We start from the raw sequence: 140,994 nt of genomic DNA on the forward strand, positions 1-140,994 counted from the left end.
GAACTGCGGTCCCCGATCCGACACGATGTTCGTCGGAATCCCGTGGAGACGGACGACATGGTTAACCAGGAGTTGAGCCGTCTCGGTGGCGGACGGCAACCTGGTTAACGGAACGAAGTGGGCCGACTTGGAGAATCGGTCCACTACGGTGAGGACGACCGTCTTGCCACGGGAGGGGGGAAGGCCTGTCACGAAGTCGACGGAGATGTGGGACCAGGGTCTGGACGGAACCGGTAGGGGCTGGAGGAGTCCGGCCGGGGGCTGGTGGGAGGCCTTTCCACGGGCGCAGGTCGGGCAGGCCTTCACGAAGAGGGTGATGTCCCTCCTAAACCCCGGCCACCAGAACCGTTGGGCGATGAGTTGGATCGTCCTGTTGACCCCCGGGTGGCAAGCTATCTTAGATGTGTGCCCCCAGATGAGCACCTCGGTGCGTAGAGGGGGGGGGACGAACAGGCGATCCCTGGGACAGCCCCTGGGGATGGTGGTGGTTCCCTGGACTTGTTGGACTTTTCTCTCAACCTCCCACCTCAGGGCGCCCAGGATGCGCTGGGCCGGCAGGATGTTGGCGGTGGTCTCCTCCCTTTCTGCCGGCTCATGGATACGGGATAGGGCGTCGGGCTTGGTGTTCTGTGACCCTGGGCAGTAGGTGAGAGAAAAGTCAAAACGGGTGAGGAAGAGTGACCATCGGGCCTGCCGTGAGTTAAGTCTCTTGGCCGACCGGATGGCCGCCAGGTTCTTGTGATCCGTGTAGACGGTGAAGGGGTGTTTAGCTCCCTCAAGCCAGTGTCTCCATTCCTGCAGGGCCAGGACGACCGCCAGCAGTTCCCGATTGCCGACGTCGTAATTGGCTTCGGCGGGGCTGAGCCGGCGGGAGAAGAAGGCGCATGGGCGTAGCTTCTGGTCGGTGGGAGAGCGCTGGGAAAGGACGGCCCCTACTCCGGACTCGGATGCGTCAACCTCGACCGTGAACGGAAGATCCGGGTCGGGATGACGCAGAACGGGGGGGTTGGTGAAGGCACGACGGAGGCGGTTGAAAGCCCCCTCAGCATCGGGAGTCCACCTGAACGGGAGCTTGGTGGACGTGAGGTTAGTGAGGGGGAGTGCCTTCTGACTATACCCGCGAATGAAGCGGCGGTAGAAGTTGGCAAACCCCAAAAACCGCTGAAGCTGCTTGCGCGTCTTTGGGATCGGCCATTCCACCACCGCCTTGGTTTTGGCGGGGTCGGCCCTGAGCTGCCCCTGCTCCACCACAAACCCCAGGAACGACAGAGAGCGGACATGGAAGTCACACTTCTCTGCCTTCACATAGAGCCGGTTTTGCAGGAGCCGCGCCAGGACCCGTCGGACGTGTTGCCGGTGTTCTTCTGCAGAGCGAGAAAAAATAAGAATGTCATCGAGGTAAACAAAAACAAAAACATTGAGGAAGTCCCTGAGCACATCATTAATTAAATTCTGGAATACGGCAGGCGCGTTCGTGAGCCCGAACGGCATCACCAGGTATTCAAAGTGCCCTAAAGGCGTCTTGAAGGCTGTTTTCCATTCATCCCCCTCACGGATTCGGACCAAATGGTAGGCGCTGCGAAGATCTAATTTAGAAAAAATGGTGGCGGACTGAAGGGGCGCAAAGGCCGAATCCATGAGGGGGAGAGGGTATTTGTTGCGGATGGTGATGTCGTTCAGGCCCCGGTAGTCAACGCATGGGCGCAGGGATCCGTCCTTCTTGTCGATAAAGAAAAACCCTGCGCCCAGCGGGGAACGCGACGGCCGAATGAGTCCTGCCGCTAGAGAGGAGTCTATGTAAGTGCTCAGGGCTTCCCGTTCCGGTTGAGAAATATGGTAAAGTCTGGAGTCCGGTAATGGAGCCCCTGGCTGCAAGTCTATAGCACAGTCATACGGTCGGTGGGGCGGCAGGGATTGGGCGTTGTCTTTGCTGAACACCTCCCGCAGGTCGTGGTAGCAATGTGGCACGCCTTTGAGGCAGATGGCCTCGGGCGGGCCACCGCGGGAGGGGTTACGCCCTGCCGTAGCCGACCGCAGGCAGTTAGCGTAGCAGTAGGGGCTCCAGCCCTGAATGGTGGGGCCCTCCCAAGAAATGGATGGGTCATGGGCCTTGAGCCAGGGGAGACCCAAGACCAATGGCGCGTTCCGGGAGGGCATAACAAGAAATTGGCGGTGCTCCACATGGTTGCCTGCCACTCGGAGCTTAAGTGGGGCCGTGAGGTGGGTGACCCGGGCTAATAATCGGCCATCCAGGTCGACGATCTCCTTCGGGGGAAGGAGATCTAAAAGTCGGCAGCCCAGCAGGTCGGCCAGGTGGGGGTCGATAATGCACCCGTCGGCCCCCGAGTCCACTAGTGCCCGCACTCTTTGGGAGCTGGAGGGGCCAAATAGTTCACTCTCCAGCTCCAACCGTGTGACTCGTGTAGTGGACTTAGCCCCCAACGGATTCCGTTTCGGCGGGGACTTACATTGGCCGTGGGTCCTAGGCTGGGGGCCTCGGGTGCGACGAGCCCTCGGGTTGGCGCGGTCGTCTCCCCCCCCTATCACCATCGGTTCACAGAGTCCCTCCTGGGGCTGCGCGCGGTCGCTGCCGGGTGTGGTCGACCGGGGTCGGCTTCGGGGTACCTCGGGCCGTCGGTCGCTCAGCTCCTTTCGCCGCTCTCGAAGACGCTGATCCAAGCCGATGACAATCCCGACGAGGTCGTCGAAGGTGGTGCCGGCGTCGCGGGTAGCCAACTCATCCTTTAGGTCGGAATTCAAGCCGCGACGAAACACCCCCCTCAACGCTCGGTCGCCGTAGCCGCTGCCAGCGGCCTGGATCCGGAAAGCGACGGAGTATTCTGCGGCCGAACGGGCCCCTTGGACGCAGTCGAGGATTCTCCCTTCCGCCTCGACCTCCGTCACTGGATGGTGAAACACCCGGCGAATCTCGGCTACGAAGTCCGGATACGAGGCGCACAGCTCCGGTCGGGACTCTCGTACCGCCAGCACCCATGATTCGGCTTCACCCGCGAGCAGGCTGGTGATGAAGGCTACCTTAGCCTCATCGCTAACGTAGGCGTCAGGATGTTGTTCAAACACGAGCGCACACTGCATTAGGAATTGAGCGCAGCGCTCGGTTTCGCCTGCGTAGCGTGAGGGTTGGGGTAGCGGGGGCGTGCGCCTGCCCACGGGCGGGGGGGGAGGAACAGAGAGGGTGGCGATGCACTTTTCCATCTCCTTGAGGCGTTGAGCCAGCGAGGTAGTGGCGTGGCGCATTTCCTCAATCGCCTGGGCCAGCTGGCTCGAACGCTCCGCCTCTTGTACAAGGGCGGTAAAATACCTGTCAACGCCGGCGGGGTCCATGGGTGGTCGGAGTATTGTGTGACGATCGCTCGAGTGCTAGGAGGCAGACCTCGAGCGACGGACTCTTGGTGTTAGGGAAGGACCCGAAATACACGGCGTGACAGGCTTGGATGGATAAAGAGTCTTTACTGGACAAAGCATCAAATAATAACAAACAGGGATGAGTGAAGGAAGATAACTGAATGATAGCAGACCTGGCAACACGGAAGTGGAAACGGCAATGACCAAAAATACTCCGACGGAGACGGTAGTGAGCGCGAGACAGATATAGTCAGAAGGCACCATCAGTGAAATGACAATCAGCTGTGGGAACCCAGGTGTACGATGATTGGAGGGGCCGTCTCCCAGGATTGGCGGAGGAGGTGACAGGAGGGGCGGGGCCGCCCCGGATGGCAACGAGATGTGACATATACAAGCATTAAACATACATTTCATACAAAATATAGCACTGAACAACTTCAAATTCAATTTAATAACAACCGTTTACCAACAAATCTCGTTCATAAATTGAGGAGCGTTTGTATTTAGGAATCTACGTGTGGGCCTGTGCCATGATACCAACCAAAAGTTATCCTTGTAATTTTTCACTGTTAATATTAGCTATGTGTATATATTATGGTGAGGTCTAGTATAAAGTTGATTCATATGTTGCGACGTGCTTAACATGATGGCCATATACAGTATATTGGTTATATAATCACATGAAAAGTTGTTCATTGTACTGTACGTGAAAACTTAAATTGTCAAATCAAAATACACATAAAAGAGGCAACCATCTTTACTGCAACAAAAGGTGCGCATTTGTGAAATGTCACATAATAAAGTTGCTGATGGCTGAAAATAGTGGTCAATCTCGCTATTCCGTTCGCGGCTAGTTCTAAAATATTCATACCAGTGGGACAAAGGGACTGGAACAAGGGCAGCGGCGCAAAGTGAAAGAAACTTCACCTTCATCGCCAAAATATGACATGCGATACTGAGTGAGTGAAATCTGCGACATCATGATCAAAACAAGATTTTGTTTCGATTGGATTAGAGTAGTTTAGTTTAGGCTTTATTAGTCTCGCAGTGAGGACGTTTACTTTTCACAGCAGAAAAGTTATGAAAGGAAGAGGAAAGTAAAGGAAGAAGTAGAAAAACAAATAGAGGAGCTGCACTCTCACGGTGCCATCTTGAAGTCAAAACAACAAAAACCTAGATAAGAAATAATGCGACACAACACAAAAGACACAGCCAGTCATTCAATCTCGAGCACTTTCTGCACCCTCTTTGTTGCATGAAGCATTTCTAGATGAAAGAGAAGAGGATCAAAGCGTCCTTTTCACCAGTGGATCAGAGATGTCATGGTGGAATGTGCGTGTCTGCTCCAAGCTAAATCCTCAAAGCAAACACGAAACTGTAGCATCCATTGACAAAAAAGTCATTGACAAAAAAAAAAATGTCTCAAATATCCTGTCCCACGTAAATCCGCTTCAATTCCAAGACGCGACAGTTCCACATCTGCATCGGCGCTCTGCGCTGCTGCTCCTTTCTTCTCATCACGGGCTCTTCAAGCCATGCATCCATCCAGCCTGAACAACAGGATTGGGAAGCATTTCTGACCTTTCTCAATGATGTCCATTTTGTTTTTCTACTTTCATTCCTTTCATCACTTTGCTGCTGTGAAATGTAAATTTCTCCACTGTGAGACTAATAAAGGCAAATCCAATCCAAATCCAAATCCAATCCATTTTTTCTTGATAGGTTCATCTTGAAAGTGACTTTAACAGTAAATATTCAAACAAATCAATTTCTTCTCCTTCAGCTATCGTTGGTTGACAATACCGCAGTTAAATCAACACAACAATGTATTTGCTTATACAGCTCGCTGCAGATACAGTGAGCTAGCTGTGGCCAGTATGCTCTTGTCACTTAGTGGCTGGTGATATGATTGACTTGTGACGAGCCAATCATAGTTTGCGAAAACTCTGACGTTACCCAGGCCTGCGAGGAGGCCCTGAGCATCACCGACTTGCAATCTGATTGGTTAAAGCAACAAATATTAGTTAAAGAAACTGTCATTGACACTGCATTTAATTGCAAATTTCCCCATTGTGGGACTATTAAAGGCTTTCTGATTCTGATTTAATGCGACAGGGCCTGCAGAACTCATTGTGATGGTGTTCAGGTAGATTTCTGTCCCTCGTCACTAATGATGGTTTGAATGTGATTGGTTAAATGCTTAAATATAAAAACACAAATCTGGAAGCAGCACAACCGGGGAAAACAAATGAAAGGAAGCTGAAAGACAATTTGGAATTATTTTATAAGAATTTATGATAAAGTATAATTCACATTAGTCTGTGATTCAGATATTTTTAGGCCAGCAGAGAAAGCCTTACAGGCCCTGACGGCCCGCCACTGAGTTATATACACACCAACACGAGGTGTATCCTTGTTTACCCGACAGCGCCGATTTGACAGTGTTGTCAGACCATTAAATAGCAAAATCCTGTGTTGTGTTAATTGTCCACAGCGTCCCTTCTGCAATCCAATGAAATGGAGCCACATTTCTTATCAATCCACGCTTTAGAAGCAATGCCTTTCTGCTGAAACGCAATCCAACCTGTCTTTTGTACGGGACGGTGAAGCGCACCCCCATCAAAAGGCAAATTCCCGCCTTTCCATCACCCTTGCGGCGCAGCAAACCAATCAAAAAGATTTTTCTGACCTGCACACTACCGATTTCTGTCTGAAAGAGGTTCATGCACTGCTGATTCAATGGATCTCTGCCTGAATGCTTTTGACGGTGGCTCTCTGAAAAGCAAGCCTGAGAAAAGGAAAAAAAAATTGTTTCTAACCTATCATGTTGACAGATGTGTCCCAATTGGTAAATGATCACGCCAGATGTGTGCAAGCAGAGCCCAGTGTTACATACAGTAATTACGATGACTCCTTCGACATCAAATCATGTTTTCAAGAATAAATGGCAGCACACTGGCTGGTCTTTAACGCCTGTCTGAGCCTGCACTTGGAAATGGCATGCCTACAAAATAAGGCGTTATTTGCTTCTTCCAGAAGGCGGCGAAGAACAGTGAAAATGTCAATAAATCGTTGCGTTTTGCTCAGGGTGGTGTGAAAATGTCTCAGCTAAAACTATGCTACGATGGTTCTAGTCTATTTAGCTTCAGCAGTGCCATAGTCGCATCATTATGAAAAACGCCAAAGGTCTTTTTTTGTTGTTGTAGCCCCCTGAAAAAAAAGACATGACATTTGAAGATGATATTCAGATTATAAGGACGGCGATAACAACAACACACCTGAGGCTGGATTTCGGTTGGACAAGATCATGTGGTGCAGAACGGCTTTTCTAGCAATGACAAAGTGTGAGCATACACTTTTGTGTGTGTGTGTGTGTGTGTGTGTGTGTGTGTGTGTGTGTGTGTGTGTGTGTGTGTGTGTGTGTGTGTGTGTGTGTGTGTGTGTGTGTGTGTGTGTGTGTGTGTGTGTGTGTGTGTTTGTATGACTGGTCTTGTGAGGACCACTAAAATTCCATACCATCCGTAGTGGGGACATTTTTGACAAGTGAAGACCTTTTTGCCGGTCCTCACAAGTTTTTCATTCTAAAGGCTTCTGGAGGGTCTATATATGCATCGTTTAAAATTTCAGAAAGGCCCTCAAAAATTCACCCAAAATGACTTGGATACACACACGTTTTACTCATTGTGTGTGTTTATCTGTGTGTGCGTGGTTAATGAGAGGAAAAAGTTCATACCACAAAAACTAAAACAATATTTTAAACCAAATTCACTACAGGGGTGGGGACTTTGATTGTACCAATTCAGAAACCTCACTCCTGCTGTTATTTCAGTTTCAAATCCACTTTTTACTTGTTTTTAAAGAAGTTGAATTGGGAAATGGGGTGACATTTAGTGTTCAAATGTAACACTAGTTCTTCTCTAAGCTTATTAGCAACGGTGGTCCTCAATCTTTAGTTGGAGTTATCCGGACCTCACAAAAACGTTGATACAGGAATGTGTGTGGTGTGTGGTGTGTGTGTGTGTGTGTGTGTGTGTGTGTGTGTGTGTGTGTGTGTGTGTGTGTGTGTGTGTGTGTGTGTGTGTGTGTGTGTGTGTGTGTGTGTGTGTGTGTGTGTGTGTGTGTGTGTGTGTGTGTGTGTGTGTGTGTGTTTGTACAGCTATTTTTGTGAGGTCCACCATGATTTTAGCCCATACGTAGTGAGGACATTGCCACAAAGACAGGAAGCAGAGCTGGAGGTAGCAAAGATGAAGATGTTGAGGTTTTCTTTAGGAGTGACCAGGTAGGATAGGATCAGGAATGAGTATATTAGAGGGACAACGCACATTAGAGGCTTTGGAGAGAAAGTCAGAGTCCAGACTGAGATGGTTTGGGCATGTCCAGAGGAAAGCCTTGTACTGCCAGGTAGGAAACCGAAAGGAAGACCGAAGAGCTTTATGGATGTTGTCAAAGAGGACATGAACGTAGCCGGTGTGAGAGATGAGGATGCACAAAACCGGGTTAGATGGAGGACACTGATTCGCTGCGGCAACCCCTGAAGGCAAAAGCCCAAAGGAAAAGAAGAAGAAGTGATGACTTTTGGGTGGCTGAAGGGACCAAACTCAAATGTCCTAACCGTGAGACCGATGCCTCAAGTTTGTCACAGACAAGTTACATCGCTACCATTCTCGGGACTCATTTCCATTTTCATTGGCCCTTTTTTTGTTTTGCCAAAGCCTTCCCCAAAGGTCAATAGAAACCGGTCGCTTTCTCCTTTATCGGCATGAGGCGACTCTCGAGTTCAGCCAAGTAAGAAATAAGATTATCTTGATTGAAGCCGGTGTGCAAATCTGCCCTTTGGATCTCTTTTAGTGGCATATTAACATCTAAGTGGGCAAAATCAATGCAAATAAGTCTTGAGTGGAATATTTTTCAATTTGCGGGGACCCCTCCCCTAACATGGAATTGAAATGGAGCTTTAACACTTTTCACGTCACTTGATCTTAACATTTAATAGCCTCTCTTCAGGATATTAATCTGTTCCGTTGGAGCCTTGTTGTGGATAAGCGGCAAGGCGGAGGAAACACCTCGTTAAGTTGCTGGGCACAAACCTTTGCACACGTCAGGAGGAATGTCAAGAAACGCGGCCAAAAAGCAGAGCTAATCTTATGTGTGGCCTAATTCCTCAGACTGTAATAATAACCAAATGCAAATATTTTCCATTGGATCCCTTGCCCCACTTTGACATTTACCCAAAGCGACTGCGTTTGATCCTGAGACAAATATCATCGCATGCACAATATGCAATATTGAAACGAATAAAGAACCGGGAGGTTTCCAACTTCAGACGTCAGATAGTTTTACCTCCTGGCTCGGGTCTTGGCTGACGTCATAGGTAGATCCTGAGATCTGCCGTCGTTCAACACCATTGGCAAGACATGAATGCAGTCAGAGGCCTTTAGCTGTGGCCTTTAAGAATGTCATCTGCACTTATCTGTGCAAAGATTTGCAATTGAACATCCCAAGCTTGATGTGCATTTCTTGCATCCCTGAAAAGGAGTCGTCGCACTGGGAGATAACTTTACCTTTGAAGATATTTGAAAATCTGTCCAGATGTCACACCTTCAATCATTTCACTTAGCTTCATCGTGTCATCGTGCCACCAAAGATCATCGGCTCCCTTCCATATATGCATCCCGTGAGCGCTCGTTTTGTTCACTGACGGCTGCATTTTTCTCCCCAGAAGAAACTCAATTTGCCCTTTAAATGCGGCTAAATAACATCACCGCTGTCACACCTATGTCAGCACAATATCTGTGTTGAATCAGGTGTAATGACATCCTCTACTAAATCCTGAGCAGAGGAAGGCCAAAAAACAGCTGCAATTCAGAGCACATTTATCCCTCTCACAATGAACAAAGGCAGAAGACTGTATGGAAAGAAGCAGAGTATGCACAGGTGGGCGGCTGTGTGAGAATAGCTGTAATTCCGAAAGATATGAATTCCGTTCTATGACATATGTCCCATCTTTTCCCATCTCCTGTGCAGTGAAAGAAGAACTTGCTCTCCCGACAAGGTCAGGACGGTGTCATGTGAGCTTTTTTGTTGAAAGAACTCAGCACAACAAACCGCTCGATGCCTGTATGTTCCTTGCAGTCTGAAAAACAGCTCGCAAGACTTGATTATGGCCACCAAAGATGGCACGCGGCCCCACCATCCAGTGTTTCTTTGAGGCCACCAGTGACTTTTGATCGGCTGTGGGGAAAACCAGTAGGGGTCAGCTGCCGCAGCTAATGGTGCCAAGAGTGAAAAATCAGATGTTTGAGAGGGAGAACAAACAAACAAAAACATAATGCAAACTGCAAAATTATAAAGGGAGCTTTTGCTTGCAATGTAAAAATGTACATGTCCAATATGGGATATATGAAGGTGTGAGTTTGCCCTCAATGTGGTCTTCAGACCAAACGAAGAGCATTTTACAAATGCATTCAAATGCTCTCAGTTGGTCTGTCCTTGCTCTGGTTTGACGGGAACAACATGGAAGGGATTAGACGTCTTCGGAAACAGAGGAAACTGAGAAGCTGAAAGTAGAGACCCAACTGAAAGCTTAGATAAGAAAACAAAGCCACGAGGAGAGGAGATTAAAGAAAAAAAACAGGGAACAAAGCTTGAAAAGAAAAACAGCAGATGACCCCAGTTGGGCAAAAGGGAAGAAACAGATATGAATGAAAAGAAAGCAACGCAACAGGCTGATCTTCAACTGCAGCTGGCTACATGACTGAACAACCTTGAACGTTGCAGAATAACTGCAAAATTCTTTCTCAGGGGGTGACTGCCTTGTCTGACACAGAATGAAAAGATGACTTCAAAATGAATACAAAAGTCAAATTTGCTAATGTGAGATGATTTTGATGGGCAACGGATATAAGACTTAGACATATATAAAACTTAGCGGAGACTGCTTTTTTCCCAATTTGTCAGAAGAGTCGAAACGTCCACAGAGGCCCAACATGGTTCCAAACAAGCTCGACTATACTTCTGCTGCCATGAAATTGAAGTGATGCCCGTTTTGACAGCGAGCGCACAGGCACCAATCTGCCAAAACAATTACCTATTTCCCTTCACCTGGGTGCAACTATACATACGTAGGTTCAGGATTCTCTTTGATCATTTACTGTGAAACAAATCTCTGATTTCAATTTACAATCTTTAAAGGAGAAAGAAAAGCTTTATAAATTGGGCCTCATCTGTATAACATCACACAAAATTTTGATGAGAAGAGATGGATTGGATTGGATTGGATTGGATTGGATTTGCCTTTATTAGTCTTGCAGTGGAGAAATTTACCTTTCACAGTAGCAAAGTTATGAAAGGACTCAAAGTAGTAATCAATGTCCTCCATCTATCCCAGTTTTGTGCATCCTCTTCTCTCACACCAGCTACCTTCATGTCCTCTTTGACCACATCCATAAACCTCTTCTTCAGTCTTCCTCTCGGTCTCCTGGCTGGCAGTTCAAGACTCAGCATCCTTCTCCCGATATAGTCCCTCTCTCTCCTCTGGACATGTCCAAACCATCTCAGTCTGGCCTCTCTGACTTTCTCTCCAAAGCCTCTAATATGAGTTGTCCCTCTAATGTACTCATTCCTGATCCTATCCAACCTGGTCACTCCCAAAGAAAACCTCAACATCTTCAGCTCTGCTACCTCCAGCTCTGCTTCCTGTCTTTTCTTCAGTGGCACTGTCTCCAGTCCAAACATCATGGCTGGTCTCACCACTGTTTTATACACTTTTCCTTTCATCCTAGCTGAAACCCTTCTATCACACATCACACCTGACATTTTTCTCCAGCCGCTCCAGCCTGCCTGGACACGCTTCTTCACCTCTTTTCCACACTTTAACCACGGTGCATGAAAGCATTATATACATACATACATACATACATACATACATACATACATACATACATACATACATACATACATACATACATACATACATACATACGTACGTACATACGTAAGTACGTACGGACGGACGGACGGACGGACATACACACACACACACACACACACACACACACACACTCACACACACACAAAAAGGTGAAAAAAGACTCGTTAAAAGAAGAGGTCCTGTAATTGATGATGAACCATATTTAGATTGGAAACAATGGCTATTCAACGAGAGAAAAGAGAATCCCATGGCGACAGTGGCCACAGGAGCAAAATGTGCCGAATGATGAATGCTAGGCTTCAGTGAGTTTTCCCATGGAAGATGGTTTCTATTAGCCGTTTCACAGGGGAGATAATGACATGATTACGATGTGAAAGCATAATAAGGATCAGCAGGCAGCAGAGGCTGCCTGCCCTCTTTGACGCTGCCCCCTCCAACAGATTGAAAGGCTTCTGTCACAATCGAAGGTGCAAGGAAGATGGCCAATGTATTTTCCCATGAGGGCAACCAGGTCTCTGCAAAAAGTTCATCAGCTCCGAGGTTTTCTACAATGCCTCCCACAGGTTTGCCCCACCGGTACTTCAGCCAGGCAGTAATCATCCTATTTCGAGGGCCCACCTTATTTAAACATGCTTTTGTAACCTTCACTTGCAATTGCGCTGCCTTGATGACGCTTCATTTGGGACTTTTGTTTATGATTTGCATGGCCAATGATTGATGTAAGTGGTTGCATTAATCAAGAGGACAACTAGAGCCCTGCAAAGCATCCCTAATGAACGTTTGCACATTTTGGAATATAAGGAACAAATTACACTGCTCTCTATTTGATGACCCTTAGCACAACCTTAACAGTGTCTTTCTGGCCTTTTGTAAGTTATGCACGTTCCATTTTGTTGTTGTTTGTTATAAAACCAAAAATTACATTTAAAAAACAGATTTATTTATTGTATTTTTATACAGTGATACCTCAGTTTACAAATTTAATTGGTTCCCAGAAAGTGTGTGTAAGGCGAAAAGTTCATCTGCCAAACATTTATTTCCCATAAGAAACCATTAAAAATGTACATTAAAAACATAATTTTCTACTAAATACGCCTTAAAACTACACAAAACGCTCAACGACCTTTGGAATCCATCAATCCATTCATCCATTTTTCGATCTGCTTATCCTTATGGGGGTCACGACGCGTGCTGGAGCATATCCCAGGGGACACCCTGAACCGGTTGCTAGCCAAATGCAGAGCAAACAGAGATAAACAGCTATTTGCACTCACTCTCATACTTAGGGACAATTTAAATTATTCAATCAGCCGGCGATGCATGTTTTTTGGAATGTGGAAGGAAACCGAAGGACCTGGAGAAAACCCACGCAGCCCCAGGGAAAACATGCAAACTCCACACAGGGAGGCCGGAGCTGGAAATTAACCCAGTACCTCTGCACTGAGGTCAACGAGCTAACCCTTCAGAATACATTAGAATAAATTACAGCTGATTGGCTGTGCAGGAGTCACTTGGTGACATATGTTGTTTGTCATTCTCAGTTTGACGACCTGCCGCAGCCCGAAGGTGATGATGCACAGCAGAATTAGAAGCAAGCACGGCAGGATGGTGCGGCTCTTGCCAACGGAACCCTCGCAGAGTTACTTTACTCTCGTGGCTTTTTTTCTTCACATCATGGCAAACATTAAGAGGTTTCAAATTTCAGACTTCTGATTTCTGCCAATGCAGCCAAAGGACAATGTGCAATTAAACAGTGGCGGAACATCAAGGCCTGCAAAGCCTTCTCTGCTGGCCTAAAAATATCTGAATCACAGACTGAGGTTATTTATATTTTGTCCATTAATTCTTATTCAACATTTTCATTCAGCTTCCTTTCATTACTCTGTTGCGCTGCTTCCAGGCATGTGTTTTCGTATTTAAGCATTTAATCAATCACATTTCAGCATCATTTGTTACCAGGATCAGAAATCTACCTGCACGCCTTCACAATCAGTTCTGCGGGCCTTGTTGCATCAAATGTGTCAATCAAACTGTTTCTTTACCCAATCAGATTTCGAGTTGGCAACCCAAAAGGGATACCAGCTGCTTCTGGCAGGCACTGCTCAATGTCAGAGTTTTCACAAAATATGATTGGCTAGCCACTAGCCAATCATAGATAGCGAAAACTGCTCAGATCACAAGCCGCGAGTGACAAGAGCATAAGGGCCAGAGCTAGCACACTATCGGTAGCAAGTTGCATAAGCAAATACATTGTGTTGATTTAATAGCGGTTTTGTCTACCCACAATGACTGAAGGGGCAAAAGAAAAGGATTTGGTTGCAGATTTACTGTTTCAGCCATTTTCAAGATGGAATTTTCAAAATAAAGTTGGACATCATTAAGAAAGGTCGGGCTCACAAAAATAGCAAATGATATTGCATTTTTATGAGGTTATTATTGATGCTTTGCCATTCTTCACCAATCATCTCTGTGGTGTGAAAGAGCAACTTCTGACCCCATATCATGAATACACACGTGACAGTTTAATGACAGTATTTCTTTCCTCAAGTTATTTCCTGTAGCGCATGCGCACAAAGACAAAGGTCGTTCCCAGACACAACATAGACCTCTTTATTTGCTTGATATCTTTCCAAGCGACTTCTCTTACGAAAACAATCCTATCAACACACCTTTCACCGAACAATGACCTCATCATGTTCATCTGTGCAGGAGGAGTGGGCGCTCTTGAAGCACCGAGAACCTCTGAAGACCTCGGTTCCTTTACGTGACATTGCAAAGGCCACTTGTGATGAAAAACAACACCTGGTCACCACCAGGGAAATTCGCGTGTGTCCAAAATCAACCCTTTTCAGGAACCACCCTTAAAAAACAATCTTGTAAATGACTCAATACAAAAAATAAAATAGGATTAACTGGATATGATGTCTCAAAAGTGGAAATGATTCTGCGCACCACTTTACCTTTGTAATTGGTACCTCCACCTGCCACCAAACATGATTGTCCCTTTTAAACCAAACAGGCTCACTGAAGTGACTCTAATGAACCATTTTCACATGATATCTTCATGGTCATGGTTTTTGTCTCTCCTGCAGGTGGCAGAGGAGGGCTCCAGTATATTCACCTCCTGCACTTCTCAATGATATTACAATTATATTAGAATTACATAATAATATTAATACATTTAATTTACAAGCGTCTTTCTGAACACCCAAGGAGACTTCACAATAAAAACAATGCATAAAACAATAAAATCATTAATAAAACAATAAATAATAAAGCAGCAGATTAAACTAGACCATGAAAGCAAGTTTAAACAGGTGGATTTTGAGGTGAGATATGAAAGTCGGAAGGGAGTCAATGTTACATGAATATTTTCAACAATTTCAAGTTAAATAACAATACAACATTAGGATTGTTAGGGTGAAACAAGGTGGTGCTGTTGGACCCAAAAAAGCAGGCAGGAGGGAGAAGAAGGGTGTATTTGCCAAATTGTATTAAATAAAGTTAGCAGGAACAAAATGTCAAACAACAAAGTCATCAGAACGAAAAGGTCCAAAGTAGCAAACAAAACCATCAGTAAAACATGACAAGATGAAATAAACCAGACAGGGTAAAACCAACAATGATTGGTCATTCCGGTAGCCCTTTTAATTGCCACTGATTAAATTCACCAACACCTGTGGAGCTGTAAGCGGGGCGCTACAGTGCCACCTGTTGGTCGCAAACCGAAACATGACAAGGATAAACCTGATTTTTTTGATTTTTTTGACCCAAAACAAAAGGTCAAACTGATCATATTTGACGCAGGGGGGTTTGTTTTTGTTTCAAAATTTCTGATTTCTGAGTACTTCTTGTAATAAGACAAGACAACCTTTATTTGTGATAAGAAAAGAAAACCTTTACCATATTTGTCTCAAAAATTGCCAATTTACAGTCGTAAAATCCTGTGACTGTAAAGTGACCTTGAGAGTTTGAAATGCGCTTATAAATAAAATGTATTCTTATTATTAACTATATATTATCTGTATAGCTCGCTAGCTAGCTATTAGCAATATAGCTAGATAGCTATCTCGATAGCCATCTATTAGCTATTTATTACTTATCCTGTGACTGTAAAGTGACCTTGGGAGTTTGAAAGGCGCTAATAATTGAAATGTATTATTATTATTAGCTATCTATTACCTGTATAGCTAGCTAGCTATTAGCTTTATAACTAACTAGCTATCTCGATGGCTATCTATTAGCTATCTATTACTTATCCTATGACTGTAAAGTGACCTTGAGAGTTTGAAAGGCGCTTATCAACGAAATGTATTTGCTTTTTGTCTATTTGAGTTACTTACGGGTTGATTGAACGCTGGTGGCGCGCGTGGCTGCCGCTGCTCACCCACAGACAAACTGATCCTGTGACTGTAAAGTGACCATGAGAGTTTTGAAAGGCGCTTATAAATAAAACGTATTATTATGATTATTGTTATTATCATAAAAATCATAAAAAGGGAGACTAAAATACATATCACCACAGCTCAGCGGCTGTTACATTTCAGGGTGCTGGTTTGAAATGTGCGTCGATTCATTCAAACTCAGCATCAGAACAGCTCGGCATCATCTTCAGCGGCTCAAGTAGTGCACAGGCACGCACGCTGTCGAGTCGGCCCATCAAGTTTCACTCCGCCCCGCCATTTTGAGGTGAGGACGAGCTGATGCGCCTCACTTGCTCTTCTAATTATTTCTGCTCGTTTCCCCCCCTCCTCTCGCATGCTGTCGCGCTGGCACTCTCATCCCAAGCACGGGTGTCGATCCCCCTGGGCACGGAGAGCTTTTCGGTGGGCATTTGCGGATGCGTGGGGATAGGCAGCCATGTGCCACTGAACATTCCCAAATGGGAGAGAATTCCAGCAAAGGCACCCGAGCGTGTCTGATGGAGCGAGAAGACAAGCCAGTTACTTTTCATGAGAGGCATGACACACATGACTTCCCACGAGCTCAACGTTTCCACGTGTTAGCGGTCAGCCTCGTGGGCAGTCAATGCCATTTACGCAGCTATGTGATTCAGCTTGGCATTCAAAGGCTAGATTACAATCCGTGTCTTGCTCCTGTAAAAGGCGAGCACGAGAACGCCGCCGTCCGCGGACGTGCTAGTCACTTGTCATCCAGGTAGGGAAAAGCGGTGGCCCAAATAGGCAAGCACAAAGCCTTCAAACACACACTCGGTCTCCAGGGTGTATGTGACACACACCTTCCAACTAAACCCAAATGTGTTTTTTAGAGTGGCAGATTAAGGACATTGGTCAGAGTGGCGCTGCATTGTTAGCACCAAAACGTAGGCTCAATGTGCGGCGACATGATAATTCACGCATTTTCAGTCAAGTCGGTAGACAAAAGAGCCATTTTGTTTTGGCTTTTGGGGAGCGTGTTCCACAGATTGTTAATTATGGGCAGCATAATCGCATTAAATCCTTTGGCTGTCCGCTCTTCCTCAAGCATTACTCAAGACCAAGAAGTTCAAGGCCTTCTTCTTTTGTGGACATTCCAACTAATCCCTCATGCATATCATGCTAAAAAGCCACTTCCCGTTTATGATGCTCATGCATTTCAATTTGATCAAAGAGGGAGGAGTCTATCCGTGTCCCGCTATCAGGTCATACTTTTAACTGGAACAAATGGGATTAAAGAGTGTTGGGGTATTTTAAGACGCTGAGTATGTTTCTCTGGATCGTGAGCTGATTCCGGCTGGCCCCTAACAAATTCAGCTGCTTGAAAGAAATATCTTCTCATTCCTCGAGTAAATATTGAGAGTTACTAACTGTGAGAAGATGAAATAGTATCAATTGGTTTTTAAGTCATTTACTGCCATTCATGAATTTATTTGAGAATTGAAAATACAGGTATCATCCGACTTACGACCGGGTTCCATTCCGACCAAACAGTCGTAAGTCAAAACGGTTGTAAAGTCAAAATCAATTCAAAATGTTGAATAGAGACTCAGTGCTGAATGACTTGCAAACGATCTTATTTGGACGCCATGGGGGCCGGGGGCATGGGTCTGGGTCGCCGGTGTTCTACCGGTTCCTTACCCTACTCTCCGCGGTGACACGCGTGCCCGACTCCGCACCTCACCACGAAGCAGAACAAACTGTCTCAAAGAGGCGGCGTCGGACGTGGACCCGACGCGGCGGTCCCACGTGCTCGAGCACCGATGCCCACCCGCCTCAGCTCTAGTCTTGGCTGAGCCGCGGCTGGCGTCAGTGGACACTTCCCGCTCCGGTGCCATCATGCGGTCGATTGCTGTGCAAGACTGAGATGCTGGCTGGCTTTGTAAAATTGTCGTACTCGTTGCTGGGTTGCAAGCGCGTTGCTGTGCCAGGCGTAGAATTAAAATAAAAAAATGGGGTCTGGCAGTCGTGGTCGTAAGTACAGATGGTCAAAAGTCGCGCCGGTCGTAAGTTGGATGTTACCTGTATGATGTAGAGCACCATTCCCAAATTTGGTTTTGTTTTTTTTCTTGTCTGTGTGCAGAAAAAGCGCTGGCCATGGCCTCTGGCAATGTTTTTGCCCTTCCATAAGGGGGCGGCATTTCCCTTTTTCCATGTTAGCACTTTGTTCTACCTTCCGCTGTTGTTAGCGTTATATAAACCAATATGTATGTATGCATTGTATTTTGGACAGCCGCCCTCATTTTAAGCTCATATAACTCCAGACCCATATAATTTAGGAATTAAACCTTTTTTTCTGATGAAAGAAGAGAGTCTAATTTTTCTTACGCTGCATTGAATGTTTATGTAGTCCTAAAACTCAATATTCTGTGGGTCCTGGAATTCGAGTGACAATGACAAAAAACCCCTGGCACTGGAGTGAACACATTTTTGCACATGGCTGGCAGTGAATGAGTTTAATTCCATCTTTGACTGCGAGTAAATGTCAAGAGAAGACCAAATGTTACTGTAGCAGGCATGGCTTCTTGATTTGCCGTGCTGGCTAAGCCTCTTTCTCTATTAGACACGCAATGGCAATCAACACCATGTTTCACTAGTGACACACACAGCGGTTTTCATGACAAGCGATGTTCAGTGGGAGTGCGCGACTTAAAAAATGACTGTGCTTTCTATTTTTCCAGCACATCGGGTTTTTGAGAGATTTTCACTTGAATGTGACCTATAAAGCGCTTGTGTAATAAGGATTTTATCACGCACTGTAATTTATAGTTGTGACGTTTCAGGGGGAAAAAAACCCACTTGTTTGTGAAGAAATAATGATCAGTGTGCAGAATGAATATCAAACTGTGTTTTGATTAACTTTTTATTCTCTTCCAATCTCACAATGGTGCCAAGGAAGTGTCAAAACAGTCTAGACATGTTTTGTTATGTTTGTGGAGGCTTCACCCTTAAAGTTCAAAGACTAGCAATTACAGCAGATGTGATGATAATGTATACACACAAAAAGTATTTTAGTTGTCCATAAAAAATAACAATTATAAAAACTCCCACCACAGCCTTTTCTCTGTCCACCATGTTTCCTTTAAAGCCAAACTAACCATATTTTCCGGTGTATAAGGGGTACCGAAACGCCTTGATTTTCTACAAAACCCTGCCTTGTATGTGAAGTGATATTGAGCAACAACAGGTCTCGCAACTACTGTCAGCAGGCATCGACTCCATTTCTACCAGTAGAATAAGTGGTGCGTAACCCGAGCATCTACTGTAGCGCTATAATGTGGTGTGTCTTCTATTTGGAAACCTTTTATATCTTTACATAATATATTTGGAACATGTTTTTCATTCATTGAAGGTGCACCTTATAGTCCGGTGTGCCTTATATATGGAAAAAGTTTGAAAAGATACTATTCATTAGGGGTCCGCCTTATACTCCTGTGCGCCTTATACCAGTGTCTTAAATAACTTCTGCCCGAGGCGTGCAACTTTTACGTCGGGCATTTTAACTTACAGAACATCTCCGCCCGGGTGGCCGACAACCTTTTAAAAAAGAAAAAGAAAATGAAACATTTTTTTTTCAAATCAAACGTTTGCTTTATTCCGATTTCAAAATATTTGTTTGGTTTGGAAATGTCGGAATTTCGGTTTATTTGGCAATTTGCATACTCGGCAGCCAATGATAAGCCTGCATCGAATAACTTTGTGCTTCCAGGTGCATTTGCATATCATTTTCCAAAGTAGACGCACAGAAAACACAAGAAAAATAGAAAAGTGGTTAGGAATCAAGCCAAAACCTCAGCCCCAGTCGAAAATTCAAAAGACGCTAACAAAATGTATGACGCTACAAAACGTAAACGTACATTTAATTAAAGCATTGTGGAAAGAGTTCACGTGGCTTGTAGCAGACGACACAACGCAAACATTGCATTGTGCAATATGCAGAACAGTGTATGGACAAACGACAACTGGAGCAAAATCATCAGCAAGGTTTATTTATGATAAATTAAGCAAGGGAGCATTTGTGTTAGGTATACATCAATTACTTAATTTTAAAGTGTTGTTCTGTTATATATTCTGATTATCAATCATTAATACTTTGCAACAATTGTTTTTTTTGTGATTAGTCATCTTATTGTGTTTCAAGTTGTGAAAAATGGGGCAGGCAACTTGATGGCTGGGCGGGCAACTTTTCTGAGTTGTTTGCCCTGGTGTCCACTAACTTTTTGTCATGAGTTTCAGACGCTGCTTATACGCCGGAAAATACGGTAATCTCAAAAGATTTATCTTCTGGCCTGTTGCACAACTTTTTCACCAATGTATTTTTTTTGCTGGTTTTGGAAGCTTACTGGCAATATTTAAAATATTGCTGTGTGTACCAGGCTGAAGGGGCATTTCCCTCCAAAATGATCATTTTTTACCGTTTAAATGTGAACGGGTTTACCTTCAAACACAGAATGGAGATTGCGTACCCTCGGCATTCTTGTGACGCTTCGATGGCTTCCTGCCCCACTTCCCCCTGAAGATGTACTTGCTACTCAGATTGTTGGTAAGTGGCTGGTTGTCAGGGCCTGCAAGGCTTTCTCTGTTGGCCTAAAAATACCAGAATCACAGACTAATTATATTTTGTCCATGTATTATTTTAAAAATATTCCAAATTGTCTCTCAGCTTCCTTTCATTAATTTTCCACTGTTTTCGTATTGAAATTTAACCCATCACATTTCAGCCATCATTTGTTATCAGGGTCAGATCTACCTGGATGCCTTCACAATCAGTTCTGCAGGCTCTCGAACATAAAAATCAATGGCGATGAAACAATTGCTTGAACCAATCAGAGTTCGAGTTGGCAACGCGAGGCCTGCTCGAAGGCGCTGGCAACTTCAGAGTTTTCGCAAATTATGATTGGCTAGTCACATGATTGGCTAGTCACTCTCCAATCATAGTGTCACTAGCCGCGAGTGATTAGCACATACTGACCAGAGCTAGCACACTGTATCTGTAGCAAGCTGCAAAAGCAAACATATTGTGTTGATTTCATAGCAGTTTTGTCAACCCACGATGACTGAAAGACAAAACGAAATGAATGACGTTAGAGATTTACTGTAAAAGCCGTTTTCAAGACGGATTTTCAAGAAAAACAAAAGGTCAGTCACTTATTTTCTAGCTAATGGTACCCTCTAGTGAACTTGTAGTAAATCACACCAAACTTGTGTACGGCTGGATTGATTGAATACCAATACTGAAGGTCTACCAATGAAATCCACGGCCCGCCACTGGGTATGAGCCTGACCAAACCTCTTCTTTTGCCAAGGAACAAGTATTCATTAAACCTTGTCAGTTTGCTAAGAAATAGCGGATCTCCATGCATAGAGATTGCAAGAAAAAAACTTGCTAGAGAAAGATTTTATGGTTAGCCATTCCTGAAAGCACAACATTGGTTTGTCCGCAATGAACAGTACAGCTGTTTCAACAATTGTGAGAGAAGAGCATTCCGAGTGGTGCTTCTTCCTGAACTCTATGAAAAGAAGTGTCAAAGCTGACCTTCTCTCCAATGTTTATATAAAACCACCTATGCATTTAAAGGAATGCGGCGGTCCTCCTCAATGCCATTTAGGCTAATGAACACAAATGGAACCTCTGCAGAGACCTTTAGCTCATCGGCATTGTAATGGTAATGATGGAAGGATGACTGTACGTTGCTTTGTCTGTCCTTGGGATTGTCAGGCAACTTGGCAACACTTATATCAGAAGAGACGGGCTAGCAAGAAACGTACGGAGATAAAGGGTGCTTTCTGTTGAGCACAAGTGTCTATTCATGCTAACACATCATACAGCATTGGTCTGAACAACGGGTTGTCGTTCATTTTCTACACCCACACCTTGATTTTTTTTTGGTTTCTCTTCCTGCAAACCACGGTTGTATTCAATGATGAACAAGGTCAGCGACTTGGCCAGAGTATTCAAGAGGAGGTTTTTGAAATAAAAGAATGATGGGTTACCGTTGCTCGAAGCTGTAACATGATGGTCTGAGCCATGCTGACCAACCAAAATAAAAAAACAACACAATTTCCTTATCAGTTAACTCATTCACAGCCAATCCTGAATTTGGTTTGTTTTTTCTTGCTAGGGTATCGATAGAGCGCTGGCCAGACCTCTGGCTATGTTTTTTTTTCCTTCCACACGCGGCCGACATTTCCCTTTTTCCCATGTTAGCACTTTATTCTACCTTCAGCTGTTGTTAGTGTTATATAAACCACTATGTATGTATTGCATTGTATTTTGGACAGCTGCCCTCATTTCAAGCTCATATAACTATAGACCCATAACATTTAGGAATTAACTGTTTTTTCCTGATTTAAGAAAAGAGTCTAAGGTTTCTTACGTTGCATTGAATGTTTATGTAGTCCTAAAACCGCATATTCTGTGGGTCCTGCAATTTGAGTGACAATGACAAAAACTCTGGCACTAGAGTGAACACATTTTGCACATCATCTGGCAGTGAATGAGTTAAGAAACCATGCATTGAATTTTGTGTGTGGTTATGGGAGGCAAAAACAACCAGTACATGAGTCGCCAAAGTGTACTCAAGGTGTTAAAAATGTGACCCCCATTAAGATAAAAGCACTGTTTGCAATTGTGTACGTTTTCTGTGTAGTGTTATTTGTCACTTTGGCTTTGGAATTGTAGTTTTCAGAATGCAAAGGATACGATGAAAACAAAATTAACATTTGGCTAAGGTGTAAAAATTAATTAATGTGTATAGTAAAGAGTGTTTTGAAAACCTGGAAAAAAAATGAGGGCAGTTTCAGAATCAGCCTAAACCAATCATCCAATAATGTTCACTTGCATCTCTCATTATAACATTGATTGCATTTTTTTTAAGCGGTGCTGTTTTATCGATCATTGTGGTTGAGTAATGATTCATCCACATGTTGGATTCATTAGGATTTGTTGATGGAAGCCTGATTTAAAATTGTTAAGCGACATGAGCCTGCAGCATTCACAAGTATTGAGGCCTCAGATACAGATTTGAGTTGATGAGACATAAAAATGGGACCCATTTGTAGAATAAGAAACATCTATATAACTAAAAAAGACAGAATTGGCACAAATGTTTAACTTGAAACAAATACAAATTGTGTAGCCCACGTTTGTCTTCATAAACCTGGAGAAAGCGCGAGATGCACATTTTATTGCGAAGAAATCGCTGATACAGCTTCTTTTCTCACATATGTCTCTGATTGCCAGTCAATTCATTAGCATGATGTTGTCAGTAACATCAACAATCAAATTCTTCTTCGTCTTCTTCTTCTTCTTCTTCTTCTTTTTCTTTTTCTTCTTCTTCTTCTTCTTCTTCTTCTTCTTCTTCTTCTTCTTCTTCTTCTTCTTCTTCTTCTTCTTCTTATTATTATTATTATTATTATTATTATTATTATTATTATTATTATTATTATTATTATTATTGTTATGCAAACAGTAACGTTTTTGCCTTGAGAGGCTCTCATGACTCCGTACAGGGCTCTTGGTATAAAGCACCCACTGAGAACAATGTGTTTAGCCCAAAAAGAACAGAAGGGGTCAAAAATGGTCGGCATATGATGGCGTTGGCCGCTAGGAGCTGATTATGAGTGAGTTTATATCTGAGTGCGCAGATCAATGAGTGATTAAACGTGGGTGTGGACCAAAACATTTGAGTCCACACGCATGCTAACTAAATCGATCAAAAGAACTGACATGCTCTTATATCGTTTTTGTGCAGTTACACTCGAAAAATGATATCCACGCTATGAGAATCCCAACAATACCTAAGAGGAGGACATTTTTTATTTTAAGGCTCAGGGTTTCTTCCGCCGTCATCTGTACTCCTTTTAAGGTGTTGGACGTTTCACTCCTCATCCAAAAAGCTTCGTCATCGAACTAAAGTTGTGCTGGTAACCCTGGTCCTATATCCCTAATGGACAGTGATGGCCGTGCCAGACCTCTGCTCTTATAGGTCCCTGTGCCTATGCCCTGCTCTGATAGGTCCCTGTGTCGGACTTATTTCCATCTGGAGACCATCTTTGGACCACACATTTTTGAAACAAATACCACACGGAGTCAGAATTAAACTCGGTTATGCCATTTTTTAGGCCCCAGAAAGTGTTGAATGTGTTTCTGTGGCACTATAACCCACCATTCACCCGGACCACTTCCATCAAACATTCCAGGCAGATGTGTAGCTCCACCCCCAATAAGTCCAGCCCCAACCCCATCCCTCTTCAATTGCTGCTGTGGACTGCAAATTTCCCCATTGCGGGACGAATAAAGGTATTCTGATTCTGATTCTGATTCTGATTCTGAACTATGGGCCTCAAATGTCATTGGTAGGAAAAGTTTTTATTGTTTATTTGAAAACATGAATGTCTCATCTGTCTAACTCCGATAATGCTACTAAATTGGGAATATATGCACATATACGCAAACCTAATTTGCAGCATGATAGAAAGGCTGTTGCAGATGAGATTCCCATCAATTTAACAAAGTTATGTTATTAGTTGTATTAAGTTCATCCTGTCTACTTGATATCTAATTTAAAACCGATTCTTTTCTTACAGACAGTGTATTTTTGGTGTTCAATTACCTGCCATGTTTCGGCTTATACTTCCGCCTTCGTCAGAGTGTCACAGATGTTGTTGTGATGCGCCTTTTTCAGCTGCTGTTACTATGAGCGAAAAAAGTTATGTTACTGTTTCTTTATTTTGAATGTCCTTCTGTGAGTACTGCCTTAAACTAAATGTCTGGTCCACAGACGATGATTTAAGGCTTTCATCTCCACTTGACGCCGTGTCACTTTGCATGTCAGATGACTGTTGGATCGGAAAGAAGGGCTTTTCTTTACCGACACGTTGACTTAAACAGTGGGTATGAGTCTCGTTTTACACATGGTTAGAAAGTGAGCTTGGGCGCCAATGGCTCAGTGCATGCAAACACTCTTTGAACAGTTACAGTCGTCACAGGACTCGCTGCCCGGATTAAACGACGCAGCCCCAATTAAAGTGAGATTTACTGACATCAGTCACAGTTCATAGCAGTGATTACACTCAAGCTGTTGAGAGAAGGGTGACAGTAAGCTTATGGCTACTGGCACCGAGAGGGAGTCTCGATTTGTCTCACTTTGCCTCTTGAACCTCCTTGCCTTCGCTAACGGCATAATGTCACATTTGGGTCTCCGTGATTCACAGAGCAGTTTGAATAATTAGCTCAATCGGACCTATTGTCTTGATTGGAATGTAAAAATGAAAAAGTGCTCACCTTGAAAGCTGGAGAGCTATTTCATCGCATCTGCAGATTATGTTATCCACGCTTCTAAAACAATCGATTCAATCACGTAAAGCAATTTCAGACCATAAGAAAGGCCCTCAATATTCACCTTGCAGGGACATAATAAGGATGGAACATTTAAGCATACATTTGTAATAATGGGATTGCTCTGTCCTTGAATGCTTCTACAATGGATCTTGTAATGCAGATGCTCCAGGGCAGGCAGCAAAAGTCAGAGTAAAATATACGGAGCCCTTAAACACAAACTAATAATGTGGCGTAGACAGTCACACGCTTTTGGCTTTGTTTGTTTTCGACGGGCGCTGTCAGCAACTATTATAACGTAAGCATCCCTCAGACACTTGGTTACGATACGGCGGCACAAGGTCCAGAGAAAAACTGACATCTAAATCAAAAATTATGTGACAACATGGAGGTCCATCAGCTCAAGTACACTTAGAGTGTAATGGGACTGAAAACAGGAACAGAAACAATTAAATGTTTTATCAGTCATAGCTGGTATTTCTTCAACCAAAACATAATTTCTAAAGTATTGTGGTCTCGTCCCACTTGTATCTTTTTCTTCAGTTAATTCCAGGAATCTCTGTGATAGATTGAAATCCACAAAGTAGTGGCCATAAATTGATTGTATTCATTGTATAGTTTTTAATGTCTTGTCAGGGGCAGACCATCAAGGCCTGCAAAGCCTTTTCTGCTGGCCTAAAAATATCTGAATCATGGATTGATTTTAATTATATTTTGCCCATAAATTCTTAGTAGATAATTCAATTGTATTTCGTTGTTGCACTGCTTCCAGGTGTGTTTTCATATTTAAGCAATTAACCAATCACATTTCAGCCATCATTTGTTACCAGGGTCAGAAATCTACCTGTATGCCTTCATAATCAGCTCTGCGGGCCCTGTCGCATTAAATGTGTCGGATTTCGAGTTGAAAACCCAAAAGGAGCACCAACGCCTTCTTGATGTTTTCACAAACTATGATTGGCTAGCCACTAGCCAATCAGTTTGCAAAAACTGTTCTGATAACAAGTGGCTAGTGACAAGAGCATACTGGCACACTGTATCGGTAGCAAGCTGCATAAGCAAATATATTGTGTTGATTTAATAGCAGTTTTGTCAACCCACAAAGGCTGAAGGAGGAGAAGAAATTGATTTTGTTAGAGATTTACTGTTAAAGCCATTTTCAAGACGTCATTAAGGTCATTCAGATATTTCCTGTCAAATGGTACCCTCTAGTGGACATGTAGGAAATCACACCACACTTTTTTCAGTCTGGATTGATTCAGATGTCGCACAACTGAAGGCCGAGTGATGAAATCCACTGCCCGCTACTACTTCTTATACATAGTGTTGATGCAAAATATACAATTGAGATCCACACATTATTTTTGTCCACTTGGGCTCACCACCCTGTAGTATCTGTGACTTTGACTGTATGTGGCTTTGAAAGAGTAAGTGGTATGGGAGTCAGAAAATGACAATGTAGGCTTGGCTGTTGTTGACTCCAGATGGCAGCGAGCTGTTAAACGCTGGCTGAGAATGATTCCCATTCATTCCAACTGGCGGCGGCAGGCTATCTTCCTCCAGTTAATGATGCTCACCTCAGCGTCGACACGCAGTCCTGGAACCCAGTTCTGTTTTGCAATTCACACGTTGCACTCCATTGTCTTTTGTGAGGTGAAAAATGGCCCCAAACTTTCCGTGTTTTCTTTCTTCTATGAACTCTTTGTTTCTTGCTCGTGGATAAATGATCAGCGTAGAGGAGTGACAAATCCTTGACATCACATTAGATACCAGTGACGGGCCGTGCATTTCATTGCTAGGCCTTCTGCGGTGCTACATCTGAATTTATCCAGACTGAAAAAAAACTGCTGTGATTTACTACAAGTCCACTAGACGGTACCCTTAGCCAGGAAATAACTGACTGACCTTTTATCATGATGTCCAATGACATTGACCAACGCCTTCAAGAAGCCGTTGGTAACCCTTTTGGGTTGCTAACTCGAAATCTGATTGGTTAAAGCAACAGTTTGATTGACACATTTTTAATGCAACAAGGCCCGCAGAACTGATTGTGAAGGCGTCCAGGTAAATTTATGACCCTGGTAACAAATGATGGCTGAAATGTGATTGGTTAAATGCTTAAATACGAAAACACATCTGGAAGCAGTGCAACAGCAGAAAAGTTCCCAGGAACTTGAAGGTCTCAACGGTTGACACCAGGCAGTTGGATAGTGTGAGGGGCAGCTGTGGTGATGGATGTTTCCTGAAGTCCACAATCATCTCAACTGTCTTGAGCGTGTTCAGCTCCAGGTTGTGACGGCTGCACCAGAGCTCCAGCTGCTCCACTTGTTGTCGGTACGCAGACTCGTCGCTGTCTTTGATGAGACCGATGACCGTGGTGTCGTCTGCGAACTTTATGAATTTGACAGCTGGGTGCGTTGAGGTGCAGTCGTTCGTGTAGAGAGAGAAGAGCAATGGAGAGAGGATGCATCCCTGCGGGGCTCCAGTGCTCGTGGTTCGTGTTGTGGATGATATATTTCCCAGTCTGACCTGTTGTGTCCGTCCTGTCAGGAAGCTGAGGGTCCACTGGCAGATCGTAGGGGACACACCAAGCTGGAGAAGTTTGGGGATGAGGAGTTCTGGGATGATGGTATTGAACGCAGAGCTGTAGTCCACAAACAGGATCCTTGCGTAGGTTCCTGTGTTGTCAAGGTGGTCGAGGATGTGGTGCAGTCCGATGTTGACTGCATCCTCCACAGACCTGTTTGCCCGGTAGGCAAACTGAAGAGGATCTATAGCAGAGGTCCGGTGATGTTCTTTAGGTGGTTCAGCACGAGGCGTTCAAAGGACTTCATGACCACAGACGTCAGAGGGACAGGTCTATAGTCGTTCAATCCCGAGGGTGCTGGTTTCTTTGGAACTGGGACGATAGTAGACTGTTTGAAGCAGGATGGGACTTCACACTGCTCCAGGGATCTGTTGAAGATTTGTGTGAAGACCGGAGCCAGCTGGTCAGCGCAGACTCTCAGGCAGGGGGACACTCTGTCAGGTCCTGCAGCTTTCTTGATCTTCTGCTGCTTGAAGAGCCGTCTAACGTCCAGTTCGTGGATCTGTAGGGCAGAGGGCGGAGATACAGTAGTTTCTTAATGAAAGGAAGCTGAAAGACAATTTGGAATTATTTCATAAAAATTCATGGACAAATTATAATTCACATGAGTCCGTGATTCACATATGTTTAGGACAGCAGAGAAGGCTTTGGAGGCCTTGACGGTCCACCACTGTTAATACGTACAATTTACAAGTGTCCGATACATTGAGAGAGAGCAAACACAGAACCATATTGTCGTGAGGTACGATTGTAACTTCTAAAAAAAAAAAGAAGTTAATCTTATAACAGAATTCCTCCACAAAACAGTGATGAATGACTAGCCAAGGTTGAAAGGAGCCGCCATCCTAAAAACAAAGTCACAAGCACGCCTATCACATCATGGCTGAGTCCACTTGCCTGAGCGAGTCGGTGAATGCTGACCCGCAGGTCACAATGTCACAAAGGGTTTGTGCAGCTAAAGTGAAACAAAGGCTATGAGTGACGAAAACACATTTTCACTGGTGCTCAGGCATTTTTCCCCACTGCTGAACACTTAACTAGGTGTCTTTTTTGTCTGAACAGCAGCTTTTTCAGCCAGTTTCAGTCTCATGTAATATGGAATATGTCTATACACACTTTTTTACACAATTGTGTCAAACTGTACATCCTGGAGGTTTTGTTTTCAGAGCAGGACTGAACGTCAGTATTTTATTTTTTTCGGAAGAGGGTGAAACCCAATTGACCAATGTCATCTCGCCCAAGCCACATTTTCATGACACGGCTCTTCCATTGAAGATTATATGAAATGGTCTGAGGCAAATATCACACATTTCTCTCACACTTTTCCTCAAATTTCCCTAACTGCCCACTGTTTTGTACACTACAGGTGTCAAAGTCAAGGCCCAGGAGCCAAATATGGTACACCACATCATTTTATTCGGCCCACGAACGCAAATCAAACTTTTGAAATTCCATGAAGCTTGCTAAAGTCCAAACTAAAATTTCAAACGGTCTCATGTAAACCACAGTAACAGTCATATTTTTTAGTTCAAATTTGAAAACTAGTTACAGACGCTCCCCGCCTTACAAACGAGATACGTTCCGAGCGGTTGTTCATCAGGTGAATTTGATCGTAAGTTGCTCCAGTGCTATATTTTGTATGGAATGTATGTTTAAGTCAAACACTGAACGGGGAAGTATTAAACACAGTCGCTCTAACAGTTGTAAAATAAATTCACACCTACTGTAGTACGATGACATATATCCTTGAGTCTTCAGGAAGCCATTACTGAAGCTGCTGGAACGTAATTACTGAATTACATGCCAGCAGCCATTACTTTTTGTTAAGCAATGCATCCTCCTGGAGCATCAACTGGGAAGGGGGATTTCCTACCCGCCCACATACTCTATGCAGCCAATCGTAAGCGAGCTCGGACAAAAAAAAGGTGTGCAATACAAAATCTAACTTACAGCAACTCCCAACATTTTCCCACATACTGTACCCACAAAAATGTTCGTATGTACCGTTAGTCGTAACTCGAATGTACGTACTTTGGGGAGCGCCTGTATCATTAATTTCTTGTTCCCTCTACACGATATGTAATATGTGGAGGGGATTAAACATTGTAATGGCTTCACCAAATTCTTAACCCCCCCCCCCCCCCCCCCCCCCCAGAGGAAACCATAACGACATTGTGGCCCGCAGCAAAAAATGAGTTTGTCAGGATATACAGTGAAAACAAATGTGTAAAGGAGATGTCTATGTCCCTTTTTCGCACAATGTGTCGCCCGCCGGTTGCTCAAAACAATGCATTCCCTTTACCAGACACACATATGTACAACAATAATCCCAGGTGAAGAAATGTCATCTCATGTTTTCTTATCATTAAAAAAGAAGGAAAAAAGATGGTCTGCTGCCATCTAGTTGTATTAAAGGTGATTAAAAAAGCTGTCCACACACAAAAAGGCCACACTTGTAATAAATAAATAACCCAATTGCATGTCTAAACATACTAAATACATAAATAAGCAAACATTGTTTGTTTATTTAAGAGTTACACTGACACTGACTCCAATCCTAAACAGCAAATTCATTCCTTTGCTCCCTCTTGGTCCATTTTCAGCTGCACAGCCTCTCCACACGTCTTCATCTGTACAGATTGCCGCTGCCTCTGTTCCTCATCGAGTTTCTTGTAGTTGTAGTAATGCATGATGAAGAAAAATATGCCGGGAACCAGCATAAACACACCACAGGCGTAGTACATGTATTTGTAGTCCCCTAAAACATCTACAAGAGCCCCTGAAAGACAAAAATCAACTCATCACAAATGCCGATATTGCTACGTGACGCACTCATGAGCTTTTTCTGTTCCAAACCTGAAAGCGGAGGACCAAGAAGCACCGGGCCACACTCGATAATGGTGACCAGTCCAACCGCGCTCGAGAAGCGGTGAGCTCCCACGAGGTCCATCAACACTTCGAAGAGCAGAGAGCAGACCATCCCAAAGGCCATCCCAAAAAAGACGGCATAAACCACCAGGCCCACATACCCGGACGCCAGGGGGCACAAAAGGTGACACACCGCGTTGTAGAAAACTGCAAAACTGAATAAATACTGTATCCTGGGCCGGATCCATTTTGTATTGCCGAGCAAGCCTGTTGCCGGTCTAACAAACATGTCCACCAGAGCAAAGATGGAGAGCAAGAACGCTGCTGAATATTCATCGACGCCTAGATGTTTAGCATACGGGGCCAGAAAAACCACAGGGGCAAATAAGCCAAAAAACATGAGTACGTTACCAATGAGGTAAATGAGGAATCCTCTGTGTTTGAACAGGGAGACGTCGATACAGCCCTTTTTGTGACTCTCCTTTTGGATTTGTTCATCTCGTAAGTTATCCTCCGAGTCTTGCTCTGCCACGTCGCTTTCATGTGGTTTACTTTGGAGTTCAGCTGTGGCTTTTTTGTTGACAGGTCTCATGAGAGAACCGGCAACACAGCAGTTCAAAACCAGCGCTCCCAGTATCAGGAAGCTTCCTCTCCAGCCGAAAGAATCAAATAGAAACTGATTAAGTGGCGCCAGAGTGAAGAGGATCACTGGACTTCCTGTCATCGCCAGCCCGTTGGCCAGCGGCCTCTTGATGTGAAAGTAGGTCCCAATGATGGTCAGGGCCGGCTGAAGATTGAAGGCAAGGCCGAAACCTGGCGAGATATGACAGGGGTGCTTTGAGACATCATAAAAAAATGCTGCAAATCGGCCTTAACGGGCAGTAGTGACAACGCAGCGTGGTGCAAACACCTTTTTACAGCATTGAAACCGCACTTTGCTTCAATGGTGAGGCTTTTACGAGCAATCGGTGAACAATAACAGTGCGAAGATTTCTGTCCTTATGTTGCATTTTACAACATGACCGTAATATAGATGAACTGACTTATAAATCACGTATGATTCATATGGAAATAAGGATAGAATTAAACTGTGAATTTGCTAGCTTGGCTGAAGTCATATGGGAATTATTTTTTTTGTGGTGACACTTTGGACACAACCAGAATAGACAAAGCACTGCTTTCTTAGAATCCCTTCTCTGGTTCAAGTTTATCAGGTCAACCTGATCACAATAGGTTTTTACAACTATGCAATAGGAAAGCCTTTCTGAAGCTTCATTTTCCAGGTCCTTTTAGATTGGGTCGGTGTCAGATGGTGAAGGAAAGATTCCTGTTTGTTGTAATACAATACAGACCCTCCCCGACTTACGCACATTCAAGTTACGAACAACGGTACATATGAATATTTTTGTAGTAAGAAATGTAGTATTCTCTCCGGTTGTACATGTACGTATCTTTATTGAACATATATTTTATTAAATGTTTATTTTTCAGGACAAACCAATACAGGTTACTTATACAATCCTTAAACATACTTATATGAACGTTAAACATACTTTTATAAGCCTTAAACATGCGTTCCATACAAAATATATCACTGAAGCTACTTACGAACCAATTCACCTTACGAACGACCATTCGGAATGTATCTCGTTCATAAGTTGGGGAGTGTCTGTAGTTATTTGGGAATTGTTTGTGGTCGCGGTCCGATGCACTTTCTTCTCATACTCTAAATGACATTGTGTGTCCAAATATTTGACATGTCCTATACAGTATACCATGGGTGTCAAAGTCAAGGCCCGGGGGGCCAAATCTGGCGCACCACATCATTTTATTCGGCCCACAAAAGCAAATCAAACTTGCGAAATTTCATGATGCTTGCTAAGTCCGAACCACGTTTTCAAATTGTCCCATGTCAATCACAATAGCAGTCATTATTTTTGACTTAAATTTGAAAAATAGTTATTTGTTAATATTTTTTGCGCTCTAAATATAATATCTGAAGGGGATTAAACATTTCAATGGTTTTCCCAAGTTCATAACGGCCCCCGAAAGGAAACCGTAACCATAATGTGGCCCATGGCAAAAAATGACTTTGACACGTCATATACAGTATACACTCCCCTACTTACAAACATTCGAGTTACGAAGATCTGTACATACAAACATTTTTGCGGGTATGTCGAAAAATGTTCGGACAGAGATGCGATAAATTAGATTTTGTATTGCATGAATTTTTCCGAAGAGTGCTTCTTTCCGCCGTTAATACCGATGTGAGGTGCTGTGAGAGCTCGCCGAGCATCCACCCTGCACCCAGTTCGTCGCAGTGTGTAAACATATCTCCCGCGTGATTTTTCTGTACAAATCAATACAGGTTACTTACACAAGCCTTCAACATACTTATGGAAACCTTAAAAATACTGGTATAACCCTTAAACATACATTCCATACAAAATATAGCACTGAAGTAACTTACGAACAAATTCAACTTATGAACAACTGTTCGGAACGTATCTCATTCGTAAGTTGGGGAGCGTCTGTACAATGCATAGTATAGTTTCAATTACATACAATGTCCGCCATCTTGATTACTCTCCCAAAGCACTCCTCCTTCTCCCCACAAGCACTCTTCTTCAAATGACATTTGAGAGTTGTCGAGCATGCGTTAATTACCTCCTATGACGCCAACACAGAGATACAGATGGACAATAGATGTTCCAAAAGAGGCGAACACCATGCCACAGCAAACCATGAGTCCACCAACCATGACCACGGGCCTGCTGCCATAGCGATTGACAAGAATGCTACTCACTGGCCCTGCAAAGCAAAGAGCGGACATATTTTGCCCATAGGCCTTGCTAAATCCAATTCAAACAACACCCAAATGGGCCACTCGATGACCGACCTGCTGCATACATGGATGCTAGCATGACCGAGGACACCCAGGCAATCTGGCTGTAGGAAACTGAGAAATATTCCTGAATCTCCTTGTAGTAGATCGTGAGCGACTTGGGAAAGGCGTAGGCAAATCCGATGGAGATGAAGGACGCCAAGACGACGGCCCAGCCCCAGCCTCCATCTGGCGGGATGTAGCCCAGATTACTGGCTGCTTTCGCGGCCATGTTTGCTTGAATGGCTGAAAAGGAAGGCAGAGGCAAAACCAATCAGCACAGCCAAGACTTCGATGAACACGCCAAGTGCAGGAATCAAAGTCCAATGGACAAACCGCCTCCTTACATGTGAATTGGCCTACCCGGGAAGTGTGCAGTTGAGTGTGAGTGTGACCGGCTTCCTCAGAGCGGTCCTGTTGAAAGGCTTCTGATCTCATCGCATGTGCTTGCGCAAGAAATACAAATAAGTGGCCAAGAAGGTGGGGAGGGTGGAGCAAACAGCCCTGTTTCACACTGGTAACTCGAGCATTGTCCGCTTATACAAAACTGCTGAAAGAAAGTTAGTAAATGCACCTAGCAAAACCTGTTGGGAAATGTATGCGCACCAGCGCACGTGCGCGCACACAGGCACACACAAACACACACAAACACATAATCTCTCTCAACTCAACTCAACTGCAGTTATCAAGGGTTATCGGAGCAAGGGTTTTTGTCATTTTTACTCAAACTCCAGGACCCAGAGAATATAGAGTTTTAGGACTATATACAAATTCAATGCAGAGTAAGACACCTTAGACTCTCTTCTTTTATCAGAAAGAGTTAATTCCTAAATTATATGGGTCTGGAGGAATATGAGGTGCAAGTGGGGGTGGCTGTACAAAAGGCAAATGCTGCCCCCTTGTGGGAGGGAAAAACATTGCCAGAGGTCTGACCAGCGGGGTATTGGCACCCACCTTGCAATAAAATACAAAACACGAACAAATTTGGGGATTGCGCTCAACAACATCATATTTTCAATTGCAGTGAATGAGTAAATTTCAATTATTTCGAGCTTCTAAAAAAAATGTGATTAATTTAGTTCGATCTTTACTTCCTGTTGTTGCCGATAACCTGTGCTCGTCTGTAGCCTCGCCGACAGGCTGCAATGGTGTGAAGTTGGACAACCATTGGCTATATGTAGTTTTACTTTGAGTTTTAGTTGATTGGCACTTGTAGGAGAATTAAAAAAAATCCAAGTCAACTTCAAATGGCTGTGGATTGCAAATTTCCCCATTGTGGGACTATTAAAGGCTTTCTGATTCTGATTCTGACTCTGGATGAAAGCAAACTTGCATACTCTAAATCGCATCATTTTTCAAAGCCGAGACTTGTGAATTGTTGTCCCAACTTCCCTCATCTTGGCGGGGTGCCGGAGGCTCATGTCACAGCTGTCCAACCCTACTGCTTATCTGCAACAGTTTTTGCCTTTATGAAGACACTGCGCTCATCACATCAGTATGGAAGCTTTGCTGACACATTACAAATTAGTCGATCTTCTTTCAGTCTGACACAAGTTGCAAGTGACCCATATTACACAATAATGCAAAAATGTGAAAATGTCAGTTTTATCTTGATTAAAACAAGCCGTTTGGTGGTCACGTTTGACTAAAATGGGTTGTTGATTTATTTACTCTGTATCATTGTGTTTTAACTCATGGAAAATAGAGGCCATTGTGGGATTTATTGGCCCGTGCCAAAATATGTTTGTTTATTTTATTTTTTGGATGCCTCAGTGGCAACATAGTTTTCAAGTGAGAGTTTAACTGAGTCCCACGAACTACCCGTCACATTTGCACAGGTTCCCACACAAGGATTCCCCTGTTGTTTTTTTTCAAGGGTCATGGAGACAATCTGAAAACAGTGAATGAGCAAAAAGAACACACCCACATACTAAACCTTAGGTACATAATTTATGTAGAGGCCAAAGGGTGCCTTGACACAGGCTGGCCATTTGCCCATGCAATATAAAGTCCCTGCAGTATAGACAACATAAAGGAACTTTGAATTTTCAGTGAACTAATGAATTAGATGTAATCATCTTTTTTTAAACGTATTTCCGGTAGTCAAACATTGAGGGAAAGTTTGGAGTATGTCTGATAGAGAATAGACAGAATAGAAGTTATCATATATAAAAGTCCACAATGGAAGGACATAAAACCGGGGGTCGATCTGAGGTGAACAGACACAACCTGTTAACCTGTCATCTTCATGTAGGAGATCTGGCCTTGGACTAATTTAGTACGTGGTCAACTCCTTCACAGGATGTAATTTAGTACTTGGTCAACTCCTTCAGAGGACATAATTTAGGACTTGGCCAACTCCTTCACAGAACACAATTTAGGACTTGGTAAACTCCTTCACAGGAAGAGCTCATGAGCCAGGTTACAAATCTATCAGTTCATGAAAACGTCTACGTTCTGTTGTTTTGTGGACTTTGATGCTTGGGAAGTCCAGGGGCGTGGTATTCAAATCAAGGAGAGTATGTTTTACTAATGCATCACTTGAATTTTTGCTTACACTCTCAATAAATAGGTAGGCAGAGGGCTGCGGAAGTTGGGTGTCTGTCATGAAAAGCTGTCTCCCCTGCCGGCAGAAAAAGACAATCTTCCTGTGTTCGAGCCATTGTTCACAGTCTAACCGAACATCTCTGACAATGTCATTTTAGATTTATTTTTTGTCTGGATAATTATGATTAGGGGACTGTGAATGTTTCACAGCATACTGTAAATTAGAGCCATGCCTCCATACATTTTCATTCTGATAATAGGTAAGTGTGAACCTGTACCAGCTAGGTTTGAGTGAGAGATGGGCTGTCAGGTGCGAGGCAAATATGGACAAAGAACCATTCGAACGCACATTCACAATTTACAGTATTCATTGAACCTCAACATGCAATTTTTTGCACTGTGGGAGCAAGCCGGTGAATTCAGAGAAATAACAGAAGCATACTGAGAACATGCAAAAGCTGCAAGGTGACTTTTGAACACTGAACCTCGCAACTGTGAGGCAAATATGCTTTCACAGAGGTCAACACTTGTTTCAAGGTTTTATGATTATAATATATCATCTTCAAAACACGCCTCAAAACTCACTTGTATTCTTTGGCATTTGCCATTCTTTGGCATTTGATCCAGACTTTATTTTTGTTTTACATTTTACTAATTTATTGCCTTATTGTTGAAAATATTATAGTTTGTATGCAGTGAAGACTGCTTGAAAGTGCTCTCTAGAGTTGAGTTGAGTTAAAAAAAAACACAGATATATATTATAATACAAGATTTTTCTCATATGTTTCAAATATAACAACCCTGCATGGATTGAAATGTCGGAAGACAGTATATGCTAGCTGTATAATTAGGAAATGGAAATTACATGAGGCAAAAAACGACAACATATTTTCACATCTTCAACTACTGTAGTACCAGTGTTGAACAAACCACATCACAATTCAGATGATCTCTACCTAATGTCAATACTGGCATTTTACTTTTTCCAACCTGAAAACATGAGATAAAAAAATATTAACAGAGAAAAATATAAAGTCATGTTTGAGCGAATAATTACGAATGTGAGGGTCACAGTGATGCTAAAGTTTATCGCAGTTATCTTCCGGCAGTAGGTGCAATATTCTATGAGCTGGTTGACAGCCAATCACAGGCCACACATAGAGAAACAACTGTTCAACCTCACACTCACACCTAGGGTCAATAGATTAACATTCCATGCATGTTTTTGGAACATGCAAGGAGAAAATCCAGGAAAAAAATTCACACAGGCATGGAGATCATATGCAAACTCCTCATAGGAAGGCTGTAGCGAGAATCTGACCGTACACCGCTTCACTGTGAAGCCGGTGTGCCGCCCGAAGTAAACATTTCTGTTTTGATTACAAAAAAATTTGCAGTTGCTACATCTGGTATATGTAAAACATAACTTTTTGCTGAAATTATTTTTTTCAGACCACTAATCTTACACCATGTAGCTTCTCACAAAGGTCATGAATACTCAAATTTGACTGTATGCTGCAATATGCCCACTCATTAATTCATTCATTCATTCATTCTTGGCAACCAATGTAAATGTCAATTACAGCTTGAACCTTGGCTAAAAGCTGCCCTTATAAATGATGACAATTCCCATATAAAAGTTTTATTATGACATACAGTATTTTAAATGATAAAAAACGCTAACACAAGCAGGAATGCACACAGCTTACCACGCATGTGCATGTTATGCTTTTAACAATCCGACTGTACGCAGCGATGAAAAAAAAATACATACGATTGAGGATTACTTTTGCTGGTTTGCCATGACAATAGTAGTGATTGGTGCCAGGATTGTCATTGGCTACCAGCAGTTGAGACGAACTGGATTTGAGCAAAAATGGTGTTTGCAAGATTGATTCACAATTTTTTTATAAATCCTGTATAAAGGTTGTAGTATGCCGTACATTAGGCGCTACCGATCCATGCGCACCAAATCCAGCAGACATTTAAACAGCTTCTTCCCCCAAGCCATTAACTCTTTGAACTATTTGAACTCTTTCAACAGTAGCCAAAATGGAACTGTATAGTGCCACTTAGCAGTTTTTTTTGACGACGATACTAGTGCAGCGTGTTCTACCGGAAACAAATTCCTTGTGTGTTCTACATACTTGGCAATAAATGATTCTGATTCTGATTCTGATTATTTGAAATTATTAAACAAAACGTACAAAATATGGAGAAAACGTATAAGTATGGTGAATGTTGGTTGTTGTTCTTCAGAAATGCCATCTGTCACAAGGACTGCAAATAGTCATGACTGCACCAATATGGCGACTGCTTTGACGTATGGAAGCAGTGGGCGTGCACAGGCAGTGCGGCATCCAATGAAGGCCCTTCTGTGACTGACACAGTCAGGCAGCGTTTGGGATTTTGAATACGCCCCCTCGAGCGGCTGCAGTTACCAAGCGCCGGAAGAACTCCGTTTTCCATTTTATGGCTTGAATTTATGTGACTAGACTTCCAACGTATGCCTTCGGAGTAGAAAATGTTTCCCAGCGTGAGACTACATCATCTCGCATCGGCTTTAACCAGGCTACCCGCGCATATCGAGACACGCGCCCTCGTCGGCAATCAGCAGCTTCCAAAGTTTCCTTCTCAGACTGCTGTCAAGGTGAGGATCTTATGAACACTGCAAAATTCAAGTCAAGTGGGCCGCCACATCGATTGACAACACTGTGCATTACGGTAGTCTGCCGCCGGCGAGCGGCGTCAGCCACCTTCGAAATAAAAGCGCTAAATTTATGCACGGCAGTCGTTTGGATTTAAATAAACAAATGTAAAATACGTACGTTGCGTTTTTTATCTGTTGGGTAACGATCACATTCACACAGGAAGAATAAGAACGCTCTGAACAGTGTTCAGAAACGTTCTCATGTTGTTCCGCGCATGCATTTGCATGCATGCAGTTGAAACGCTTACTTTTGAAGGTGGCCAACGCCGCTCGCCAGCGATATATTACCGTACTGCACCGTATTTTCAATCGCAGTGGCGGCTCGCTTGAATTAAATTTTGGAAGTGGGGGCTGGCTTGACTATGAACGCGGTACATTTAACACCGATGTTTGCTGTTGTGACCTGTTGTTTCTTTTTAAAGGATTGCATGCACATGTTTAGAGTGATTAGTTATGCTTCAAATAGTGTATAAAATTAGCCGAACTCCGCCATAAATGTACTAATTACCAGTATCATAAAATCGTTTGTGTTATTCACTGGATTTATACCCTGAGACTTTGTCATTAGTCATCACAGCAAACGTTATTTTTTTTACAAGCGTTTGTTGCTGTTTTAACTCAGCAAGCACCTGGAGCAATGAGCACACGAAAATAACAAAACGTTCATCACATTGAAAACGTTCAATCAGAAATCTCGTTGGTTGGGTCAACTTTTAGTAGCAGATTTTTCTCGTGGACACTGCAATTATATTTGGCTGTAGTTTTATACGTCAGTGGTGTCACTAATATTGCAGAGGGACGACCACCTGCTCCTGGACTTTTCATACTGGTGCAAAACTAAATGCAAAGAGTGCCTGTCACTCAGGCAGAAGTCATGGCAGATCATTCATGGCTAACCATCTGGAATTTACCACTCTCCAAACACATGCTTCAGATGTCCAGCAATTCCAGCTTCTGAGCAGACACAGTTTTCAATTTGTAGGGTGTACATCACAGTATGTGCTGTTTTGGATTCCAGGTTGCTGTTTGCTTTATATGAACATAACGTGAATCTTTATTTATGCAAACCAATGTTATTCTCTGCCGCAGGTGCTGTACGATGGCCTTTGCCCCATATGTGTGACAGAAATCCGCTTCCTTCGGTTTTTGCAGAGTAACCGGCCTCAAAAAGTAGTGTTTGTCGATATCTCCCTTCCTGGCTATGATGGAGCCAAATGCAAAGGAGTCAGCTTTGAGGCGGCCATGGAGGAAATGCATGTGATTGATGAGAGGCATCAGGTACCCAGCGGCACTATTGCACTAATTCAAAGACAGTCCAGTGATTCCCAACATATGTGCGTTTCACCATTCACAAATTTGCATGCTCACTTTTTTTTGTTGTAATGTGGAATTTATCCTTCAGTGTTTGCTGAAAAAGACACCTGATGACCTGGTTTTGTGCTTTTTCTTAAATGGTCTAAGATTCCAGTGAAGCCCAATAGGTGCCGTAGAAGTATGATGCTATCCTATGCTATGCTATGCTATGCTATGCTATGCTATGCTATGCCATGCCATGCCATGCCAGGCTATACTATACTATACTATACTATACTTCTGTATACTATACTTCTGTATACTATACTGTAAATTACTATACTGTAGATATTTATTTACATAGCACTTTCACAACATCCACAGCTCTAACAAAGCACTTTACAATACAGTTAACATATAAAAACCCAATTATATAACACAACACAAAGTTTGCTTAGTGGATTTATACACATTGAAACACGGACAGGAATGCAATCTTTGCTATTTTTCCTGCACATACTTTTTTAATTTTTTTAAGCGATTTTATATGAAAGAGAAGAGAATTAAATTGTCCTTACATGGAAGTGGTGTGTGGGAAGTGGACAAGTTAAGATTTGTTGAGTTTCTTGTAGTGCGCGCTTGAGTTTGCATGATTTCCTACTGATTGTATTATTATGTTATGTTTATTATGTTACTAATGTTTACGCAAGACACAAGTCTTCTTGTGCCGGTCCCAAACCCGGATAAATACAGAGGGTTGTGTCAGAAAGGGCATCCGACGTAAAAGCTTGGCCAAAACAAACATGCGGATCAAACATCTAAAGATGGAGGACACTGATGTGCTGTGGCGTCCCCTTGAAGGGAAAAGCCGAAAGGAAAAGAAGATGTTTACGTCAGACTTGTTTAATAGAATTCCGTTGCCATAGTGAACACTTAAAAGATAAAAAATGGCACTGTATTACATTTTTCACCCAAATTGTTCAGCCTCTGTTGTTTTTCGAAGTTGCCGAGTCAAATTGCTTTTGTCCCAAACGTTGATGTCATATGCAGTGAATATCTGACATTGATTGAAGTTTCATTTTCTAATTGCTCCTTGTTTTCTTGCAGGTTCATCGCGGCGTTCCAGCATTCGCAGTCATGTACGGCGCAGTAGGTCTCGGTTGGTTGGGCCGCTTCATGATGTGGCCGCCAGTAAGACCGTACATGGACAAGTGTTATGCCATTTTTGCCCGGAACCGCTTAAAGTGGACCGGACGTGGAGATGAGTGTGCAACAGGACACTGTCAAAAGAAAACGCAATGAACTATAAGGAAGAACCTTATTATGGACCTAAAGAGAGAAAACACTCAGGTGGTGAAGCAATGTATATAGGGTAAAATTATAAGCATGCAGTCCATTTCACCAGGTACTTTGCTTTGGGACAGTATTGTCGTCAATTCTCCATATATGCCAAGGCCTGAAAATGGCAACAAAAAGGCATTGGATCACAATATCCCAAGAGAACAAGTTTTCAAGTAATCACACTTTATGGAGCAGGAAGTGTCTCCCAAATCCACACACTACCATAGAGCACTGGTGTCAAAGTTAAGGCCCGGGGCCAAATCCGCCATATCATTTTATTCGGCCCGCGAAAGCAAATCAAAATTTCTAATCGTCTAATGTAAACCACAATAACAGTCATTATTTTGGACTTTGACAAATTTAAAAACTAGTTTTTGTTTTGCACTCTACATGTAATATGTGGAAGAGATTAAACATTGTAATGCCTTCCCCAAATTCATAACAGCCATCGAGAGGAAACAATGTGGCCCGCGGCAAAAAAAATGAGTTTGACCACCCCTGCCATAGAGCAACAATGCTTGGTAATCTGTACGGGATGGAAAAATGCCTCGATAGCCGCCCCTTATTCTTGTTTTCTTGATTAACTCATTCACTGCCATTCCTGAATTTATTCAGTAATTGAAAATATGACGTGGACGCCATTCCCGAAGTTTTTTTTTTTTTCATGCAGGGTTGGTGCCAATAAAGCGCTGATCAGACCTCTGGCAATGTTTTTCGCTCCCACGAAGGGGCAGAATTTGCCTTTTATAGAGCCACCCCCATTTCAAGCTCAGATAACCCCAGACCTATATAATATAGGAATTAATTTTTTTTTTCCTAAGGAAGAAAAGAGTCTAAGGTTTCTTACGCTGCATTGAATGTTTATGCAGTCCTACAACTCAATATTCCGTGGGTCCTGGAATTTGAGTGAAAATGACAAAAACCCTGGCACTGGAGTGGGCACATATTTGCACATGTCTGAGTTAAAAAAACAATTGTATTGGAAATGAGTTATGGTGTTGAATGTTTTTATATGCTTAAAAGAATATTGGAGTCATTCAAAAGATAAGAAAATGAGATTTTTTTCTGCCCACTAGGGGCCATTTCATGTTACAATTTAGAATTGTGTGTAAATACTCGACTGGAAATTGTGCTTATTAAAGAATAAATAAATAAAAAGCAGGCGTCATGCGCTGGAATCTTGTTTTTGTTTGTTTTTTGGGAAGATACAGTTATCAGTCAGTGCATGCTGGTTGGATAAATAAACACCATCATTGTATGTTAACAATGGCAGAGAGGTAGTTGTATAAAAATAGACGTGTGTGCGAGCGCGTGCGGGCGCATACATAATCCCCGCAGGACAAGTGTTTACAAAATGTACACTGTCCCATTTTCGAGATGTGTGTGTGTGTGTTTTGTATTTTGACGCAAGTGGGAGCTAACATTAGTTGACGAGAGTGTATTTCCAGCAGTCACGCAGCAAACGGTACAAAGCACGTGACGTGACCTTAGCGTGAGCCTGTTTTCTTTGACTCCACAATGGTCAAGACAAGACACACCTCTACCCTCCATGCTGTGTTCATCCAATCACGTTCACCCTTGGGCAGAAAGGGAGTTCCTCGAAATACCCAAACAAGTGGAATACTCTCACAAATGGGATTGCCATTCAAAATAATATTGACAATAATTTACTGGTTGACACGAGTGTATAAAACCGGAAGTAGCTCAACTGTTTCAGGTAAATATGATCAAATGTTGTTCAAGGTTAGAAGAGACGTGAGCTACGTTGTGTCTTGCTTGACCTTCTTGGTAAGTCAAAACTAACACAATGTCATTGTGTTGTTTTTTTTGTTTCGTAGTAGGTTCTTGGATTCAGCTAAGAACGTGAAAAGAAACAAGGGCATGCGGCCGTGGTAAGAGAATTACTTTGAGGTCTCATATTGCATTCCGATACGATCCGAAATGAATATATGAATGAGCGTGGCTAGGATGCATTATTGTTGAAAAGAAAATACCGAAAAACTTAATACAGCATGTAATCATCACGCCCTGTATTCACTTAATACAGAATAGCCGTGCGTTTAAAACAGCAAGAAAACGGTGTCTCAATATTTTGCCACATTGAGCCCGTTATTTTTCAAGTCTTCGTGAAATTGTAACTTACCATGATCACCGCTAGGTGGAGGAACTGCACTGCTTTAATTTTTGTCGTGTTGTTTTGTGTGTATGTGTGTGTGTGTGTGTGTGTGTGTGTGTGTGTGTGTGTGTGTGTGTGTGTGTGTGTGTGTGTGTGTGTGTGTGTGTGTGTGTGTGTGTGTGTGTGTGTGCGTGTGTGTGTGTGTGTGTGTGTGTGTGTGTGTGTGTGTGTGTGTGTGTGTGTGTGTGTGTTTGTGTTACGAGTACGACTCTTGCAATTGTTTTTAACTCATTCACTGCCAAACGATGTGCAAAAATGTCTCCACTCCAGTGCCAGGGTTTTTGTCATTGTCACTCAAATTGCAGGACCCACATAATATTGAGTTGTAAGACTACATAAACATTCAATGCAGCGTAAGAAACCTTAGACTCATCTTCTTTCATCAGAAAAAAAGTTAATTCCGAAATTATATGGGTCCGGAGTTATATGAGCTTGAAACAAGGGTGCCTGTCCAAAATCCAAAGCAATATTGGTTTATATAGCTCTTTAACAAAAGCTGAAGCTGGAACAAAGCGCGGCCATGGAAACAAAAAGGTAAATGCTGCCCGCTTGTGGAAGGGAAAACATTGACAGATGTCTGACCAGTGCTTTATCGGCACCCCCACAAGGAAAACCTAAACCGGAACAAATTTTGGAATGGCGCTCTACGTCACAGTGAATGAGTTAATTGTGCTCACACCATTTTGGTTACTCCAATAAAACCTGACAAATCTGGTCTTGTTTTCCTCAGAACTATCTGCAGTGTGCTCCCATGCATACAGAAGTCCAATTCTGACCGATCATATGAGGTCAAGGTCAACAATGGGCCGTTTCCCCGTGGACAGTAACTGGAGCTCAAAGTGTAAAATAAAACACTTCATGATTCTCCTGAGAACGTGCTCAGCATGTCAGCCCATTCACCTTGATCAATATTCATCAATACCTGCTCCTCAAATCTCCACATTTGCGTGTCAACGCATTTTTACTAATGCAAAATTCCCAAGAGACATTTGTTTCTCAAATAAGTTCCGACATGATTTTTTCAACAAAGTTAAAGGTCACTATGTTGTGAGGTGGTACTTGCCCTCAACCTGCGTTCGAGCCCAAACCGGTAGTTTGAAAATAAGTTCTCACGGAGCTTACCCGGGTCAGTCTTTCAATCAATTGTGCCCACACGTTAACATTTATTTCACCAAAAAGGGCATTGTACCACAGATTGAAAATGTTCCAGCATATGTCACCCGAACACAACAACGCTGTCAAAGTCATCTGGCATCTCCACAGAGACCTTTATCTAGAACTCTACAGAGACCTTCATCTGAGGCAAACGATGCAACAGCGCAATCACACACAGAAAAACAAAACGATTTGGGTTTCGCAATCCAGGAAGACTCTGGACTGCAACTCTTTCATATTAGTTCTTTGGCAACAAAATTTGGTGAGAGCTACAATTACGTTGCCACACACATCAACTCAGTCTTCTCACAGGCTTTTGCTAAATTGCAAGTTCCAGAGAGAGAGGAAATGAGAAAAGAATCAAAGAGAAGACAGAGGAAGAGTAAAATGCTAAGTCATCCTGTCATGTATTGCAAAGACATTGAAGCGTCTCACTTAAAATCCAGCGATGACCAGGCAGCCGCCCAACTAAACCACAGTAGGAGCTGGGAGGAGGGCTATCGTCACTTCGCAAGACACATCAACAGTTACTTTGGTGCCAAGGGTGCTGATGATACGCATCGGCAACCTCAACCCGAACCTTCACCACAATCAACAACGCTCACCCAAAGTGGCACGACACAACACAGGCAAGACTCCCCCAGCCCTTTTCACTCTGGCCACAAATACACCAACTTTCAGGAGAACCACTGGCATACGTCAAGTCATAAAACTAACAGGATTCTCAAGGAGGACACTGACTGCCCCACTGCAGACAGAACGGACGCAAACCCTTTCATGGATTGCTTTCGTCACCCCACAAGAGCTATTCCTGACCTGCTGGGGGCTTACCTGAATCGTAGTCCCAAGCTACAGGACAGAGTGCCAAAACCAGAAATGGAATCACCAGAAGAAAGCTCCAGTCAAAAGGTGAGGACCAAAATGGGATGTCTCATCAGAAAAGCTGGAATAGTCTCTCAAATGGTTTTTGTGTTGCATGTCGTAAGCTATTCTTAAGCCACAAACAAGCTGAGGAAGAGCTCTATGGGTTGATGGAGAATCTGAGGCAGGCGTCGTCTGCAGAGGGGGTGACCACCTGCGTGGAGATGCTGAATGAACACCTGCGATATCACCCTTCACGTAAAGCGTTGATGTGGCAGGTTGGTGTCAAGGAAAATCTAATTTTGCACCCTTTTATCACGGCGCTGGACAGCTTGATTTTCTACGTGTTAGAGAATACCAGTGGCGGGCCGTGGATTTCATAGCTCGGCCTTTAGTCGTGCTACGTCTGAATCAATCCAGACTGAAAAAACGTGCGGTGTGATTTATTACAAGGCCACTAGAGGGTACCATTAGCCAGGAAATAAGTGACCGACCCTTCTTAATGATGTCCATTTTTTTCTTGGAATGTCCGTCTTGAAAATGGCTTTAACAGTAAATCTGCAACCAAATCCATTTCTGCTACTCCTTAAAGTGTTTATCGGTTTAAAATAAGTGGGTACACCGATAAACACTTTAAGACAAAAATTAGTGCATCCCAAAGATAGGCTGCCAAATGAAAAGCAAAGTAATGTAGTTTATTCAATACATTGTAAAAACGAAGATTGTAAAGAGCAAGAATACATTGGGGAGACTAAATAAATTCTCAAAAAAAGACTTCATCAACATCACAGGGATAATACTAGTGGGCCTCAATCTGCAGGACATATGCACCTAAAATCTAGCAACCACTCATTTGACGACAATGAAGTTAAAATCTTAGCGAAAGAAAATAGATGGTTTGAAAGGGGAGTAAAAGAAGCTATTTTCATAAAACAGCAAAACCCTTCAATCGCCATGTGAGATTTAATTTGGATTGTGTTTACAACACATTCCTGAGATTGTCACCACACAGGCTTAGTTATGCTGATGAGGTGATACCAGTGCAAATGGGGCAATCAGGCCAGTCGTAGACCATAATCAGTCTGGGCATTTGAAGCAATCAGTGTAGCCTCAGGAAATGGTCCTCTGCTCCCCCCAACCTTAGAGCAGGGACCTATCATAGGACAGTAGGGATATAAATATAGGTCCAGAGCTACCAGCAAATTTTAGTTCGCTGATGAAGCCTCTTGGATAAGAAGCGAAACGTCCGACACCTTCAAAGAAGTACCGATGATGGCTGAAGAAACCTTGAGCTGACACAGATGCATTGTTTGGTTTGAAAACATGAGGGACAATGGCCAAACGTTTCATGGACATTCGAGCAACTCCAAAAAAATGCCCTTTTTTTGTGACTATTCAAATCTCTAAGTCAACAGTATCTTCTAGGAGAAAACGGCTGTGACGTTGGTGAGACAGCGCCGAGCCTATAGAGACAACCAAGCTCTCCAGACGGCCATCAGAGAAGCGCTGGCACTCATCGGATATGTGGACCCTGTCAAAGGCCGCGGGATCAAGGTGCTCTCCATTGATGGTGGGGGTACAAGGTAAGGCCGCATACATGAGTGCTGAAGACGCAGAGCGAGCCGGTCATGCCACATGCATTTTTGTTTTATGGCCTTCCAGAGGTGTAGTGCCTCTGCAGGTGTTGAAGCTGCTGGAAGCGCAGACAGGAAAAAAGATTCATCAGCTGTTTGACTACATTTGTGGCGTCAGCACAGGTGATCGCGCTATGACATACTTTGACATATACATACCGTATTTTCTGGTGCATAAGGCGCACCCAAAAGCCTTGATTTTCTTCAAAAGATGATCCTGCACCTTATAGGCTGGGGCGCCTTATATGTGAAGTAATATTGAGCCACCAAAGGTCTCGCAACTACTGTTAGCAGCCACAGACTCCATAGTAGTGCGTAACCCCGGCCACTACTGTAGCACCTTATAATGTGGTGCGCCTTATATTTGACAAACTAATATACAGTGATACCTCGGCTTACAAACGCCTTGGCTTGACTTTTCGGCTTACAAACGTTAAATTCACGCCACGAACAAGGGGGCGGGACCTTCTGAAACTGGCCACTTCCGGGTTCATTTTTTTTTTTGCAGATTTTGCACACTTTAAGTCATTTTTATTGGTGTTTTGTATTTGACTAAAAAGATCATATTGCGTGTTTTGGATGCTATAAAACGTTTTTCTGATGTCAGTTAGGAAACAAAAAAGTGATGTCCGTTGTCCTTTAAGGCTTAGAAAATTAGAAAGTAGAAAATTATGTTTTATGGGAACCTGGGAAAGGATTATTCTCATTTTAATGGTTTCCTATGGGAAATTAATGTTTGGGATACACACTTTTCACCTGACACACTCAGTCTGGCAACCAATGAAGTTCGTAAGCCAAGGTATCACTGTATTTATATACTATATTTGGGGAAACAAATCATTCACTCAAGGTGTGCCATATAGTCCGGTGTGCCTTATATATGGAAAAGGTTTGAAAACTCACCATTCATTGGGTGTGCACCTTATCCTCCAGTGTGCCTTATAAACTGGAAAATATGGTAATTTGACTGTGAATTCAAACTCAAACATCATAGAGTACACGGGGAAAGTCGTTCAGATTGCACAACTGTCCATGTTTTTATATTCCTGTTGTGTTTATTATTTTGCTTTATGTTGACTATTATGTGAAGCGCTTTGTTACAGCTGGAGCTGTTGTGAAAGCGCTACTTACATTAGGATGTATTATATTGTATTGTGCTTTACCCTGTCTGTCTGTCTGTCTGTCTGTCTATATACACATACATTAGTGGCATGAGTGTGTGTTCCGAGTTGAGTGACCAATGGCGCGAATGGCTGCCGCTGCTCACCCGCAGGGAAAAAAAAGTTTTTATCCCGTTAATGTAAAGTGTCTTTGAGAGTTTTGAAAGGTGCTTAGAAATAAAATGTATAATAATAATAATAATAATAATAATAATAATTATTATTATTATTATTAATAATAATAATAATAATAATTATTATTATTATTATTATTTATTATTATTATTAATTAATTGATGATAATAATTATTAATTATTATTATTGCAGGGGCTGTGTTAGCCTTCATGCTCGGCTTGGCCCGTTTTTCCCTGGATGAGTGTGCTGACATGTATCGGCGTTTTGGCTCTGAGGTTTTTCGGCAAAATCGGTTGGTTGGCGCCATGAAAATGGGCTGGAGTCACTCGTACTATAATACAGAGACGTGGGAAAGCATCCTCAGGTACGTGGAACGGACTCTGGAAAACTGTCCATGTGAAGTGTAGCGTGAAGCGTCACGCTTTCTTTGTGTACAGAGAGAAACTTGGCGATGGAGTGCTCATCAAAACAGCTAGATATGAGTCAAGTCCCAAGGTATGAACCCAGACAAAAAAAGAGAGTAATAAATCGCTTCAAGAAGTTTCTCCTATTTATTGGGTGTGCCCAGGTTTCAGCTGTCAGCGCTGTGGTCAATTGGGGCACCAGCCCAAAAGCCTTCATCTTCTGCAATTACAACCACAGAGCAGGATCTCTGAGCCGCTATGCAGGAGGGTCTGGCTACCCCATGTGGCAGGCAGTGAGAGCATCATCGGCCGCTCCGGGATACTTTCAAGAATTCCTGTTGCAAAGCGACATTCATCAGGTGGGAACAGTTTGTGATCTCCTGCTGTGTTTCTCCAAGCTGTAGAGGCCAATATTTGACCTACGAAAAGCCACGCCGCCAAACAAATACCCACCTTATAAACAAGATATGTTCCGAGCAGTCGTTCGTAAGGTGAATTTGGTCGTAAGTTGCTTCAGTGCTATATTTTCTGTGAAATGTGTTTAAGTCAAACCCTTAACGGGGTCAGACGCTCTAACAGTCGTCAAATAAATTCACACCTACTGTAGTACGACAATATATATCCTTGGGTCTTCAGTAAGTCATTACTGAAGCTGCTGACATCTAATTACCGAATTACGAACCGTTACTTTTTCTTATTCGCCTCCTCCTGGAGCGTCAACTGGGACGAGGGATTTCCTCCCCGCCCACATACTCTACGCAGCCAATCATAAACTGGTCGCTGATTGGTCAGCCTTGGTGTCATCGCGTAAACATCCAGCCCTTGAAACCTCTAATGTTCTGTGTGCATGCGTGTGCGTGAAGCACAGTACGCAGCCAATCGCAACAGAGCTCAGCTGGAAAAAGCCGCGCAATACAAAATCTAGCTTACCGCATCTCTGTCCGAACATTTTTTTACATACCGTATCCGCAAAAATGTTCGTATGTACCGTTATTCGTAACTCGAACGTTCGTAAATTGGGGAGCGTCTGTACTCAATGGTGGAATTCAGATGAGGTGTTCTGTTTGTGGTAAATAATTTCATTCTTCTTGCTGGAATGGATAGATGAACAAAGATTTTATTTTCAACGTGGAATTCCACGGTGTATTATAGAGCTGAAGAGTTTCTTTCCATTGTAGGACGGAGGGATTATCATGAACAACCCCTGCGCCTTAGCCGTGCATGAAAGCAGACTTCTGTGGCCCAAAGACGCATTCCAGTGCGTGCTGTCCCTTGGCACCGGTCGCTATGACAATGCCAAGAGGGGCCCCGCCACCTCAACCAGCTTGAGAGCCAAAATTAGTAACATGATCAGCAGTGCCACGGACACTGAGGGGGTCCACACCCTTTTGGATGACCTACTGCCCGCCGACGTCTACTTCCGTTTCAACCCCATGCTGAGTGCTGAGGTGTCCCTCGACGAGAGCCGTCCGGGGACATTGGACCAGCTGGAGAAAGACACACGGCTTTACCTGGAGCGAAACCGGCTCAAACTGGCTCGTTTGTGTTTGGTACTTGGGGTGGAGCGTTCAGCTGCTAGAAAAACCAAAGACTGGATTAGCGAAAGGGCCTGGGAAATGAAGCACAGATGGATTTAAAGCTATCAGAGCAAGAGAGCAGCGGGCTGTAGTGTGACTTTTGTGGTATTCAAGTAGTTTAGTATTTATTTCATTGTATATATGTCATGACCATTTTTATAAATCACCCAAATACATATAGAAAGCTATGCCAAATATTGTATGCTTGACTTTGTCATTGAGGTAATCACAATATAGGCACACCATGCTATCCGTGGTTGAGAAAGGCCAAGACGTGCTTTAAGGAAAAGTCAAAAGTAACAAACATTTTATTTTTGAATTGCCTCTATTCAGAGTTTGAAGTACAGTGATACCTTGATTTACGAACTTAATTGTTTCCCAGACAGAGTTTGTAAGGTGAAGTGTGTATCCCCAAAAAATATTCCCCATAGGAAACCATTAAAATGAGAATAATCCGTTCCCAGGTCCCCAGAAAACATAATTTTCTACTTTCTAATTTTCTAAGCTTTAAAATTACACAAAATATACCTTATTTTATGTATAATTAATGTGCTATGGTATTATAATTCAAGAAATAAACTGTACTGTATAATAAACACTCCAAATTGTGTGTGCCCTGCGATTGGCTGGCCACCAATTCAGGGTGTCCCCTGCCTAGTGCCTGAAGACAGCTGGGATAGGCTCCAGCACCGTGCGTGACCCTCGTGAGGATAAAGTGATCAGGAAGATGAATGAATGAATAATTTGTAAACACGACATTGGAACGTAGATGGTTTCCAGATAATTTGATCTAGTACTCGAACAGTAGTATTCAGTCTCCTATTGAGCAATTGCTCTTTTTGGGCCAACCGATGTACCATCCTTGAGGCAGAAGTCTTCACCTGGCAATAGAAATGCAAATCAGGTAATGGCATGCAATATGGTGCATTAAAAACCTTAATGAACCGGGGAAGAGAAACAGTCTTTTCGTTGCGCCTGACGATCGGGGTGCCCAATGGCAATGTAGGATGCTGATGAACTTGCAAAACAAAAATCGGAGCTACTCATCGCGGGCCCAGTTTTTCATTCCCAACTCTTATACTAACTATGCTTATGCTACGCAAGACTGGAGCATTCCTTCCGGCTGTGCACATGAATCTGGTAGTACGACATTTTATTGGACATTGCAAAATCAAGAAGGAAAAAAAAACTCATCCAGCCTGGCTATAAATTAGTATAGTATTGCAAAATGATGTAATAGTTGATTTTTGAATGAGATACAATCCAATCCCTGCATTTCAGAGGTTAGGCCCCACCCACATGTCTCCAAACCGAGAAAGTATGTCCACAATGGCGTGTCTTTACTCCAAAACAATGGTCTATTGAGTGACTGTTGCATGGTGACAGTCACAGTTAAGATTGAAGGTCAGTAAGAAAAAAGGTTGACTTTAAAATGACATGGAGTGAAAAGGACAACATTTGGGTCATCTTGGTTCAATTTGTCAATATTCCAGCTGGATTTTGTTGTGTTCCGCCATCACAGTGGCTATGATGACATTATATTTTTGTTGTATTTCACAATGGAGTCATTATCTGGAGGCTAGTGTTGCAGCAATCGGGCAAGCCATATTGGTCTTGATGACTTCTCCATCGCAATCACTTACCTGGAGGAGATGCAGCTTCCACAAAGGATGAAAAGAAAAGAGGGATCTGGTTTCCAAGGCAACTAATAGAATAGTCAAAGAAGCAACCCCGGTACATAAAGGTAGGACAACCACTCTAAATGAAATGCAAGGACGCAGCTCCTCAGCTATATTGAAGTGTACTGAATGTTATAGCCGGTGTCTATTAAACCTATAAATGTATTGATCTCAATTCATGGTTAGGGTTCCTAGCTGTTACATCATAAATTATGACAGTCTAGCTAGCTATCTACATAGCTAGCTACCTAACTATATATTTGCTATCTATTAACTGTCTGGCTATCTAGCTAGCTTGCTAGCTATCTATTTGTTAGCTATCTAGCTTGCTAGACAGCTATCTATTAGCTTACTAGATAGCTTTCTTTCTATTTGAGTTACTTCCAAATAGAACGCTAACACGTGTTGCTAACGCCGCTCACCCACTGTGAAGTGACCCTGAGAATTTTGAAAGACGCTTAATAATGAAATGTATTATTTTTATAAAGTTAGTCATATCAGTAAATGCTGATGTCACAAGTGGGCTGGATCGAGAGGTGCATAGAGATGTGAGCAGGTGCTAAAAAAACATGGTTTCACTTGTTTTTCGGCACAGAATATCAAATAATCTTCAAGAAATATATCTTGCTCACCAATACAATACAATACAATACGTCTGTGTAAGCTCTCAGTCGTACAGGAGTGGTCCATCGATGAGAAGGTTTCTTCAGCCGTCATCTGTACAAAAGTGAAGGTTTCGGACGTTTCGCCTCCTATCCAAGAGGCTTCGTCAGCGAACTAAAGTCTGACTGGTCGTATCGGCCCCATTTATATATCCCTAATGTCCAGACCTGGTGGCGCCGGACACAGCTATGATAGGTCCCTACTCTCAGGTTGGGGGGGGGCGTGGGACCCCCCCCTGTGGCCCCACTGATTGTTCCTACATTCCTGACTAACGATTGGCCTATTACACCCACTCCCCCCGGTATCACCTCATCAGCATAACGACCCTCATCAGCATTGCGAAAGTTGCCTAACCTGTTTTGCCTGAGCAGGCTATTGTATGAACGATCCAAATTGAACCTCACACCACCAGACCGGTTTAATGAAGGATTTTGTTGTTTTATAAGAATCGCCTCTTTCACCCCCCTTTCAAACCATCTATGTTCTTTCGCTAAGATTTTAACCTCATTGTCGTCAAATGAGTGGTTGCTAGCTTTTAGGTGCAAATGTACTGCCGATTGAGGCCCACTAGTATTATCCCTGCGATGTTGATAAAGTCTTTTTTTTGAGAATTTGTTGAGTCTCCCCAATGTACTGCTCTTTACAATTTTCATTCTTACAATGTATGGAATAAACTACATTACTTTGTTTTTCATTTGGTGGCCTATCTTTTGGATGCACTAATTTTTGCCTTAACGTGTTTATCGGTTTGAAATAAGTAGGAATTTTATGTTGCCAAAGGACTCTTTGTAATTTTTCAGAAACTCCTGCAATGTACGGTACTGCTACTCCTCTCCTTTTAGAATCTTAGCACCTAAAAGCTAGCAACCACTCATTTGACGACAATGAGGTTAAAATCTTAGCGAAAGAACATAGATGGTTTGAAAGGGGGGTGAAAGAGGCGATTCTTATAAAACAACAAAATCCTTCATTAAACCGGTCTGGTGGTGTGAGGTTCAATTTGGATCGTTCATACAATAGCCTGCTCAGGCAAAACAGGTTAGGCAACTTTCGCAATGCTGATGAGGGTCGTTATGCTGATGAGGTGATACCGGGGGGAGTGGGTGTAATAGGCCAATCGTTAGTCAGGAATGTAGGAACAATCAGTGGGGCCACAGGGGGGGGGGGGTCCCACGCCCCCCCCCCCCCCAACCTGAGAGTAGGGACCTATCATAGCTGTGTCCGGCGCCACCAGGTCTGGACATTAGGGATATATAAATGGGGCCGATACGACCAGTCAGACTTTAGTTCGCTGACGAAGCCTCTTGGATAGGAGGCGAAACGTCCGAAACCTTCACTTTTGTACAGATGACGGCTGAAGAAACCTTCTCATCAATACAATACAATACAGAAAGAAAAACTGACAGATATTCAGGCAGGACCGTGGAAACACTGTTTTGGATCTGTTTCACCTTTTGGATGGGTTTGCCAAGTATCTCCATCAAGAACCCATTAGAGCAGTCCAGTTTTGAGTAAATAAATAGGACCACACATTTCAGAACAACCAGATATTGGCCAAATACCGTATTTTCATGCATTGATTGATCCATCCATTTTCTGGTCAGCGAATCCTAATGAGGTTCGCAGGGGGTGCTGGTACCTATCTCAGCTATCTTTGGCCAGTAGTCGGGGGACACTCTGAACTGGTGGCCAGCCAATCACAGGGCACATACAAACGAACAACCATTCGCTTTCACACTCATACCTAGGGACAATTTGGAGTGTTCAATCAGCCTGTCATGCATAATTTTACAATGTGGGAAGAAACCGGAGGACACATTTGAATCACATTTATTTTAAAAAGTATATATTAATATTATAATTTTCTTTCAGCTCATTGCATAGCCACAGAAAGAACATTCGGCCTGCTCATGTTACAGACCCAGTGTATGTGGTACTAAGACTTGTCTGCTGTCCACCCCTTGTTGTTTTGAATCTTTATCAATGTTTTTTTTTTTTTTTTTTGCAGATATTTTTTTGGTCTCTTAAAATATGTATTTTTATGGCTATCACACAGTGCATCCTCTTCTCCTTCTTCTACGTCCCCATTATCATCATTAATCTTAATCTTAATCTTAATCTTAATCTTAATCTTAATCTTAATCTTAATCTCAATCTTAATCTTAATCTTGGTCTTGGTTTTAGTAGTCGTATTCTTCTTCTTCTTCTTCTTCTTCTTCTTCTTCTTCTTCTTCTTCTTCTTCTTCTTCTTATTATTATTATTATTACTATTATTGGGTTGGATTTGGATTTGCCTTTATTAGTCTCGCAGTGGAGAAATTTCTTCTTCTTCTTCTTCTTCTTCTTCTTATTATTATTATTATTATTATTATTATTATTATTATTATTATTATTTATTAAATATTCATCTTCCTCTTATTATTAATATTATTATTATACCTGTATTTGTTTTATTCATCCACTCTGAGTTGTCCAGTGGGCTACCAGTTGCCGATCCTTGTTTGAGATGAGATAAAATGAGATAACCTATATTTGTCTCACATTGGAGACATTCCTGAAATGAAGTTTTTAACATGAATCCACCATGTGCTGGACCTCGTGGGCCACTTGCTCAAATTGTGTTGTTATGACCTCATAAATAGATCAGATATAAATACAATAACAATGAATAAAGCTGCCTACGTGCAAAACAATGTTCTATTCAATCGCACAGTCTTCCGTGTAGTCCCACCACACGATGATAGCAAAGTGTCATCGATATGGAACGTCCCCGACCTTCCATCCCCCACCCGTAAAAGCATGTGCTCCTATTGAGGCTTTTGGTCACACGAGAGTACGGAGACAATCTTGTCGTCACTGAGTTGAGCCCTCGCTGTGCTGTGTGGTGCATGGCACTGATTTCCACTGACTACGTTCAAGTATGACAAGCATTGGGACAGGCAGCCTCTTCCTGCTATGCTAGCTTTGATGGCTTAGTTCCAACAATATGTTGGGTGTTTTCTTTGATTCTATGACGAAACCTATATCTAAACTCATGGTCAAACCAGCTCAAGTTGTGAGTGCATTCCCGAGAGCCTTCACATAAACACAAGCTTCATCTGTGCACTTGACCACTCATGGGGGTTAAAAAATGTTTTTAAAAATGAGGCATTTTATATCTCAGATGAATGAAAATGAGGGATGTGCTCTAATTTCAAGTAATGGCCTGTTGCCAGGGAGTCATGGGACTTGAGCGCATGCAAATTATGTGAGGGGAAACAAACATTGCTTTCATACTGGCCTCCGTAATCCTTCCAAAGTACAATCAAACCCACATTTAGATGTCATCAAAAGCAGCTGGAATGTAATGTACCCCCATGATGGCTCATTAGCAACCAACTTTCGCATTATGAGATCCTGATATAAGTGTATGCTATGACAGAACCAAGAATAGGGCCTAATCTTATGCTCCTCAAGTTATTTAAAATGTCTTGTGCAGCTTCTTCTCAGTGGACGATTCACTTCCAATATGGTTTTCATGCATTGCAGTTCACAACCCTAACTCAAGATTGTATTTGAGGACAATGTTGTTGCGATTGTGAGGGAAGAACAACGACGTGCACACACCAAGGTGTAGGTGGTTGTATGGCACTCATTCATCATTCATGCACTGGGTACGCACTGTGTAAGTGGCAGTGACGGCGGACACAATCTCGAAGGTGCAACAGTGCTTATATTTGGCGGATTCTACATTACTACACACAAAAAAGCGTCTTTAGTGGAATGTTGAATTATGACCAGTTGATTAGGGCGAAACGTCACATGACGAAGGTAGGTACAAATCTGTCATTGCTGACGTATGTAGTTCATTATTCATAGCTGGGAGAATATTTTACCAGTACCAGATGAGGGTGCTTGTGGACGGTTGTACTGATCATGATAATGAAATGATGACAAGGGATGTGTCTTATCTTTGCTGAATTCTCATACTTATTAACAAGGGTTTTGCTTGAGTACCAAAAATCTGCAAACAAAGTGCACTTGTCTTTCTGTATACACAATTAAGTGTCGCGAAGCGTGTTGACTCAACCATTTAGCCACCGCCCCTTTTTCACACAATATCATATACAGTATATAAATACAGTAAAGTCTCGTTATATCGATATCGGCTATATCGATAGTCCCGGTTATATCGATACTATTTCTATGCACGCACGGAGAAAATTACATGCAAACAGGGTCGGATATATCGATAGTCCCGGTTATATCGATATTTTTTCGGCCTCCCTTGAATATCGATATAACGAGACTTTACTGTACTGTATACTGTACGTGTGTTTGCGCGTGTGTGTGTGTGTGTGTGTGTGTGTGTGTGTGCGTGTGAATTAAATTTACACATTATTGATCAGTTTATACTGTATACTCACTTTATATCTGATTCTGATTAACTAGTTTTGAACAGTTTTCATTTCACTTATGCAATGCTCATCAACAAAAGACATTAAAGTAACAAATTTCCTCTATTTTTGTTGTACAGGCAGTTTAGAGTGGTGTGACCTTCACTAGAGTTTAGTAGACACCAAGCAAATATAGGTTAGGCCAGGGGTCGGGAACCTTTTTGACTAAGAGAGCCATAGAAGTAAAATATTTAGAAATGTTTTTCAGTGAGAGCTACACACACACGCACGTACATACGCACGCACGCAAACAGGCATGCACACGAAGCTACTGCTAGCTAGCCTGCACATTGCTCATTAGCTTGAACGCTTGCATGCTTGCTTTCTGCTGTCTCTCACAGAAGTACATTGATGCTAACGTTAGCATGGGTTTGCATTCATGGTATTGTTTCATTGCAAATTAGAATAACGGGATAACTTTTTCTCTCCACAAAGGCGAATCCTTCCGTCTATTCAACCTGAAGTGTACTTGTCACTTTTTTTTAGTCATCAGGCATATTTAAAAGGGCCGTATACCTGTTTTGACATCAACGGCCATAGGTCAGTATCATCCAATCAAAATTGCGCCTTCCGCCAACTGCCGCCTAAACAGGAAGTGAACAGCGAAAAAGCGAGAATATGTATTTAGTTCTTTCGGCAAGTCAGATGCAATCATCAAAAGAGCCATAGATGGCTTGCGAGCCATAGGTTCCCGACACCTGGGTTAGGCGCATGCTGAAAAAATTCCTAAAGTCATTGGGCCTGATAAATTATACAGTACAATACATTGATTTATATAGCGCTTTAACAACAGCTGTAGCTGTAACAAAGCGCTTAACATGAACAACTATCATATACAGGAAATAAAGCAGTCACAAAGATAGTTGAAATCATCAGGGAATAAAACCAATGTTAAGTTGGAATCGCATAGTCGAATGCCAAAGAGTAGAAGTGAGTTTTGAGACGGGTTTTAAAGATGGCAGCGAGGGGGCTTGCCGAATGTTCAGTGGTAGGTCATTCCAGATTATATGTACTACAGTACTTGAATCTACATTTAGTTTTCACTCATACTAAAACAGTAGCAGTTTAGTTTGCTGCTCACCTGAAATTATATCGCATTTGAGAGTACACTGTCAAATAATCTGGAGCTCAGTTTTATTTGATTCCCAACTCGGATTTGGCAACATAAGATAAGAGGGAACCATTTTCATCCTTCATATAGTGAATGTTCTTAAAATGTAATGATCTGTTTAAAGAGTTTGTGACAGGTGGAAGAGCCCATGCACAGTAAAAATGGGCACCCTGGTCCAACCAGCACTGCTGATGCTGTTATGGCAAAGTGTTTGGCTTTTGGACATCCCTCTGGAAAGTGAGTCAGCAATCATCTTTTCTGCTCAGACTTTGTCACATGCATATTAATGGTCTGATTTAATGCCTACGCTCATTCTTTGCCTGCGCGCAGTCCGTCAACCCCCAACCATTATCAAGCAGTCAATGAAGGAGCATATTGTTGACCCCAAGTACACCATCATCATTGAGTGTGAGGCCAAGGGAAACCCGCATCCAATGTAAGCAGCAGAAGTCGCCCGTTGCCCATTGAGGATTCCAACCCCTTCAACCACACTCTTTTCTTTCCTTTTCACGTTTGCTCATTCACAAAGTTTTTCATGGCGGCGCAACGGCAGGTATCTGAACGTGGCCCGTGATCCACAGGCAACTATGCGCAGGCACTCTGGGACGCTGGACATCAATGCCTGGAAAAATCCACAACAATATGAGGCAGAATATCAGTGCATTGCCTCCAACGAGTATGGCTCTGCATATTCCAATAAGATCAGACTGCAATTGTACAGTAGGTTAAAAAGGCACTGTTTGAATTCATTTTTGTATTACAAAAAAATATACAACACAATTATATCCTTCAAAAGTTATGGCATGTGGTGAGCCACTGAAAAATCAATCAGTCTTTACTGCGGTTTTGCAGCACTAAATGACCAGTCCCTAGTTGATTGTGCCATGTGCGGATAATGACAGCAGATGGAGGAATGCATGGATGTAGAGATGGATGTACAGATAGAATATCCTGTGACTGTAAAGTGTCCTTGAGAGTTTTGAAAGGCGCTTATAAATGAAATGTATTATTATTATTATTATTATTATTATTATTATTATTATTATTATTATTATTATTATTATTATTATTATTATTGTCTTTAAGTGTAGCAGGACAGAGTCCATGAACGAACAGATGCAGTATTTTGCATCATGCACAGTCAATACTCAATTGCGCTGTCAAAGTGAATGGAAAAGGACTCATGTTGTTCTTGTGCAGGGGCTCCTGTGTGGCCGAGGGACATTGTGGAACCGGTGGTGATCAGTGCGGGCTCATCTTTGGTGTTGGCCTGTGACCCTCCAGCAGGGCCGCCGAAACCTGAAACATACTGGATGTCCAGCTGTAAGTTCCCGTCATAATGGCAAGTGTGCAACTTTGACCCCTCCAGATAAGAATAAGAATAAGAAGAAATTTTATTTCAACCGCCTTTCAAAGCTCTCAAGGACACTTTACAGTCACAGACACGCATAGATACAATAATAAATAAAATTATAAATAGAAACAAGAGATAAAGCTACACAGAAAATGCAATTTTAATGAAGGTGGGAAGAGAATCAATGTTATGAATGTTGGAAGTGCGTTCCAGAGTTTGGGGACAGAGCAGCTGAAAGCTCTGTCCAATATTGTGCTGAGATGGGCAGGAGGCACACAGAGGTGGAGGGAGGAAGATGATCTGAGAGAACGAGAGGGAATAGAAATTTGAAGAAGGTCATATAGGTATGAAGGGGCAAGGTTATGGATAGCTTCAAATGTATAAAGAATTTTAAAGTTGATTCTATATTTGACCGGGAGCCAGTGAAGCTCTTGGAGGACGGGGGTGATGTAGTGAAAGGATGAGGTTCTGGTGATGATCCGGGCTGAAGAATTCTGGACTAGTTGAAGTTTGTGGAGAAGTTTCTGAGGGACACCAAAGAGAAGTGAATTGCAATCGTCAATTCGGGAGGTGACAAGACTCGAGAGTCACCATCCCGCCGGTTCCAACCCTTCGATCATTGTTTGAAAGTAAATTAAATAAAGTAATTTAACTTTTGTATTTGAGAGAGAAAGATGAACACCCAAACACAGATTGGTTTCCGTGTATGACATGAAGTGTTTATATAAACTATAAACATGGATTTAATTTCCCATATTTCCTATCAGGCTCCTATGCCAGACCCTTTAACTGGCCAATCCAAACAGCCTTCCCCACCATGCACGCCGTGCAGCAGGACCGTAGGGTATCCATGGGTGTCAATGGGGATCTGTATTTCTCCAACGTTCTTTTCAACGACTCTGCCTCAGACTTCTGCTGCAGCGCCCTCTTCCCATACAAGAATGCCATCCAGCAAAAGATGCCAGTGGTGGTCAAGGTTCTCACCAGTAAGTCCTTAAAATCAAGAAGTTATAGGTTACTGTTTGTTCTATACTGTCGTCAGATTTGTCCAAATGACATGCTGTATAGACTCGTGATTCTCCACCAAAGTTTATTAGTTCATTTATTTATCGACTTCACATCATGTGAGTAAATTGAGAAACGCTTTTCATAATTACGATACTGCACATATACTTTTTGTGACATTTATCTAATGTGAAATACAGAGTGTGCCTTGTCCAAGTAAGCATTGTGAATCGCCGTGACTCAAAAAGTAAAAGTCACTTGTCATCTCATTACATTTGGTTTGACAAAGACTTTTCTGACTTGCCGACATTAGTCTATCCAGTCTGTTGCACTTTCAGCCCAAGCTGTGGTGGAGGCTGCTCCCACCTGGTTGTCTCCTACTGGCTCATCCAGTTCTGTTCTGGCCCTGTTGGGGGAGGAACTGCTGCTGGAGTGTATTGCTGCAGGAGTGTGAGTGTGTTTCAACACATCTGACTCGACTACAGGCATTTATCATGGCAAAATATAATGGGAAACGTTTGCTACTCTTTAGTCATAAATATTGTAGATGTTCCAAGCAAAATGACAGAAATCTGATTTTTTTGGAGAAGTAGATCTGCTCCATTATGATTTAATATTCTTGCAAGTGGAACAACAACCACAGAGTAAAAGCAGAGCTTCTCTTTTTCACATGTAGGAAGGAAATTCATTTAACACGGGTTGCCTTCTGTCTGCTTCTGCATACCCCACGTATATGGTTTTGTCTGACAGTGATATCCTCTAACCCTCATCTACAAGGAACTATGCCCCTGAACGCAAACATGCCCACTAGTGTAATCAGTTATTACTTCAGCAAGGAAGAGCATTCAAAGATAAGAGCATAGAGCTTTTCATGGGCGCTTATGTCCATTTTTTTTAATCAAGCAGTGGGTGGGCTGCACACCATGTTGGACGAAATGTGATGCTTGAACTGATGATGATTTTTTTGACAAATCAATTACTAAAATGACACTGTCACACTGTAACTAATGTTACTACAATTATTGTTAACTGCACATGAAGCGCATTCCACTGGCTTTCAATTTAAAAGATATTTTCTTGATGTCACAATTTTGTCAATATACCAACTGGCATATATGTATGAAATCGTGAACGGAAAGGCTTCGCTTGGATGGACAAAGACGTAGAATAAGATGAAGTCATATTGAGACATTTAGAGACTGTCATGTTGAGTCATACTGAAACTGTAAGATATTTTTATCGCCCACAAGGCCTACTCCTCGTATTACCTGGACAAAAAACGGTGAGGATTTGGCCGTGATGCCACGCATGAAAATGAAACACTTCGACAAGATGATTCAAATCCCAAAGGCAACTTTTGAGGATGCAGGCGAGTACGTCTGCACTGCGACCAATAAGATCAGCTACATCCAGCACACATTAACCGTTACGGTCAAAGGTGAGAAATGTCCATTCACAAACTAGTTTGTTGACTGCTTCTACAACTGACAGGAGTGTATTTGACAGCGGCTCCATTCTGGTTAGAAAAGCCTCAACATTTAGTTTTGGCTCCTGAGGAAAATGGACGCTTGGTATGCCGTTCCGATGGCGCGCCTCGACCCACGATCAGTTGGTTCATCAACGGGGAACCCATCGAGAGTAGGTTTTCCAGAAGTACACAGTTCAAAAGCTTGAAAAGTCCATCGATGTAATATCTTTATGTCCCTTGCTTGTCCCCCCCCCCCTCTTCCCAAGCCGCCACACCACAACCCAACAGACAAGTGTCAGGAGATACTCTGACCCTCAGCAGTGTGACGGCCATCAACACAGCTGTCTACCAGTGCAATGCCTCCAACCCATATGGCTACTTATTGGCCAATGCTTTTGTGAATGTACTGCGTGAGTATGTGTGTTTTATGTGCACTGATAAATGCTCCAGTGTTGTGACCTTAGCTATTACAATCACCTGAGTTCAGATAACTTCAAATCGAGACAATTTTTGTTCTGACATGTCATACGTGAATGTTGGAAGAAGACGTCAAACTTTGTCAGGCTTGCACTTTTGGTTCATGAAAACGCATTGGGTATTTTTTATCTTTTTTCTTGTTTCACTCAATTCTTACACTTTTTTTTGCTTCTTTCAAACCATGTTAGTTAGGGGCCGTTGATAGTGTAGTGGTACATGTGCCTGACTTGTGTACGAGCAGCATGGGTTCAGTTCCTACTCGTGACGATGTGGGTGTGAACGGTTGTTTATCTCTACATATCCATGTGACTAACTGAAAACCAGTTCAAGGTGGGATGGAGGGACTCGGATCGAGTTGGTTAATCGTTGAATATTGAACTGACTAAACGACTCACATGTATAAGTAAAAGTATAGGTGCAGATTTAACTCTTTTACTTAGGTAGTAGTCCAAAACGTACAGTCTAAAATGTAGTTAAATACAAAAATAATCATGATTAATCACTCTATTATATCGATAATATCTGTTCTTCTTAATATGAGGAGGGAAATAAACATTGTAATGGCTTCCCCAAATTCATAATGGCCAACGAGATGAAACCGTAACTACAATGTGGCCTGCGGCAAAAATGATTTGGCACCCTTGTTTTAAGACAATCCGCAAGTAGTCCAGTTGGTATCAATTTATTGCCCCAGGAATAAAACATCCCAGAAGATTGAGAACATTCGCAAGCATCTGGTGTATCGGGAATTATCGTCGTACAAGGAGTTAAGGCACAGGAAAATGGTTGTAGTTCACCCTGAAAGCAGAGATAGAAAAGCCAGGTGAAATGTGTTAGTCATCGATCCAAATGAATGATGTTTACTAGATGCAACCCCCCGCATTGTTGGGGTGAGGAATGAACTCATCAAGGTGGTGGAGGGACGTCGTGCCTTCTTGGAGTGCCGTCACTTTGGCTCTCCAGTGCCTGAGCTGCGATGGTGAGCCGATGCGATTTGACACTTGAACTTTCCTGAAATTTATTTAATTGGGGTGATTTTTTTGTTGCTGCCCTTGCGCAGGTCCAAATATGGCCAGGGCACTCTGGAGGGAAGTCGTTTTAAGACGCACAGCAACGGCACCCTGGAGATAAGGCGTGCCCAGATCGAGGATCACGGAACGTACGTGTGTGCGGTCAGCAACGTCGCAGGTCGGGATGAGACCCAAGTCCGAATTGAGGTCAAAGGTAAGTAAGACAGCCACTTGCTAATCATTACCTGGCGGTTATGGTAATTGCAGTTGCACAACTACGATGCTGTACAGTTGTACATTATTGAAAACAATGACCATGATGCTGAACTGTTGAGGCAATGTTTCTCCATTATTGTAATGAACACTGGGGAACACCAGGGTGGGTCTTTTGTTTTATTCTTCTTGTCACAAGAGGAGAAATCATAGAGAGCAGACTGGCGGAAGGCAAAATACGTGTAATAGAGAATAGACAGAATGGAAGTTATAATGTTTAAAAAATTCATGCTGTTGTTAGTTGGACGAACACATGACCCAAAATGGAAGTACAGAAAATCTGGGATCAATCTGATGAACAAACACAGCATGTTAAACTGTCATCCTCAGGTCGGAGATCTGGCCTTGAGCAGAATTTAGGACTTGTGAAACTCCTTTACATGAAGAGCTCATTAGCCAGGTTAAAAATCTGTCAGTTCATGGAAAGACAACCCATTAAAATGTCTATGTTCTGTTGGTTTGTGGATGTTGGTGCTTGGGACGTCCAGGGGCGTGGTATTCAAATCAAGAAGTTGGGCGTCTGTCATGAATGGCTACGTCCCCTGCCAGTTAAAGACCATCTTCCTGTGTTCGAGCCTTTGTTCACAGTGTCCGAACTAATATCTCTGACAACATGCCAACCCGACTTGCCACCCGCTGTTAGACCCTTACACAAAGAGACATGGAGTGATTGTTTTGTTTACTGACCTGGAATACAGAAGAATAAAATAACCTTGGACACGATGCTTCGCCAAGTCTCAAGACAGATATCAGATACTGTCAGTGAATAAACTACTGTGGTAAACATTTCCATTACATTAACCTCATATCCACATCAGTGTCAATTAAAAGTGAGCAAAACTGACTTTTGAAATTTGTCGAGAGCTTGGGTACTGGATAGAATTGTGCTGTGATTGCTCTGCGTATGAACAGTATTTCCAAAAGGGCGCTATAATGTATTGAATGTGATCTTTTTCCCTTTCTTTACGCAGAACCAACCTTGATTTTGAAAAGACCCCAGGATATGAAAGTCAGTCGTGGAGGAGAGGTGCGTTTGGAGTGTGATGTGAAGGCAGACCCCACCAGTCCCGTCACAACCACTTGGATGAAAGACAAGAAGACTGTCACACTTGAGTGGAGGTATGTGGGTATTATTATTCGCTATCTAGCTAGCTTTCTGTCTATTTGAGAGTTGAGTGAACGCTGGCGCGTGTGGCTGCCGCTGCTCACCCACAGAAAAACTTATCCTGTGACTGTAAAGTGACCTTGAGAGTTTTGAAAGGCGCTTATAAATCAAATGTATTATTATTATTATTGTTATTTTTAACGCCAAAACATAGTCACTGATATCACAAGATTCTCAAGCATCTCTTGCAGCCTTTTTGTTCGCTTCCGTTTTACAAATGCAGGATATCCCTGGATGAATCAAATCTGGTCATCAGCAATGTCAACAGAGCCGACGCTGGCGTTTACACGTGCCATATCCAGAATGAACTGGACCAAATGTCTGCATCGGCGCGCCTCATGGTGATGGGTAGGTTTCATTTGCAAAACAGACTTGCCCCCAACAACACAGCATGTTTGGGTTCTCAATGCCATTTCGACATGTTTCTCACAATCACAATTATCTTCATTGGCCAAGTATGTCAAACACATGAGCATACAAATTCAAAGTGCCACTTTGGAAGACACGCGATCATGAAGAATGTGTTTGTGTTTAGATTATCCTGATCCTCCGACCAAACTGGAGTTGTCCGATCCATATGAACGCAGCGTAAGACTCTCTTGGGTCCCTGGAGACAGCAACTTCAGCCCCATTACAGGTTGGGAAATACATTTAGGTGGACACTTTTTCTGTACTTTTCAAGCAAAAATGTTGTCAGAGATGTTCGGTCGGACACTGTGAACAAAGGCTCGAAAACAGAAAGATTGTCTTTTACTGCCGGCAGGGGACGTCACCATTCATGACCGACGGCTAACGTCTGCAGCCTCTTGCCAAGCTATTTATTGAGAGTACCTGTATATGCAAATTTAAGTGATACATTAGTAAAACATAGTTTTCTTGATTTGAATACCACGCCCCTGGATGTCCCAAGCACCAACATTCATAAAACAACAACATACACATTTTAATTGGTTTCCTTTCCATGAACCAATAGATTTGTAATGTGGCTAATGACCTCTTCCTACCAAGTCGTAAATTAGTCCAAGGCCAGATCACCTACATTAAGATGGCAGTTTAACACTGAAAATGCAATATTAATAAATAGCATGCTGTTTTCTTAGAAAAGAAACACACGTTTACAAGAAAACTGAACTTCCTACCACAGATCACATGCACTTCCAATGTGAATGATTTGGTTGTCTTTATCTTCAGAATACTTGGTCCAATATGATGACGATGACTGGTTACCCGGAAAGTGGAAGAACTTGTCAACATACCCGGGGAGCCTCAACTCGGTCATTCTACACCTTTTGCCTTTCACATACTACGAGTTCCGCGTCATTGCCATCAATCAAATAGGAGCCGGTCGCCCGAGTCGTCCATCCATGCGATTCCAGACCAGCGGTGCACGTAGGTTTCATCATCCTGCTTTGGAAAGTGTCTTTACGCTTTGGGCTTGAGCCACCATTTATTCCTAATCAGGTTGTTTTCGTGACGTGCATGTTTGAATGTCAAGAGATGTCAAACTAGCCTTTTCAATAATTGGTCCACAGCTCCAGATGTCATCCCAAAGAATGTCAAAGGAGTTGGAACTTGGAGAAACAACATGGAGATCAGCTGGGAGGTATAATACACCGACACCAACATACACGAGTACTGTACCTTGGAGCACACGGTCTTTTCTTGCAGCCTTTGACCTACAGAGAGTGGAATGGGCCACACCTCAAGTATCTTGTCTGGTGGCGAAGAAGAGACTCCAGAGAGGAGTGGAAGAATGCCACCACTAAATGGCTGAAATATTACATTTACGATGCGGACACATTTACTCCTTATGAGCTGAAAGTCCAGGCCGTCAATGACTTTGGGCTGGGCCCAGAGTCTCCCATTGTCATCGGTTACTCAGGAGAAGACCGTAAGTTCTTCGGTTCATCTCAGTCAACGTCTGACAATGTGTTTGCGGCTCCGTATTGCAAAGAGAACTGCCATTCTTTTGTGCCCCTCACCGATGATTATGAGCAATCACAGTAGACCTTGTGTCTTCCCCAAGGTCCTGTTAGTGCCCCCCAAAACCTGAGACTGTCGGACATTCAGAGCACCCAGGTGACTGCGCACTGGGACCCGATGCCACAAAGCTCCGTTATGGGGGAACTGAAAGAATACAAGGTGTGTTTGCCAAGACTGAAAAGTCACAATTAAAGACAACATCCAGGAGACATCAGGTGATGTTTCTAAATGCGCTTTGAAAGGTAATTTATAAAAGCATGTGAAAAGACCGACAACTTTGTTGTGGATTTAAAGCAGTGAAAGCATTATTTTCGTCCCACCCTTTTACATTTGCAGATTTGCATGCATGGTTTAGGCACATTTAGGGGACACACCCATGGCATTTAAAAGTGTAGTGAACAGCGCTTTCACAACTTTGAAGCCTCTTTTTATTACACTTGGCTTGATTTTAACCAATTCACTGCAAATCACGAATGGATTCAGGAATTGAAAATATGACAGAGCGCCATTCCCGAATTTGTTTGGGTTTTGTTTTTTTCATGCTTGGGTGCCGGTAAAGCGCTGGCCATGGCCTCTTGCAATGTTTTTTTTCCACAGGGGGGCATTTCCATTTTTTACATGTTAGCACTTTGTTCCAGCTTCACCTGTTGTTAAATCACTATATAAACCAATATGTATGCATTTCATTGTATTTTGGACAGCCACCTTCATTTCAAGCTCATATAACTCTGGACCCATATATTTTAGGAATTAACTCTTTTTTTTCTGATGAAAGAAGAGAGTTTAAGGTTTCTAGCGCTGTATTCAATGTTTATGTAGTCCTAAAAATCCATATTTTGTGGGTCCTGGATTTCAAGTGACAATGACAAAAACCCTGGCACTGTAGTGGACGCATTTTGTCTGGCAGTGAATGAGTTAATCATGCATAGTCAGCGCATTGGCAGCAACAAATGTTGATGACATTTGTATTTTCACTTTCCAGGGATGTTAAATGTTATCTAGAAAAAAAATGGTTATTTCAAGTCAGACAAATACTGATGAGAATATCAAATTTATGCTGTTGTCTTCTTCATCTTTTGAATGAAGTGCATGAGCAGTTCTTTAAAATTCTGAGATGGTATGCACAGACTGCAAGGTGGCATTAGGTTAACCTGTCTCCTCCCCCTAACACTAACAGAAATACAATACCAAAAATATCTTCTTTTGATAATGCCATTCCCAAAGTGTGTGAATCACATGAACAATGCTTCTTGGTTGTGGTGGTCCTTGCAGGTTTACTACTGGCGGGATAGCAGCCAACTCAGGTGGCTGAGAGTCAACAGAGCGATGAGATCTCAAGTGTTTACGGACACCGGCGCCGAGCCTTCGGGGGTTCTCACCGACCTTACCCCCTACAGCAACTACAAGATGTACATCGTCGTGGCCAATAGTCGATATGAAGGCCCGCCAAGCAACAATCTCCACTTTTCAACACCGGAAGGAGGTATGAAAGGTCTCAAGTGACGAGTTGGCGTCTCATTGAAGCCAGTCTTGGCCTTTTTTAAACACATACTGTAATGCATAGGTGTCAAAGTCAAAGCCCATGGGCAAAATCTGGCCCGCCACATCATTTTATTCGGTCAACACAATCAAATTAAACTTGATGATGCTTGCTAAAGTCCGAACCAAAATTTCAAATTGTCCCATGTAAACTATAATAACATAGTCATTATTCTTGACTTCAGATTTCAAAACTAGTTATTCATTAATTTGTTGTGCGCTCAAGATGTAATATGTGGAGGGGATGAAACATTGTAATGGTTTCCCCAAATTCCTAACGGCCCCCAAGAGGAAACCGTAACTACAATGTGGCCCGCGGCAAAAAAACGAGCTGTAGATCTTCATTTCTCATCAACTGCTAAAGAAAGACTTTGAATCGCTCATCTATACTCCAGAACCGTTTCAAACAACCAGCCATATATGATGGAATGTAGATTTTTTTCCCCCATTGGCTTGACGTGTGCAAAGATTTTAACTGCCGTGTTGTATTTTGTGGCTTGTTGTGAAAGCACTTTCTCGAAATTGAGTTGAGAAAGTCATCTGCTGTTCATCCCTAGTCCCATCCGCTCCAACATCCTTCAGGATCCAGCAGCGACACCTTGACAGTATTTATGTAGACTGGGACCTACCGGCAGAACCCAACGGAATTATCAGTGGCTATTCCCTCAAGTATCAAACAGGTGATTGATTATTCACTCGGACTGGTCATTGTCGATTCACCGAATCGGGCGTTGTTAGCTAGATCAGATAGATTTAAGGTGGCATGCCTATCCAGATTTTCGCACATCACCGGTTTTGATGAAGAACCATTGCGCCGAGTCTTTTTCATGGACTTTCACACTATTCTTACCAACATTGTTTCGTGCCCCATCATATGTTCAATGTTGCTCACTGGGCATCCATTGCTGCCTGCTCACCTTGGGAGAGAAGGGGGGAGTTGGGGTAACTCTCCCTATCGATGAAAAGGTGATACCTCAGCTCACGAACTTAATTGGTTCCCAGAAAGTGTATGTAAGGCGAAAAATTTGTCTGCCGAACATTTATTTCCCATAACAAACCATTAAAATGAGAATAATCTGTTCCCAGGTCCCCATAAAACATTTTTTTTGACTAAATAAGCCTTAAAACAAAAACAATTCCTTATTTTATGTATTATAAATGTGCTATTGCGTTGTAATTAAAGAAATAAACAACAACAAAGGGCAATATGATTACATCTGACTTGACCAACTGTGATTTGCTCTGACTCCACAGTTAATGCAAGCAAGGGCGAGGAGCCTAAAGTAGAAGAGTTCCTAGCAAACGTGACCAGTTTCTCACTGAGCCGATACGACCGCTACACTCGATACCGCTTCTCCGTAGCGGCTCGAACTCGACTAGGTTTGGGTCAGTGGCATACGGAGGAGTCGCCGCACTACACCACCGAGAGTAAGCCTTAGCGCATTTGTTGGCTCGCACGTTTATGTGTGAAGATGTTAGCATGACGTGAGCTTTTCTCATCCGCAGTCTACGCCCAGGATCAAGTGGACCTCTCCACGAAGGGCTGGTTCATTGGCATCATGTGCGCTGTGGCCCTCATCGTGCTCATTCTACTCATTGTGTGTTTTATCAAGAGAAGCCGAGGAGGCAAATACCCAGGTGCCTGAAAATTGCCCATCTGTCACATGGCATCGCCTAACGGTCTTTTTTTGTCAATTGCAGTACGGGAAAAGAAAGATATTTCATTAGAACCTGTGGATGACATTGATCAAGAGGGTTCTTTTGACTATCGGTACGTATAAGAGAAACCACTCCTATTTTGAGAAAAGTGAACAGAGATTATTAGTGTAAAAATAACGTTTGTTTGGCTGATGTCAAATCATTCTCATCATATTGCAACGAAATATAATTGACACCTTATCCAGTGGTTCTTAAACTGGGTTCGATCACATTATTTCTGTGTTTCCTCCATTCAAATCTACTTTCTCTTCACCCCCAACCCCCACAAAACCCTTCCCTTCACCTCTGAATGACAAGGTCTTTTGAAAGTCTACATCCGCAGTTTTCCTGCAAAATGTTGCTTCCACCTGCTGCTCAACTAAACAAATATCTTTTTCTGTATGGCAGGCTCGCCCGTGTCACCGCTCTGCCTTACCCACGCTGGTACGTGCTCTATATTCGACTCGACATTGTTGACTAGAAAGGGAGTCCTTCCAAATTGTCCGTTTTCTATCCCGCCATATTCGGGCAGTCATTAGGGGACATCTTGAACTGGTTGCCACCCATTCAAAGCGCACAGACCATACAATAATTTGTAATCTACAGTTGTGCCAGTTTCCCATTGTAAATGAGAAATTGTTCCCAATTGCCTTTCAAAGTTTAAACAGGTGAAAGAATGGCTTTTTCTTTCATTTCAATGGGGCACATGATTTGAGATACAAACCGAAAGCGTGAAACAAATTAAAAATGTCCATCTCAAGCCACCATTGTACTTTTTTCCATGTAGGGAGGAGGAAATGGGGATTCAAAGAAGACCACCTTCTAAAGAGGCTGTGATGAAAAGGTCACAAAGCGACGACAGCCTGGTGGACTACGGAGATGGTGGAGACATACCCTTCAATGAGGACGGGTCATTTATTGGCCAGTACACGGCACGGAGAAGAGACGTAAGGGACTTGGACTTTGGCGGCAGTTTGGAGCTGCATTCTCCAGTGAACGCCATCTATTCCCTGGCTTGAAAAGGTCAAATCCAAGCAGACTACCAAAACCAGAAGGAGGACGAGCAAGACGGCCACATAGCTGGGAAAACACTTGGTCACGTCAAAATCATGAGAATACGTGCCAAAGGTGTCGAGTCAAATCCTGGAATGAAAAACGAATCACTTTATCACGTTGATAAGAAACAAAACAAATGCAGGACATAAACGTTATATCATGCCTTGGATTTACTTTTTTCCTGTCAACATTACGAATGAACTCTTAACCCTTTAAAACACAGGTGATCTGCATATTTCCAATGACTAATTCATTAAATTCCATCAGCCTCTTGGTTTGCAGCTTTGGAAAAAGAGATGGTGTCATATTGTAAATGTAACTTCTTGTAACCTTCCACTCACAAGACAATTTGCAGCTCGCAGTATATCCACAGTGTGCTCGCTGTATATTCCACTCATTACTCCATTGTAAATCATGTGTCTAATACTATTACATTTTGGAATATTGCTGATGTTCTCTTTTGGATTGGATTGGATTAGTCTATTAGTCTGAATGAGCACGCCTCTCAATGAACTTGTTTATTTTGCTGTATGACGTGTTCATTGTCTTGAACCCTTGAACCAATTGCCTATCCACAAGCCACCTCCCTGTTGCATCATACAGGTTAGCGGCGAAGAGAATCTGCTTATCATATCACTGCACCAGCATTGAAGACATTGATACCCAATAGAGTGAAGTTGTGTTCTCGCTGCCTTAGCGACAAGCTGCGCACACTTTGGCGGCAGAGACTGAAACAAGATGTCAACATTTGGAGTGCTAACAACGAAAATTGTATTCTAGATTGGAAACATCATTTATAAGTTCATGAACGTGATTTGTGATGTAATTATTTAAAATTAAACTTCCAATTAACCGCAAGAGCCAAAAAAAAATCTATTTTGCAAGATTGACATTTAACTCACAAATAAATCACATACGTACATGTGAAACATGAACAATAAACGGATCGACGTACAAAAATGGAGGCCACCTGAAATGTTCAAACAACTGTGCTGACAAGTCTTTTTATAGGCCCTTAACTCATTCACTGCCAGACGTGTAAAAATGTCTCCACTCCTGTGCCAGTTTTTTTGTCATTGTCACTCGAATTCCAGGACACACAGAATATTTGGTTTTACGACTACAAAAACATTTGCAGCGTATGAAACCTGAGACTCTCTTCTTTTGTCAGAGAAAAAGAAATAATTCCTAAATTATATGGATCCGGAGTTATATGACCTTGAAATGAGGGCGGCTGTCCACAATTGAATGCAATACGTACATATTGGTTTATATAGCGCTTTAAAAACAGCTGAAGCTGGAACAAAGCGCTAACATGAAAAAAGGGGAAATGCTGCCCCATTCTGGAAGGAGAAAATCTTGCCAGAGGCCTTGGCCTGCGCTTTATCAGTACCCAAACAAGAAAAAACAAAACGGAACAAATTCGGGAATGGCGCTATACGTCATATTTTCAATTCCCGAATAAATTCATGAATGGCAATGAATGAGTTAAAAGTGTTTCATTGACGCCTTCTGCTAACTGGTCTCTCACTGACTGCCATTTTGATTAGCTACCTGCTCCAAGGTACTCAAAGCACTTTAATACTGTCTCTTTGAGCACCTACCGATGACATGGCATCAGGAGCAACATGTATCTTTTGCCAGGACACTTGGATGACATGTTCATAACGGCTGGGGATTGAATCCGCAACCACTGGTTTGTGAGACGATCATTCGAACACCTGAGTCATGCTTTCCCAATGATTAAAACAAAGCCTGCTACCAAAAAAAAAGAAATGAAACACGAAAAAGGGGGTAGTGGTATTTGTCTTCCCTCTCGTCTGTATACTGAGGCTAACTCAACCAACATGACTGACCTTAGATCGTCATAGGAACCTCCCAGTCGGTCTCAGTGTGGAAAAATGAAGTTGGCAGATATTTAATCAGCGTACAATGTGTGCACCATGTTGTTGGATTTGGATTACATTTATTGTCAGTCTGCTATGTAGGCAGAGCAAATGTGGCAACTTCCTTTTCTGCCCGACAAGTTGAACATAACCAAAAAGTGATATGTGATAAAACTGCAAGAATCAAAACAGGGGCGCGGAAAATCATACTGGACCCTCCACACCCTGCCCACCACCTTTTCCAGCGACTCCCCTTGGGCAGGCCCTGCCGATCCATGCGCACAAAATCCATCAGACATTTAAACAGCTATCCCCCCGTGCCATTAACTCTAAACAGTAACCCAAATATAACTGTATAGTGCCTCTTTGCAATTTTTTTTTATTATACTCCTGCAGCGTGTTCTACTGGAGACAAATTCCTTGTGTGTTCAACATACTTGGCAATAAAGATGATTCTGATTCTGATTCTAATCCTGAAAAGTGGACAGAAGGTAAAAAGCAGGGCAACAGTGGAGCAATCGTTGTACTAAGTTCATCCTGTCTACTTGATATCTAATTTTAAGCAGATTCTTTACTTACAGACAGTGTTCAAATACCTGACATGTTTCGGCGACTACTTCTGCCTTCCCAGTGGAGCAAGTTGAAGTCCATAGTTCGGCGCAAGGAGCTGCAAACTAGATAAATATAAAATAAGCGATGTTGCATTACAAGTGCGCGATTACAAACGTCTGATGGGTACATTTATCAAGTTGTTCTTATCTTCAGAAGGCATATTTACATAACCGCCGTTGCGTTATCCTGGTTTATGTTTCAAGAGACATAGATTATCATTAGAGCTACTAAAGGCTTGCTTTTCTCAGCGGTCGTTGTGCTTTGGAGAGCATCTGTCTAGCTGGGGCGGCATGCAGCCTTTGTCCCTCCTTTAGCGTCCTATAAAATCCACTTCCACGTCCGGAACTAACGCAGCCAGCCAATTGCCTTTGACCAGGTAAGACGTCTACTGATATTTGAAGCTTTAACAAGGGAATTTCTAACCATTTTAACGAGTACTGTCGTCCGTGATTATCTCTGTTCATAGCGAACTTCCGCAAACATGGCTCAGCTACAACTACTGGCCGGTAAGCTTCATATTTTCCATTTGAAACAAAGCCACATCTCCAGTACCCTCACCTCAACATACGTAATTATTTTGAGTTCTCTTTTCAGGACTGTCCCTCTTGATGTGCCTTCATGTTGGTACGACCTTGACTATGTTCACGGCTCCCCTTTTCGCCAATACCATCATCGTTATTCGTTGCATTCTTCTTCTTTATAACAGCGTCCTCCACCAAACTGGTGTGTTACTTTACCAACTGGTCCCAGTATAGGCCAGGTGTTGGAAGATACACACCAGAAAATGTTGACCCTCATCTCTGCACACACCTGATCTACGCCTTCTCCGTCATAAACCCTTCAAATGAGCTGTCAACCTACGAATGGAACGATGACGTTTTGTATAGATCCTTCAATCAACTCAAGACCAGGCAAGTTCTGCCGGTCCGACACGGGGATGGCATCAAACAAATACAAACTCAACACACCACAGATATTCAAAATGGTGTTTTGAACGAGTTGGGCTATGTCTTTACTCATACAAGTGTTCACTAATAGGTCAACCTCGCCCCATATTTGCTTGAGGAGGTCAGGGAAGCTCCTTTTATGCCCAATCGAGACACACTCCTTTTTCCAGTGAAGATTCCAACCTGTAAAATGTTGTCAACAACTGTCATCACAAATGATTGTTTACCTAATTAATGGTTAGGTTAGGATGTCCAGAAATGGGCAGTAAACTCCAGCCTGTGGTAAATGAACGCTAACAACAAGCACACAGAAAATGACACTAGATCAGTGGTTCTTAAACTGGGTTCAATCGAACACTAGAGGTTTGGTGAGTCGGTCTCAGGGGTTCGGTGGATCCTCCGCCGCAGAGGTCCACCCTTCAGTCTAGTCTGCAGTTAGTTGGCAGTCATTGAAAGAAAGCTTCGGTGGATGAGCATATGAAACTAGTGGGGTTTGGTGCTTCCAACAAGATTAAGAACCAATGCACTAGATGTACTGGTTACAGAAAAACGCGGAGGGGACGTTCATAGAAGGCTCTAACTAAGCTAAAAGCAAGCAGACAAAAAAATGAGAGATAAGGGCACAACAGCCAAGCCACCGAACGCTGAAAGCTAATGGTATCAATTCTCAAGAGGATTGAGTGTGTGTTGGAGTCCATCCAGACTGTCTTGCGCGAGACGTGAGATTCTGAATTGGTTGGCAGGCAATTGCAGGGTACAGACAAACAAAACAATGCACCCTCAGAGTCATGCTGTAGGACAATTTAGAGCCTTCAATGAACCTGCCTACCGTGTTCTTGACGTTTTCAATTTTCCTGGCAGTATTTGTCTAAGCTTAAATTCTGAACGTGATGGTCACACAGAAACCCCCAGTTGAAGACTCTGCTCGCTGTCGGTGGCTGGAACTTTGGAACGACACAGTAAGAACTGTCCTTGGATTCATTGCAAACTAAACAATGATGGGAATATGAAAGCTGTTGCATGGCGCGTGCCCATAAAGCTGGTGAAGAAGTGTCTCCCCACTGCTGCAGATTTACCATCATGGTTTCCACTCCTGCCAACCGCCAGACGTTCATTCGTTCTTCCATTCAGTTCTTGCGACGGTACGGCTTCGATGGGTTAGACCTGGACTGGGAGTACCCCGGAGCGCGAGGAAGCCCTCCGGTGGACAAGGAGAGGTTCACGGTGCTTTGTAAGGTCAGCTGACCGAGCCGCAAATGACTGGAGGCGTCAACTTGAAAGATGACTGCAAATTGATGGGATATTCCTCGTAGGAATTGCTGGCTGCCTTTGAGGAGGAGGCCACACAAACAAGTCGACCACGCCTGCTACTCTCGGCTGCGGTTGCGGCTGGGAGGGGAAACATTGACAATGGTTATGAGATTGCTCAAGTGTCAAAGTGAGTCCCCTTTGGCTCTTGAACTCCTCCTTTTGTGACATTTGGTCAGCGCAAAATGTTCTGTGTCGGGCAGCTTTCTAGACTTCATCAATGTGATGACCTATGACTTCCACGGTGCATGGGAAGCCATGACTGGTCACAATAGCCCCCTGTTCCGCGCCGCTGCCGATGAAGGGGAAAACATCTACTTCAATGTGGTGAGTGCCATTTTAACACTGGCCCCCAATTCCAACCCTGCAAATCCAATGTGTTGTCATCAAGCAAACTTGTTTCTGTCGCCTTTCCTGAAGGATTTTGCAATGAAATACTGGAGAGATCAAGGAGCTCCGCTTGAAAAGCTCAACCTTGGTTACGCAACGTATGGACGCACATTTCGAACACTTTCAGGAACTCATGGTATTGGCACACCTGCCGCCGGTGCGGCCCCGGCTGGGAGATACACACGTGAAGCTGGCTTTTGGTCTTACTATGAGGTAACATACCAAAAACTCACTGTCATTGGTCATAAAGAATCAAAACTTCTTTTATATACATGTACGTATATATTTTTATGATTGTACCTAAATCCATCTACTCCTAGTTATGTAATCGCTGACCGAGACCAATTATGTTAGTTTTTTTTTTTGTTTTTTGTTTTTTTTTTTGGGGGGGGGGGTCATCCTATTGTAGTATAATTAGACATCCACTTTAATAGGTGGCACTGGCATGCTCATTGTCAGAGAGTGGGTATGGAGTATTAGTTCTAAAGTCCTGAAAAGATTCCATATCCTTTTCTCGGGTGGCTGCAACCAATCGTATCATCTGGATTTCGATATATTTTTCAAATAGAGGATAGTCGATTTCAAATTTTAAACATGTTCAAACGTTGTTTTCCTTGATGGAAATAAACTTAGACCATTAACGCATTCACTGCCATTCCAATTGAAAAGCATGCAATGGAGCAGCAATCCCGAATTTGTTCGGGTTTTGGTTTTTCTTGCAGAGGGGTGTGGATCAAGCTCCCGTCAGACCTCTGGCAATGTTTTTCACTCCCACGAGGGGGCAGAATTTGCCTTTTGTACAGCCGCCCCCATTTCAAGCTCAGATAACTCCAGACCCATATAACTTCTGATGAAAGAAGAGTCTAAGGTTTCTTACGCTGCATTGATTGTGTATGTAGTTCTAAAACTCAATCTTTTGTGGATTCTGCAATTTGAGTGAAAATGACAAAAACCCTGGAACAGCCTTGGATGCATATTTGCACGTCAGGCAGTGAATGAGTTTAAATTGTTGGCGAATAATGATTTTGACAAAAAAACACCATTGCTGCTCACACACTCACAAACCTATTTTGATGTGAGAGACATTCTTTGGTATATGTTCAAAAGTGTTGCGGCGAGAAAAACAATTTGCAACTGCAATCTTTTGGGGGAAAAAGGCAACTTTCACGACGTGCGCACATAATCGCAAGAAGAGGTGGCTCAGTGAGCTTCAGCCTTGTGAAAAGCCTTCCCAGAAAAGTTGTTCCAGTCATTAAAGGGTGGACAAAGACGACTGACTATATATATATGTGGTCTTTGCGGGTATGTGTGGATAGGAACACTATATATTTTTTTCAGCATGCCAATATTTGGAACTGCGCAACAAAAACCACTTCCCAAACTTTGACATGCTGACTCCCATGCAGTCTGATTGAAAGGATCAGATGCCGACTGTCACATATGCAAATACAAGAAGCCCATTCACTTGCCCAAGTGCAGATTGTTGTAACGCACAGGTGCCAAAGTCAAGGCTCGGGGGCCACCACATCATTTTTTTCGGCAAAGCAAATCAAATTTGTGAAATTCCATGATGCTTGCTATATCCTAACCAAAATGTAATATCTTAGGATGGAAACCACAATAACAGTCATTATTCTTGACTTCAGATTTGAAAACCAGTTATTCATTAATTTATTGTGCGCTCTATATGTAGTACGCGGAGGGGATTAAACACTAAAATGGCTTCCTCAAATTCATAACGGCCCCCGAGAGGAAACCATAAGTACAATGTGGCCCGCGGCAAAAAAATTACTTTGACACTGCTGTTCTAACGGATTCTTAATTTCATCCCAACAGATCTGTGCGTTCCTCGGTATAGGAGGAGATCTCAGCTGGATCGTGGAACAGCTGGTGCCATATGCCGCTCGTGGCAATGAGTGGGTTGGCTTTGATAACAGAGCGAGTTTTGAAATCAAGGTAATGACGTGAACTCCTTCAATGAATGCTGAAGTTAATGGACTCATTGGTGGGGTTTGTATGCTGTTTATGTTGGTGGAGACACGCCCGCTACTTTGTGCCAACTGGCCTCGTCAAGACAAGTGGAGAAAAAGTTGTCAAAAATGAAGATTATTATCTTTGTAATGGGCAGACACTGTGTGTTCTGAACAGCATTTGACCCTGTATATGTAGTTCCTACACATTCTAAATGATAGGATTAGCCGTTATTAGTCTTGCAGTGGAGACATTGACATTTCGCAGCAGAAAACTTATGAGAGGAAGAGGAAAGGAAAGAAAAAAGTAGAAAAACAAAATATAGGAGCTGCTGTAAAGGCAAGCCCCTCTCGTGGTGTCATCTTGAAGTCAAAACAAAAACTAAATAACAAATAATATGATAACACAAAGACAGTCATTCAATCCTAAGAACTTTCTGTACCCCCTTTGTTGCATGAAGCAGTTGTAGATGAAAGAGGAGAGGATCAAAGCGTCCTTTTCACCAGTGTATCAGGGACGTCATGGTGAAATGTTCATGTCTGCTACAATCTAAATGTTGAAAGCAAACACGAAGCTGTAGCATCCATTGACGAAAAGAGACGGTCTCACATCCCCTATCCCACATAAATCCACTTCAATTCCAAGCTATGACGGTTCCACAAACGCATTGGCGCATGTGAACAAAGTGGGCCTGTGAAAATGTTGCCCAATACAAGTGCAAAAAAGCACAACCGCCCCAGAGCGTCCATCGATGACAGCCAAATGGCACTGACATTCTTCCCAATCAAAACCTGTTATATTCGTGCCACCGAAAAGGCGCAACAAAAATCAGTCTCTTCTTGATGATTTTCATTGCCAAGAATGCATAAAACAATCCACAACCATTCCACATGACACACAACAACACAAAGTGACAAAAGAAAACACAAAAACAACAAAAAGACTCATGGGAGAGCTTGCTGATGGCTGCCTACTCGGGTGCCATCTTGGACTTCTTTGCGCCAATAGATTCAAATGCATTTTCCTTCATTGCCATGCGACACAGTTACAACAAGGAATTGATTTACCAAATACAAATGTCCACATTTTTATTGTGTTGTTTCCATTCCTATTTAGTTTCAAAAATGTTTTGCCATTTGAAACTGAAGCACTCTAACTACTCAATGTTGTCTCTCAGACGCGGTATCTGAAAGAGGAAAACTTTGGTGGGGCTTTTGTCTGGGCTCTGGATCTTGATGATTTTTCTGGACGCTTCTGTGGACAAGGAACCTATCCACTCATCCGTTACCTGCGCACTCTTCTGGATTCAGGTCTGGAATCGTGCACCCTCCAAAAATTGTGATCTGTCAAATAAGTCAAATATCTTGTGTCTAATCTCTTGGATGATCATTTCATTCATCTGGGTAGATTTACAACCAATCCGGCCATCAACTACAATGCCAGCAGAGACCACGCCCGGACCGACTGAAAACACGCAGGCACCAGAGTTCCCAACGACGACAAAGGCCACAACCACACCCTCTCCCAGCACAACAGTGACAGAGACCACCGCTGCACCAACCACCGCTGCACCAACCACCGCTGAACCAACCACCGCTGCACCAAACACCGCTGCACCAACCACCGCTGCACCAACCACCGCTGCACCAACCACCGCTGAACAAACCACCGCTGCACCAACCACCGCTGAACCAACCACCGCTGCACCAACCACCGCTGCACCAACCACCGCTGCACCAACCACCGCTGCACCAACCACCGCTGCACCAACCACCGCTGCACCAACCACCGCTGCACCAACCACCGCTGTACCAACCACCGCTGCACCAACCACCGCTGCACCAACCACCGCTGCACCAACCACCGCTGCACCAACCACCGCTGCACCAACCACCGCTGCACCAACCACCGCTGCATCAACCACCGCTGCACCAACCACCGCTGCACCAACCACCGCTGCACCAACCACCGCTGCACCAACAACTGCTGCACCAACCACCGCTGAACCAACCACCGCTGCACCAACCACCGCAGCACCAACCACCACAACTATCGCATCTGAAACCAACTTCTGTGCCGACAAAGATGACAATCTGTATGAAAATATTAACGACAGAAACTCCTTTTATCAGTGCTTCAACGGCCGCACCTTCATCCAAAAATGTCCAGCTAATCTTGTTTTTAACATCAAATGCATGTGTTGCGATTGGCCAAAATGAACATTAAATCATTGCCTTGCTCAAACATCGCAAACATAAAAGGGACTATATGCAATGCAGCCGACAAACACCATAAAAATCCTTACTGTTTATGTGGCGACATAAATAAAGTATCTAGTTTGTAGGTATTTTTACCCTGATTATCATTAAATCCAATCCAATCATTGGTATTGTTAAGTATTTTTATTTTAATTTTGGGGGGGTTGGGAGTGTCCCATTACTATTTTCTGTCATAGTCTTTGGTCACTCAGTGTCAGAGATGTTCGGTCGGACACTGAACAAAGGCTCGAACACAGGAAGATTGTCTTTTACTGCCAGCAGGGGACACAGCCATTCATGACCGACGCCCCACTTCTGCAGCGCTCTGCCAAGCTATTTATTGAGAGTATATGCAAATGTAAGTGATACATTAGTAAAACATAATCTTATTGATTTGAATACCATGCTCCTGGACGTCCCAAGCACCAACAACTAAAAACAACGTAGACATAGACATTTTATTTGGTTGTCCTTTCCCTGAACTGATAAATTTGTAACCTGGCTAATGACCACTTCCTGTGAAGGAGTTTACCAAGTCCTAAATTAGTCCAAGGCCAGATCTCTTACATGTAGATGACAGACAATGAAGACAACTTTTAAATATGATAACTTCTTTTCTGTCTAATTTACAATAGATTATTTTCTTACAGACAGTGGCGTTCATGGGTGTTCAATTACCTTACATGTTTCGGCGTGTACTTCCGCCTTCGTCAGAGTGTCACGGATGTTGAAAAAAAGAGCACAAGGAGTGTGAGAATGAGACAGCAACAATACAAACAAGAGCAATACAAGAACAAGCACAACAGGAACACCATAAATCAGCCATCACAGACCACTGCAAAAGAGAGAATCACATCACGGACTGGGAGAAGGCCGGCGTCATCCGCACGGAAGAAAACAAACATCAGCGCTGGATCAGGAGGCCATTGAAGTCCGGAAGCGAGAACCAAAGACCATCAACAGGGATGAGGGAGCTTACATGCTCTCTACCACCTGCAGCAATATCCTGGAGGCACGAGCGGACAACGGGGGGCGTGACTTGCCTGTCAGATGTGACAGGTAGGTCATGCCCTCATAGTAACATCAGCTGAAAAAGGCGCGTCACAACATCCATGACACTCTAACAAAGGCGGTAGTCCTCGCCAAAACATGTAAGGTAATTGAACACCTAAAAACGCCACTGTCTGTAAGAAAGGAATCTGTTGTAAAATAGATAATAAGTATACAGTATGAACTTAACAGAACTATTCTTTTCTGTCTATTCTCTATGACTCAGATAGCACAATCACCTCATGCCAAGCAAGTTAGACGTCCGTGCCATGTTAGGCACACACAACAGCACCGGGCGTGCAAATAATACCCAGACAACTTGTTTTGTTTGAGACTTGGTCATTGTTTTTGCTGGGTAATTCTATGTACAGTACTCCATCGTTTTGTGATTTTGTTTGTGGTTGTTCATGAAAATAGCCAGCAAATTCACTGCTACAATCTATCAAGAGAAGTTATGGCACCATTTGATTTTGGAGCTTTCTGCGCTTGGAAACCATAACCAACAGAGTATATCAAAAGAATTGATTTTCTTCACTTCATTTTCTTTATTTTCACTTTTTGTCAATGAAAAATCATGATGAACAGCAAAATCATGCTGTTACAACACATTCATTTTCTGATCATCTTTATTCTCAGATGGATTGGGGGGGGGGGGGGATGCTGGAGGCTATCCCAGCTGTTTTTGAGCAGAAGGTGAGGAACACCCTGAACCCGTTGCCGGCCAATTGCAGGGCACACAGAGACAAACAACCATCCGTACTCACACTTCCAACAAGGGAAAGTTTAGAGTGTTCAATAAGCCTGCAAATCATATTTTTGGAATGTGGGAAAAAGAAATTGGGGAATGCCTTTATTAGTCCACGAGAAAAGCCCATGCTGCGCAGCCACTCCGCGGCGGTCTTGGAGAACATGTAACACATTTTACACTGCATAGACAAAAGAGATTCAATCAAATATGAAATTAAAATCCGAGTGGACGCAGTGCAAAGTCAAAATATTGAATGTAAAACAGTGGTCAATGAAAGGCCATGTCTTTCTTTGGTCGAACATGACCACATTTTTTCCAGTGTTGCCACTATTAACAAAAGTCACACCCACCACCAGGAGTCAAAACTCAAGGGCCCCTGTGGTGCTTGTTTTCAATACTCCCAATTGAAAAGATCAGCCTTTCACGATTTTTCACAGTTTACTTCTTAGCTGGTTATTTGAACTGGCAGCTCATCACAACGGAAGAGGATTAGGGCCACTGAAGAGAAAAAAAAGTGGCAAGATTATTACTTTAGAGTCAGAATTATCTCGGAATTCTGATTTAAAGTCGGAATTTTCACTTTAAAGTCAGAATTAATTCTCACTTTTAAATCACAATTCTGAAAATAAGGTCAGAATTCTCATTTTTAGGTCAGAATTCTGAGATTAAAGTCAGAATTAGGTCAAATTTTGAGGAATAAAGTCAGAATTCTCACTTCTAGGTCAGAATTCTGAGAATAAAGTCAGAATTCTGAGATTAAAGTCACAATTCTGAGAATAAAGCCGGAATTCTCATTTTTAGGTCAGCATTCTGAGAATAAAGTTAGAATTCTGAGAATAAAGTCAGAATTAGGTCAAAATTTTTTAGAATAAAGTCAGAATTCTCACTTCTAGGTCAGAATTGTGAGATTAAAAATCAGAATTATGAGATTAAAGTAAGAATTGGGTCAACATTTTGAGAATAAAGTCAGAATTCTCACGTCTAGGTCAGAATTCTGAGAATAAAGTCAGAATTCTCACTTTTAAATCAGAATTCTGAGATGAACGTGAGAATCTTGCCAACCTTAGTTTGTTCTTCAATAGCCCTAATTCTCTTCCGTACATCACACACACTCCAATTTTTTTTTTTTTTTGCCTTGGGCAAACGTGTATTTGGACGCCCTCTAGTGGTGACATATTTAAAACATGATCCCAAAACACTAGGTCCGTTTTGTGTATTTTACAGCCATTCAGACACAAATAAAACATTCACGATTCTGAATCAATTATGTCATGACAGCTCTTGTACAGAAAGCATCATTCATGTTTCCTGACAAAGTTACAGTGCAATAATCATAACGCCTTGACCTTAAAACATTGCCAACTTGTGAACATCATCAAATTGAAGCACCTGGAGCAATATGCATCTGCATCGTTTTACCTTCAAGGTATGACATTGATGTTCCATGAGGTCAGAGTTCATGGACAGAAGTGTGAGGCTCAGGAAGTTTGTCAATGTCACAGTTTTGGATCAATCTGGAGTAGAACAGAACAATATCCTCGTAGTTCTTTTTGGAAATTCTTTCATTAATTCCATGAAACCTAAGAAAAGGGAACAAGACACTCTGTCTAAATCTTTGAGGGCGGGTGGGTGACTCATTGTATAGTTTTTGTAGGCAATTTTCAGTCATCGGTCAAAAGCTTCTGCTTCAATTCGCGTTCTTACCTTTTTGCATCCCCTGGTTTAAACCACAAAGGGGAAAAGCGGTAAATGTCGTTGGTCAGATCTTTGAAGTGTCGGCTGTCGGTGTTCCCAACGCAAATGCCTGCATTCAAAGAATTAAATTCACCACTGAGGACTACTGGGTGTCCCATTTTAATCTGTCACTTTACCTGGAGCGACTGTTACTGTCGGAAACATGTCCAAAACCGTTTTCTTGATGATTTGGAAGCCATACGAGTTCTCATCGGATGAACTGACAGGCAAAGGATCAAAGCCTTCAATAAGCTCCATCTTTACACGCTGGTCCGCGACTGTCCACTGGATGAGGTCCAAAACCTTGAAGGGAAAAAAAACAGTAATTCCATTTGATGCCGAATGCACCCGATTGAACAAATTGGACATGATACCTCTTGTAATGACTGCGCTGAGTGGATTCGTAGATTCACATAGGCTTCAGCGTGGGACGGAATGACATTCGACTGTAAAAAGAACAAAACATGTACAACATATTTTGAGAATCACTATGAATGACTGCGATTTTAATTCTGATGACTTTACCTTTATGCCTGCATGAAAGATCGTGACTGCAGTCGTAGTCCTTACGAAAGCATTGGAATCAGGTTTTTGTTCAAGAAACCTGTACCACAAAACATGCTCATTTTTTTACAAGTGTACAAAAAAAACTGATGGAATACATGGATGGAATGATTACCGGCCAATAAGTGGAGAAAACAGCCACAAATTGGATAGGATGAACCTCAATGGCAGCCCAAACTAAAATCACCAAAGGCAGATTTCAACCACATGAAAGTTGAACAAGTAGTTTAACCCATTCACGAATGTATTCGGGAATTGAATACATATGACATAGAGCGCCATTCCCGAATCTGTTGGGTTTTGTTTTTTCAAGCTTATGTGCCGATAAAGCGTTAGCCATGGCCTCTGGCCATGTTTTTTTTTCTTTTCCACAAGGGGGCAGCATTTCCCTTTTTTCCATCTTGGCGCTTTGTTCCAGCTTCAGTTGTTGTTCAAGCGCTATATAAACCAATATGTATGTATTGCATTAAATTTTGACAGCCACCCTCATTTCAAGCTCATATAACTCCAGACCCATATAATTTAGGAATTAACTCTTTTTTTCTGATGAAAGAAGTCTAAGGTGAAAAGGTTTCTACAGCCGTCATCTGTATTTCTTTGAATGTGTCGGACGTTTCGCTCCTCATCCGAAGAGCTTCGTCAGCGAACTAAAAATTGAGCTGTAGCTCTGGCCCTATAGATATCCCTAATGCACAGAAGTGGCTTTGATAGGCCCCTGCCCTAAGGTTGGGGGGTGCAGTGTACAACTTCCTGAAGCTAATCTGATTACTTCTTTTGTTTTGTCTGATTATGTTCTATGACTGGCCCTGATTGCCCCATTCGCTCCGGTATTACCTCATCAGCATGACTAAGCCTATGTGGTAACGATCGAAGGCATTTAATGTTTATGTAGTCCTAAAAATCAATATTGTGGATCCTGGAATTCAAGTGCCAATGACAAAAAACCCTGGCACTGGAATGGACACATTATTGCACATCGTCTGGCAGTGAATGAGTTAAGTGAAAAATGTACCTTGTGAGCTAGCTGCTCAAATGTTTGACGTTCTGGTCCCTGACCAAATAACATCGGCATGGGGTTGTCCTCCAATCTAAGCAATAGAATAAGAAATATATATAAGAAACCAGTATCCAAAAATAGACTATAAAAAGATGGGTGGGAAAACCGTTTGACTGCTGCAGCTAAGATGCCAATGCTGCTCTCCCTGGTAGGCATTGACGCATGGCCGGGCAGAGTAGACACGCTCAGCTTGACGATGGCGAGGCCCTTCTCACTGACACCGATTCTACAACAAAACATCTCTCATTGATGTGCGTATGGTCGCAAAAATATCATCGTGATGCTGCCTTTCTCACAAAGCTGCGGGTCCGTTGAGACCGCTGATGACTCCATCGAGTACGGCCAGACCCTCGTCCAGCACAAAGGACAGCCGCACATTACGCTGCTTCAAGACTCCTACGATGTTCATGGCACCCTGATGACCGCTAACCTTCCAGAGCAAAAAAAAAAAAGATGACCACTCAATTCTGAGTCTGTACATTGCGTGTGTGCGAACGGAAAGTAAGGTTTACTTCTTCATCATGGCCGAGACCAATGTAAAATCCTCTTTGTGGTGCGTAGCCTTTCATCAACAAGTATTCCAGGGCCTGAAGTATACCCTGGTAAAACACATGAGAAAATAATGGTGGACCGGCTGTGCATGATAATAATAATAATAACAATAATAATAAATTTCATTTCTAAGCGCCTTTCAAAACTCTCAAGGTCACTTTACAGTCACAGGATCAGTTTTTATGCGGGTGAGCAGCGGCAGCCACACGCACCAGCGATAACTCAGTGTCAGAGATATGACAGACACTGTGGACACAGACTCGGAACCAGAAAGATTGTCCCTACTGCCGGCAGGAAACGTAGTCATCTATGACATGCGTCTGAATTCTGCGCCCCTCTGCCAAGCTATTTATTGAAAATACATGCAAATTAAAGTGATACATTAGTAAAACATAGTTTTCTTGATTAGAATACCACGCCGCTGGACGTTCTGAGCACCAACAGACGTAAGCACTAAAACATTGTGTTTCCCATGAACTGATAAGTTTGTATCCTGGCTAATGACCTCTTCCTGTGAAAAGGAGTTTGAAGTCCTAAATTACCCATGTGATATGGACTTCCCCAAATGGTAAATGACTCCTGTGAAGCTGACCGTTTAAATTGCTGTGTCCGTTGACCTGATTGACCCCAAGTTGCCCGTGCTACACTTGTGTATTGAGTCACAAATGTTGAATAAGCATACAACAGCATGAAACTTTTAAATATGATAACTTTTTTATTCTCAAATCTCTATCACTCACATAGATAGAAAGTTAGCTATCTAGCTAATAGATAACTAATAGATAGCAAATAGATAGCTAGCTAGGTAGCCAGCTAGCTAGTTAGATAGAAAATAGATAGCAAATAAATAGCAAATAGATATTTAGCTAGGTAGCCAGCTACATAAATAGCTAGGTATCCAGCCTTTCAAAACGCTCAAGGTCATTTTACAGTCACACGATCCGTTTTTCTGCGGGTGAGAAGCGGCAGCCACATGCGCCAGCGTTCACTCAACCCGGAATAACTCAAATAGATTGAACGTTAGCTAGCTAGTTAGCACAAAGCGCTAACTAGCTAACTAGTTAGCTAGCTAGCTAATAGATAACTAATAAATAGCTTGCTAGCTAGGTAGCGAATAGCTAGCTAGCTAGGTAGCCAGCTAGATAGCTCAAGTGAGAAACATGGTGTCAACAGACTCTCCTACTAAATGAATTTTTTTTTTGTGGTTACACTGGTGAAACTGATGAAAAGAATGCTCTTACTAGAGCAATAAAGCTCATGTCAAAGATGCAAACAAAGGCTCAAAGCATGTGAATTGAAGAGTACAGACACTCCCCAATTTACGAACTATCGAGTTACGAATATCGGTACATACGAACATTTTTACAGGTACAGTATGTCGAAAATTGTTCAGACAGAGATGTTGTAAGTTAGATTGTGTATTGCGCGCCTTTTTGTGGCCGAGCTCGCTTGCGAATGGCTGCGTGCTTTGCTTCACACACGCACAGAGACACATTTGAAATTTCAAGGGCTGGAGTTGACATGATGGACACCAAGGCTAACCAATCAGCGCTCGGCTACGCTGAAGTGTTGCCAAAATGTTTAGGCCCCGATCCGTAGAGCTCGCTTACGATTGGCTGCATTGAGTATGTGGGCGGGAAGGAAATCCCTCTTTCCAGTTAGGAAGACTTGAGGCGTAATTAATAGCTGCTGCCACGTAATTCAGTTATTACCTGTCACCAGCTTCAGTAATGGCTTACTGAAGACCCAAGGATATATGTTGTTGTACTACAGTAGGTGTAAATTTATTTTACGATTGTTAGAGCGTCTGTGTTTTATACTTCCCCGTTCAGTGTTCGACTTAAAGATACATTCCAAACAAAATATAGCACTGAAGCAACTTCCGACCAAATTCACCTGACAAACGCCCACTCGGAACGTATCTCGTTCGTAAGGTGGGGAGCACCTGTATATCTTGTGACGGCCAATACACAAAAATACATTCCAGAAGGACCTTTTTTTTTTCATTGGAGGTCAGCCATCACTCAAGTTCTGCCATCCGGATATCTCCTGCCAATTACTGTTAACAAATAAACATTCCGAAGTGGAGGATTTTCTCACCATCAGAGAGCTCTTGTCATCTATCGTCCCTCGGCCATAGATGAAACCGTCCATATCCTGGGCGGAAAAAGGTGGCGCCTCCCAGCCATCGGACTCAATGGCGGGTACCACATCGATATGAGCCAACAGCATGTATGGCAGCAGTTGGGGTTGCAACCCTGGGATCCAAAACAGGTGGCTGTAGTTGGCCACTACTTCATGGTGTACCAAGCTTGAGGTAAAAAGGGTCGGGAAGGCTGGCAAGACAAGAGAAAAGCAGGGAGAGGGCTGAAACGACTGCAGCTTCTTTGTCTTTCCACCCGAGTGTGGAAAAATGGCTGTTGTTCGCTGGCCATTCATTTAGAGTGATGTGCACATTTTAACACAGCATCATGAACAATATGGGGGTTCAGTATCTTGCTTGAGAATACTTTGACATGGTCACAAGGGTTGAGCATCAAACCCACAACCTTCAGATGCGAGACGAGATGACCACTCATCCATTGAGCTATGTCACTGCTGTTGTGAAATCACCCAAGACGCCTCCGAATAATCCTGATGCAGCTGTTAACTGTTTATGAAGAGTCCAGCAACAGGACAGGAGGACTTTTAGAGCAGAGAAGGTATAATGCCCCCATCCAAATTACCAAAAGTGTTATAAGGAGGGTCATCATTTAGTTTGAAGGGGAAAAATACAAAATAATTGTTTTTTCTCATGATGCAAAATGGCACCTGTCACGAGAGCTGGCCAGTCTCTCTTTACATAAGCACGAGTGCAGGTAAAACATGCCCTCCGACCTGTGGCTAAATTTGGTACTACACCTTTCAAAGGCTAGACAACCGTACAGTGGGGCCTTGGCTTACGAACTCAATTGGTTCCCAGACATTGTGTGTAAGGCGAAAATTGTGTATCCCAAACATTTATTTCTCATAGGAAACCATTAAAATGAGAATAATACGTAGGTCTCCATAAAATATACTTTTCAACTAAATAATCCTTAAAACTACACACAATATACTTTATTCTATGTATAATAAATGTGCTATTGTATTGCAATGAAAGAAATACACTGCACTGTATAATAAAGTCACTTTATTTACATTTGTGATGGTCGTTGATGGCTCTTAATTGACACCTGTTGCTTTCTGACTTGTAAGGTCTTACGAATCTGAGGCATCACATTATCATTCATCATCTTGATGATTCCCCTAGCCAGTCTTTTCTGGATGAAACTGTTCAATAAAAGCCTGCACATCATTCCACTTGCTTTCACTTGAGGCTCACTTGCTTGCTTCTGCTTATCCTCTTGAAGGCAAATAAAATCCTCTGTGTTGAGGACCTCATTATGGTCAACAACAAGCTCCTCGATGTCATCTGCATCCACTTCGAGTCCCGTAGGTGCTGGCAGAGATTTTATTACAACAAAAGGCGAATCCACGACCCGTAATAACGCAACAAAAGAAGGCGGGCGGGGGCAATCCGTCCAGCCTATCAAGCTAGGCAAAATGAAATGGCACACGGGGGTGCAAAAGCTTACGATCCCGGAACGCAACAAACTTACGCGATCACGGCTAACAATCACCTCGGGCGAAGCAAACTCTTGTGCTGGCAAGTCCAAGACACTGGCGAGGAGCGAGGCGTCGTAATCATGTCACTGGTGAGGTGACAACGACTCGTTTAAATGTCCCAGTGGCGGTGATTAGGGGATTGCGCCTCACCAGTGTCTTGGACTTGCCAGCACAAGAGTTTGCTTCGCCCGAGGTGATTGTTAGCTGCGATCGCGTACGTTTGTTGCTTTCCGGGATCGCGAGCTTTTGTACCCCTGTGTGCCATTTTATTTGGTGGCCCCGCCCCAGGTGTCAACTTGCACGTGACAAGTTCGGTGTCATTAGTCACGTGAAAGCATCGAGTAAATAAAGCCTTTGTGTGAAGCTTTGTTGCAAATGTAGCCACGAGGGGGCACAAGCCATTGTCTTATTGTGCCGGTCCCAAGCCCGGATAAATACAGAGCGTTGTGTCAGGAAGGGCATTCGACGTAAAGCTTTGTTGCAAACGATGGTAGCAATGGTGGACTTCGCATATCGGTACCAGGCTTTTTATTTGTCGAATGGTAGTAGAAAGTTACTCTCAGGGCATGGAGTCGAGCACTTTGCTGGCATGGAGTCGAGCAAGTCGTACTGTAAAACTCCACATGCTGAGCAGGTCTCTGGGAGTTGCATGTGTGTCTGAGTCCGAGGCGATTGTGATCTTCTGTCCCGCGACGGCTGCGCCTTTATATCATTTCCAAGCGTGATGCCACAAACACACACCTCGTTCGTGTTTCTCAATGATCTCCTTCTTCTCCTCGACTGTAATTTTGTTTTGTGTCTTCTTCGGCTGAACACGAGCCTGTGGTGTGGTCTTTTTCGGTCCCATCAGAATCAGAATCAGAATCATCTTTATTGCCAAGTATGTAGAACACACAAGGAATTTGTTTCCGGTAGAACACGCTGCACTAGTATCGTTGTCAAAAAAAACTTCTAAGTGGCACTATACAGTTCCATTTTGGCTACTGTTGAAAGAGTTCAAAGAGTTAATGGCTTGGGGGAAGAAGCTGTTTAAATGACTGCTGGATTTGGTGCGCATGGATCGGTAGCGCCTGCCTGAGGGGAGTAGCTGGAAAAGGTGGTGGGCAGGGTGTGGAGGGTCCAGTAGGATTTTCCGCGCCCTAGTTTGGATTCTTGCAGTGTGCAAGTCCTCGAGAGTGGGTAGCTAAAGTATCGTTGAAGACGATCGACGTATGCACTCATAGAAATGGTGTGTGGAAAGGTAGGCCGGCTGGGACGCTGTTCGGTCGTGTGCTTTGGTGTTCTTCCGTCGAAGATTACTCCGCCAGCCGTGGTGGGGCGCCGCTCCGTGTGTATCCCGAAGAGTAGCGCTTAATCCTAGGTTTAATTTTCATAAATTTAACGTTCGTAAACCGAAAATTTCGTAAGGCAAGGTGTTCGTAAACCGAGGCCCCATTGTATTTTACTCATACGTGTTAAGTCTCACGATTTGGTCGGGAGACTCCCGATTTTGACCACAATACTCACAATACTCACTTTATAAACCAACTATTGACACAATGCAGACAGGGCATTTGTCAGGTGAAACAAGAGAAAATGTAAAACACAAAATACATTTTTATATTAATTGAACGTAGAAATAAAAAATGAACGATTTCTTTGTGTTTTATTTGATTTCTAATTTATAAGTTTGTAACGCTCACATTATTTTAACACGCAACACAGAATCGCGAGCACGAAAAACTCCTGATTTATGATTTCTGAAACTTAACATGTATGATCTCCGGCAACTTGTTCAAGTATTTATGTTGGTTCCTGTTATGCAATTGTGAGCTGGAGTTTTGTCCTTGTGATTTAATTTACTAGTAGTTATGTGCTTTACTTTGAAAAGGGGAGCACGGTGTTACCTCTCCGGAGAAACGAGTTGAAATGAAGCAACGCAGTGGTGTTGCTCTCCGTGGGTGAAAATGACACCGTGGGGATGCGCACAGCCTCTGGAAGACGATGAGGAAGTACAGATAAAGCAGCAAACAGGTAAAGTTAAGACGATGATGAAGTAGAGATAAAGCAGCAAACAGGTAAAGTTACCTTTCCTACACTTTGCTTTTTTGTCGTACCTTGAAAGTGAGCGAGGAGTTCCTCTCGCTTACGCTGGTCGATATCAAGCGAAATGAGGCTCGGCGTTTGCCAGTGTGCGAGTTGAAGTCCGCCGACATTCTCGTCCAGTGTCAGCGTTCTGATTGACGCTATCGTAAACAAGACGAAAACAGCTGCGAATCCACCAGCTACGACAAGCTTCACAAATTTGATCACCATGACCGTGATCTGGGAAACTACAGTGTATGCAATTCCTGCAATTGATTTGGTCTGTCAAATGGTTCACAAAGCGTACAAAAGTCAACTGGAGGGATCAATAACTCACCCAACGCACATACTTGAGTTAGCTGACGCCTGACTCCACGCGCATGCGTCAAATTGTGACATCACAAGCCGTGCACCGTCAAAACAAAAATAAATTGGCAACCGTGTTTAGATTAAAACTACGGAAGTATCACATTTTTACGTGACACTTTTCACGTTTAATGTGATAGCTTTTGCGTTTTTACAGGATAATTATCACCTTTTTACATGATCCGTATCACGGGTTTACATGAGAAGTTTCATGCCCCAGTGTGACAGCAATCCCCTTCCAGTTACAACTACGTACTTAAATTAGAACATGTTTTTGATCACTTAGCCAGAATGGACCTTAACTGTGTGCCATTAACCGCTGCTTTATTTATTTGGTTGTTTATTTTTTTATGTCTGTCTGTCTGTCTGTCTGTCTGTATAATAATAATAATAATAATAATAATAATAATAATAATATAATAATAATAATAATAATAATGCATTTTATTTGTCTGTGCCTTTAAAAACTCTCAAGGACACTTTCCAGTCATCTGTTTATTTGGGTAATTTGTTTGTTTGTTTGTTTGTTTATTCGTTTGTTTGTTTATTTGTCCTGATTGGGGTAAATCGGTGATTTGTCATAACTTTTTGGAGAACTTTGATTGTGGTGAAGGCCTTGTCCTCAGTTCCAGTTGTAAGTAAGTTGAAGTGGGGTTTCTTGCATGTTTCGATGAGAAGGTTTCTTCAGCCGTCATCTGTTCTTTTTTGAAATCATAAAAGTACAGATGACGGCTGAAGAAACCTTCTCATCGATGGACCACTCCTGTACGACTGAGAGCTTACACAGACGTATTTCTTGCATGTTGGAAAAAAAGAACACACAATTAAAATCAAATAATCAGTGTGTCCTTTTTCTTTCATTTCTGCCTCTGTGTTCTGTGGATTGTTTGGCAATGAGCTCCACAGGAAGACAGTTTCCTTCAACACAATGAGAAAGCCCAATTAAAAAAAATTCCATATACCCAAACCCGGTCTGTTGTTTTTATGGATACATTCAGTGCACAGAACCTGTTCTGGGGTTGCTCATTCATCCACAACAGGAGAGAGAGCCAATAAAGACACACATGACTGAGTGTATTTCCCATTTGAACTCTTCAGGCAGCATTTGAGCTTCAAGTATTAGTGAAGGAGGGGAAAAACTGCTTGACCCCGCTGAACTAAGAGCAATGCTCAACATTTCCAACAAGGGAGTATTTCAAACAAACCCCTGAATGAAATGGTTCAACATGGAAGACCAACTTACTTCTGCAGTCATTGAAGTGATGCTGAAGTTTTCTGTTGGAAATGAGGAACCACTTCAAAATTTAGAGTCTAAATTAATACTCCAGAACATTATATCAGAGTTTCATGTCCGCTTAACTGCACACATCCAATTCAGTTATAAGTAATGTTAAGTACAGTGCTTATAATGGAATTAATTGCACTTTGCTGTTTAAGAAATGGCTTTAAGCGTTTAATAGAGGTGGGATTTTTATTCAGCTTTTAAAGTGCCATAAAATGCTGTCATTTGGATCTGTTTGAGGGTTTTGGATTTCATCTCCAGTTGGAGATGCATCTGTTTTGCCTTGGCATCAATTTCTGGGATTACTTAAAGACTCTTTGCTGTCAGATTATTCATCTTGTTCCACATGTCCCTTTTGTATTCTCATACTACCGTCATGGTGTACTAAGCCCTGATCGTTCCCAGGGAACCCAACCCCCTCATCTGTCACGATCCCCTCATCTGTCACGATATGGTGGAAAGCTGGGACTTTGTGGCCAATTCTTCCCCCAATGTTCTTTCATTTTTGATCAATGACCGCTTACGTATTTTGAGGACAAAATGTGTCTTTTGTAATGATTCTTCTACAAGTACCACCATGGAGGAGTCAAGAACATGCAAACAATGTGACTATCAAACTTTATTTCTTTGATTTTTTTTTTAATCTAGACCATACCCACTGACCCAAAGAGTGAATGTGGCATGTTTGTCATACAAATGTCCTAATAACTTCAACAGGCATAACATGAAAGAACCAGTACATCATGCAGTCTGCTATCAGCACCATATTTGTGATCATCTTGAATCTTAGTTGAATTAGGTTCATCCTGTCTACTTGGTATCTAATTTAAAACAGATTATTTTCTTACAGACAGTGTATTGTCAGTGTTCAAATACTTGACATGTTTCGGCGTATACTTCCGCCTTCGTCAGAGTGTCACGGATGTTGTTGTCGTCGGAGTGTCACGGATGATGGCAACAACATCCGTGACACACTGACGAAGGCGGAGGTATACGCCGAAACATGTCAGGTATTTGAGCACCTACAATACACTGTCTGTAAGAAAAGAATCATTAAACAAAATCTTGAATCTTGTCTCGGGAAAAGCGTCCACTCTTTCAACCATTTCACTGACCGTTACATGGATTCCTAGGTGCTGTTGTTTTGGTCAACTATTAAGACATACATGTCCGGTATTATCTGTATCTGAGATCATTACACTTACATATGGAGAAAGGCATTGAACATCTATTAGATTAGAGGGATGGTCACTCTTAGGACTATAAAGACACGATTGGTGGATGTGTAATATCTGATATTAGGTCTTGGTAGACCTGATGTAGTCAATGAAAGCTGGTGTTCAAAGACAACCTCAGAATTGTAATAGGCTGTTCCACTTTTGTCGTGATGATGAGGTGTTTAGAATGGTTCCAAGACTCATACCTTTATTTCAAACCCAAACTAGAAATGACAAGTTTTCACATTCATTGTTAATCATGCAATTCAGTAGAGCGTTGACAAAGAGTTTCCTTCATGGCAAAGCTTGGACAAGAGTCTGGTCGGCGACAGACTTGGAGTGTGAGATCCACGACACAGAAGGCTATTTATTTGACAAACAAAAAAGTCGGATCGTTTGACAAGGACAACAGACTCCAGGAGGCCACCTCCATGGGGTGAAACTTGGATTGTGTACTTGCTGTTTTAAATCTTTAAAGACATCAGTCCATCTATATCATAAATCATTGTGTGATGTGACGATGATATGACAGACTGGAATTGTTTTACGTACCGTAAAGCTAAAACGGAAAGCCTTTTTTGGATTTACCATCTCCGGAACAAGAGTTTCCTTTTGTTGACTGTCCACTGTCTGTCCAATGGCTTTGAACCCTACATGAAATGCGAGAGGTAACTCACATAGGAATAGAAAGCCATATGACAAGGTTGTGGGCTCATCTGGATGCCAAGATGCTTGGAAAAGCTTGGAAACAAAAAAAAGAGGTCAAACGAGGGGCAGGTTGCAGACAACATTGTGGTTTTTAAACACGCACAAGCATTCATAATTAAACGCAGAAACTTCCTAAGCCCTGGGGAACAAGCAGTCGCCTTGAAATTCTACTTTTGATAGCACCCAGTCTAATTAAATGAACCCTCCCTCACTGATGTTTGAACACCACAACAGACCGTACTTGGAGTGATTTCAATTCATTGGCTGCCAAAACCAATATTTGTGATAAACGTGTAAAGTACCGTTTTGATCACAGCAATTTTCCTGCTCAATCTTAAGAGCGTCATTTAAACTTTTTTAATCCCTGCACGACTTTGGATTCAAACCACCACTAGACACAGAAAGCCTAGTGAGTACCCCGGCATTTTGAGACTCGGCATTAATTCACCAACCTCACTGAAACTGATTGCTGGATCATATAATCCCATCAATTCAGGCCACGAGCATCATTTTCAATGGAGGCTGGAACTGTGGAATTGCTGAAAGTGCCCAACTGGCACGATTTGCAAGGTGGTGGTGGACCCCAAAAATGCAGGCCGGGGGAATGAGCATTGTGTATTTGACACATTTTATTAAATGAAGTCAGCAGGAACAAAATCGCAAACAACAAAGTAATCAGAAGACAAAGGTCCAAAGTAGCTAAGAAAACCATGAGTTCATGACAAGATGAAACAAACCTGACAGGGTGAAACAAATAACCCGACACTGAATGGGAGTCCTTTTAACTGCTACTGATTAAAACGACCAACACCTGTGCAGCTGCAGGCGAGGCCCTACAGTGCCACCCGTTGGTCTCAAACTGAAACGTGAGACCAACAACGTTAAAAGTGACTCCATACTGGGTCATTCAGGCAACAATACAGTGTAAAGGCCTTGTGAATTTTATCTGAACCGTCGTGAGTACATAATATCGCTGATGGCTTTGCTCCCCTGAGAGGTGCCATGACGCATTTGACTCTTCTCCAAGGTACATTTATGTGATGTACCCACCCAACGTTCATTTAATCAGAGAGATACAAGCAAAAAAAGAGGCTGAAGTTAACAGTTGTTAGGTTCTTGGTTTTCATTGAGTTGGTACTCCAGGCTAGATTTCCTAACACAGAGAACAGTAGCCATTGTACAAACAAGAAAAACTCTGCTGTGGACAGACGGGAAGTGGGCTACTGTGGACCACAGAGGAGGCATTTATTGACATTGTATCAAGTGCAACAGAGGTATTTTGGCTGCGTAGGAGCCAGGTATTTGTCAGTCTCTGATTCTTGTCTCCAATTCAAGCAACAAAAGACGCTTTGAGACAGCGTCCCTTGCCTCCGCCCCCCACCCCCTGCACTGCAATCCCCTTTACTGTGCTGCAACTTTTCAACGCTTGGAGAGCCACTCCTCTTCCACTTTACATGCACCTGTTCCAAGAGAGGCAAGCGGAAAACTACAACTCTTTTTTTTGCTTGGGATATAAGAGCAAGCTCAGAGAGTGAAGTTGCTGCAAAGTTGTTCATTCAAAGGAAGGCCACCTCCAGTGAGCCTGCATCTATGCATATCCCAGCATAAATTACGAAAGCCTGCATGACAAGGTTTGTCCAGACAAAAAGGTGATTGTTACCCACAAGGCAGGATTAGCTCTAATCCTTTGACAGCATACATGGCCCCTCTCTGCTGGGAGCCCATTCGGACAATCCGCTCTAACCAGATGTTTGCAATCGCAAATGATGATCTCTACCACGTGTTTTATTATTAGAGTGCTGCATGCATGATGATGGATTTAAAAGAACAAGATCGACCCCGTGGACGACTCACCCGTCTTCAAAGGTCTGGCTGTGAATCTCAAGATGATGCCCGGTCGCATGCTGCACTCAAACAAGAGCAAAAGACTTCGACAAGCCCGCCTGTTTCATGCTTCTGAAAGGAAGGTTGTGCTGATGCACGCTTATGATGGAAATGTCCGACTCTTACCTCGTTCTGTGTCCCACACGTCCCTCGCTGAAGCTAGAATGCCATCCCCTCACCCTGATACTGTATGGGGAAACAATGGGTAGCAGAGAGGGAGGAGTTATACCATACGAGCAGGAGGGAGTCAAGGGTGGCCCAATGAAAAGCAGGAGAGAAGGGGAAAGGGGGCTCTGAAGGGATCACACTCTTATAGTGTTCTCAAAACGTTGCGTGAATGGCAAGTCCTCAGACCCCCACCCCATCCCTTACCACCCCACTCCCAGTTCCCTGAATGTAAAGATGGTAAGCAGAAGTCCCTACTTCATGTTGAAAATGTCAGGAAAAGTAAGAGAATGCCATTCCGAGTTTGAAACAAGTCTATTCCATTGAATGAAGTCTTAAGACTACTGGTTGGCTGAGAGCCCACGGGTTCTCCTCCTGGTCCTGGGTGGATAAAAGAGGGGCTGAGGTACCGAGGAAGGGGGGGGGGGGACTTCCATTGTGTGTGTTCCCTTCCTTACAGGCCAGAAACTCAAGTTCTTGCAGCTAGTGTGAATATTCTTGTGTTATCTTTCACTGCCACGAAAGTAAACCAATAATGTATTGGTTTACTTTCGACCCCATTTTCGACCTAGGACAAAAACGACTTACATTTCATGACAAGTATTGATATAACTTTCCAAAACATTAGTGTGAGTTTACTTTGTCCTACTAAGCCAACAGGAGTTTCCTCAGTGAATATGAAATGAAAACAGCAGGTGTTATAGGTCCGGGTTTGGGTGTTGTGACCAGACAACTGGTCTCCCTCTCTCTCTGTCTGTCGTTCTGTCACTCTCTCTCGCTCTCTCTCTCTCTCTCTCTCTCTCTCTCTCTCTCTCTCTCTCTCTCTCTCTCTCTCTCTCTCTCTCTCTCTCTCTCTCTCTCTCTCTCTCTCTCTCTCTCTCTCTCTCTCTCTCTCTCTCTCTCTCTCTCTCTCTCAGGAAAGAAATGATACATCTTGTTTTAGTGATTTTAGCAGTGGAAAATGGCCCATTTGATATCTGAGTCAAAATGGGATGGAAACAAAGCACAACCGACTCAGCTTTTAACCCGACAATTATACAGTATTCCCTTTGCGCTATAATACTCCTGAAGAGTGTTACGTTACAATACTGCCATCTCTCGTTCAAATAAAAAATAGACAGATCTCTCTCTCTCTCTCTCTCTCTCTCTCTCTCTCTCTCTCTCTCTCTCTCTCTCTCTCTCTCTCTCTCTCTCTCTCTCTCTCTGTATATATATATATATATATATATATATATATATATATATATATATATATATATATATATATATCCTTTTATCACTTTGCTGCTGTGAAATGTAAATTTCTCCACTGTGAGACTAATAAAGGCATATCCAATCCAATCCAATATATATATATATATATATTCTTAATCAACAGCAGTATTAATGACACACCGTCCCTTTTGCTAATCGAGCTCATGTGAATAAGTTCATGTCCAACGTGAGTAACTCGAGTTGGTTGTTAATGATTCAGGGAAAACTTAAGATGGCACAAGTTGACAATTGTTTGAAAGAAGTCATCCTGTGTTGTTATATCTCCAGGAGAGGAAGTGTGAGTGGGTGATGGATGTTAATAAATGTCTTTTGTATCAACATGTGTTTGTTGAGCTTTCACTCATGATCGTTTGCACTTTCAAAAGATTTTTACAGGAAAACCAACTGATGCTGTGAAATGTTTCACTACACTCAGACAATTGTCAAATGGAATATTCGTATCGTAACATAGCTGCATTGTTACATGCAACCGGGTATTGTTTTTATTTTAATGACATCTGACTGCAGACTCCTTTGAAGAAGCTGCAAGCTGTTGAATGCCACTCCACGGTCTACCCTGTAGTTAGAATTCATTAAAATACTTTTTTGGTTTTGTTAAGGTCATGTTTAATAAGTCTGACATCATGAATTAATTGCTTTGGGTTTACAGTACAATTGAATGTGAAATTTTACTAATTCATCAAATTACTCACTCATCAAGCAAGAATTATTTTCCGTTTGCCGCATTGGATATTTTAAGAATGTCTTGCACAAGAAAGTAAAATAGGTACTGAGTAAAATCCAAAATGGAATGACTTAATTGATTTATTTTTTTTAAGTACTTTGTTTTTTTTTTTTTTTTTGAATCTCCGCTTTGCCGGAAGCCCATTTTTGTACTTAACATCTTTGGGCTAAGCATTGCTTCTTCCGTGCAATGATTCAAGGGATTAGCTATGTATTCCTTGTCTTACTCTCATTGCTCGAAGTTAAGTAAGACTGCACCTCAATGTAGTTCACTTAGTTTTCAATGCTAAAAAGAGGCTTGCGAGATCACCTGATAGCTAAACTTAGCTGAAGGCTGGCGTCCTCCATTTTCATATTCCTGACAGTGGGAGAGACATTAAGTGACACGGTATAGAAGAAGAACAATTTTGGACGACAGACAAAATTATTATTCAAAAAAACAGGCTTCATCCTGTTTAATGCCACACCTATGCAAAGTCATCAAACAAACAAAAAAAAGTCATCAAACAAAGATCGTCCTAAATTATATATTTCATACAAATGGCAAGGCATACATAGAGATGATCAACCATTCACATCCCCAACCGCACCATCACTGAGTTGGAACCGATCCCACACAGCCAGCGTGTGGGTCAGATGTGTGTGCCACTACGGCGAGTGCGAGTGAAGAGCGGCAGCCATTTGTGCCAGCGGCAGCCATTTGTGCCACTCTAATCTGTTATTCTAATTTTCCTCAACTCTTATAATCACCCTGCTTAAGGTTAACTTTTCATCATTTTTTGTTACAATACAATACATATTAATTTATATTGCGCTATAACAACATCTGAAGCTGTAACACAGCATGGACACCTATCAGGCAATAAAGCAGTCACAAAGAGAGTAGAAAGCACCAGGGGGGTAAAACTAATATCAAGTCTGATTTAAAAATGGAAGTATGTAGGAGAATTTCAACAGAGGCTGTCTTTTTTTTGGGAGGGGGGGTGGTAATCAGTGACCCAATTCAAATGCTCCTGTTATTGTTAGAAGGCTCTCCGCTTCACACATTAACTCAAGTGCACGTCCTTGTTAGTTAAGCAATAAAATGAAGAAGGGAGTGGAAAGCTTTAAAAGGTAGCCAGGCAACTTCCGGCACTGCAGACAGCTGTTAGTTGTCTTTCAAGGCAGCCAAGATGTTTGTGGACGATCGGATAGTGACTCTGTTCAAAAGGAACTTTCATCACACGTTGACTTACTGGAGTGTTTTCTTCAGCTTTGGACTGTGCATCGCCTTTCTGGGGCCGACCATTCTGGACTTGCAGTGTCAAACCAAGTCCACGCTGAGTCAGATTACCTGGGTGTTCTTCTCACAGCAGTTCTGCTTGCTGATAGGCAGCTCGGTCGGAGGCGTTTTTAAGCGGACGTAAGTATCGCCCCAGGGAGGATTTTTGGGCTGTTGTAAATGCCGGAGACCTCGTCGTCTTTTACGCACGTCTTTTTCAGGTTGTCCACTGCCCTATCTGCTTTATTTGTATCTGCGCTCCTCATCTCTGTGATTTTTGCCATCATCCCTTTGTGCCACAATGTCCTGGTGTTGGCGGTGGCCATGGCCGTGTCCGGTTTAGCCATGGGACTCATTGACACCATCGCAAACATCCAACTGGTCTCCATCTACCAGAAGGACTCGGCTGTTTTTCTGCAGGTGAAAATGAAGTCCTAAATCATCTGGCAACAATGGAGTGTACAGTTGTTATGGTGATCACAAGTATACAAGGTTTTTTTTTGCCATGCAGGCTCTGCATTTCTTCATCGGATTCGGAGCCCTGGTGAGTCCGCTGATTGCGGATCCCTTCCTCTCTGAGCACGGCTGTGGGAATCATACTGGCAACGGGACGGAGATCATGCATCACTTCAGGAACATGCTGAGAGGCAGCGTTATTGCCGAGCACAACATCACCCAGAGCCACTTGCCCCAGGGAGGAGAAGGGGGAGGGGAGGAGTCCAGTGTGCACTACGCCTTCTGGATCATGGCTCTTATCAATGTAAGCCTCCAAAGACAGACGCTGACTTCATTGAGGTGAGATGTCAGCTCTCTGGTTTGATCCCTTCAGTTGCCAGTGCCACTCGCTGTTCTCGTGTTGATGTATCGCGAGCGGCTGTTGCCTTGCTGCCCCAGCAGCGCCCCTCAACTGCTGGACAAAGATGAACTGGCCATGGAGAACCAGCAGGGAGCAGAGGGCGCGCAAGTGGAGCAGACAGCACATGAAGCCGGAGGTAGATGAATAATGCATTCCTTCCTCACCTCTCCAGGGACGGGGAGGACAAAATAATAATGATAAAGAAACATTTTGTGTGCCTCCATGTGTCACTTGTGCGCGCAGGTCACGGGGATATTTTCAGCTGCTGTCAGAATGATAACCTGCGGGGACTGCCGCTATCATTCTTCATGATTCACATTCTCGGTGGCATGGTGCTCTTCATGACTGATGGCATTGTGGTGAGTGAGCTTCACACACAAACACTTGCACAAAAAAATGCAGCCGCCTTGAATGTCTGCAAACAGCTAGAGCAGGGGTCGGGAACCTTTTTGACAAAGAGAGCCATAAAAGTAAAATATTTAGAAATGTAGAAACACACACACATTCCTGTTTCAAAGGTTTTGTGAGGCCCGGATAACTCCAGATAAGGAGTCAGGACCACCGTTGCTGATAAGTTTAGAGAAGAACTCGTGTTACATTTGAAGACTAAATGTCTCAATTTCCCACTTCTTTAAAAACAAAGAAATAAAAAGTGGGCTTGAAACTGAAATAACAGCAGGAGTGAGGTTTCTGAATAGGTACATTCAAAGTCCTCACCCTTGTTGTGAATTTTGTTAAAATATCATTTGACTTTTTGTGGTATGAACTTTTTCCTGTTATTAACCACGCACACACACACACACACACACAAACACACACAGTGAGTAAAAAAAAAGTGTGTGTATCCAAGTGAAATGAAAATACACACCAAAAAAATCATTTTGGGTGAATTTGTGAGGATCTCTTTGAAACTTTAACAGATACATATATACACCCTCTAAAAGCCTTTAGAATGAAAAACTTGAGAGGACCGGCCAAAAGGTCTTCAATTGTCAAAAATGTCCTCACTACGTATGGTATAAAATGTTAGTGGTCCTCACAAGACTAGTCATACAAACACACACACGCACAGAGGCACGCACGTGATTTCAACAAAATGTCAGAATATATTATTTAAAATACAGTAAAGTCTCGTTATATCGATATTCAAGGGAGTCCGAAAAAATATCGATATAACCGGGACTATCAATATATCCGAACCTGTTTGCATGTAATTTTCTCCGTGCGTGCATAGAAATAGTATCGATATAACCGGGACTATCGATATATCCGATATCGATATAACGAGACTTTACTGTAACTGTGATAATACCAACCATTAATATTAATAGTTTTCCGTTCCTCATGATTGGTAAAAAAAAATCCACCAGCCAAACGATCGGAATGAAAGTCAACTTGCCCGGTCCATAGGCGAAGCTACTGCAAGCTAACCTGCACATTGTAAATTAGCGAGCACACTTGCTTTCTGCTGTCTCTCACTGAAGTATATTGATGCTAGCATTATCATGGGACTTGTGCAAAGTCAAAGTCAAAGTGCCACTGATAGTCGACTGTTTCATTCATGGAATTGTTTAATTGCAAATTAGAATCACGGCAGGACTTTTTCTCACCACAAAGGCAAATGCTTCAGTCCAGTCAACCTGAAGTGTACGATACTCGTCTTTTTTTTTTTTACTCGTCAGGCTTATTTAACGGGGGGCGGTTACCTGTTTCGACATCAATGGCTATAGGTCAGTATCATCAAATCAAAATTGCGCTTTCCGCCAACTGCCGCCCAAACAGGAAATGAACAGCGAAAAAGTGAGAATATGTATTTAGTTTTATCGGCGAGCCAGATGCAATCATCAAAAGAGCCATATATGACTCGCGAGCCATAGGTTCCCAACACCTGAGCTAGAATATTCTGATGAATTCTTGTTGCAGCAAACTCATATAATCTGAATACCATGCAGACAGAATTTGACCACATTAATTCATCAAATATTTGTGACATGCAGCCGTTGAAACCTCCAATGTGTCTATGCGTGCGTGAAGCATAGTAGGCAGCCAATCGCAAGCGAGCTCGGACAGAAAAAGGTGCGTAATACAAAATCTAATTTACAGCATCTCTGTCCAAACATTTTTCGACACACCCGCAAAAATGTTCGTATGTACCATTTTTCGTAACTTGAATGTTTGTAAGTCGGGGTGCGTCTGTAGCTGTTTTCCTGCATGGCTATATGAAATTGCCGCCTAGTGGCCACGAAAGGAAAGAAAAAGACGGAATGTTTGATAAAATAAGAAAACCTTTATTCGTCTCACAATAGAGAAATTCCCAATCCACAACTGGAAGAAGGAAGAAGTGGATGAACAAAATATAGGAGCTGCTGTAAAGGCAGCCACTCACGCAGTGCCATCTTGAAGTCAAAATAACCATACAGCTAAAAGATAGTTACTACGGGTTGAGTGAACGCTGGCGCAGGTGGCTGCCACTTCTCACCCACAGAAAAACTTATCCCGTGACTGGAAAGTGACCTTGAGAGTTTTGAAAGGCGCTTACAAATGAAATGTATTATTATTATTATTATTATTATTATTATTATTATTATTATTATTATAACACATAGGACACAGACAGCTATTCAGTCTTAACCACTTTTCTGCATCCACTTTGTTGTTTGAAAAATGCAAAATATTTACATTCTCTGTTTGGCCTCCCTGTGTAGATCTGTTGTCCCCAGGCCCGCATGGGTTTTCTCCAGGTCCTCCGATTTCCTCCCACATTCCAAAAACACACATGGCAGGCTGATTGAACACTGCAAATTGTCCCTACGTGTGAGAGTGCAGATGGTTGTTTGTCTCCGTGTGCCCTGAGATTGGCTGGCAACCGGTTCTGGGTGTCCTCCGACTCATGCCTGAAGATGGCTGGGAAGCGCTCCAGCTCCTTTTGCGAACCTAATGAGGATGAAGCGGTCTGGAAAATGGATGGATGGATGTTTTTATTCAAAACCTCATTTAAGCTTTTTTGCTTCCATTTTTTTATGGGGGGACTAAGTTGAAATTTAACCCAGTCGCTGCATATGTCACCATGCTCCATAACCAATTGTCTCAATGTGACATAACTTTGTTTTTCAGGGGGCGTATGCTGGTTTCGTGTACACATATGCTGTTGCGCCACCTATGTCTCTTCCCCACAAGGCAGCAGGCTATTTAGCCAGCATTTTCTGGGCAGCCATTACCGCCGGTCGACTGCTGTCCATCCCCCTCTCGTACCGCTTCCAAGTCATGAAACTGCTCATGTTCAACCTGGTAATAAAACAGCGAAAAGCCGGATGTGACACGCACACACAACTCAAGGTTCAATGTAATAATGCACGCTTTATTTTGCAGGCCTGCGCCATTGTCACCGTGTTGTTGCTGCTGATCTTCTACACCAGCAGCACATTTTTGTATGTTGGAACGTGTTTGTGTGGCCTTTTTCTAAGCAGTATATTCCCATGCATGCTTGCCTACACCGAAGACATCCTTGACTACCAAGGTATGCGTGAAAGCACAAAAATACACAAAAGAAAGCACACATGAAATACAAACAATGTCATGTTGCTTTTAGGTTGCGCTACGTCGGTGCTGGTGACAAGTGCAGGAATGGGAGAGATGGTAATGCAGGTTCTGGTCGGCTCAGTAAGTCAAAGGGCTGCGGGCATGAAAGATATTTGCCCCTGAAAAAAACTCTTACAGGGATTTAGTGATGCCATTATTTCTCCAGATTATCCAGACTGAAGGCAGCTACAGCTTCCTTCTGTGCGGAGTCATTATGGCCAGCATTGGTTTTGTCATTTTTATGGCTCTGTTGTTCTTCCATCGGATGCATAAAAACTACCTCACAGGTACGACAGCTCCTACCACACAGAAGTGCCTGCTGCGGGGTTCTCTCTGTGCATTTCACCATGGTCTTTATCCCCTTGCGCCCCACTAGGAACGACTAAAAAGTCCGCCATGGTGGAGGAAGAAACGCCAGGAGCAAACACATCGCCCACAGCTGATCCGAAACAGGATGCACAGAAGAGCTGAGAGCGCCACCCACTCGGTTGTCTTCCTGTCACAAAGACTCTTGTTACTTTTAGCATGCTGCAGGGAGCAAGATATATGTTGTCATTTGCGACAATGATGGGCATAATCACTGATTGTTATATAGCTTCGCTTGTGCGGTTTTCAAAATTCATAAATCGCAGCTTGATGCAATTGAGGGAAGAGAGGGCAGCAAAACTACTACAGACACTCCCCACCTTACGAACAAGATACGTTGCGAGTGGTCGTTCGTAAGGTGAATTTGATCGTAAGTTGCCTCAGTGCTATTTTGTATGGAATGTATGTTTAAGTCAAACACTGAACGGGGAAGTATAGAAGCTCTACCAGTCGTAAAATAAATTCACACATACTGTAGTACGATGACATATGTCCTTGGGTCTTCAGTAAGCCATTACTGAAGATGCTGGCACGTAGTTACCGAATTACGTGCCATTACTTTTTGTTAAGAATCGCGTGTTCCCGGATCGTCCATTTGGGAAGTGGGATTTACTTCCCGCCCACATACTCTACACAGCCAATCGTAAACGAGCTTGGCGCCTCCTCCTCAGAGCGTCAACTGGGAAGAGGGATTTCCTTCCCGCCCATATACTGTATGCAGCCAATTGTAAGCGAGCTCAGCGGACCAGGGCCTGACCTCGTTAGCAATTTTTCAGGCGCTGATTGGTCAGCCTGTGTGTCCGTCAAGTAAATATCCAGTCCTTCAAACCAATTTTTTGGGGTGCGTGCGTGAAGCACAGTACGCAGCCAATCGCAAGCGTGCTCGGTCGGAAAAAAGCGCGCTATACAACATCGAATATACAGAATCTTTGTCCGAACATTTTTCGGCACATTGTATCCGCGAAAATCTTCATATGTACCGTAACGTTTTCACTCGAATGTTCGTAAATTGGGGAGCGTCTGTACTGTCATTCTCTACTGGTTTATTGTGGATGCAAGCGGCAGCTGCGTCGTATTAGGCATTTAGCAGGTTTTTAACACTCTGGCATTGAATTGACACACATGTTCAGAACATTCAGACAGAGATTCTCCCATTACACATCAAAGTAGATTAAAACAAACAACCCAATTTCAGTTAAGCAGAAAGCCGTGAATAGTCACATAATGGGGGAATTTGTAAAATGGATGAATTACCTGCCTATAGTGAATCAAGGAAGTGTCACCAAACGCCCATCCTTACGTTGCAAATGAGACCGTGTTTTATTTTGATGAGCATATTGAAAGTTGTTGAATGGTTGGATGTTGTTTTTATAACTAATAAATATTATCAGAATGTTGCTGTATTTGTGACGGTGATTGCAATTCTTCAGATTGATGACAGAGAGAGAGTTGGTTGTATAATTCTGTGTGTGTGTGTGTGTGTGTGTATGTGTGCCGGGGGGGTTCTACTAAAGCTGCCAGATGTAACTGCTTTGACAAAGTTCTGGAAGCGGAAGTAAAACTAAGAACAAATCCTGTTGCCAAAACAGAATTGGCCAATTTTGTGAAAGAAGATTCTAAAAGAGAAGTCAAGCAAATGTTAGCCACTTTCATAATTCGTGCCTTGTTTTACACAAATCACAAAAAGTCTCTTCTGTCACAGCAACCAAGTCCGATGTTTCCAATGCGGAACAATTTGGTGCTCAGCCAAAGCGGTTGAGAAAAATAAGCCACGAAAGGCCAAATTGTTGTGATTACTTCGGAAATCAAAGTTGCCTGACACCTAGATTGGTCGCCTGTCATTTTCAGGGTACGGTTTGACAAACAACCAGACGCACAGAAATGTTCACATCCTGACAATATAAGAAAATATCTTTGCACGAACAAGATTTATCATATGAAATCATCAACTCGGGTGGTCCGGTGTTCGAGTGGTGAGCACAATGACTTCCCAGGGCAGAGGTTGCGGGTTCAATCCCAGCTCTGGCTTCCCTGTGTGGAGTTTGTATGTTCTCCCTGTGCCTGCGTGGGTTTTCTCCGGGTCCTCCGGTTTCCGACTGATTCCAAAAACATACGTAGCAGGCTGATTGAACAATCCAAATTGTGAGTTTGAAAGTGAATGGTTGTTTGTTTCTGTGCCCTGCTATTGGCTGGCAACCGGTTTAGGGTGTCCCCTGTCTAGTGGCCAAGAGTGCAGAAAGTTCTTAATAAGATTTAAATGAATGTCCGTGTCTTTTGTGTTGTGTCACATTATTTGTTATTTAGTTTTTTTGTTGTTTGACTTCAAGATGGCGCCATTTACAGAAGCTCCTGCATTTTGTTTTTCCACTTATTCCTTTTCTTTCCTCTTACTTTCATCACTTTGCTGCTGTGAAATGTAAATTTCGCCACTGTGATTATGTTTCATTGTCATTTTATTTCTTGTTGTTTTATTCAAATGTAAACACGTTCTGCACTCTCTTTGTTGTATGAAGCAGTTCTAGATGAAAGAGGAGAGGATCAGAGCGCCCTTTTCACTCGTGGATCAGTGGATTTGTGCTCACAATGAAACCTTGAGGCAATTTAAAACGTTCCATGAAACTACAATGCATTTTTTTGATGTGAGAGGATACCGGAGTACCTGGAGCAACAACACACAGTCACAGGGAGAACATGCAAGCTCAACATAGGAAATCCAAGACCAGATTGGAACCCACAACCTGTACTTTGAGAGGTGGGGGTGCTAACCAGTCCAGTAACCACTTTGCCACCTGAGGGGGCGATCTGGTTTTTGCAAATGTTAGCATTTCAGCTCTGAATGACATCTCGCATGGGCAACCTGGGAAGTCAACAACAACAAAAGAAGCTAATGTCAAAAAGACGAATGGATGAAGCATTCCACGGTATGAGTAAGTGGCAGAGATCGAAAAAAAAGAGTTTGCTCACCACTCCAAATGTCAACACCTTAGTTCTAAGTGATTTCTCAATTAAGTGATTTGGGTTCCCTAGAACCACAATGAATAGAATGTGGACAAATATATGAGAGCTCATGTAGTGGTGACTGTACTTTATAGAAAACCCTCAGACCTCCGCTTTGTATCATGTTTGCCCCTGCTAAAATGTCATCATTGATGTCACAACTCCCACTCAGCAGTCGATTTAGAAGGGGGAAGATGAGCCTGATTGCACAACTTGACCATAAAGGAGTCATAAGAGGATTTGTTTGCATGCCACATTGTTGTTTCCCCTGTAATCATGAGAACCTCTGGGCCAATGATTGTCCTTTTCAAAGGTAATTGTGTTCTGTTTTTTTGGGTGCGGGATAGTTGCCATTGAACAAATGTGTGACCTATTTAATACGTTTATGTTCCACAGCTACGCTCTTTTTGATTCTGTCTTTTCCAAAGAATTCAGCGGTCATAGATGAGCTGAAGGCACCCAAGGTAGTAAGAAGATCCTTTGGAGAGTCTTTGACCGTGCCTTGTCAGTACCAGCCTCAGTTTAGAAACAGCACAAAGTACTGGTGCAGAGGCGCAATATATGAGCTGTGCAAGATCGTTGCCAAAACGCCAAAGCAGCGGAATCATGACAGATGCTCCATTGCTGATGACAAGGAGGCAGGAGTCTTCATTGTTACCATGAGGGATCTCAGACCAAGTGACGGGGACATGTACTGGTGTGTTGTTGCCAGGCCTGGAAGGAATGTTTTCACCGGTGTCAAGGTCGTCCTATCCAACAAAGGTACTCTATACTTGTTTGTCAAGAGTCATGAATGCTACATATTTACAGGATTTTTTTAAGGACTTGCCTGAGCTAGGTTGTTGTTGCTACTATATAGTATATTCATGGTATAAATGTTACTTTCACTGGTTTGTTGTCTGGTAAATTCTGTCCCCACTATGACAAAATACCCAGAGTAAATCGATGAAAAGGTTTCATCAGCCGTCATCTGTACTTCTTTGAAGGTGTCGGATGTTTCGCTCCTCATCCGAGAAGCGTTGTCAGCAAATTAAATTTTTGCTGGTAGCTCTGGCCCTATATGTATATCCCTACTGTTCAGGGGTGGTGGTGCCAGACGTCTGCTTTGATAGTTCCCTGCTCTAAGGTTGGGCGGAGCAGAGGACTATTCCCTGAAGCTAAACTGATTACTTCTTTTGTCCTGACTGATTATGGCCTATGACTGGCCCTGATTGCCTCATTCGCCCTGATACCACCTCACCAGCATGACTAAGCCTACGTGGTAACGATCTATGAATTCTGTTGTAAGCACGATCCAAATGGATCAAACAGAATTCTGATCCATCCTGAGCAAGAGCCACCAGCAAAATTTTAGTTTGCTGACAAAGCTTCTCAGACGAGGAGCGAAACGTCCGACACCTTCAAAAAAGTACAGATGACGGACGGCTGAAGAAACCTTTTCATCGATGGACCACTCCTGTACGACTGAGAGCTTACACAAACGTACCCCCAGTAAACATTTAAATTACATCAGATTAAGTTCAAGTATGCGCATGAATATAACAAATAATTGTTTCTCCTTCTCCACAGTCATAGAACCAACGAGTATAATGCCAGAAATTTCATCTGAGACAAATGAAGCCAAAACACGGTAAGGGAAAAAATACAATAAACAAACAAATGAAAAAACAAACAAAAACAAATCTGACCTTCCACTACATCATTTACACTAAAATAAGGGTTTCTGTCAACTCATTATTGTAATAGGCACTGTTGGACTTCCATTGAGTTAAATCAATAGAACAGTACAGTCGGTTTGTTTTTATGTGTGTGCTTTTTTCCAATACGTAGTTTACACACTATTGGAAAACACAGCAGCAATTAAAAAAAAAAAAACGTCTGTTCATCAAATAGGGCTGCATCTGACACTGGAACGTCTTATTTTGGTAAACTTGTAGTCAATGACAGTAATTGCTTCATGCAAGTTGTGCTCTTTGTTTTATTATCCGTGTAGGTGGTGGGAGCCTTTTCGATGGGTCCTATTTCTCACAATGCTGTTGAGTTTGGTCTCGGCCCATTTAGCCACATGGACTGCACGCAAAAAAATGTCACCCAAATGTCCATCGACAAAACAGCAACATTTATGAGTGAAAACCATTGAAGGAAAAGTGTGAAATATTATTACATGTATTATTTTTCAGAATTGCTTCAGTAGACAGTACCGGTATATACATTCTATGAATGTGTGATTCCAAGGCTTCCTGCAGTTAAAATGTGTTGAAGTTAAATTAGTTTGGATATTGGATTGTATTGAATTTATCTTTATTAGTCTCGCATCAGACACATTTACATTTCCCAGCTGGAAAGTTATGAAAGGAAGAGGAAATGAAAGAAAAGTCAAAAAACAAAATGAAGTGGGACTAATAAACACTTTCTAATTCTGATATATCATCCAAGTTGTATTTTAGTTATGATGATGCAAATTTCCCCATTGTAGGACAATTAAAGGTTTTCTGGTTCTGATTTTGATGATGATTTTTATTACTGCCCTGCGATTGCCTTTCAACCAAATCGAGCCTGCCAACCAAGGACCCGCACCCCGGCCCTTGTGAGGTAATAATAATAATAACAATAATAACAATAATAATAATAATAATAATAATAATAATAATAATAATAATAATAATGTTTCCTTGGCATGTTGAGTTTTGCGAGTGACGTCACCCGAAGCATCCACGTGGTCAAGGCGCAAGTGGAGCACATGAACATGAGTGACATACCCTTTCAAAATATAAGCTCAACAACAACTCCAACTCGTTCAACCAACCACTACCTTAAACATACGAAAAAGATCGATTATGGGCAAGGGAAGTCACACAAAAGCTACTAAAAGATAACACAATGGTTGGTTTTAAACAGCCATGTCTTGCGTTTTGCTAGCGCACTCTTCACATCCGCTCGTATTTTGTCCAGTGGAGCTGCAGAGCCAGGAAACCCAAGTGAAAGCGACCAGTCCGCTCGCTGCCAACGCCCGCTTTCCTCTCGGCTAAACTAAGCCAACGTTAGCGTCGGGCTTTTGAACCGCCACAGGTGAGTTCGGCCGGGCGAACACAGAGTGCTGCGTCGGTCGGGCTCAGCTTCCAAAAAAGCAGCCTTGCCTCCATCTCTTGCCGAATCGCACAAACTCAGCCACGGCTGCTCGGCCTTTTGCTAAGCTAGTAACCCAAACAGCTAACTCTGCGCAAGGAGACCCCTTTTTCCTTTTTTTTCTGTGGTCTCTCTTTCCAATTTGATACATTTCGCAGTGTTTCCTTTAATTACTACTGGACGCGGCTATAATACTTTATTTTGATCAGCAGACTTGAAGGATAGTTGTGTTTAACATGTTAAGCACCAAAGATTGTCAAATATCCGGCCACACTTTTTGTACGTGTTGAATCTAACAAGTGCTTTCTTTGGTTGCCTTTTTTGAAAATAACATTGAATATTTTCCATTTATTCGGATTGCAGGCAGCCCGAAGACAAGAAAGTGCGATGCAGACCATCAAATGTGTGGTGGTGGGCGATGGAGCAGTGGGCAAAACCTGTCTCCTCATTTCATACACCACTAACAAATTCCCTTCTGAATACGTACCAACAGTGAGTGATTTTTTTAATGCTTTTTTCCCCTCATCTTGATGTGACACACAACTCATGGCAGACGCACCCCGAGCCAAGTGACCACCAGTTTCTGCAATGTTACTTTCTCATCTGTGCCGACTGGGGAAACACCTTGGATGCTTCAGGGTTGTCCGAATGCCAGATTACACAATAGGACACTATATAGCGTGCACACATGCTAAAATGTGGATTTGGGCTATGGTCAAATCATACCAACAGCCATCCACATTCAACCAACCTCTAAAAAGTGTTAACATGCTGATGCGGCCCTGTCGTCTAAATCAGTGGTCCCCAAACTTTTTTGCGCCACGGACCGGTTTAATGTCAGACAATATTTTCACGGACCGGACTTTACAAAGACATTTGTTTTTTTACACATTTTGCTATCTTACGGTGGAATAATTTTAGCGGTATGTATCACGTGACCTCGACAAGCGTTTTGACATGCGTCAAGAGTAAGTCATAGTCGGATGTAATCTGGTCATTTTTAATTTTATGTAAATTATTTATTCTTTCTGCGCGGCCCGATACCTAATGACCCACGGACCAGTACCGGTCCGCGGCCCGGGGGTTGGGGACCTCTGGTCTAAATGACAAAGTACAGTAGTCTAGAAATTGGTCCAATGAAATATGTTGACACCAAAGTTGTATGGCGCAGAGCAAATTAGTTGACCTTGGGCTGTTTCGGGTGAAAAACGGTTACTGTGAATCTCCGAAATCCTCAGGCCTGACTTAGTCCATACATGATTGGACTTTTCATAAAGACTTCCCAGTTTTTATCTATCTCAGAGAAATAATGTGGTGTTGAAATGATAACCAGAACAAAATTGGCAACGGAATTTAAACATTACGTCATCAAAGAAAAATCAAAATGTATTTTTTTTCCACCCAGGTGTTTGACAACTATGCAGTAACTGTTATGATCGGCGGTGAACCGTACACCCTTGGTTTATTTGACACAGCGGGTAAGTAAGGTCGTATGCAGTTGTGTGCTTGCTTTCCCAGTGTCCGCTTGACTTTTTGCATCATCGCCTCACAGGTCAGGAGGATTATGACAGGTTACGACCACTAAGCTACCCACAGACGGACGTCTTCCTGGTCTGCTTCTCTGTGGTTTCGCCGTCTTCCTTTGAAAATGTCAAAGAAAAGGTGAGTGGTTTTGTTCCACAGGCAACCGATAAAGACCGTCTATAAAGTCACAATGCTGCGACTTTGGTTCTAATATTCTTAGAGTATGATTTGGCCATGCAGATGTGTGCATATCGCTTTTAATGACCATCGGTCAAGTTTGTTTGTGTGGCTGAGGGACTCAATGCATGTTCTCCAGGAATTAACCAGAAGGGGACAACGTTATGATATGTGAATAAAATTGTCATATTTTCAGAGTATGAGAGTATTAGGACATACATATACAATTGCATGTTGGCAAGCATCCGATCATGCTTTTTGGACATTATGTGACGTAGAGCATTCCGCTGCCTTTTGGAGGCTGTAGGTTTGCTGCATTTTCCAGCCACTGTTCTGCTTACGAATTTAATTGGTTCCCAGAAAGTTTGTGGAAGGCAAAAAGTGTGTCTTCCAAACATTAATTTCCCATAGGAGACCATTAAAAATGAGAATAATCCGTTTCCAGGTCCCCATAAATCATAATCTTCCAATAAATAAGCCTTAAAACTACACAAAATATGTTATTTTATGTATAATAAATGTGCTATTGTATTGTAATTAAAGAAATAAACTGGACTGTGTTGTTAAGTCGTTTTATTTACCTTTGTGATGGTCGTTGATGTAGTTGCCTCTTGATGATATCCGAGTGAGGTTGCCGTGCATTCTTGGGGATAATACCCTCACACACTTTCCACTGCTAGCTTCTTTTCGTTAATCCAAATCAACAGTGGTTTTTCAACCTCTTCTATTGCCTGAGACCGTTGCTTAGACAACACAGAAACACCCTTAGCCACATGTAGCAATGGTCGACTTAGCATACAGGTACTGGGATGCAAAGTCACACAAACGCACACCTCGTTCATGTTTTTCAATGATCTCCTTCTTCTGCTTGACCGTAATTTTCTTTTGTGTCCTCTTCGTCTTAACACTAGCCTGTGGTGGGGTCTTTTTCGGTCCCATAATAGCAAAAGTACTCCACTCGAAAACGAACTATGTATGCAATCAGAGAAAGGGTGTGTGGAAAAGTAGTCAGACAGCGAGATGATCATCCATATGAGCATCTTAGCGACTTACAAATGTTAACCACCTGCAGGGTGTCAAGTAACAGCAATATGTGAGTGCAATGGTAAGCGTGTAAACTTCCTGATTGGGTTTGTGAAGACACTAAAGATGGATGCGTTTTTTTGATCTCTTCTAGTGGGTTCCAGAAATCACTCACCACTGTCCCAAGACGCCATTCCTGTTGGTAGGAACTCAGATCGACCTGCGCGATGATCCCTCCACAGTGGAGAAGTTAGCTAAGAACAAACAGAAGCCGATCACGCCGGAGACAGCTGAGAAACTGGCCCGTGACCTCAAGGCGGTCAAGTATGTCGAGTGCTCGGCCCTCACACAGGTAAGTCATGACGTGTGGCACATCGCATTTTAACTCCTTCAAACTGAGTCCGTCTTGTACCTTTGTCTTTCTTCCTGGTTCTGTCTCTCTCTTTCCTTCCTTTAGCGGGGGCTGAAGAACGTATTTGATGAGGCTATCCTAGCTGCTTTAGAGCCTCCTGAAACTCAAAGAAAGCGAAAATGCTGCTTATTCTGATGTCTGCCGACTTCTCGCTTTGCCTCGCAAATCTTCCGCTGCTTTTGTCATTGTCAAGAAAAGCAAAGTTAACATTGTCGTCTTTGCAACGTCCGAGACGAAGAGTTGTCGGGGAGCGTTTTGTCCTCCTGTTCAACTGCCTCTAATCACACTTACACAGGCTGCCTGATAGAAGACGAGTGCCAAATGAACATCACTTCAATTTGCCCGCATGCGTGAGCATGATTATTGTTGCCAGTGTCAGGAACATTTACCTCCTCCTCGACTGAGTTTGGTCCCCCCCCCACCCTTCCTCTGCTTTTCTCTCAATCATGTTTCATGTGCTTTGAATAAAGCAAAAAAATGCATTTCCTCGCTGCAGCTCCGTTCCACTTGCTTTTTTTGCCATTGGATGCTAGCTCGCATTGTCTTTCTTTGAACCCGACTTTTTGTTTCCACAGAAAGGATTAAAGAATGTGTTTGATGAGGCAATACTGGCTGCCCTGGAGCCCCCCGAACCTAAGAAAAGGCGTATGTGCGTTCTGCTTTAAGTTTGCCCTCAGCCGTTCATCAATGTGCCACTTCCTCGGTGAGCGGCGCACGAATAAGCACAAGTTGAACAATCATGAAATATACATAGTGTGGTTGCTGATAAGAATCGATTGCCGACTTCATACTTCTAAAACACCCTGACAATTTCCCTTAATACAGTGATACCTTGGCTTACAAACTTAATTGGTTCCCAGACAGAGTGTGTAAGGCGAAAAGTATGTATCCCAAAAAGTAATTTCCCATAGGAAACCATTAAAATGAGAATAATCCGTTCCCAGGTCCCCATCAAACATAATTTTCCACTTTCTAATTTTTTAAGCCTTAAAACTACAGTACACAAAATATATCTTATCTTATGAATACGTCTGTGTAGGCTCTCAGTCGTACAGGAGTGGTCCATCGATGAAAAGGTTTCTTCAGCCGTCATCTGTACTTCTTTGAAGGTGTCGGATGTTTCGCTTCTTATCCAAGATGCTTCTTCAGCGAACTAAAGTCTTACTGGTAGTTTCAGCCCTATATATATATATATATATATATATATATATATATATATATATATATATATATATATATATATATATATATATATATATATATATATATACAGTAAAGCCTCATTATATCGATATTCAAGGGAGTCCGAAAAAATATCGATATAACCGGGACTATCGATATATCCGACCCTGTTTGCATGTAATTTTCTCCGTGCGTGCATAGAAATAATATCGATATAACCGGGACTATCGATATATCCGATATCGATATAACGAAACTTTACTATATATATATATATATATATATATATATATATATATATATATATATATATATATATATATATATATATATATATATATATATATATATATATATATATATATATATATATCCATCCCTACTGTCCAGACGTGGCGGTGATTCTCTGATTCTGCTATAATTGGTCCCTGCTCTCAGGTTGGGGGGAGCAAAGGACTTATTTTATGAATAATAAATGTGCTATGGTATTATAATTAAAGAAATATACTGTATAAAAGTCGTTTTATTTACCTTTGTGATGGTTGTTGATGGAATGGAGTGGCCAGTTTCATCAGCATTAAACACTTGACGAGGAACTAATTATTTTCTAATTTTACCTTCTTCCTCATCAATTGTTTTCTGTTTAGCTGGGTTGATATCTTTTTGTATCAAGTGTACAGATGGCTTGTGCTGGTTATTTGTGGACCCTGATTGATGAATATTAACCTTGCAGTCTACACTCTGCCTTTGAACTATCAAAGTTGAAACAAGTCCAAACGTCGCTGTTTTCTATCCATTTTGCCACTCTTTGTCGTCTAACTGTCATCTGCCTGTCTCTTTAATGTTTAAACCACCTCCTCTCACTGTTGTGTTCTTGACCAATCACATGGCTTTAACTGAAGACTGGGGGCAGTGAATAGAGGACAAAAAATGACTGCTGCCATTTTATTTTTTGGAGAATAGCTTCACTCTCTGTCTGTAACCTCCACCGAAATTTTCATATATTTAATGTTCGTAAACTGTAAATTCTTAAGCCAAGGGGTTCGTAAACCGAGGTATCGCTGTATATCAACAAGGTAGAGGACGTGTGTAGATGACAGCCGAGACTTTGATCATACAATATTTATGCATGCACGATTCAAATGCTGAAATCAGTTTTGCACTGAAGAGCAGTTATTTGCTTGCTTAACACAGAAAATGTTGTCTGGAATTCCAAAGACAATCGCTGACATTTCACTTGAAAAGATGCGGAGACTGAGGGCAACGTACACTTTTTTTCAAGGTGGCCATCGCGCGGCTTCATTCCATCAGATAACGGCGCAATGTGGCACTCAAAACATGGTCAGTCTCTCTTCATTCCAGATCCGGTGAAGGTTTTTAAATGCCACACATAGCAATGTTGGCATTTATCATTCACCATATTCGTTGATTGATTTTTGTACATAGGGTGAGAATAATTCATAACTTATCTGTTCTGTGTGCAACATTGACACAATTTAAGAGAGAAGTTCCAGTTATGCCGAAAGTGTTTATGGGTTTCTTTTTGATTTTTATCCTATTCAATTAACAACAAGCTGTACTGTATTTTCCTTGTGATCACATCACAATAAAACCAGTATTTCAAGAGACTTTGATTCTGATTGTGTGTCTTTTTAGTCAAGGTTAAAAGCAGGGTTTATACAAACATGTCACATGGACAATTGACAGATTATCAACCAACAATTTATTTTCAGCAAGAGTAGATACATAGCAACTGTTAGCAAAACAAGCATTGCACATTCGATCGGTTTGCTTTTCGTGAGTAAACAAAAAATTATCAACCCAACAGAAGAATCATTCCAAGAATTTATAACATTCAACACAATTTTGTTTTGTTTTTGCTTGTTTTCAACAAGACAAGTGACAGAACTAAACCTAGACCGCTGTCAAACAGGACTGGAATGAAAATTTTGTCAAAATGAGGGCTTGGGGACAAGGTGGTGGGGACATTGCACGTTTCAATCTGCGAACTTTCTCCATGTCTTAGTAAACAGGACAGACGCGCCCCATCTTACGAACATTCGAGTGACGACAAAACGTTACATACGAACATTTTTGCCTGTACTGTATGTCGAAAAATGTTTGGGCAGAGATGCTTGTAAGTTAGATTTTGTATTGCGTGCCTTCTTCCGACCGAGCTCGTTTGCGTTTGCCCGCTACTGTGCTTCGAGCACGCACAAACAGATTTCAGCGATTGGATATTTACGCGACGGACACCAAGGCTGACCAATCAGCGCCCGACTCTGCTGCCAATGAGTTCAGTCCCAGATCCGCCGAGCTCGCTTACGATTGGTTGCGTAGAGATGAGGAAAATTTTGAGGACATTTCTCTTCCCAGTTGACGCTGTGGGGGAGACGCCATGCATTCCAAAAAGTAATGGCAGCTTCAGCAATGGCTTACAAAAGACCCAAGGATATACTATATCGTTGTACTACAGTAAGTGTGAATTTATTTTACGACTGTTGGAGAGTCTGTGTTTTATACTTCCCCATTCAGTGTTTGACTTAAAAATACACTCCATACAAAATATAGCACGGAAGCAATTTACGAACAAAATCACCTTAAGAACGAACGGTCAGAACGTATCTCGTTCGTAAGCTGGGGAGCTTCTTACTGTATTTATTGATTAAAGCTTTCCAAACTGCCGACCAGGTAAATTGGCGCCCTGGCCCTGCCAACACGGCTAATTGCTGTGACCGGCATTCACACAGCTGTTCTGGCCTTGTGAAGTCAGATAATTAGATTTTGTCTCATCACAACAGGATGTGGCCATTTTGTTCACTGTCTGTCATTCTGCAAAATGCCTTGGATTTGTCCAAAGCTGGGAATAAATGGGTCGCTTGACCAAACCAGAACAACAAACAAATGGATGAAAAATTCAAAAGGTTTAGGAACCACTGACCATTGCTGTTAAGTTCCACTCATTGAGCAAGCTTTACAACTAATTGCATATAATACAGCTGTGCCTTGACATACAAATTCTGTGACCACACTGGTAACTCAAAACATGTAATCTCTAATTATGTTTCCACTCTAGAAAAAGAAGAGAAATGCCATTAAACAATTCCAACAAGTGTACAGGTAACTGGAATTCAATATGGGACCATAGTGATAAATGTATTTACGGAATTTACGGAACCACCGGTTCTTCATATATATGTCGCAGTAATGTACTTCCGTTTGGCGTTAACGTAGATTAACACACAAGTGGTGCTTTTTTTCGCCGATTAGTCATGAGGGAGTCACTAACGGAGCTGCGGGGGCTTCCACACTCCCCACCTGCTGATTGTCGGCTGGAGGAAAAGGGGGCGAGGGGAACCTCAGTACATATGCAGACGTTCTCTGATGACACTGCAGTTGTGGCATGAATCGGTGAGAAAGAAGGGAAGTCACATGACCCGGTTGCTAAATTTTTTATGGATAGGCTTAAGGACTCATTTGTCCTTCAGGCATGCGGAAGTAGTAGTTGTCTGAACCTTGTTTAAAAGTGATCTGATTTGATTTGTCATTTGCATTTTATTTATAACGATGCTATTTTTGTGCAAATATAAGCAATAGAATAATGAATAATTTCCTTCGGGATTAATAAAATATTTATCTACTCATATCTCAAGACATAGAATCATTACAAGTACCGTATTTTCTGCACTATAAGGCGCACCTAAAAGAAAATATGTTTTTCAAAAGCTGACCATGGGCCTCATATTCCGGTGCGCCTTATGTATGGAAAACGTTTTAAAATGTCATTAATTGAAGGTGCCCTTTTATCATGCGGTGCAGATAAAGGTAGAAAAGGTTTTTAAATATGTCATTACGTTAAGGTGCGTCTTATATTCCAGAAAATAGTCATTTAACTCTTGACAACAACAAAAAAAAAAAAAATGCAATTTGCAAAATGACAAATGCTCAGATTGTGACATTTTGCAAAAATAGTGCAATATAATGCAAAAGGCAGGAGGGAAGCACATATTCGAAAGACTGCAGCACTTGTGTCACAAGTAGGAGATTTCAAAGACAAGCTTTCCTTTTTCAGGAAGGCCAAAAGCTCAAAAAGGCCATTAACAGAGACACCCTTGCGAGAGTCAACCTTGCGAGAGTTGTGGCAAGGCACCTAATTCTCGATTGATCACAGATTCCCTGACAGTTGGAGGCCAAGAAGCAGCTCTTTTTGAAATGTATCTGTTGTGACACCAGTCCTGGAACTTTGCTGACATGTCTCATTTGGTGAAGACCATGGAACTATGTTTCAGTTGCAGGACAGATCTCGACGCAACTCTCCGTCAGTCGAATTCCATACCATCCGGCCCAAAACTGTGTGTCCTTGCCACCATGGACAAAGCGGACATATCTGACATTTGGCCCATAGTTCTGGAATACATGTGTTATCTGGAAAAAGAAATGTTTTTTAATTCCCTTTGAGTCGTTGATAGAGAATAGATAGAATATAAGTTACCATATTTAAAAGTTTCATGATTACAAGGTCCACAATGGAAGCATAGAAAATCTGGGGTCAATCTGAGGTGAACAGACACCGCCTGTCAAACTGTCATTTTCATGTAAGAGATCTGGCCTTGGACTAATTTAATACTTGGTAAACTCGGGAAGAGCTCATTAGCCAGGTTATAAATTGTTCAGTTCATGGAAAGGACAACCAATGAAAATGTCTACGTTCTGTTGTTTTATAATTTTTGGTGCTTGGGACGTCCAGGGGCGTGGTATTCAAATCAAGAAGACTATGTTTTACTAATGTATTACTAAAAGGACAACCGACGTTACTTTTTTTTTTTTAACTGACACCAGAAAAACGTTTTATAGCATCTAAAATACCCAAAACACGCAGTATGATATTTTTAGTCAAATGCAAAACACCAATAAAAATCACTTAAAGTGCCCAAAATCTGCAAAAACTTGAGCTGCGAATTGGCATTTTCAGAAAGTCCCGCCCCCAGTTCGTGACGTCACGCCAAGACGTCTTGCATTGCTCGAGAATCAAAACAATGGCTTCAGATTCTGAGAATATGCTTTCTTGTTACACATTCAGTTATGAATATGATTCAAATAATTCTGAAGAGGAAAGCATACATGTTTGCAATCGATTAAATTCCTTATATGGAGCTTGGACGCCCTCTTCTGGCCTCCTGGCGGCTTTTGGGTGCAACACAAGGTCCCCAGACCAAACAGGTACAGCAAAATACATTGACGTGATGGCAGGACCGCTACAATGCGTCTTTTTTACGGTCAAGGGCGGTCCTTTAGTGACATCACGTACGGACTCGTCGCCAACTCAAAAACAAGACTCCCTGAATATTCAGCGCGAGTCTTAAAACGTAAAATATAGCTTTATGCGGTGGAATCTTTGTAAAATACGCTCAGTAGAAGTCATTTGAAGCCATTTTACAAATTATGGACACAACATGTCCGGAGACGTCGGTTGTCCTTTAAATTTGCATATACGTACTCTTAATAAATAGCTTGGCAGAGGGCTGCAAAAGTTGGGCATCGGTCATGAAAGGCTACGTCCCCTACCGGCAGTAAAAGACAATCTTCCCGTGTTCAGTGTCCGAACGAATATATCTGACAGTCTTCCACTGTATTTTCGTCCCTGCTGACTCATCAAGACGTCATACCTGTTTCCAGTTGCCATCATTCCACTGTTCAAAAAAAATCTCCTCAGGGGAAAAGGTCTGAATTGGCTTCTTCTTTTGATTCAGCAGCTCCACACGGATCTTGTATTGACAGCCGCAGTCCCACCGAGGGGCGTACCTACAACAAAACTTGTCAAGTTTTGGAATCATTCACATTTGGTAGGTGAGTTGTTAAAAACAATCTTCCCCTGTGGGGTAAGCTAATTGAAATCATTATGTTCTGTTCACTAAACCAAGAAAAATATGACTTTATCAACATCGCAGGGATAATGCTAGTGGGCCTCAATCTGCAGTACATATACACCTAAAAGCTCGCAAACTTATTTGACGACAGCGAGGTTTGTCCATTAGGGATATATATATATATATATATATATATATATATATATATATATATATATATATATATATATATATATATATATATATATATATATATATATATATATAGGGCCTGAGCTACCAGCACAAGTTTAGTTTGCTGACTAAGCTTTTTGGATGAGGGGAGCGAAATGTCAAAGGAGTACAGATGACAGCTGAAGAAACCTTTTCATCGATAAACCAAGAGGACCTTTGCACATTTCCCCTCACCAGTCGGATATTCTGATGTTTGGCTGTATGTGATCCATAAATGATGCATTATAACCTTCGGACTCCAATTCAATCAGCTGGGATTTGCTGCACATGCTGAAAAAAAAAAAAACATCACACAAAACGGCGATGTGAAGGAGCATGAATGACATTGCCCTATTTTTTCACTTACCCATATGAAGTAACAAAGTTGCTCTTAATGTCTTCATTGGGATGCGCCACCAAGACATTCTCTACTTTCCAGTGGTCACCATTGTTCTCCAGTATCTGCCAACCTCTCATTTTATCTGGAATGACAAAAAAAGTCAAGCCGTGATGAAAAAGTGGAACGCGGCCGATAAACATGGGTCTGTCTTCTTTCCCAACCTTCTCCTCGTGGGTTCTTGAGAAGATTCCGTTTCTTCTTACACAAGAAGTAAAATGAGCGCCAGTCTTGGGGAACTCGAGAAGCATTGAGCAGGTGATGGCCTTCTCTCCTGCATCTGTCTCTCCATAAAGACTGGCTGTCAGCAATGGCTTTCCATTGACGGCACACTAACCGGCAAATCAGAACCACCTGCTGAGGGGGAAGATTCAAGAAGATCTCTTCCAGGACCTCCATAGGAACGGAGACCTGATGAGAAGAGGAAGAAGAGAGAGTGAGGTAAGAGAGAGAGAACCAAAGAACCAGCGCTCACTCATTCACTGCCATTCCTGACTTTATTCGGGAATTCATATGATGCAGAGCGCCATGACCGAAAGCGCTATATAAACCAATATGGCATTGTATTTTGGACATCCACCCTCATTTTAAGCTCATATAAGACCCATATAAGCTCATATAAGACCCATATAATTTAGGAATTAACTTTTTTCCTGATGAAAGAAGATATCCTGGGGTTTCTAATGCAGTATTGAATGTTTATGTAGTCTGAAAATTCAATATTCTGAGAGTCCTGCAATTCAAGTGATAATGACAAAAACCCTGGCACTGGAATGGACACTTTTTGCACATCTGGCAGTGAATGAGTTAACCTCATGGCCAACTACTATGATGACTATTCTGATTAAGTCAAATTTAATGCCATGTGTCCAAAAGAGCAGTCAAAAATTGGAAACTCAGATTTAAATAGTCTCAAACTTAAACACATGAAGACGCCAACAAATGCATGTGATTATGATGAACTTTATCCACATGAAAAAACTGACTACCAAGGTGCGCAACATTGTGATGGAGGCAAACTGTCTATTTTGAAGAATAATTTCTATGATATAACATATGGGATTTTGATTGACATTTACCAGTATTTCTTCATAATTTGGATGACGTAAGTATTTAACGACAATTCGGGAGTGTTTACTCATCTCGTGTAAACATTTCTTGAATGAATAACTGCCACATTTGTCACGATGTAGGTACTGCACATTTTCCATGACTTCTTGAAATGCATTCCATTTCCTGTTTATTTCAATTGTGCCCATCCCACAACTCGCAGCAACATTTTTCGTATTTTAATTCTTTACAATTCAGTTCGGCGTCAAATCTTGAGCTGTGCCACAATGTCTGCCCTCAGTTGAAATGTATGCCCAGTGAAAAGAAAAGGAATCACTCTAAAACACATTTGTAGCTACACGAAGAATCAACACCATGTTGTATTGATCAACACGTTATGTAAAAGTGCAACAATCCTGGACGAGAATACAACGCACATTATTCCCAATTAACATCGACACAAGAGGCCCGAAAACAACAGTTTCGACGTTTAGTGTAAACTGTGTACATTGAGTCAAAACCTACCTTTGACATGGCAGGGTGGAATGATGGAGTCTGAATCGAAGTGACGGAATCGGAGCTCTGTCTCGTACCCATTTGAAGTCCGCTTTATGGCCCACAGGCGAGGTCTTTGAGATCACAAAGACGTCCAAACAAAGATATCTGTGGAATGGTCTTTTAAAATAACTTGACTCGATTGATCCGGCAACGACGCGAAAGTTCAGCTCAGTTCAGGGTGGAAACGTCTCCAAATTAATCATACCGTTTGCGGAAGTTGAAGGCAATGCTAGCCGAGCAGAGTCGACATAACAAATGAAGAGATTTCCTATTGGTGCGCTGGCGGATGAAGCCAAAGAGCGGCCATCTTATGTTGCCACCAATTGTTTTCACACAAAACAAACACCGTTATCAGCGCGTTTTGTGCCACTAGAGTCTCACAATATCGCTCTCAGCGTCGACCATTAAGAATATTTTCTATCATTTGACTTGTATTTTGCAGCCGATTTTGTCCTTATAGTTTTGCTTTTAACTGTTGATTGTCCTGACAGCACGCAGAATCTTTGCGTCACACAATAAGTTTTCAAAACTTAAATGTTCGCGTTGTGTTCCAATTTCTTTCTTTTGTATACTTTGGATGACACCCACACACAAAAATAAAAATAACAGGCATTTTGGCAACCATTTGTTCGTATTGTGGATGGGATTTTGAGATTTGCAGTGTGTTCGCGATGGATTTGGGAGAATAAAGACTAGAAATGGCCCTTGTTTATCTCGAACAATGTTGGGATGTTTATTTGCAAACGCTTCTTTCAGAATTGAACAATTCTTTGATCGCCGTCAATGGACCGGATGTAGCGATGTGGCTGGGTTGCCAGACCCGCTCAACAAGATCCAGCATAAACGCCTGTCAATACACAATGTATAGCCTTTTGTAATATTAAGATCTCACACATGAGGAAAATTGATACTTACAAATCAAAATACGACACGATTGACCGATGCTTTCGTTTGGTATTTGACGCCCATACTATTAGAATAAGGTGAAAGATGTTTTCGGAGGAATAAGTGGTCAATTTTTTTAAGTAAAAATATTTGGAACAATGTAGAAACTGTGATGAAAAACTTCAACATGAACAGCAAAGGTAATTTGCAATGATAACTCTTAAGAAAAACACACTTAACCATGACGAGAGATCAATTTTAATATTATGGCAAGCAAACAGGTGCAATTATTAAATCATGTAGGCACTGCAATGTTAAACAACTTGGTCAAAAATGTTGATTATAAAACTGAACTCGAGTAAATATACAATGGGTAGGCTTGAAGAAGATGGAAATAATTTATTTCCCAGTCACATTGTCCACAGCTAGCCTTTGTGATGCTTCATTTACCATACTGTATGTTTCACTCATCTATATAAAGTCCATGGATAGGGCAATACTTTTTGGTGACCAAGAGTTTCTCCCTGTTGTATCTAAAAGACAGATGAATCCATCTCCTTTGAGAGCTGAGAGGTGTGGCTTTTTTGACAGAGGTGTGGGGGGGTGTCAGTAAAGATACTCTTATGTGTCTGCATCAATCCTGTGAGCTGCAAGAGGAACAAGCACATATAAGTCCAAGATGGAGGATACTTTGTACAGTAGCTATCAAAAACATTTTCCTTCCACCCATGTCAGTTCAGTTGCGTTGCATTCAGTACAAGGCCATTGACTGAAAAGGTTTCTTCAGCTGTCATCTGTACTTGAAACACTTTGAAAGTGTCGGGCGTTTTGCATCTTATCCAAAAGGCTTCGCCAGCAAACTTTTTAGTTCGCTGACGAAGCCTCTTGGATAAGAAGCAAAACGGCCGACACTTTCAAAGTACAGATGACGGCTGAAGAAACCTTTTCGTCGATGGACCACTCCTGTACGGCTTACACAGATGTAGGGCCATTGACTGTGTTTCCATGAACAAAAGTCAACTTCGGCAATCTATCCCGTGCAATATTGGGCCAAGACACAATTTCATATTGGGAAAAAATTAAAAACACAGCACCAAGCAAAAGTGGTACAGATGCCCTCCATAATTATTGAAAATGCCATCTTGTGAAATAGATAATTAGGTGCCATTTTCTTGCCAAAAGAGTTTTCTAAAAGTCATGACATTACAGGCAAATAATTGCAGGAAACGTGTTTTGATGTAAAAGAACAATTTTTAAATGGGGGATTTTTTTGTAACAAATGCCCTTGAAACAAAGGTTGTATTTTCTTTTAGAATGCTTGGTCCTGTATTATGTGAAGCTAAAGAACACGTCTTACATAGTGATACTGCGATACTCGTTTTTCCCAAAAGTCACCAATCACTGTTGTTTTTCTAGTGTCGTTTCAGGTATCATTCAGAGTGACACAAGGCCTTCAGCACTTAAGAGATGACAGATTTGGTAAGTATATCAAATCGCCTCGCCTAGCCAATTGACAATGGAGCAGCGTTGCATGGATATTTTTACCCCCGACCGACTGCAGTACAGCACCGGTTTGGGGAGTTTTATAGCTGTCACACAGGCATGAAGTACAAATGACTCTATCCACTGCAAGTTTGTTGTAACAGGAACGGTTCAACCCACACAGCGGATGGCACCAAGGCCTTATCCATGAGTTTGGCATTTTCATTAGTAGTTGTGGTAGCAGGCCTTCTGCTAGGTTGGTGATAGAGAATACAGAAGTTATCATATTTAAAAGTTTCAAGGTTGGCCGCCGAACACAAGGCCTACAATGGAAGCACAGAAAATCTGGGGTCAATTTGAGGTAAACACACACAGCCTGTTATACTGTCATCTTCTTCTGGCCTTGGATGTAATTGAGGACTTGGTAAACTCCTTCACAGGAAGAGTTCATTAGCCAGGTTACAAATTTATCGGTTCGCGGAAAGGACAACCCCATTAAAATGTCTATGTTCTATTGGTTTGTGGATGTTAGTGCTTGGGACATCTAGGGGTGTGGTATTCAAATCAAGAAGACAGTTAAATGTGTATATACTCAATAAATAGCTTGGCAGAGGGCTGCAGAAGTTGGGCGTCGGTCATGAATGGCTACCCCCCCTGCCGGCAGTAAAAGACGATCTTCCTATGTTCGAGCCTTTGTTCACAGTGTCCGACCGAACATCTCTGGCCGTTGGTCAACAACAGATCCAGATCAAGAAACTTGTATTGGATTGCGTCAATATTTTTGGTTGGCCATTGTGAATATATGCAGTAGTATGTTGCGGACAGACTACAATCATTATTTGTAGTGAAATAAATTAATACTTAAAATTATAAGATTAACAATGTAGTCGGAAATCAGTGGCCTTGGGTAACAAAACAGCCGCCTTTTATCGGTCATGTTGCATTGTTGACATTTTGTTGGTTGGCAGGTTTCACAAATCGGCTCTCTTCTTGCCATTCTGGCTACAAAAGCCGGAAGGGAACATTGAGCTAATCAGGCATGGCTACCCCTAAAGCCACCGTGGAGAACTCAACTGAACTGGACCTCTTGGTGGAAATGCAGGTTAAGTGCTTAGAACCTACTGGGAAGGGTCTTACATTGCTTTGGTATCCTGAGTGGTTCAGAGTCTCCTGACAGGACTTGATGCATGACGCCACGGAACTGATACAGCACCTTGAGGCTCTTTTCCTCCCCTACACAGGGGTCATAGAAACCAGGGAGGCCTGACTACAAAACAGACCATAAAAACAAATCAAAGATGTTGGGAAAAAAAAATTCCAATAGAAACATTGTGAGAATAGACATTGTTTTTCTACCGCGTAAAAGTTTTGGACAGCTTTCATTTGTTAACTTGACATATTATGTCAAGAAACATCCGCGTGAGGAATTAATCAGCCCGTTTCCACAGGCTGATAAATTCCTTACATGGAGCTTTGTCACCCTCCTCTGCCTCTTTTTGGTGCAACACGACGTTTTCAGACCAAACAAGTACAGCAAAATGCATTGACGTGATAGAAGGACTGCTACAATGTGTCCTTTTTTCGGTCAGGGGCGTTCCTTCAGTGACGTCACGTACGGACTCATCACCAACTCAAAAACAAGACTTCCTGAATATTCAGCGCGAGTCTTAAAACGTAAAATATAGCTATATGTGGTGGAATCTTTGTAAAATACGCTGAGTAGAAGTCATTTGAAGCCATTTTACAAATTATGGATACAACTTGTCCAGAGACGTCGGTTGTCCTTTAAATATCTGCTGGATTTGGTGCGCATGGATCATAGCGCCTGCCTCAGGGGAGTCGCTGGAAAAAAGGTGGTGGGCAGGGTGCGGAGATTCCAGTAGGATTTTCCACGCCCTTGTTTGGATGCTTGCATTGTGCAAGTTCAAGAAGCATGATGCTTATGCTCAGCAAATCCACTTTGCCCTCAATCTGGTCTAACATGGTGAAAAGGGCCAATTTTAGTTACTGCAGTACGCAGTTGTCCTTCGTTCATCACAAACCCCAAAATCGCAAAACTTCCACACAATTGTAAAAACTGTATAAGCATTACCCAACCCCTCTTATTACAGTAAAGTCTCGTTATATCGATATCGGATATATCGATAGTCCCGGTTATATCGATACTATTTCTATGCACGCACGGAGAAAATTACATGCAAACAGGGTCGGATATATCGATAGTCCCGGTTATATCGATAGTCCCGGTTATATCGATATTTTTTCGGACTCCCTTGAATATCGATATAACGAGACTTTACTGTAGTTTTTATATTTCAAGAATTGATTATTCTCCTGGCCCTCGCATCAATTATTTGACATCGGACAGTTAGGATGGCGGACAAAAAAAATCATTGGTACCAATGATTTTTTTTGTCCGCCATCAAAAAAAAAATCATTGGTACCAATGATTTTTTTTGTCCGCCATCCTAACTGTCCGATGTCAAATAATTGATGCGACGACCAGTAGAATAATCAATTCTTGAAATATAAAAACTAATAAGAGGGGTTGGGTAATGCTTATACAGTTTTTAAAATTGTGTGGAAGTTTCGCGATTTTGGAGTTTGTGATGAACGAAGGACAACTGCGTACTGCAGTAACTAAAATTGGCCCTTTTCACCATGTTAGACCAGATTGAGGGCAAAGTGGATTTGCTGAGCATAAGCATCATGCTTCTTGAAATTCTGTGGAAATCAGCCATACATTTATGCACACTATGGGAAGAAATTCAAAAATTTGGTTATATACCTTTGAGGCCTCAGTGAGGATGAGTTTGGAGTCCTTCACCAGACATTGTAGAGGGACGCTCACGTCAATCACCTTGGCCCTTTCGTGTTTCCGGCTGTTGTCTGTCACAAACTTGCCATACCAAGCATTGAGGATGATGAGACCTGATTTGGGAAGAAGTCAAAGTCAGCTTTATTGTCAAATATGCTAATATGGATGACATAAGTGCCATTCAAAGCTCTCAAGGACAAATTACTGTCCTCTCGGATCCAGCGTGCAAGGCACTTATAATGTGGCTTAAAAAAAGACAGACAATTGACAACAGACAATACATGTACATTGTGAATGTAAAGAAGAAGCAGCAGGTTCATCAATTGCATCCATTTCCCCCCCCTCCAGTCCACAGTTGCAGGATGTTTTTTTCGTCTTTCGTGCTGGTTACAGTTTCATTCCATTTTGACAGTGCTTAACATGTAAGACAGATGTCAAAGTCAAGGCCCAAGGGCCGGATTTGGCCCGCCACTTTTTCTCAGCTCGCAAAAGCAAACCAAACTTGTGAAATTCAATGATGCTTGCTAAAATCCTAATTGAAATGTCCTATTTTTGGATGTAAACAACAATAACAGTGATTATTCTTGACTTCGTATTTGAAAACTAGTTATTCATTAATTTGTTGTGGGCTCTATATGTAATATGTGGAGAGGATTAAACATTCTAATGGCTTCCCCAAATTCATAACGGCCCTCAAGAGGAAACCATAACTCCAATGTGGCCCGTGGCAAAAAATGACTTTGACATCAACTTGTTGAAAAGAATGACAACAATATGAAGGCAAATTTGACCACAAATGACTATAGAAGGCAGAAAGGCCCCAAATCTTGCAAGTCGAAAGTGGAGCGCAGATGAAAACACCATTACCGCACGTTAAAATAATGTTTGAAAGTTTTGGAAAGTCAAGAGAAAAACACTGTTAACAAAACATCACAACATGCATCTCAAAGGTTATTAATTGTACCCATTCGAGACTCCTCGGCTTCAATAATCCTCCGCACGGATTCCTGCATGAGCAAGACCTTCACAGACAAAAAAGGAAACAAACAAAATATGACATATGTTGATATGTTGGATAGTCGAGCATTCATTAAATCAAGTCGCTCGTCTCTCTCATTCCATTTGTACATGGCCTCTAGCGCAGCCTTTCAACCTAACAATAGTAGCGGCATCTCCAATGAAGCAAGCGCTTACCGCCGCCTCGGCTTCACGTTTCTTTTTGGCTATATTTGAGGCCGAACTTTCACGCTGCTTCTCCAAGTCTCTGTGAAAAAAAGGACAGACGGGAGGGAATAAAAGCAGCTTTAAAAAAATCTTCAGCTGTTGTGAAAGCGCAAAATAAATCAGGATGTATTGTATTAAATGCGCTTCCACTCATCTAGCAACTTTCCTTCAGTCAAATAAACTGAACATTTCCTACTGTTCTTTCTGCGCCCGCATGTATGGCCGGATAATGAGTCGCTGCATGGCGAGGTAGACAACCAGCGGTCCAACTGTGGCGTAAAATACAGCACTTGGAAGAAGTTGGTCAGTCAGGTGAATAGGGAAGAAGTACGTCTGGCTGGCTCGGTTTAATCTGCAGAGACACACTTACTTTTATTATTTATATCCAACCACATCAACTGTGTGATATTTCTTTTGCTGAGACAAGAAAAATGTGACCTGGAAAACTCAAGCAAGTGGAAAAACAGCTTCACGTTATTTAACCCCAAATGGGTACAACAGTTTCTGCCCTTGTGGTCCTTGTTTACAGCTAATAAGATGTAAAATAATAATAATACATTTCATTTATAAGTGCATTTCAAAACTCCCAAGGTCACTTTACAGTCACAGGATAATTTTTTCTGAGTGAGCAGCGGCAGCCACACGCGCCAGCGTTCACTCAACCCGGAAATAACTCATAGATAGAAAGCTACCTAGCTAGCCAATAGATAGCCATATAGTTAGATAGCCAGATAACTATTGAATTGATTGAACAATACAAACACGCCTGCTCACAATGGAACGCTACACAAGGAAGTGTCGTAAAAGCAAGCGAAGGGGATTTGAGTGGTGCATTCAGGTGCGCTCAGGTTGATCGGAAACCGATTTTCGGTTGTAAACCAAAGCATAAAAAAAACAATATTTTTGGTCCAAAACTAAAATGATCGAGAACCGAGACGTTCGAAAACCGAGGTTTAACAGTATCTAAATTGGCAACCCAAAGTTCTCATTACTTCACAGTTATTTTTTTTTTGATCGGATTTGGACAACCACACATTTTTGGGGGTCTCCAAATTCATACCACTCACAATGAGAACTCTTCACCGGTTGCGACGACAAGCCGAGAATTCGCCGAAGGGGCAATACTGAAAAAAAAACATTCCGAAATGCATTTGCATAGATCTCTGAATGCGCATGAAGCACCTTTCCAATTTGAAAATAGCAACTTGAAGATAGTTGACAACAAACCTTTTGCAAGTTACAAATGACATTCACTTGTGTTGGGAGAAAATGGGGTGGAAAAAAAATGAAGCTGGCACTTACTTGACCTTGAGCGAGACACCTTGAGGCACCCCGACACTGACCGTGGCCCCTAAAACACTATGTCGACTGATTTTCCTCTCAGCGCCATACTCCAGCACGGTTCCAAAGAAACCAGACCTGCAACAAATGCATGCGCGCAAATGCACACACAAATTCTAACAACTGGCTATTGGATTAAGAAAAGAAAATAATCAGAAATTCTGCCAACAAACTTTATTGAGCCCTTAATCTTGGTCTGGTCTTCATCTTGGAACTTGTACTGGTAGCTCATCATCATAAACGTGTGTGGAATGCCCAGCTGCAAAAAGTCAGCGAATGTCATGATTCAAGGCTGACAGGAACAGGGAGTGCAGACCGAGTAGTGATGGACAAGCGTCGGGATCAGACCTGCACTGCGAAGGTGAAATGGCTACTTTTGGTGTCCCTGACGATGCTGGTGTTCATGGAAGAGTGGATCCCCCAACGCCACTGCAGGTAACCCATCGTGTTTTTGTCTAGGTGACGTGCCAGCACTGTGGTGACGCCAGGACGCACACCCCGGGATGAAAACTGGAGTCCGCACTGCGCTGTCACAAAACTGAGGTGGAACACATACACAAAAAAAACCACTCTTATACTTGAATAATTATTCAAGGAACATATTTGGCCAAATCTTACAAGCGCTGTGTCAAATTTCGGAAGATCTTTATTCCAAAGAGAGGTCCGTGTGTGTCCCCAGCGCCGAGCTCGATCTGTGTGCACAAACAATGCATGATATTTATGGCAAAGAGCGCAATTCACGACAAAAGTCAAATAGGTCAACACATCTGATGGTGACCCACAAAACAAACAAAAATAAATAGATAAATAAATAGCTTGCTGGATAAATAGCTAGCTGGATGGATTAATTGCAAGTTGGACGGACGGATGGGCGGACAGACAGACAGATTGATAGATACATACACACACTTATATACAGGGACCGTCCGACTTACGGCCGGTGCCACTATATATTTTTTTTACACTTCGACGCCTGGCACTGCAACGCGACCATTTTGGACCACTTTGACTTACGACCATTTGGTCGGAACGGAAACCAGTCGTAAGTCGGATGTTACCTTTACAGTGCATGCTGAAATGAAAAATCCCCGGGCACCAAATCCCTCCATGATGGCGAGTTGTGTCCATGCCATGAACAACATACCTCCCCCCAACCTTGAGCTGAGGTGACTCTCCTCAAGGCCAAGTTAATAGTCCCCCCTCCGTTTCCATTGTGTGTCGACAAAGAACCAGACAAGATGGCTGTGTTATTTGTGGTCAGAGGGGCCTGCAGAAATCACACAGACAGAACGATCACACCCAGCGAGGCCACCCGTTTTAATTCATATCAGAGCATCATGTGTCACCTCTATGGATTGTGATATGTGCATCTTGTTGATTTCCACATGTGGGACACCGCCTCCAACCATGTCCTCATAGTCCTCCTCGTAGCGATCAAAGAGGTCTGTGGCATCAACGCCCACACTGATTGTCCCCTTTGAACAGAGTAGGGAGAGAAACAGTGTCAAAGTACTGTATTTTCTGCAATATAAGGCGCACCTAAAAGAAAATATTTTTTCAAAAGCTGACCATGCGCCTCATAATCCGTTGCGCCTTGTGTATGGAAAACATTTTAAAATATGTCATTCATTGAAGGTGCCCCTTATAATGCGGTGCACTTTATGTATGGAAAAGGTTTTTAAATACCATATTTATTCAAGTATAATGTGCGCATGCGTATAACACGCACCGCTAATTTTCAATTAAAAATCGGTATAAAATTTTGTTTCACTTTTTCTCGGCTCAAACGGTGCATTGTGATAAAAATCATTTATTAACAATGTCAACACTGAATCAAAATTCTGGATATTGGTAATTGTGCAAAATAGCAATACCTAACTCACGTTTCAGTGTGGGTGAGGCGAGAAAAGTAAATGAAGCGTAGCTAAAGAAATGGTAATAAACAATAAAAAAAAGGAATGTGCGTGATCGGGTCTTTCCGAGATTCAAAACTGAAATGCTGCCCCCTCCTGGAAGGGATAAAGCACTAAATATATATGAACATTTTTTTCCCCAGGCCTCATTTATAACGCGCACCCAAACTTTGAGTTCTTTTTTAGGTAGAACGTTTTGCGCATTATACTCGAATAAATACGGTATGTCATTCGTTGAAGGTGCCCCTTGTATTCCAGAAAATACAGTAGTCGAGAACTTGCTCTCGAGATGATATGTAGCAATAACGTTAAAGATGAAGTTTTTGAAAAGACACGCCAGCCGTTTAACGCTGAACTTACCTTGGGGTTGGTCCTTTGCTGAAGTCTCCTCTCCTCACGCTCATTCTGAAGACGCTCATACTCCTCTCGAATTTCTGCAGGAGTTCGTTTCCTCTCCACCACCTAAAGGAAAAGTGCGCTGATTGACTTAGTACCGCGACACATCCACCAAAAAGGATTTCTCAAATCTTAAAGGACAACCGACGTCACTTTTTTGTTTCTTAAGTGACATCACAAAAACGTTTTATAGCATCTAAAATACCCAAAACACGCAAAAATACTCCAAAATCTGCAAAAAATTGAGCTGCGAATTGGGCATTTTCAGAAAGTCCCGCCCCAGTTCATGACATCACACCAAGACGTCTTGCATTGTTCGAGAATCAAAACAATGGCTTCAGATTCGGAGAATATGCTTATATATGAATATGCCATCTTGTTACACATCCAGTTATGAATATGATTCAAATAGTTCTGAAGAGGAAAGCATACATGTTTACAATCAATTAAAGAATTTATTCTGTATTTTTTGAGGCAACATTGGGGGTAAATGTCTCACCCAAAAAGAGGCACAAAATGGCCACCGAGCTGTTGTGAGGAATGAATCAGCCCGTTTCCACAGGCTGATAAATTCCTTCCATGGAGCTTGGACGCCCTCTTTTGGCGCAACACGAGGTTTCCAGACCAAACAAGTACAGCAAAATACATTGACGTGATGGAAGAACTGCTACAATGTGTCTTTTTTTTCGGTCAGGGGCGTTCCTTTAGTGACGTCGCGTACAGACTCATCAACTCAAAAACAAGACTTCCTGAATATTCAGCGCGAGTCTTAAAACAAAATATAGCTATATGCGGTGGAATCTTATTAAATTACGTTCAGCAGAAGTCATTTGAAGCAACAATTAAAAATCTGACTTGACTTACCTCCCACCCATCAACATCCAGCCCACGCTTGCCATAGATATCGTAGATTGCTCGTGCCTGTGGATCGCTAAGCACTAGGAAAAGACAAGCAACAACAGCAAAGTATCCAACAATGCTGGCCGTGCTCGACAATTGAAGCTGTCAACATGTAGTTCGTTACCTTCGTAAGCTTCATGAACCAGGTTAAAAAGCTGCTCTGCTTGGCGCTTTAGTTCTGGATCCCGATGTTTATCTGGGTGGTATAACATGCACAACCTTCTGTACGCTGCCTTCAATTGGTCCTGTGTTGCCTGAAGTGTGATATTGAAAACAAATATTTCAAAATGAGATATGGGTAAATCAAACAGACAAAAACTAAGTTAGTAGATACTGAATGAATATAATAAAAACAGTAAACAGTCAGAGTGGCACAACTGTCAGTGTCATCTGAGGGGGAACATTTTCAAATTGGTCAACTACATTATAACGTTGACCATTGATCTTACATTACACTAAAGGCACTGAGATCTAGAGTCCCGTATTCAACAAACATTCTGAGCACTTTTTCTCGATTCACACAGTACTTCTGATTCAAATGATCAGCTAATCAACACGCTCTGAAGAAGCGTGGTTATAATCATGACCATTTCAATCGAGTGTCTTACAGCAGAGGGGGGTGGGAAACAGGAAGGACATCAGTCCTTGAGGACCGAGTTTGGACACTCCTCTTCTTATGTTGCAAGGGCAACACAGTGCCATGTTCATGTGCACATGGCACCGACAACACAGTGCCGTGTGCATATGGCGCTCTAGACAAAACGGGCCAAACGAACACGCGCTTGATTCCCTGGCATCAAAGTCGAACCTAATCAACTGCATTTAAATCAGGTAAAGTAAGCGGCGAAAGCCCACGAGCCCTGTGCCCGGTGAAGTCATCCGTCAACGAAAAAGCTCAGTCTATTGTAATGGCCCGTGAAAGGGCTCAGGCGTGCACTTGACTGGTCCAAGCGGTTCCGTTGAAGTAAAACTGTGTGATCTATCAAACTTGTTTGGTGTCAGGGTAAACGTTTACAGCCGCCGACGGCGGACACCGAAATCAATGTCGAGGATGACAAATTAGCCGTTTGGCTAACGTGAAAACATCGTGACAAGCGTAGTCGCGACCCAATGTCGACAGACATCGAACTCAATTTCTTGAGCACGCTTGCACAAGCACAAATTATATGCGTCGTGTACCTCTCGCCGGACATTTAGTAGAGAATAGTAATCATCACTGGATATCTCCTCGTCGTCTAAGGTAGACGCCATGTTTATGCCCTGTCATTTCTTCTTCGCGACTTCGTCAGTTTTGCGCAATATGGCTGGTCGTAACACTAGCGCCATCTTGTGTGGCAGGTGTGCAACAAATCTACACTTCATCTCCGCTTTTGCCTGGACACGCTGACGTTTAAGAATGCTCAAATGATAGTTTCTCTTAAATAATTCAACTTTTCGTGATGTTGTTCTTTCCAACAAACCTCGAACCATCATCACTAAGGTTTTAGACATTGTGACATCACATTTGCAAATATTTCACATATTTCAAATTACCCATGATTCTAATTGTAATGTCATACCAACGACGTTCGCTTTTTATTGTGCTAAATTAATTTGATAAAAAAAAAAATTAGCATTATTCACGCGATTTTTACATTTTTACATAACCGACACCGAGCAGGCAACAGAGGAGCTGTCCTTTCAGCACCACGATCTCCCACATTTCAGCACTGATGGCCCGCATCCCATTAATGTCAGATGAAGGCTATCTTTAAGTGCAGTATTTGCCAAGATTGCCAGCAGCAACCTGTATCAAGCTCAATGATCTGTAATTAGATTGCTTGTAGTTATTAACGCGGCCACACTCTTGTCAAACCTAGCTGTGCCAGAGTAAATCGAAACAGGGTACCCTAAACCCACTCCAGACGCTACGAAAGTAGCAGCTAACTATAATTCAGTTAGCTAATCAATTATTCGTGCAACGGTGATACTGATATTTACTCAGATTGTATAGTAAATTTCTTTTTTACATGGTGATGACACAAGATTGGAGGACATGGACGCTGCCTTGGCAGCATTGAAGTTTTGAAACCCATTCGTGTAGCATAGTGGTGTAAAATAAATTGATGCATGATTGACTGGTGCTCAGTCCATGGGAGTGATGGTTGGAATAATTGATTATTTCTTAAATATGTTGTGGGTCATTATGGTAGAATTGCTGGGTAATTTGTTCAGTTCAGTCTCTCAACGGAATGAAGGCCAAAGCAGAGTGCAGTATATCAGCGCAAGCAGGAGAGGTGCTTTTGATTCAGACTCAACATGTCTCATCGAGTTAGTGGTTGAAGTCCTGCTGTACACTAAGCAAAATCACACGGTCTCATTTTGGCTCGCGGTTACAATGGGCTTCAATTAACTCATTCACTGCGAGATGTGCGAAAAAGTGTGCACTTCAGTTCCAGGGTTTTTGTCATCGTCACTGGAATTCCAGGACCCACAGAATATTAAGTTTTAGGACTACACAAGCATTCAATTCAGCATTAGAAATCTTAGTCTCTCTTCTTTCATCAGAAAAAAAATCCTAAATTATATGGGCCTGGAGTTATATGAGCTTGAAATGAGGGCAGCTGTCCAAAATACAACGCAATACATACATATTGGTTTATATAGCGCTTTAACAACAGCTGAAGCTGGAACAAAGCACTAACATGGAAAAGAGGGAAATGCTTCCCGCTTGTGGAAGGGAAAAACATTGCCAGAGGCCATGGCCAGCGCTTTATCGGCACCCAAACAAGAAAAGAACAAAGTGTAAATAAATTCAGGAATGGCGCTCTATGTCATATTTACAATTCCAAAATAAATTTGTGAATGACAGTGAATGAGTTAAAGTAGCCACAAATGGGAAAACAAGTTGTATGACTCACGCCATGCCTGTCATCTGAAACAGTAGTCAAAGTCTCCTGGAATTAGTGAAGTCAAGTACGGTGTAGCTGTCAAGGTAATTTGCTAGGAGGCAACCTTTGCGAGACAAAACATTCACAAACCAAGGCAATTTTTTACTGCCAAAATGAATGATATTGCAATTTATTCGTTCCAGTTCCAGAGCCAAGTTGCCTTTATAAGCAGCCGATGCAGATATCTCACAAGGAGCGGACGGCAGGGGCTCCAATTGACATGTTTCAGGTGAGAACAGTCAACACAGTACAGAAACATTCAAATGAAATGTTGAGCTGAGATCCTACTGGGGAGTCATCAGAATCCGACATATCAGCCTGAAAGGTGATACAGTCTGATGGGACATTGTGATTATCTGGGAATGTTACAAAAGTGACTCGATGAAAATATGAACACAGGCAGGGGTGTTGTGCGTATGAAGACTGCGCTGCCTAAAGATAAGGATTATTTTTTTATTACTATGAGAAATCACGAGCATGATCAGTGTCTTCTCAAAAATAAAGCTAATCAGTTATTCATACATCTGTGTAAGCTCTCAGTCATACAGGAGTGGTCCATCGATGAAAAGGTTTCTTCAGCCGTCATCTGTACTTGGTGTCGGATGTTTAGCTTCTTATCCAAGATGCTTCTTCAGCGAACTAAAGTCTTACTGGTAGTTTCGGCCCTATATATATATATCCCTACTGTCCAGACATGGCGTGCCGGACTCTGCTATGATAGGTCCCTGCTCTCAGGTTGGGGGGAGCAGAGGACTACTCCCTGCGGCTCCACTGATTGCTTCTATTATCCTGACTGACGACTGGCCTGATTGCCCTATTTGCTCTAGTATCACCTCATCAGCATAACTAATCCTATGTTGCCTAAGCAGTCTGTTGTACGAACGATCCAAATTGAACCTCACACCACCATATCGGTTTAGTGAAGGATTTAGCTGTTTTATGAACATAGCTTCTTTTACTCCCCTTTCAAGCCATCTATGTTCTTTCGCTAAGATTTTAACCTCATTCTCGTCAAATGAGTGGTTGCTAGCTTTTAGGTGCATATGTACTGCCGATTGAGTCCCACTAGTATTATCCCTGCGATAGTAGTAGGGATACTACTAGTGGGTCTCAATCGGCAGTACAGTGAGAGTTCAGATGGTTGTTTATCTATTTGTGCCCTGCGATTGGCTGGTAACCGGTTCTGGGTGTCCCCTGTCTTGTGCCTGAAGATGTCTGGGATAGGCTCCAGCACCCCCTGTGACCCAAATAAGGATAAAGCGGTCTGGAAAATGGATGGATACATTAGGATAATGTAAGCGCCTGGCAACGTGGCATAAATGGAAATATTCACAAAGCAATTGGAAAATCCTTCGACCTGATATTGATTATATATTTATTATATTAGGGATGACGTTTAGATGTCTGAACAGAAACTCTCTCTCTAAAACGTGCACACACACACGCACGCGGTAAAGAGGGAGAGACTTGTATGCGTGCGTGTGTTGCCAGTGAGTGGCTGGCAGCCAATCGTAAGTTAGCCCGGTTCGGACGGACTCACCGCGCGCTCCTCCACTCCCTCCGCGTTCCGCGTGCTGTCCTTGCCGTGCACGCGCGTGGTACCCACGGTCGCGAGGAGGCGGAGGAGGATGTTGCGCGTGAAGGGGAAATGGCTGCCGAAAACAAGCCGGAAGGTAAGAAAATTTTCTTCGAATCGTTTACTTACTATGTGTGCGTGTGTGTGATTTTTTTTGGTTGTGTTCGGCGAACAGTTTGAGGTGGCGGGCAGGCGACACGCGCTCGTGGAGATTTTTTTTGCCGTAAAAAACACAAACAAAAAATACTAAAACCCAAACAAGAAACCAATAGAAGAAAAAAGAAATTCGCTTCATGCCATCTCCCGGCAAGCAGGCGAGCGTCTACAAGGTGCACGTAAACAGCAACCAAGCTAAAATTAGCCTTCTTTTCTAGTTCGCTCCAAAAGGACGAGTGCGCGAAGTGCCGTATTGGCCGTGGACGTCGGGCTAAGTTGATGACAGCGTGTCAGGTGGCGTCGACCAACTTCTGCTCTTCCCCTTGACTACCTCGTGACACTCGTTATTGTTTTGAGAAAGGGGGGCACTCGACACGTCGCTCGAGTTGTGTGATTGGACTCAAACGAGCGTCTTTGACCTGCAGCTAGCAGCGTGTCAAACGGGCGAATCCGGGTTCCGACGTATTCCTAGTGCCTTTTTGCCTCATAGCACTTGGTTTATATTCGGGAGGCGTTTTGCGTGGAACGTGCGTGTGTCTCCACTTAGCGAGTTGAATACCACCACACCGGACGAAGGGAGGAAAGGTCGACTGACGACGGAGCTTTGTAACGCCTTCCACACAGGGCAAAGTGATTTCTTCACAAGGCTCACTAAGTTGAAATGAAAGCTTAGCGGGATAAAGGACCGAGCATGGAACTGTAAGAACGCAAGGTAGGATAACGAGCTGCCTAATGAGGAGTTTGCTACCGATTAAAAATGTTTGACAATCTCGGAGACGCTTGATTGAGTCACTTAAAGTCTTGTAAACCTGACATGCAAATTCGTTCGTTTTTTTCAGGCTGAACTGTTTCCATTGCGGAAATAGGTACTCGCTCGTGTACCTATAAAAATAAAGATTAAAAAGTACCCACGAAATCACCAATTTCCCTCCTTATAATCTACGTAAGGCACTCTGCAACCTTTCAAGCAGAGTTCAAAGTCAGCAATTCCAAACAATTGTTTTTCCATTGTCGCCTCGTGGGGTTTGTGTTCACAATTTCCTTCTGTCAA

At 42.5% G+C, this 140,994-nt stretch overlaps 12 protein-coding genes across 21 annotated transcripts in view; 8 read left to right on the top strand and 4 right to left on the bottom strand.

The window, feature by feature from the left end:
- Positions 1-29,797: 29,797 nt before the first annotated feature.
- slc16a7 (solute carrier family 16 member 7) lies at positions 29,798-33,861 on the bottom strand. Of its 2 annotated transcripts, none has more exons than XM_088992191.1 (5): positions 33,762-33,861; positions 33,430-33,660; positions 33,198-33,341; positions 30,516-31,340; positions 29,798-30,438 (listed from the first exon to the last, which is right to left on the bottom strand). In XM_088992191.1, the coding sequence occupies exons 1-5, from the start codon at positions 33,850-33,852 to the stop codon at positions 30,230-30,232; spliced, it is 1,500 nt and encodes a 499-aa protein (XP_088848317.1). In that variant the 5' UTR covers positions 33,853-33,861; the 3' UTR covers positions 29,798-30,229. The 2 variants fall into 2 exon arrangements, with proteins under 2 accessions (XP_088848317.1, XP_088848328.1); XM_088992202.1 differs by having other exon boundaries at positions 33,778-33,834.
- A 4,518-nt stretch (positions 33,862-38,379) lies between these two features.
- LOC148902861 (uncharacterized) lies at positions 38,380-41,371 on the top strand. Its single transcript, XM_088992278.1, has 3 exons — positions 38,380-38,611; positions 39,761-39,949; positions 41,072-41,371. The coding sequence occupies exons 1-3, from the start codon at positions 38,486-38,488 to the stop codon at positions 41,264-41,266; spliced, it is 510 nt and encodes a 169-aa protein (XP_088848404.1). The 5' UTR covers positions 38,380-38,485; the 3' UTR covers positions 41,267-41,371.
- Positions 41,372-42,902: 1,531 nt separating this feature from the next.
- On the top strand, positions 42,903-50,912 carry LOC148902862 (calcium-independent phospholipase A2-gamma-like). The gene is made up of 10 exons (XM_088992227.1): positions 42,903-43,022; positions 43,144-43,197; positions 44,212-45,545; positions 45,623-45,775; positions 46,923-47,080; positions 47,160-47,254; positions 48,620-48,791; positions 48,865-48,922; positions 48,996-49,190; positions 50,010-50,912. Exons 3-10 carry the CDS (start codon positions 44,265-44,267, stop codon positions 50,466-50,468), a joined length of 2,571 nt encoding a protein of 856 aa, XP_088848353.1. The 5' UTR covers positions 42,903-43,022; positions 43,144-43,197; positions 44,212-44,264; the 3' UTR covers positions 50,469-50,912.
- A 4,289-nt stretch (positions 50,913-55,201) lies between these two features.
- Positions 55,202-71,856, top strand: nfascb (neurofascin homolog (chicken) b). Its single transcript, XM_088992214.1, has 26 exons — positions 55,202-56,560; positions 58,422-58,534; positions 58,628-58,733; positions 58,827-59,017; positions 59,498-59,620; positions 60,419-60,637; positions 60,995-61,106; positions 61,907-62,094; positions 62,163-62,294; positions 62,391-62,534; positions 63,469-63,580; positions 63,662-63,825; positions 64,856-65,003; positions 65,273-65,397; positions 65,585-65,686; positions 66,241-66,438; positions 66,582-66,652; positions 66,718-66,940; positions 67,076-67,191; positions 68,305-68,515; positions 69,129-69,251; positions 69,826-69,999; positions 70,078-70,209; positions 70,273-70,342; positions 70,678-70,713; positions 71,057-71,856. Exons 2-26 carry the CDS (start codon positions 58,459-58,461, stop codon positions 71,286-71,288), a joined length of 3,528 nt encoding a protein of 1,175 aa, XP_088848340.1. The 5' UTR covers positions 55,202-56,560; positions 58,422-58,458; the 3' UTR covers positions 71,289-71,856.
- On the bottom strand, positions 58,596-92,604 carry pm20d1.2 (peptidase M20 domain containing 1, tandem duplicate 2). 4 transcript variants are annotated; one of them, XR_016114460.1, is made up of 15 exons: positions 92,147-92,604; positions 91,937-92,023; positions 88,503-88,738; positions 86,363-86,449; positions 86,147-86,280; positions 85,957-86,076; positions 85,806-85,881; positions 84,909-84,970; positions 84,755-84,833; positions 84,604-84,675; positions 84,367-84,532; positions 84,200-84,299; positions 83,915-84,075; positions 73,808-73,885; positions 58,596-58,919 (listed from the first exon to the last, which is right to left on the bottom strand). XR_016114460.1 is itself a non-coding variant. In XM_088992262.1 (14 exons), the coding sequence occupies exons 1-13, from the start codon at positions 92,343-92,345 to the stop codon at positions 83,946-83,948; spliced, it is 1,548 nt and encodes a 515-aa protein (XP_088848388.1). In that variant the 5' UTR covers positions 92,346-92,604; the 3' UTR covers positions 58,596-58,919; positions 83,915-83,945. The 4 variants fall into 4 exon arrangements, 2 of the variants coding, with proteins under 2 accessions (XP_088848388.1, XP_088848374.1); XR_016114462.1 differs by lacking the exon at positions 58,596-58,919 and adding an exon at positions 71,302-71,412; XM_088992262.1 differs by lacking the exon at positions 73,808-73,885.
- LOC148902865 (acidic mammalian chitinase-like) lies at positions 74,081-80,822 on the top strand. The gene is made up of 12 exons (XM_088992238.1): positions 74,081-74,199; positions 74,290-74,329; positions 74,418-74,447; positions 74,530-74,734; positions 75,673-75,729; positions 75,841-76,006; positions 76,084-76,208; positions 76,282-76,405; positions 76,499-76,681; positions 78,305-78,424; positions 79,617-79,749; positions 79,847-80,822. The coding sequence occupies exons 2-12, from the start codon at positions 74,305-74,307 to the stop codon at positions 80,656-80,658; spliced, it is 1,980 nt and encodes a 659-aa protein (XP_088848364.1). The 5' UTR covers positions 74,081-74,199; positions 74,290-74,304; the 3' UTR covers positions 80,659-80,822.
- An 8,250-nt stretch (positions 92,605-100,854) lies between the features above and the next one.
- slc60a1b (solute carrier family 60 member 1b) lies at positions 100,855-107,199 on the top strand. Its single transcript, XM_088992362.1, has 10 exons — positions 100,855-101,136; positions 101,217-101,415; positions 101,507-101,755; positions 101,825-101,987; positions 102,095-102,210; positions 104,966-105,139; positions 105,221-105,368; positions 105,441-105,511; positions 105,597-105,717; positions 105,807-107,199. The coding sequence occupies exons 1-10, from the start codon at positions 100,907-100,909 to the stop codon at positions 105,899-105,901; spliced, it is 1,566 nt and encodes a 521-aa protein (XP_088848488.1). The 5' UTR covers positions 100,855-100,906; the 3' UTR covers positions 105,902-107,199.
- A 1,815-nt stretch (positions 107,200-109,014) lies between these two features.
- Positions 109,015-111,326, top strand: LOC148902867 (CMRF35-like molecule 1). Its single transcript, XM_089017231.1, has 4 exons — positions 109,015-109,106; positions 109,190-109,555; positions 110,363-110,423; positions 110,787-111,326. Exons 1-4 carry the CDS (start codon positions 109,070-109,072, stop codon positions 110,917-110,919), a joined length of 597 nt encoding a protein of 198 aa, XP_088873357.1. The 5' UTR covers positions 109,015-109,069; the 3' UTR covers positions 110,920-111,326.
- Positions 111,327-111,568: 242 nt separating this feature from the next.
- LOC148902868 (cell division control protein 42 homolog) lies at positions 111,569-116,263 on the top strand. 2 transcript variants are annotated; one of them, XM_088992395.1, is made up of 6 exons: positions 111,569-111,862; positions 112,283-112,411; positions 113,325-113,397; positions 113,472-113,581; positions 114,798-114,995; positions 115,101-115,623. In XM_088992395.1, exons 2-6 carry the CDS (start codon positions 112,307-112,309, stop codon positions 115,188-115,190), a joined length of 576 nt encoding a protein of 191 aa, XP_088848521.1. In that variant the 5' UTR covers positions 111,569-111,862; positions 112,283-112,306; the 3' UTR covers positions 115,191-115,623. The 2 variants fall into 2 exon arrangements, with proteins under 2 accessions (XP_088848521.1, XP_088848513.1); XM_088992387.1 differs by lacking the exon at positions 115,101-115,623 and adding an exon at positions 115,631-116,263 and having other exon boundaries at positions 111,576-111,862.
- Positions 116,264-117,943: 1,680 nt separating this feature from the next.
- On the bottom strand, positions 117,944-124,561 carry LOC148902869 (F-box only protein 6-like). Its single transcript, XM_088992375.1, has 6 exons — positions 124,290-124,561; positions 122,879-123,125; positions 122,685-122,799; positions 122,513-122,608; positions 121,904-122,039; positions 117,944-120,662 (listed from the first exon to the last, which is right to left on the bottom strand). The coding sequence occupies exons 1-6, from the start codon at positions 124,359-124,361 to the stop codon at positions 120,516-120,518; spliced, it is 813 nt and encodes a 270-aa protein (XP_088848501.1). The 5' UTR covers positions 124,362-124,561; the 3' UTR covers positions 117,944-120,515.
- Positions 124,562-125,449: 888 nt separating this feature from the next.
- dnajc11a (DnaJ heat shock protein family (Hsp40) member C11a) lies at positions 125,450-136,551 on the bottom strand. Its single transcript, XM_088992348.1, has 16 exons — positions 136,461-136,551; positions 135,406-135,535; positions 135,246-135,319; positions 134,346-134,447; positions 133,419-133,547; positions 133,217-133,339; positions 132,691-132,764; positions 132,421-132,610; positions 132,246-132,331; positions 132,034-132,150; positions 130,928-131,083; positions 130,702-130,771; positions 130,472-130,529; positions 129,478-129,620; positions 127,827-127,956; positions 125,450-125,854 (listed from the first exon to the last, which is right to left on the bottom strand). Exons 1-16 carry the CDS (start codon positions 136,530-136,532, stop codon positions 125,829-125,831), a joined length of 1,680 nt encoding a protein of 559 aa, XP_088848474.1. The 5' UTR covers positions 136,533-136,551; the 3' UTR covers positions 125,450-125,828.
- Positions 136,552-139,728: 3,177 nt separating this feature from the next.
- camta1a (calmodulin binding transcription activator 1a) overlaps positions 139,729-140,994 on the top strand; it is a 344,861-nt gene continuing 343,595 nt past the window's right edge. For all 5 annotated transcript variants that reach the window (XR_016114467.1, XM_088992319.1, XM_088992311.1 and 2 more), the window contains exon 1: positions 139,729-139,884. Coding sequence is in view for 4 of the 5 variants with exons in the window: in XM_088992319.1 (XP_088848445.1) it covers positions 139,860-139,884 (25 nt within the window). In the remaining variant the exon portion in view is untranslated. The remainder of the gene's footprint in view (positions 139,885-140,994) is intronic.

This window comes from Hippocampus bargibanti, linkage group LG01, assembly GCF_051943395.1.
Source record: "Hippocampus bargibanti isolate YZ-2025 linkage group LG01, ASM5194339v1, whole genome shotgun sequence".
Taxonomy (NCBI): domain Eukaryota; kingdom Metazoa; phylum Chordata; class Actinopteri; order Syngnathiformes; family Syngnathidae; genus Hippocampus; species Hippocampus bargibanti.

Excerpts from the sequence above, each read along its gene's own strand:
- slc16a7 (XM_088992191.1), bottom strand. The coding sequence starts at position 33,852 with ATGAGATCAGAAGCCTTTCAACAGGACCGCTCTGAGGAAGCCGGTCAC. Across the intron at positions 33,342-33,429 it reads AGCATCCATGTATGCAGCAG|GGCCAGTGAGTAGCATTCTT; the intron begins GTCGGTCATCGA and ends TTTGCTTTGCAG. Across the intron at positions 31,341-33,197 it reads CTGTGTTGGCGTCATAGGAG|GTTTCGGCCTTGCCTTCAAT; the intron begins GTAATTAACGCA and ends ATATCTCGCCAG.
- LOC148902861 (XM_088992278.1), top strand. The coding sequence starts at position 38,486 with ATGTTTCCCAGCGTGAGACTACATCATCTCGCATCGGCTTTAACCAGG. Across the intron at positions 38,612-39,760 it reads CTTCTCAGACTGCTGTCAAG|GTGCTGTACGATGGCCTTTG; the intron begins GTGAGGATCTTA and ends TCTCTGCCGCAG. Across the intron at positions 39,950-41,071 it reads TGATTGATGAGAGGCATCAG|GTTCATCGCGGCGTTCCAGC; the intron begins GTACCCAGCGGC and ends GTTTTCTTGCAG.
- LOC148902862 (XM_088992227.1), top strand. The coding sequence starts at position 44,265 with ATGAGGTCAAGGTCAACAATGGGCCGTTTCCCCGTGGACAGTAACTGG. Across the intron at positions 45,546-45,622 it reads AAGAAAGCTCCAGTCAAAAG|CTATTCTTAAGCCACAAACA; the intron begins GTGAGGACCAAA and ends GCATGTCGTAAG. Across the intron at positions 45,776-46,922 it reads GTAAAGCGTTGATGTGGCAG|GAGAAAACGGCTGTGACGTT; the intron begins GTTGGTGTCAAG and ends AGTATCTTCTAG.
- nfascb (XM_088992214.1), top strand. The coding sequence starts at position 58,459 with ATGGGCACCCTGGTCCAACCAGCACTGCTGATGCTGTTATGGCAAAGT. Across the intron at positions 59,018-59,497 it reads GATCAGACTGCAATTGTACA|GGGCTCCTGTGTGGCCGAGG; the intron begins GTAGGTTAAAAA and ends GTTCTTGTGCAG. Across the intron at positions 70,714-71,056 it reads GCTCTGCCTTACCCACGCTG|GGAGGAGGAAATGGGGATTC; the intron begins GTACGTGCTCTA and ends TTTTCCATGTAG.
- LOC148902865 (XM_088992238.1), top strand. The coding sequence starts at position 74,305 with ATGGCTCAGCTACAACTACTGGCCG. Across the intron at positions 74,735-75,672 it reads TTCAATCAACTCAAGACCAG|AAACCCCCAGTTGAAGACTC; the intron begins GCAAGTTCTGCC and ends ATGGTCACACAG. Across the intron at positions 76,682-78,304 it reads GCTTTTGGTCTTACTATGAG|ATCTGTGCGTTCCTCGGTAT; the intron begins GTAACATACCAA and ends TCATCCCAACAG.
- pm20d1.2 (XM_088992262.1), bottom strand. The coding sequence starts at position 92,345 with ATGGTGATCAAATTTGTGAAGCTTGTCGTAGCTGGTGGATTCGCAGCT. Across the intron at positions 85,882-85,956 it reads TTAGCTGCAGCAGTCAAACG|ATTGGAGGACAACCCCATGC; the intron begins GTTTTCCCACCC and ends TCTATTGCTTAG. Across the intron at positions 84,676-84,754 it reads TCTTTCATGCAGGCATAAAG|TCGAATGTCATTCCGTCCCA; the intron begins GTAAAGTCATCA and ends TTCTTTTTACAG.
- slc60a1b (XM_088992362.1), top strand. The coding sequence starts at position 100,907 with ATGTTTGTGGACGATCGGATAGTGACTCTGTTCAAAAGGAACTTTCAT. Across the intron at positions 101,137-101,216 it reads GGAGGCGTTTTTAAGCGGAC|GTTGTCCACTGCCCTATCTG; the intron begins GTAAGTATCGCC and ends CGTCTTTTTCAG. Across the intron at positions 102,211-104,965 it reads TCATGACTGATGGCATTGTG|GGGGCGTATGCTGGTTTCGT; the intron begins GTGAGTGAGCTT and ends TTTGTTTTTCAG.
- LOC148902867 (XM_089017231.1), top strand. The coding sequence starts at position 109,070 with ATGAGAACCTCTGGGCCAATGATTGTCCTTTTCAAAG. Across the intron at positions 109,107-109,189 it reads AATGATTGTCCTTTTCAAAG|CTACGCTCTTTTTGATTCTG; the intron begins GTAATTGTGTTC and ends TATGTTCCACAG. Across the intron at positions 109,556-110,362 it reads GGTCGTCCTATCCAACAAAG|TCATAGAACCAACGAGTATA; the intron begins GTACTCTATACT and ends CCTTCTCCACAG.
- LOC148902868 (XM_088992395.1), top strand. The coding sequence starts at position 112,307 with ATGCAGACCATCAAATGTGTGGTGGTGGGCGATGGAGCAGTGGGCAAA. Across the intron at positions 112,412-113,324 it reads CTTCTGAATACGTACCAACA|GTGTTTGACAACTATGCAGT; the intron begins GTGAGTGATTTT and ends TTTTCCACCCAG. Across the intron at positions 113,582-114,797 it reads TTGAAAATGTCAAAGAAAAG|TGGGTTCCAGAAATCACTCA; the intron begins GTGAGTGGTTTT and ends GATCTCTTCTAG.
- LOC148902869 (XM_088992375.1), bottom strand. The coding sequence starts at position 124,361 with ATGGGTACGAGACAGAGCTCCGATTCCGTCACTTCGATTCAGACTCCA. Across the intron at positions 122,800-122,878 it reads CAAGAACCCACGAGGAGAAG|ATAAAATGAGAGGTTGGCAG; the intron begins GTTGGGAAAGAA and ends TTGTCATTCCAG. Across the intron at positions 122,040-122,512 it reads AACATCAGAATATCCGACTG|GTACGCCCCTCGGTGGGACT; the intron begins GTGAGGGGAAAT and ends GTTTTGTTGTAG.
- dnajc11a (XM_088992348.1), bottom strand. The coding sequence starts at position 136,532 with ATGGCGTCTACCTTAGACGACGAGGAGATATCCAGTGATGATTACTAT. Across the intron at positions 130,772-130,927 it reads ATGCGGGCGCAGAAAGAACA|AGACTTGGAGAAGCAGCGTG; the intron begins GTAGGAAATGTT and ends TTTTTTTCACAG. Across the intron at positions 129,621-130,471 it reads AGCCGAGGAGTCTCGAATGG|GTCTCATCATCCTCAATGCT; the intron begins GTACAATTAATA and ends TTCCCAAATCAG.